Source organism: Rhinoderma darwinii, chromosome 3 (genome assembly GCF_050947455.1).
Source record: "Rhinoderma darwinii isolate aRhiDar2 chromosome 3, aRhiDar2.hap1, whole genome shotgun sequence".
Classification (NCBI taxonomy): domain Eukaryota; kingdom Metazoa; phylum Chordata; class Amphibia; order Anura; family Rhinodermatidae; genus Rhinoderma; species Rhinoderma darwinii.
In genome coordinates, this window is record NC_134689.1 from 112,507,085 (window position 1) to 112,614,088 (window position 107,004).

Below are 107,004 nucleotides of genomic sequence, written 5' to 3' on the forward strand. Positions count from 1 at the left end.
TATAGGACATGTCGTGAGTTTTACGCAGCAGACACACGCTGCATGAAAATCACAGAATGTCTCAACGGCCCCATTCACTAACATAGTTCCGTGCGACGTGCGTGATTTTCAAGCACCCATTGACTTCAATGGGTGCGTGATGCGCGAAAACCGCTCAAGTATAGGATCTGTCGTGAGTTTTACGCAGCGGACACACTGCGTGAAAAATCGCAGACTGTCTGAACGGCCCCATTAAGTTACATAAGTCCGTGCGACGTGCATGATTTGCATGCGCGTATCACGGATGTGAAATACGCTCATTTAAATAAGGCCTAAGAGGGGCCCCATGAACAGACTAGAGAACCAATGCTATTTTTACATACAGTGGTGCTCAGGTGAGTGGGCGGTAGAGGGAGTTACCATGATCCAGTGCTGCAGTTAAATGTAAAGATACATAAAGTTGAGTGCGTCATAATTATAACATGCTATTATTAAATGGTTTCCTCATTTCTGAATTGTTTCAGTTTGAGGTGTGATTTATAATAAAGGTGCATGCAATGTTTTCTGCATCAAGCAAGCACTTATTAACTAACTTAATATTTTAGAAGGACCTGAAATGTTGTGTTCATACAAGAAAGACTATCCACATCCACAAATGAAAGATCTTTTGTAATGGCCACAATTCCTTTAAGGGTATGTTCACACGTAATTTTTTCAGGCGTATTTCTGAGCGTAAACGACTTGAAACCGCTAGCAAAACGCCTATAAACCGATTCCCATTGAATTCAATGGGAAATACGCAGTGTTCTTCACAAGGTGTATTTTTACGCTGCTGAATTCAAAAAGAGTCTCGTAAAAAGAAGTAGCATGTCATTTCTTGAGGCGTTTTTGGAGCAGATTTTCCATTGACACGATGAAAAACACCCAAAAAAAAGCCTCAATAGAAGCTTCAAATGAAAAAAAGCTTCATTTTCAGCTTCAAAAAACATCTTGAAATCAGAGATTATTTTCCCTTTAAATTTTCAGCCACTTCTTTTTGTACGTGTGAACATACGAATATTTAAGACTGAACTCGCATTCTATGTCATTGCAACTGGGTCATACCAATTAAAGGCAATGTACAACTTTTGAAAGTGTTTGTTTTTTTAAATGTCTACCAGTGTGTTTTGTGCAACTTTCTAAATACTTTATATTAAAAATTATTTTTACTTTTTGAGATACAGCTGCTTTGTATCCTGTATACAGAGCAGCTGTATCTTGCGCTGAGACCTGAATTTATCAGTTTAAGTTTTGTGACTACTGTGTACAAAGGCTACAGTCCTCTATCTTTTCAATGTGATCACAACGATAAATGTTTTTAGTCAACAAACCAAAGTGAAGGGTACGCAAAATATTATTTCTGTGAATAACAGAAGTAAAGGAATCCGGAGAACACAATTCTTTTCAATCAATGTATTCTACAATCATCAAGCCGGCATTGTAGTCAAACCTAAATTTCATTCAAACTGGCCGCGGTTTACGTGTACCGAACAGGGGCTGGATCTTGTTCCCACATTACAGCCGTCTGAATAAGGCCTAATGTGGCGTTTTGACAACGTTGTTAAAATGCAGCGACAAAGTGGATCTAGAGTCCAACAGCGCCTTGAAAACTGTAATAATACAGTAATAACAGATTATTTTATGTTATTTTTTTTACTCTGTAGATGGAATTTTTGGTAGACTTGCAAATGAAATTTTATTTGAAAACAATTTAAATCTTTACTGTCTGGAGAAAATAAACCGTTCCGCTGTGAAGCAATCTGCTAAGAAACGGTACTGTCCAGTTGAATTTCTGTAGTCATCTTCTTTCCGTCTTGTTTAGCGTTTTTGTTGTAAGAAATCACCTGACCACTACAAGTTTTTATTAGGAAACGAATCTAAGAAACCCGTTTCATTGCGTCAAGCTGTTCGCTTTCCCATCTACAAGCTTTGAATTCAATGTCACATTGTCCTTTTGTTTATGTCACATCACGGTAACGTGCATAAGTCAGTCATTTGGCATACATGGAAGATAGTAACTTCTTCCGAAGAAGGCATGGAATTTTGATGTTGCAGTCACCAGACAGATGTCGACTCACCATATGATTTTAAGAGGAAAGACATAAACAACTAAATAGCTCAAAAACAGTCAGAGAATTGTAAAGGCCATGGACTCATTTCTCCTCTAGTGATGGCAGCAGGCATAAGAAGTCAAGTCTCTCCTAGAATTCAAGTCCACTCCCTTTGGCTCTGAAAATATCAAGAACACAAGTGTTATCCTTGTATACAAATTATCTAAAGATGCAGTCAATATGTGCAAGTAACACTTTGGTCATCTTTCTTGTTCCCAGCTGAAGAGTACATGCTGGGATGAAGTCACTTAACTCCTAAAGGACCAGCCTATGTTGGGGATTCTGGCCCAAGCACATTTTTTTATTTTATTTTTTTCATTGCCTTATTTCTTTTTTTTAAATCTTAAATTTTTATTGAAAGATTTTTATACATTACAACCAAACAAAAATACACAATTAACAGACACACAATACTGTTCGTATTAGAATGACACTCCATATAAGTAAAACACATCTCAAATTAGCCATTTAAGATCATAATTAAATATAGTATTTTGAATGAGTCCAAGAATTCCATCTCCTCATATTCCGACCATGAAGAACTAAATCAGAAACTAAATAAGTTTCATAATAACATTGGTTATTAACCCTTCTAATGACCTCCTGTACAGAGGGGGAAATCAGAGATTTCCAAGATTGTGCGATGGCCATTCTAGTGGCTATAAGAATATGGTGGATAAGTAATCTATCTAGCGGATCTATTTCCTCCAGATTAATATCCAAAATTGCTAAGGCAGGGGATAACGGCACAGGAACCTGTACGAATTCTGAAATAAGTGCAAATACCCGAACCCAAAGGCCAGACACTGATGGACACGACCACCACATAAAGGGGATCCTATTTGTCCACAACCTCTCCAACAAAGTTTAGAAGAACCCGAGATGATATGCGCTAGTCTAGAAGGTGTTAAATACCACCTCATGTGAATTTTCCGCATTAATTCAGTATGGTTTACACATTTAGAGAGTGTTTTGCGGCCCAATTTGAAGCTTTAATCCAGGTATCTTCAGGAAAAACTGAACCCAGTTCCCTCTCCCATTTTAACATGTAACTTGTTTTACCCTTATTATCCAAAGCAAGGATCAAATCATAAAATTGTGGTAAACAATTTGAGTATCCCTGCCCTTTATTTAAGAATTTGTGGAATGAAGTGAGATTAGTAGGTGATTGGGGAAGTTTCATGGACTGGATACAATGTCTGATTTGCGGATATTGGTAAAAAAGGTTATGGGAGAGTTGATAAACCTTCTGTAAGTCTTCAAACGTCTGAAAAGTGTCAGAGTTATAAAAATCAGAAATAACCTTCAAACCTGCGGCAGTCCCAGGAGACATGGAAACATGAGGAATAAAGAACTCAAGAACAGAAAGTGGAATACAATCTTTCGACACATGAACCCACTTATTTTTGCAAACATATCGTACCCACACCTGTAAAGAATCGGTCATAGAAGTCAAAGTAAATTTTGGTATCTTAGCTCCTAATAAAGTCGCTATAAGAGTAGATTTAAATGAAACGTTAGGGTGACTATTCTCTTCCAACACAGCCCACAGAAAGGGGGTCGTATCATTCCAAAAGGGATATAGTTGGTCTGCAATATCCGCTACGTTATAGGCTACAACATTTGGTACACCCATCCCTCCATTTTTTATTTTGCGATAAAGGAGATTCTTAGCTACTCTAGCTCTCTTCTTATTCCAAATAAAATTAAGAAATAAGGATTGGAGTGGTGCTGTAATAGAACCTGGAAGGATATATGGATAGTTCTGCATAGATATAAAAATTTGGGGAGCAAAAACATCTTAACTAATTGAATTCTGGCGAACCATGAAAGATGAAGATTTTCAAATTGTATACAATCCTGTTTAAGAGCCTCAATAAGAGAAGAAAAATTAGTAGGGATTACCTGAGAAGGGTTGGGAGTGAGCGTAATCCCCAGATATTTCAGACCCGATTCCGCCCAAGTAAATTTAGAGATAGACGCTCTCATTTGTGGGGAAATATGAATAGGCATCATGGAGGATTTAGCAACATTCAATTTATAAAAGGAGACTGCTGAATAAGATTCTATAACTTTAAGAATTGCGGGAATCGTTGTTAGAGGCGATTTACACAATAACAGGACGTCATCCGCATACAACCCGATTTTGTGCTCAATAGGGCCGACCTGAAGGCCCTGGATATCAGGGGAACTACGTATAAGTTCAGCAAATGGTTTCATGCATAGGGTAAAAATTAAGGGGGACAACGGACACCCTTGACGAGTGCCATTACTGATTTGAATATGTTTTGAAAAGAATTCATTGCCTTATTTCAAGAGTCATACATCTTTTCCCTTGACATTACACAAGCTATAGTTTTTATTTGCACCATTTTGGGCTATATAATATATTGATTAACTTGTCTTAACAGTTTCTTTCTTTTGGAGGGGAAGGGGAAACGGGAAAAAAGAAAATTCAGCATGGATTTTCTTTTTTACACCATGGGGTATAAGGCCTTATTCAGTCGGTAGAATTTAGGTCAGCGTTTTGCATCACTATTTGGAAGCCAAAACCAGGAGTGTTATCTTCTACACTGAGAAAACTTATAATGTAAAGATTTGAACCACTTCTGTAATTTGGACCCACTCCTGGTTTTGGCTTACAAATACTGATGCAAAATACTGATCTAAATGCTGCCATTTGAATAAGGGCTAAATAATGCTAAATATATTATTTGGGTTGCTAAGATTGTGGTAAAACCATATATAGTTAAATAAAAAAAAGTGTTTCCTGCTGGAAATAAACTGAAATTACCTGCATTGATTAGTAATAAAATGTGATCGGAGTGTTATCCAAGTCACAAATATAGACCAATACAATCTAAACTAAAAACACAAACACTTGTACAGTTATAGAGTAAACATCTACAGTGCAAGTGAACATCTGGGCTAATGACTTCTCCCGCTATTTGCCAATAAGTGTGTCAATTAAGCAGATGAGAAGTGAGATTGGAAGTGTGGCTTTCAGAGGGGCTTTTTCCCATTAAATAAAGGCGCACACAAAGCCTGGTTACTGACAAATCTGTTCTTCTCACAAAAAAATTGGTTAGCGCGATCCATGCCCCGAGACAAACAACTTTCAAAAGACATGTTATCGAGACACAAAGCTGGAAGAGGCTACAAAAGCATTGCTAAAGACCTGAGAGCACAAATTGCCAACAAATTATGTACAATCATGGATTGGAGAAACATCAGGACATTTGTCTTGGTCTCTCTCTCTCTCTCCTATTAAGATCGCTCCAAGAACACAACGGGCAATCCTGAAAGAGGTGAGAAAGATCTCAAGGGTAACAGCAAATGCCCTACTGTAGACTCTACAAACTGCAAAAACTATTGTTTATGTGTCCACTATTAGAAAAACACGGAATAAGAATGGTGTTCATGAAAGGACACCATGAGAGAAGCCGCTGCTGTCCAAAACCAAAAATTGCAGCCCATCTCAAGATTGCTTGAGACTACCTGGGCGTTCCACAATGCTTCTGGGAAACCATTTGGAGGAAAAGAGAACCCTGCATACCAATTCCTCATTCCAACTGTGAAGCATGATGGAAAGGGCAACTTGGTTTGTGGTTGCTTTGCTGCCTCAGGGCCTAGATGTCATTAAAATATTAAATTGAAGCGTCTGTCTATATTTTTCTGAGACTTAACCTTGGAAAGACGTTTTAAATATATATCTTTTCAATTCTATGTGATGGACAAATCGGTTTCCTGTCGCAAGCCAGCTGAGCCAAAGGTAAGTTGCGGGCACAGGATTCAAAATCACATGGACACTGGTGAGCTGGTTTTTCTACTTAGTCAAGTGGTTTACCCCTTTCCCAACAATTTTCACGCTTGACATACACAAACACAGCCTGAATTATAAAATGAATAACCATATTATACCCTAAACCCATTCTATTTTTTCATATGTCACACTTAAATATTTCCATTTAAACTTTTCAAAATTGAACAAAAATAACCCCGGTAAACACAAAATGCAGTTTTTAAATGATGAATTTATTTATTGGAGGAAAAATGCTGCTGTCCCCCTTAGCTACTAAATCAGTTAACCAAATTCAATTGATGATTGGGTGTAATTTCACTAGCCACACCCAGGCATTATTACTGCCAGACCTGTTTAATGTAAACATCTTTTAAATAGACCCCGTCTGGCAATGTAAAGCAGGCTAGAATGTGTCAAAAAGTAGAATATGTCATGTTGGTGTTCCCCTTAATACAACTTCCACCCTCCTTTTTGAGTAAATGGGGGGGGGAATGAACTTATCTTTCTCCGACTCTCAATTAATGAGAATATACAGTCTAACGCATCGATCGTCTATATCAAGTCGCATCCAAGAAGCGGGCTACAAAATCTTATCTAGATGGTACTATGTCCCATCCAAATTACACAACACGTTCCCCAACGTTTCTTCACAATGTTGGCGATGCCAGAATGCTGAGGGTACCGTCCTACATACCTTCTGGGACTGTCCAGTGTTGCTACCTTTTTGGCGAGAGGTTTGGAGAATAACCTCCTTCTTCTCTGACTACACCGTACCATTAACACCAGCTTTCTTCCTGCTTCACCTGAGCGACATTTCCATGAAATCCTACAGAAGGTCTATTCTTCGACACTTGGTTAAAAGTTCTTGTGCATTCATAACGGCCCTGTGGAGACGTCCGAAACCTCCCTCTCTCCGGCTCTGTTTCCTCAAATCGAGGAAATAAAACGCATGGAGGACCTAACCTCTCAGTTGAAGGATCGACATGACACGTTTTTCAATACCTACAGAATACAAGTCCATCATTGCCCCTTAATATGGAGCTGTGATACAGTTATACACCCATTCGTTGTGGTGTGGTTCCCCGTGCCCTCAGCAGTGGAGATCATCCCTCCCCCCTTTTTATATCTCCTTTTCTTTCCACCTAACTGATAAATTAATTGCATTTGTATGTTTATGATACGTGATGTTGGGGCCTGCACGCCCTTATTTTCCCCTATATTTTACATGTAGCAGTATAAATAGCAGTCCAACATCATTAACCTGATAAATCAATGTTTTTGGTAGAAGTGATATTTCTACATACCAAATAATTTACTTGTAAGTGTAGTAGAGTAGTAGAAAAAAAAAAACAGAGTCAAAAATTAGGACCTGCATGCCGCTCATTCTGAGGAATTGAATAATTCACTGAACGGGGCTTGTTCAAAATAATAGCAGTGAGTAGTTAAATAGGTGAAGTCATTAATTCTGTAGAATAACAGGTGTCAATTTTGGCCCTTATTGAAGGTAGGAGGGTGGCAAATGTTACACATGTTGGTTATAGTGCATTTCCTTATATTATAGGCTGCTCAGCTAAAATGATCTCAAATGCCTTGAAGTGGCAACCAAAACCTGACAGACGCGGAAGGAAGCCGGGAACAACTGTTCGAATGGATCGAAGAATAGCCAAAATGGCAAAGGCTCAGCCAATGGTCACCTCCAGAAAGGTCAAAGAAGATGTGAAGTTACCAGTGAGTACTGCTACAATCAGAAGACTAGTAAGTGAAGCCAAGCAAGTTACCAGCAAGAACTCCCCGCTAAGTCCTGTTGAAAAAAAGTCATGTCTTGAATGAGTTAAAATTTGCCAAGGAACACATTTACTGGCCCAAAGGAAATTGCAACATTTTGTGGACTGATTAGAAGCAAAATTGCTCTTTTTGGGTCTAGTGGCCGCAGACAGTATATGAGAGGACCTCTGAGCACTGAATTCAAGCCGCAGTACACTGTGACGTCAGTAAAGCACGGTGGTGCAAAAATCATAATATGGGGATGTTTCTCATACCATGGTATAGGGAAAATTTATCACATACAAGGGATCATGGATCAGTTTGAATATATCAAAATACTTGAGGAGATCATGTTGCCCTATGCCAAAAAGAAATGCCCTTGAAATGGGTGTTTCAACACGACAAAGACCCAAAACACACCAGTAAGCGAACAACATCTTGGTTACATACAAACAGGGTTGAGGTAATGGAGTGGCCAGCCCGATCCGCTGACCTCAATCCTATAGAGAACTTGTGGGGTAACATCAAAAATGTAGAAGAACTGTGGAATGTCGTCAAACGTTCCTGGACTGGAATACCTGTTCAGAGGTGCCAGAAATTGGTCGACTCCATGGAACACAGATGTCAAACAGTTCTCAGACACAATGGTTATGCCACTAAATATTAGTTCAGTAAAGTGAAATCTGAAACATTTTTTCCGTTTATACATGACATTTTTCAGTTTTTAAAGAAAAATGCTGGCACTTATATTTTTTTGAACAGCCTAATATTCAATTTCTTTACTTTCTGTAAAGGATTAACACAAACTGGATAAATGTTGTTATTGTTTTGAATTGAATGTGATATTTCCAGTGCATTTGCATTCAGGCATAAAGACATGGGTGATACAAGTTATAACATCTTTATCCTTAATACATAGAATGATCATTTAAAAGCTGCATTTCAAGTGTGCTTCTTCGCGTTTTGTTTTTTTTTTGCCTAAAAACGCTATCGCCAGATGTTAAAGTCTGTATGTAGGCTTTCTTATATTTTACTATAGATCATCTTGGTTTTTGGGGTCATTGGCATTTTTTATAAGAATGATGCGTGCACTAGGTATGGCTTTATTTCTGGCGTTTTTATCCGAAGGCTTCTCTATAGAACTTCAAAAACACAAGGAAGAATGCCTGTACAAAATTAGTTTAGTTTACATAAAAGAGTGTGTGAATGAGGCCTTAGGGTATGTGCACACACAAAATCAAAAACAGCGTTTTTTACGGCCGTTTTTGGAGCTGTTTTTCTATAGAGTCAATGAAAAACGGCTACAAAAACGTCTCAAGAACTGACATGCACTTCTTTTTCGCAGGTGTTTTTTTACGCGGCCTTTTTGAAAAACGGCCGCGTAAAAAAAAGGCCCGGTCGTAACAGAACGCCGTATTTCACATTGAAATCAATGGGCAGATGTTTGGAGGCGCTCTACTTCTGGTTTTTCAGCCGTTTGCCCATGTGAACATACCCTTACAGTGTCAGGCTTCTTTAGGCCAACTATGTGATAGAAAAAGCCTTGGAATAGGTTATTATACCTACCTGATTGAACTTGAAAATCACTGTAATTTACATAGTCTTCTGCAACCCTCAGAAATAGCTCATCTGGTTTGGAAAAAAATAATAATTAGACAACCATAATAGGGTGTACAACAAGAAGATTTATTATTTTCCTTTAATTTTTACTTATTTTCCGTCCGCAATATCGCCACGTGTGGGTTCAAAATATGGATACAAATTACTGACCAATCTTTTTTGACCGGTAGAAAGAATCTACCTCAAAATTCCTTTTTCCCTCACCTTTTTTGCCAGCGGCCGCTAAATCTAGTCAACAGCCGCAAAAAACACCCAAAATTAGCGCCAGTTTTTTCTGCCTCCCATTGATTTGAATGGGAGGTCTGAGACGGAAACCACTCGAAGATCAAACAATATCTGTTTTTCCCTTTATTGAAGAACACTTTTCACAAAACACATTCTACACAATTTTTTCCGAATTATTTTCTTTTTAGGTTACCTTTCTCGAATTAACATTTCCCATTTTCACAATTTTTTTTACAGTCCCTGTGGAAATAAACGTAGTTCATAGTAACCAAAACTGGTGCAAAGAAAAAGTGGAATCTGGTTACTGCTTTCCTGTTCACACAGAGTTTTTTTGCAGGCAGAAAAATCTGTCTTCGGGAATTTCGAGGCAGATTTTGACCTGCCTGCAAATTCTTGCCACAATTTTCACTGCGTTTTTTGGCCGCGGCCATTGAGTGCCGCAGGCAAAAAAAACGCTTGCTCTGCCTCCTATTGATTTCAATGGGAGGTCAGAGGTGGAACCGTAGCAAGAAAGAGCATGTAGCTTTTTTTTTTACCACAAGCGGCTAAAAACCGCCGTGGGAAAAAAAACGCCTCGGACGTTTCTTTGCCACGGATTCACACACTGTGTGAACTGGGCCTAAAAAGGTCCTCTGAAAAATGAGAGCTGGAAGCTGATTTGTTGCTATGGAAAACTGCTCTGCTTTTCCTTTGCACCAGTTTTGATAAATCTTCGTCATAAAATAAGCCTCCCCTTCCCCCATCCTAACCACAGTTGTACCAGAACTTACCTACACTTTGTCCAGTTTTACTCGATGTTTCACAGAGGTGACCTTTAATCTCTGCAGAAATTAGAAATACAGTTACACAATGACCACAATACAATATACGGCATTTGTTTTACTAAAATATTTTTCAATACTGTACTATATGAAGGTAAAATTGAAAGAAAATGGCAGCATAAGTGGCAATGCCCAATCTATTACCAACCCTGCATTTGCAGCCTACTACCTGCAGACTATGGGGTAATTTATTGAAACTGGCGTTCCATATGTTAGTAAACTTAAACACGCTGGAGTAAGATGCGCCTCTTAATAAATTAGGCGCATTTCTGGCCGCCCGTGCACCGGAAAGTAAAGTCTATGCCAGCTATGAGCTAGCGTAGATCTGTGCTATAAATTAATACGACAGTTTCTCACATAAAATATAATTTTTTTTTGGGCCCTTCCGCTAAACTACGTTCACTTTTTAGAAAAGTGGCATGAGCAAGGAAAAAGTCGCAATTAAAAGAAAAAAAAATGTAATTAGACTGGACAACTATGTAGATTTTATTCTAGTCGCATGCAGACCATTTTTTTTATATGAATTATATAATAGCCAAGCATGGTCACTATTTTGCTGTTCCTTAGAGGGCCTTATTCACATAGTGTTGTTTTGGATGCAGTTTTCTTTATTTCATCCTAAGGCTCTGTTCACATCTGCATTGCAATTTACGTTGTCCTGCTCCGTCATAGGAGCAGAAGAACGAAAATAATATCAGTGCTGGATACGTCGCATGACGGACATCAACGGCGCCCTGACGGAACCCATGGACTGTATGTACTGTGTTATGGTGTAAGTCGTTTAGCCAGAAAAAATAGAGGAGCATGCTGTACTATTTTTTCCAGCATTTTGGATCTGTAATGAAGCCACCAACGAAGATGCGAACATTGCCTTTGAGCTACAAACATCTACATTAAAACTGCAGTGTGTGAACAAGGCCTAAAGAAATTGTCAATAGAAGGGGGGAGGGTCATTAGTTCAGGATCCTTATCTGTTAGGCCTCATTCACACGGCAGGGTTTCCCGGCCGGGTGCCGGCCGTTCATAAATCGGCCGGCACCTGGCTGCATTAGGAATAATAGACCCCTAATGGGGCTATTCACACGACCGATTTTTTTGACGGCCGAGAAAACCGGCCGCCAAAAAATAGGACATGCTCTATCTTCGCCCGGGTACCTGGCCGCCCGGCTCCCATAGAAGTCTATGGGGCCGGGTATTACACGGCCATCACCGGGATGTGTCCCGAGTGATGGCCGGGTTTTCCGGCGCTTGCGCTCTATCTCCTCCTCCTCACAGCGCAGAGTGCATGTGAGGAGGAGGAGTTGATGCCATTCTGACGAATGGCATCGCTGTACACTGTGTGGCAGGGCCGGGGTGTACAGCAGGTGGAGGGAGCGCTGCGCTGGCTCCCTTCCCCTGCTTGAAAAGCACCCTGGCCCGGCAACAGCTTCCATGGCGCCGCTAGCAGCTGCTGCTGCTGCGGCTGCTACTACTGTAGCGACGCCACTATAGCAGAGCAGGGAGGTATCTCCCCGCTCTGCTATGTGCTAGCCACACTTTAGCTCCTTGAAGGAGCGGAATCCCCGTGTTTTCGGGGATTCCGCTCCTGGACAGAGCGGTTGATGTCTCTGTCCATATCTGGGCAGTGACATCAGGGGAAACTCCTGAAGCGAAATCCCCGAACACATGGGGATTCCCCTTCAGGAGTTGCCGCTGATGTCACTGTCCGGATCTGCCCGGCCCGGCACGGATGCAAAACTTAATGCAAACCGGCCGGGCAAAATGGCCGATTTTACCGGCCGACACTCGGGCTCGGGAACGACCCGGTCGTGTGAATCCCGCCTTAGCCAGTAGTCAGAGTGGGGAGCGACTACAAAAATCATAGCTCCCTTTGGAGGATTTGGCACATAAATGCATTGCATCTCAATGGCCAATTGTGTGATACAATACAGTATTTCTTTAGGGCTTTTCTCCACTAACAATCAAAGCACTGGGCTCCATTCCCCCTGGGGTGGTGATGCAGGGAAAAGAACACTTCTATATTTCGCTATTAATAAAGGATAACTAAACGTTCTACAAGCTTCTGACATGTCATAGTGACGTCAGTAGTTTTGGTCGGTGGGGGTCCGAGCACTGAGACCCCCACTAATCGTTAAAACGAAGCAGCAGAAGTGCTAGTGTGAGCGCTCAGTCGCTTATTTTGTAGCGGTGTACGGACTTAGTAGAAAGTCTATGAGCCCGTACTCCACTACATCAGCTTTCATTTACACAGCAGCATCACGTTCTTACTAGAACGATGTGTAGCCACATACACAAGTGTCCTTATAATGAATATACATGACCTCCAGCCTGGACGTCATGTGTATTCAGAATCCTGACACTTCTGAATCTTTTCTGTGAGATTTCCAGCAAGGGAAACAAAATCTTGTTTACCTCGTAATCTCGCGAGATGGCACAGAAAAGATTCAGAAGTGTCAGGATTCTGAATACACATGACGTCCAGGCTGGAGGTCATGTGTATTCATTATCAGGACACTTGTGTATGTGGCTGCACATCGTTCTAGTAAGAACACTGTGCTGTGTAAATGAATGGAGAGGAGTGCATGATGCTGATTGGTCACTGATTCGTCAGCGTCATACACTTCTATTCACAACGCCCAGTCAGTAAAACAAGTAAACACGCCCAGTTAAAAACACAATACACGCCCAGTTGGACATACGAAAAAAAACACGCCCAGTTGTCCATTTCAAAGCTCATTTGCATATATATAAAATAGCTCATAACTTGGCCAAAAATGAACATTTAAAAAAAAAAAACAACTGTTACTGTTATCTACATTGCAGCGCCGATCACATGTAATAGGAGATAGGGATTTGAGAATCTGGTGACAGAGCCTCTTTAAACTTTTCCTTGCTGGGACAATTTTCATGCTTTTGACATATACAAATAAAGCCTGAATTATAAAAAAAATAAAATCATATCATATCTCCACACCCACATATGGCATTATATGAGTAGACACCTTACACATGGTAAAAATGCCACCCATGACTCATGGCCGCCTTCATGCAATTTTGCATCAAAGTGTAACCTTGTGTATATATAAAAAATAAATTAAAAAAAAAAAAAGGCATAAAAGTTCAAGTTTGAGTTTAAGGGTATGTTCACACGAAGTGAATAAAAACGTCTGAAAATACGGAGCCGTTTTCAAGTGAAAACAGCTCCTGATTTTCAGAAGTTTTTGTAACAATTCACGTTTTACGCTGCGTATTTTACGGCCGATATTGGAGCTGTTTTTCAATGAAGTCAATGAAGCGCCTCCAAAAACGTCCCAAGAAGTGACATGCACTTCTTTTTCGCGGGCGTCTTTTTACGCACCGTATTTTGACAGTGATGCGTAAAATTAAGGCTCGTGGCAACAGAACACCGTTAATCCCATTGCAAGCAATGGGCAGATGTTTGAAGGCGTATTAGGGGAGTTTTTTCAGGCGTAATTCGAGGTGTAAAACGCCCGAATTACGCCTGAAAACACTGCGTGTGAACATACCCTAAGAGTCTGCCCTACCATGTGTGAATCCGGCCTAAAAATAGATCAAAAATTGCTGTGATCCAGATGCTGGTGAACATCCAAGTCACAGAGGCGATAAATGCTCTGATAAGGTGCAGGGGTGATTAGTTGTATGAACGCTCATCTTCTCACCCCTTTAGGCTACATTCAGACGAGCGTGTGCAGCCTCGGACGTGAAAAATGGACATCTTATCACGAATCCCTTTGCGTGAAAACGCAAGAAAATAGGACATGTCCTATTTTTCCGCAGACCCTTTACCCGCTCTGTTGAAACAATGTCCGTGTGAACGGCTCCATTGAAATACATGTGCCCATGTGACGGCTGTCGTTTTAACGGCATCACACTGATGAGTTACATGCTCGTCCGAATGAGCCCGAAGTAGAAAAAAAGACCCTCTAAATGAGACAATCAGAGCACATATTTTCTCTGATTCGTAAGAGGGGTGATAACATGAAGAAAAGTTTCTGCATCTGCCATCGTAGTTTTGACCTTACCATCTGCATAATCCTGCACATCATGAAAGTCAACTTGTCTCAAGCTCTTGTCATTTTCCACCAAGTCGCTCTTTGTGCCACAAATGTAAATCCGGCAATGCTGGGAATGGAAGGAAACATTATGAGGATCACAGGGGCAGGACAGACGATACTTCAGTGCTCAGCTATACCAACCTCTTCAAAGTTCTGCAGTTCATTCACCCAGAATTTGACCCTATCAAAGCTGCTGCGGTATGTGAGATCTGAGTGGAGAGGAAAAAAAAAAAAAATAGTATAAAACCTCCTGGTACTAGTCAAAAAAATATTAAAAACAGCGTAATAAAAATAACCTGACCCCATTCTTGCTTAGTATCATTACAAGAAAAGTAATGTGATGTAATGCGCATAATATATAGATATATACACATGGTAAAATTGTGTTCAGGGGATATAAATACTTGAGGGTAATTACACATAATATATAGCTACATTGTTATAGGCACTTATTAAAGCTGCTCGCATGCAGCCTACAAATACGTGCCAAAATGTGTGTTAGGGTATGTGCACACGAAGAGTCAAAAACGTCTCAAAATACGGAGCTGTTTTCAAGGGAAAACAGCCCCTGGTTTTCAGACGTTTTTTGAGCAACTCGCGTATTTCGCTGTGTTTTTAGCTGCGTTTTCTACGGCCGTTTTTGGAGCGGTTTTCATTGGAGTCTATGAGAAAACAGCTCCAAAAACGTCCAAAGAAGTGTCCTGCACTTCTTTTGACGAGCCGTCATATTACGCGCCGTATTTTGATAGCGACGCGTAAAATGACAGCTCGTCTGCACAGAACATCGTAAGACCCATTGAAAGCAATGGGCAGATGTTTGCCGACGTATGAAATGCCTCCATTACGTCTGAAAATAGGTTGTGTGCACATACCCTTACATGCTGATTTATTTGCAGATTTGATAAAGCCGCGTCTGCTGTGAATCTCCGCGGCGTTTCTGCAACAGATAAGGTGTGCTGAAAATCTGCTGCAGATATTTTACGCTGGAAATTAACTCCATTCACTGATATTGTACTATACTTTCTTGTGGCATTTTAGTTCGGATTCTGTAACAAATACGAATTGTGTGAATTCACCCTAATAAAGGCAGCTCTGCTGACAATCTAATGTGTACGTGCCCGCGCGACTGTCCTAGGACAAAACAAGAATCAGACATTTTGGATCTCAAAATACCCGATCCTCTAGTGTGCAGGTAGATAAACCCACTGCCAGATGTCACAAACATTCAAGTGACAGTTATCTCATACGTATGGCCATCTTAAAAGGGTTTGGGTATACACCTCTTAATCCAGACCCCTAGTGGCATGCAGTTTGGCTCATGGATTAAGGTTGTGTTTTTACAGGAAATGTTCTTTGGCTGCGCTCGACTGACTAAAAGTGGTTCCACAAGTAGCCACACTATTCTGAAGTGTTTGGAGCACACATGAATGCCCCTATAAGGCCTCCTACACACTTTTTTTTTCAACATTTGAAACCTCATGTAAAAAACGGCATGCATTTAAAGTGTTTTCAATAAAACGAATTTTTTGTGGGATTTTACACATACGTTGTTCCTGGCGATTTTGACGTTCTATAGAGACATATGGGGAAAAAACACCAGAAAAAATGCGATGCCGTGAGAATGCTTCATTTTGGAAGAAACGCCATTGACCCCTAAAACTGCTACAAAATGCCAAAACATTGTGTACGCAGGCTCTCATATTTCACTAGAACCTGAAACGTTAACATCGGTCATAGCGTTTTTTGTCTCAGTCAGGGTTCCGTTCTGACAGAAAGCTCAGACGGAACGCCTGAACGGAGCCCTTATGCAGATGTGAATGAAGCCTAACCCCTTGAGGACACAGACAATTTAAATTTTTTGTTTTTCCATTGTCGCATTTCAAGACTCAAAAATTATTTTATTTTTTCAGCCACATAGCCATTTGAGGGCTTGTTTCTTGCGGGATGAGTTGTATTTTTTAATGGTACCATATAATTTGCTGAGAAACTTTTACGAATTATTTTGTAGGGTGGAATTGAAAAGAAAAAACAGCAATTCTACCATACCTTTTGAGATTTCATTTTTACGGTGTTCACTATGCAGTAAAAATGACACGATAAAAATTATTATTATTTTTTTATCTCTTACTACTTTTATGGAATAAAAAATTCCATCGATGGAGCTGCGTGAGAACTTTTTTTGCGGGGCGAGCTGCAATTTTTAAAATTAACCATTTTTGGGTACGTACAACTGTTCAATTACTTTTTAGTCCCTTTTATTGGGGGGAGTGAGTGGAAAAAAAGACAGCGATTTTGGCATTGTGAATGGTTTTTTTTTCTACAGCGTTTACCCGGCAGGTTAAAAAACGTAATAATTTAATAGTTCAGACTTTTATAGATGTGGCGATACCAATTTTCATATTAAATTATTTTATGTTAAAAATGTTATTAAACATTTTTTAACTTATTTTTTTTTTAGTCCCCCTAAGGGACCTTACCATGCGTTTGATGGATCACTTATGCAATACTTTCACACATTCAGTTTTTGCAATACTTATGTATTGCAGCGGATTGTCTTTTTCTATGCTCTCTCCTATTAAGCCTGGTCTCTGGCAAGGCTTAATAGTGGAGTATAAAAGGCAGATGAGAAGGTGTTCACTAGGCCTCCAGCTGCTATGGCAATTATTTGGCAATCGCACGGGGAGGCAACTGGGTGACGGAGTGAGGCCGCTCCCTCTACCTAACCGGTCAGATGCCATGGTCGCTGTGGACAACAGCATCTGAAAAGTTAAACAGCCGTTAAAGGCGGGTGTTCGCTGCATAAAACAGCTGGCTCTTGAGCCCGCACCATATTGTCAGAGCGCATATCGACTGTAAATACATGGAGGACGTCGCTAAGGGGTTAAATTAGATTGTGAGCCTCAATGGAGACAGGGTCAATAGGGGAGATTTAACAAAACTAGTGCAAAAGGAAAGTGAAGTTGTTACCCATAGCTTGCTTCTTTCATTTTCAAAAGGACCTTTATAAAAAAAAAAAAACTTAGGGCTTGAACCTGATTGGTTGCTACGAGAAACTACTGCATTTTTCCTTTGTACCAAATTTCATAAATCCCCCACAATGAGTTAATGTGCGGAACATGTCAGTGATATATAAAGATATATAAAGAACAGGTAATAAACATTTTTTTTGTATTTTACCGTAACAGACGATGGCAGCTTTAGCTCCCCGATAATAAATGCGACTCATAGCTTCATATCGTTCTGAGCCGGCAGTATCCTGGAAAAAGAATTGAACTTCAACATAAGCTACATAAACAATTAACATACAAAATAAATAGCAGGACTTTACTAAATATATAACAAAAAAGCAGCAAACCACACAGTGGCCAACATTTTTTTTAAATGGCGTCATTTTAGCCAATGTCTGTCACAACATAAATATCACTGCCATTAGTTTTCACAATGGCTAAAATGACAGAACGATTTCTATGACAGGGTTTGTCTAGAATAGAGATGTGACTTTTTATTCTCATTTGCAGCTTTTTTTTAAAAATAAAGTCGCATTTCATAAACGGGTTTAAATCCTGGCCAAGCAGTAAACCACGCCCACTTTCCACGCCACTTTTAGAAACTGACGAGAATGGCGCAAATGCTTAATAAATATGTCACAAAGAAGATTAGACATGATTTTGAAGTAAAATATACCAAAAAAAGGCGCAAAAACATTGACAAATGTGGGCCTATATGTCGTCTTTCGATATTCTTGATGTAACTATAAATGATTAATTCCCCCTTGGAGCAAGGCCGGATTCACACATTCAGTTTTTGGTGAAGTTTTGAAGCCAAAGACAGAAGTGAATCGAAGAGAGCGGAGTCACATCAGGCTTTTCTTTTTTATCCTTTTGAATCCACTCCTGGCTCAAAAACAGCTTGAACCAGCCATATATTACCCAAATACTCCATTTGTGATTAACCCTTTCATGACCTGGGTGTTTTGGGACTTGATACTCAGAGCAAAATTTCACCTTTTAATGATATTCTCCCAGTACTTACCCAGATTCCCAGCGTCACATTGCGACCTCCAACATTTATAGCTTTGGCAACAAACGCAGCCCCAATAGTCTTTGAAAAAAGAAAATAAATTAGTATATGGTGTAATGACAACATTAATTTATGTGAAATCACTGTTCCCCTACAATGAAGCAAAGTCCTGCTTATGTTGTCAGCAGTGGATAGGTCAAACTCACTATTTACCAAGGTCAATGTAGGAACAGGTCGACCTTAAAGGACTTGTCCAGATTAGAAAACCAAGTCTCATGTACCCTACTAGAGTCAATAAGGAGTTCTATGTTTAGGATCCTCATCTGCGGTGAGCAGATACAAAGAGAGTCTCTTGCTCTAGAGGACCTGTCCTGCATTACATAGTCAACCCATTGATGTGACTTGGCACAGTGTAATGATTAAATTTAATTGGCGTGGCGCTGCAGGGAAAGAGAACACTTAGGGTGGGTTCACACGACCTATTTTCAGACGTATTGGAGGCATTTTACGCCTCAAAATACGTCTGAAAACAAGCCTCGAATACGTCGGCAAACATCTGCCCATTCATTTCAATGGGTTTGCCGATGTACTGTGCCGACGACCTGTAATTTTACGCGTTGCTGTCAAAAGACGGCGCGTAAAATAACAGCCTTGTCAAAGAAGTGCAGGACACTTCTTGGGACGTAATTGGAGCCGTTTTTCATTGAATCCAATGAAGAACAGCTCCAAATTACGTCCGTAATTGACGCCTCGCAAAACGCGAGTACGAGCAATTACGTCTGAAATGCAGGAGCGTTTTTTTCCTGAAAAGAGCTCCGTAATTGAAGTTATCGTGTGCACATACCCTTACTATTGTCCCACAGATTACAGCTGATCGCTAGGGGTCCCAGCAGGGAAACCTTTTGTGATCAGCTTATTGTCCAGGAATCCCCTCTAACAAGTAGTGATTGTCCGAAGTGGAGAACCCAGGGAATGTAATATATATATATATATATATATATGTTTTACACACATACATACATATATACATATATATTACACACATACATACATATATACACACACACTCTTTTTTTCTAATCTGTTGTTTTCTAATTGCATATTATTTATTCTTATATGGGAACAGCCATCTGACCTGTGCAGGTTCTATGAGCTGTTCAGAGGTTTGCTTTACAGTAGGCACCTGGACATCTAAAACTTAGTCAGAAAACTTTTAATTGATGGGAGAGTGTTGTGGGCATGCTCTGTGACATGTGCAGAGATCGCTGTGCTGGGAGGGGGGGGGTGAGCTATGTCGATGATGTGATCCTCTGTTATCTGCCTCCAGCTTTTATTGTAATCCTCTGTTATGATGATAATAATAACAATAATATGATGACTGCTGACCCTGCCCCAGCAGTGTAAAAAAACAGAAAGTGTAAGCCCTATTGTGAGGTTTCAGTAAGAAGTCTGCTTTATATATATATATATATATATATATATATATATGCGTACAGAAAACACACATACATACACATACACACACACACACTAGTCCTTCTCAATTAATTTGAATATCGTGAAAAAGTTAATTTATTTCAGTAATTCAATTCAAAAAGTGAAACTCACATTATATAGATTCATTAAACACTGTGATCTATTTCCAGCATTTTTTCTTTTAATGGTGATGATTATGTCTAACAGTTAATGAAAACCCACAATTTAGTGTCTCAGAAAATAAGATTATATAAGCCCAATTTCAGAAATTATTTTTAATACCGAAATGTTGGCCTACTGAAAAGTATGTCCAGTATATACACTCAATACTTGGTCAGGGCTCCTTTTGCATGAATTACTGCATCAATGCGGCGTGGCATGGGGGCGATCAGCCTGTGGCACTGCTGAGGTGTTATCAATGCGGCGTGGCATGGAAGCGATCAGCCTGGGGCACTGCTGAGGTGTTATGGAAGCCCAGGTTGCTTTGATAGCGGCCTTCAGCTTGTCTGCATTGTTGGGTCCGGTGTCTCTCATTTTCCTCTTGACAATACCTCATTGATTCTCTATGGGGTTTAGGTCAGGCGAGTTTGCTGGCCAATCAAGCACAGTGATACTGTGGTTATTAAACCAGGTATTGGTACTTTTGGCAGTGTGGGCAGGTGCCAAGTCCTGCTGGAAAATGAAATCAGCATCTCCATAAGGCTGGGTTCACACGACCTATTTTCAGATGTAAACGAGGCGTATTATGCCTCGTTTTACGTCTGAAAATAAGGCTACAATACGTCGGCAAACATTTGCCCATTCATTTGAATGGGTTTGCCGACGTACTGTGCAGACAACCTGTCATTTACGCGTCGTCGTTTGACAGTTGTCAAGCGACGACGCGTAAAAATACAGCCTCGTCAAAAGAAGTGCAGACGTAATTTGAGCCGTACTTCATTGAATTCAATAAAGCACAGCTCGAAATTTACGGCTGTCAGAGAAGCCTCGCATAATACGAGGAGGAGCTGCATTTACGTCTGAAACGAGGCAGCTGTTTTCTCCTGAAAACAGTCTGTCTTTTCAGACGTAAAAGCAAGCTAGCGTGTGCACATACCCTAAAGCTTGTGAGCAGAGGGAAGCATGAAGTGCGCGAAAATTTCCTGGTAGATGCTGCGCTGACTCTGGACTTGATATAACACAATGGACAAACACCAAAAGATGACATGGCTCCCCAAACCATCACTGACTATGGAAACTCCACACTGGACCACAAGCAACTTGGATTGATGCCTCTCCACTCTTCCTCCAGACTCTGGGACCTTTATTTCCCAATGAAATGCAGGTCTTGGCACCTGCCCACACTGCCATGTCCTGAATACGCTATTGCTTCCGGCAAAACTACGGGTCCAGTGCACAACAGAGACAAACGGAAACCATGGGCACCGGATCCGTCACCATTGAAATCAATGGTGATGGAAGCGGAAACCTCTGGTTTCCGTCTGTGTCAGTTTGTGTCTGTTCAGGGTCCCGTTCTGACAGAAAGCTGCGACGGAGCGTCAGAACGGGACCCCAAAGCAGATGTGAACGAGGCCTTAGTAAACTGTTCATAGATTAGCAGTGCTTTGACTTCAGTTAAAGAGGCTCTGTCACCAGATTTTGCAACCCCTATCTGCTATTGCAGCAGATCGGCGCTGTAATGTAGATTACAGTAACGTTTTTATTTTTAAAAAACGAGCATTTTTGGCCAAGTTATGACCATTTTTGTATTTATGCAAATGAGGCTTGCAAAAGTCCAAGTGGGCGTGTTTACAGTAAAAGTACAACTGGGCGTGTATTGTGTATGTACATCGGGGCGTTTTTACTTCTTTTACTAGCTGGGCGTTAGGAATGGGAGTGTATGATGCTGACGAATCAGCATCATCCACTTCTGTTCGTTAACACCCAGCTTCTGGCAGTGCAGACACACAGCGTGTTCTCGAGAGATCACGCTGTGACGTCACTCACTTCCTGCCCCAGGTCATGCATCGTGTCGGCCACATCGGCACCAGAGGCTACAGTTGATTCTGCAGCAGCATCAGCGTTTGCAGGTAAGTAGCTACATCGACTTACCTGCAAACGCCGATGCTGCTGCAGAATCAACTGTAGCCTCTGGTGCCGATGTGTCCTCGCTCGTCCGACACGATGCAGGACCTGTGAGTGACGACACAGCGTGATCTCTCGAGAACACGGCTGTGTCTGCACTGCCAGAAGCTGGGCGTTGTGAAGAGAAGTGGATGATACTTCTCGTCAGAACGCCCAGCTAGTAAAAAAAGTAAACACGCCCAGATGTAACACACATAATACACGCCCAGTTGGACTTTTACTTTAAACACGCCCAGTTGGACTTCAGCAAGCCTCATTTGCATAAATATAAAAATGGTCATAACTTGGCCAAAAATGCTCGTTTTTTAAAAATAAAAACGTTACTCTTATCTACATTGCAGCGCCGATCTGCTGCAATAGGAGATAGGGGTTGCAAAATCTGGTGACAGAGCCTCTTTAAGCTTTTTATAGACCTTTATTTTTTAAAGCATCACAAGCGGCTATCTTTGTATTTGACTATTAACCTCAAAGGGGAGTGCCCCCTCAAAAGACAAGGGGGCACTCCCTCCGTCTGGAGAAAAAAAGGTTAAATCTGCAGAGGTGACAAGCCTTCTTTACTGTGAGAACTGTGAATCTATGGAATAGTCTACCGCAGGAGCTGGCTTTAAAAAAGGCTTAGATAATTTCCTAGAGCGAAAAAATTATCAGCTCCTAAGTAGGGCTGGGCAATTATGACTTAAATCAAAATCACGATTAATTGAACATGTAACCTTGATTACGATTATTGAACGATTATTTAGGCCACATCCCTTTTTTGCATGCTATGCCAGTGAATTCATATTTATCCCGAACCTGCTGTATACTACTGTATATAATATACCCCGACACTGCCCCCACTGTATATTGCCCCCATAGTGCTCCCCACACAGTATAATGCCCTATAGCTGCCCCCACACATGATAATGCCCGTATATCTGCCCTGCAGAGTATAATGCCCCTTAGCTGCCCCCATAGGAGTATAATGACCATCATAGCTGCCACCACAGTATAATGCCCCCATAGCTGTCCTCTACACAGTATAATGCCCCCCATAACTGTAATCTACACAGTATAATGCCCCCCATAACTGCCCTGCACACAGTATAATGCCCCATAACTGCCCTCTACATAGTGTAATGCTCCAATAACAGACTTCCAAGCAGTATAATGCCCCTATAGCTGCCCTCACATGGTATAATGCCCCCATAAATGCACCGCACACAGTATAAACTCCGTTATAGCTGTCCCCAATAGTGCCTGATAAAAATAATATATACTGGCCTAACCCCGTTCCAATGACGAGTGGAGCAGATCCCTCTGCTCCTCTAGTCTGTGCAGCTCGGCACAGACAGGTGCGATGACGTCACTGCCTCACGTCCAGCGATACATAGTTAATGGTAGAGCAGGGACCATGCTGCACCCTGCTCTACTATTGGATTCAATTGTATCTGCGTCCTGATGATGCAGATACAGTTTAAAGCGGAAAAAATAATTGACAAAACAAAAATTAGCAAGATGACGTAGATTGCGCTGAATTTCGATTTAGATAATTTTTTTATTAATTGCCCAGCCCTACTCCTATGTCAATGTGTGGAATTTTTATTTCATCCCTTCCCTTTCTCCCATTCCTTGGTTGCACTTGATAGACATATGTATATTTTCAACCGCACTATGTAACTATGTAACCTTGGAGATCTAACCTTGCTGGAATGGAAAATAATAAAACAAAATTCCCATCAAAGACAATTATGGCATATCCACGGGCTATGCAAAACAGAAAGGCGTTCTGAAAGCTATCAAGTCTTCATTAGCCTTTAAACTACAGAAGGTAGTGACGGATCCTATGATTTATCATTCTAATATGTATGTTGAATAATGTCCTGTATACGTTAGTTAATGTTTATTTCCCAAACCGTAGACCAGGAAGATATTTCTCTAAACTGTCACAGAAAATTCTAAATATTAAAACAGGGACGTCTTCTTGTCGGAAGAGACATAAATGCTGTACTGGATAGGGATTTAGCTTCCACAAATATAGGCAGATATAATGACTCTCTTTCACAGAAAGTATTGGAAGAAGGTCGGTTTGATGTGTGGAGATGGCAACACGGCACAGAACGGGATTATACTTTTTTTTCTTCACCAAGACAGTCTTATTCTCGAATAGATTTCTTTCTGACAGATCGGAATGTACTCTCCCTCACTGCCTCTTCCACAATAGGGGTTATTGCATGGTCTGACCACGCTCCGGTATCCCCAACAGTCACAGATTGCTATAATGTTCCTCCCCCTTCCCAATGGCGCCTTAACGATTTTATCTTATCACACCCGAACTACCATGCGCGACTGAAGGACGCTCTTGTATCATACTTTGAACTTTACTCCCCCTCTGTATCTAACCGCTACTCCTTGTGGAATGCCCATAAGGCATTTATGAGGGGAATCCTCATACACGCGGGTGCCCAGGCAAAACGTGCTGGGGAGGAGATTTCTGATACTCTGGGTAAAATCACTCAACTCGAATCCTTAAATAAAGTGTCTCCCTCAACTGACCGCTCGTAAAACCTCTGACAGTTGCGTCTTCACCTCCAAACTCTACTAACTTCTAAGTTTGACCATGTCTTGAAAAGGTATCAATTGAACTCCTACGTTCACAATAATAAAGCAGGCTCCCTTATGGCTCGCAAGCTCAAGCATATTACGACCGCCCCTACGATAGCCTACCTAAAAGGAAATAAGGGGGAAATTTAATGGATCCACGACAGATAGCGGATAGTTTCCTCCTCTATTATGAATCCCTATTTAATTTAGCCTCTGATTCATCCACACACAAACCCTCCAAACAAGAGATAGACTCCTTCTTGGCCCTCGTTAATCTACCTAAATTATCCCTTAAACACTTTAAAGCCCCGGGCCCAGATGGGTTTACCAATAGCTACTACAAGAAGTATAGTGAGATACTCTCTCCCCAGCTCACAGCTGTTTTTAATAAAGCAGCATCTGATGGCTCCTTTCAGCAGAAATGCTTTCAGCAACAATTGTCACGCTCCCCAAAACTGGGAAACCTCCTGATACCCTGGCCAATTTCAGGCCTATCTCCCTTTTAAATTCAGATGTTAAGATTTATGCCAAAGTACTCTCCTTTAGATTACTTCACGTCCTTCCTAATATTATCTCTCCGGATCTGGTGGGGTTTGTCACTGGACGGCAGGCTCCAGATGGGACCCGGCAGTTTATAAACCTTATACACTGGGCAAAACATCATACCACACCTTCTGTGCTTCTGACTTTGGATGCGAAGAAGGCGTTTGATAGGATACACTGGGGATACCTTTCAGAAACCTTAGAGAAATTTGGCCTGGTTGGGTTTATTAAGTCTGCGATACTGGCCTTGTACTCCTCTCCTTCGGCTAGAGTATGGTCCTCAGAGTTTCTCTCGGACTCCTTCTTGATAAGTATTGGAACACGGCGGGGATGTCCTCTGTCTCCTATAATATTAGCTCTTATGATGGAGCCATAAGCAACTTGAATTAGAGATAATCCTAATGTTCATGGCATTACGGTAGGACGGACCCAGCACAAAATAGGGTTATATGAAAACGATGTACTGATTTCCCTTAGAGATCCATTGCGGTCTCTGGGAGAAGTTTGTGCGTTACTTGATAAATTTGCTGTGGTTTCATACTATAGAATTTGTCTAAATCTTAGGTACTTAATATGGGAATCGATCCTCATAATCGATCTTACAGTCCCGTTTTAAATATGTCTGGACTGAAAATTGCATTACATACTTGGGTATCAAATTATCCTCCCCCAGTGCTTTGCTAGTTAGTCATACTCTCCTTTTGTCCCGAGGGTCTCTCTTCCTCCCTAGTATCATGGGTGGGGAGAATGGCTATAATTAATATGTTTGTTTTACCAATAATTTTAAATAAAAGTTTCGAACCGTGGCTATTGCGCTACCCAATTCTTTCCTCCCCAAATTGCAGAGTAAGCTGATGTCTTTTATCTGTGGTGGGAAACATCCCAGGGTGCGTATTTCCACTAGGATTAGAGCATGGCAGATGGGTGGGATGGGGGTGCCCGACCTTCATAGATCCTATATGTCCTCTACTCTTGCACAACTTAAATCATGGTGGGTTTTAAAGTGCGATAGACCGTGGGTAGATATTGAATGTTGTGCGATGGGAGCTCCTCTTATTTCTGCATTATGTAGCCCATCATCTAATGTTCGCAAACCATCTGTACCTCTGTTAGGGATATCAATCTCCTTCTCTGAATGGAAATACTTTGTACGCCAATCTGCCTTTAATGGCGCCGCGTCTTTACGTGAACTCCCGCTTAGATTTCTATATACCTTCATTGATCATATTAATATAGACTCCTGGGAAGTGGCTGGGATCAAACAAATTGATTGTCTATTTCAGAACTCTGTTGTACGCTCCTTTACGGTCATGCCCATGGCCGTGGGTCGTCAGGTTCACTCACCTCCTGACGCCCGCAGCCATGGAACTGTGAGCGCTGGGCTCCATCGCCTCCTCAGAAGACGCCAGCGCTCACTTCCGCTTCTCCCGGCCGGGTCCCGAAGGGTGCGTACGCTCGTGCCCACACTTAAAGGGCCAACGCGCGCACCTGAAATTAGTACTAAATTAGCCCATGAGCACCCTTGACTTTAAGAAGGGCTCAGCCCCTTCCTGCAATGCCTGAGCATTGTTGTCGTACCCAAAGTTTGTCTAAGCAAATTGTCTCCTAGTGTTTCCCGTTCCTGTACCTGTATCCTGTGCTATCCTGGTTAAGTGCCGTGCTAAGCTGAAGTCATGCTAGTTCGTATAGTGTACCTGTGGCAGCTCGGACAGTAGCAACACTTTATCTCCAGGCAGCATGATGACTGGGTGCAGCTGCTTTCCTGAGCTGAGTTCTCTTACAATAACCGTACTAGTGAGTCCACCGCTAAGAGTCCATTCTTCATTGTCTATGGCCAACACCCTCGTATACCTCTTCCTGCTTCCACTATGTCCCAGGTGCCTGCAGCTGACTCTGCATTCAGGGACTTTCTACAGATCAGGCAGCAGAATCGATCTTCTATTCTGCTGGCGTTCGACCGCATGAAGAGAAAGGCATACACAAGAAAACGAGAGCCTCCCCAGTTCCTTCCAGGTACTAAGGTCTGGCTGTCCTCTAGGAATATCCGGCTGAGGGTGTCATCATACAAGTTTGCTCCCAGGTTCCTTGGATCCTTCGAGATTTTGCAACAAATCAGCCCTGTTTCCTACAAGCTTCGGCTGCCTCCTACCCTCAAGATCCCCAACTCCTTCCATGTCTCCCTGCTGAAGCCGGTGATCTTGAACCACTACTCCTGCAGTGGCTCCTAGCGGTTCATCAGAGACTTTTGAAGTAAAGGAGATACTGGACACCAAGAGAATGGGTGGAAGAACCTTTTATTTGGTGGATTGGAAGGGGTTTGGTCCTGAAGAGAGGTCCTGGGAGCCCAAAGAGAACCTCAATGCCCCTACCCTCCTGAAGAAGTTTCTCTCTCATTCTGGCCCCAAGAGAAGGGGGCGTAAGAGGGGGGATACTGTCATGCCCATGGCCGCGGGCCGTCAGGTTCACTCACCTCCTGACGCCCGCAGCCATGGAACTGTGAGCACTGGTCCCCATCTCCTCCTCAGGAGACGCCAGCGCTCACTTCCGCTTCTCCCGGCTGGGTCCCATAGGGTGCGTGCGCACGCTCGTGCCCGCTCTTAAAGGGCCAGCGCGCGCATCTGAAATTAGTAGTAAATTAGCCCATGAGCACCCTGGACTATAAGAAGGGCCCAGCCCCTTCCTGCAATGCCTGAGCGTTGTCATACCCGAAGTTTGTCTAAGCAAACGGTCTCCTAGTGTTTCACAGTTCCCAGTATTCCCCGTTCCTGTGCGATCCTGGTTAAGTGCCATGCTGAGCTGAAGTCATGCTGTGCTGTATACCACGCCTGTCCTGCTACACCACGCCTGATGTCCGCCTGCTGCCTAGTCCCAGCCGAGCCTGTCTCGCTACTGTCCAAGCTGCCACAGGTACACTATACGAAAAATAGACTGTGACCTGCATCCTGTTGGCCAGCTGCCATACCGTCAAAGCGGTACGGCCCAGTAGGTCCACGTACCCAACGTGACATTTACGGATTTGTCTTCTTCGTTTGATATCCCGCACATAGATTTCTATACATTTTTATGTATCAGACATGCATTGGAATCTGTTGATGTTTCCCACCCCTTCTTAGCCCGCCAAGGCCTATTATTTTTCTCTCACAAACTTCCTAGGGCAAAGGGAATTTCACTATTTTATAGTGTGTTTACTGCCTATATCCCGAATGTAAAACACTTTTATATAGTTAAATGGGAATAGGAATTGAACCTTGTTTCGCCATTGCAGCAATGGTTTAAAGCCATGGCAATTGTCAAAAAAGTGTCCCAACAGCTCAGTACACTAGGAGATGTTGCAGAAGATAATTTTGTGATGGTATCTTATCCCGGTTCACCTCTCGTAAATGTCTCCCTCTGTGTTGGAGGGGATGTGGAGAGAGGGGTACATAGTTACATACCTGGTGGGAGTGTAGTTTGGTTGCAATTTATGGAATATTCCCTCCCAACTGATATCCAAGGTTTCAGGTACACCAATTTCTTTAAACCCCGTTTTGGCATTATGTTTCATGAATATAGATTGTATTGTATTGTATTGGCAGAGTAGGTCTGTGGTGTGCCATATCCTCTTGGCTGCTAGACTAATGATCGCCCGCAAATGGAAATTCGCTGATGTGTTCACTGAAGCAGAAGTAATAAACCAGTTTACTTATTCGATCCAATTGGAAAAAGCTTGGGCCATTAGGACACATGGTTTTGAAAAGTTTGCCTTGCACTGGAGAGACTGGTCGGTATTCTTGGAGACTGTTCCTACTCCCTAATTTCTATCTTTCTGAATCATAATTCTACTTTCAAAAGTATGGTTTTCTTCTCACTGTAAAATTGTAGTGTTTTCATGATATCCTAATCGCTTATTGTCAACTGTTATGCAATGCAATTGAATATTGTTTCCTATTTATGCTACAGTATTGGATTTAGTGTATGATTTCTATTATCACCCTCATCTGCTTATCTTAATTTGTTATTCTTACCTATATATTGTGCAAACAATCTCTTCATGTGTAATTGCCTCATGTTAGAGGCTATTTGTTATGTTTTTCTACTACTTTCAAACTCAATAAAAACTTTATTGATAAACAAAAAGTGATCAAAAAGTTGCATCTACTCCAAAATGGTACCAATAAAAACTACAAGTCGTCCCGCAAAAAAAAAGCCCTCATACAACTGTATCGGTGGAAAAATAAAAAAAAGTTATGGCTCTTGAAATATGGAGACGCAAAAACAAATAATTTTGGAAAAAAAAGTTTTTACTGTGTAAAAGTAGTAAAACATACAAAAACGATATAAATTTGGTATCGTTGCAATCGTGACAATCCGCTGAATAAAGTTATTGTGTTATTTATACCACACGGTAAACTGCGTAAATTTGGGACGCAAAAAAGTGTGGCCCAATTGCTGGTTTTTTTTCTATTCCCCCCCCCAAAAAAAGTTAAAGTTAATCAATAAATTCTATGTACCCCAAAATGGTGCTATTAAAAAATACAACTTGTCTCGCAAAAAACAAGACCTTATACAGCAATGTCGACGCAACAATAAAAAGTTAGAGCTCTTTGAATGAGACGATGGAAAAACTTAAAAAATAGCTTGGTCATTAAGGCCTAAAAAAGGCTGGTCATTAAGGGGTTAATGCACTAATTCTATGCATAGTTGTTGCTAGTTAAATGTACGTCAGCCGTTAGGTGGCGTCAAGAAGAAACGTGTCTAACAGGCCTAGCAATTTGCACCACATCTGTATGTATGTATGTATGTATGTATGTATGTATATATATATACATACACACACACGCAAAACAAGTGCAGATAAACACAGCACTCCACGGATCCAGAAAATCAGGCCATGTGATGCATTGCAGCACTCATTCAAGTGTGTGAACGATGTTCAATTGCAGATACTATACATTTTTTCTATCTTTATATCTATCTCGTAGTTCTGTTGATGCTGGCGCTATAAATAGAACTGGTTCTGGTACAAGAGTTAGTATTACTATAAATAGAACTGGTTCTGGTATAGGAGTTAGTGTTACTATAAATAGAACTGGTTCTGGTATAGGAGAGAGTATTACTATAAATAGAACTGGTTCTGGTATAGGAGAGAGTATTACTATAAATAGAACTGGATTTGGTACAGAAGTTAGTATTACTATAAATAGAACTGGTTCTGGTATAGGAGTTATTATTACTATAAATAGAACTGGCTCAGGTACAGGAGTTAGTATTACTATAAATATAACTGGTTCTGGTATAGGAGAGAGTATTACTATAAATAGAACTGGTTCTGGTATAGGAGAGAGTATTACTATAAATAGAACTGGATTTGGTACAGAAGTTAGTATTACTATAAATAGAACTGGTTCTGGTATAGGAGTTATTATTACTATAAATAGAACTGGCTCAGGTACAGGAGTTAGTATTACTATAAATATAACTGGTTCTAGTACAGTAGAGAGTATTACTATACAGTGAAGGAAATAAGTATTTGATCCCTTGATGATTTTGTAAGTTTGCCCACTGTCAAAGTCATGAACAGTCTAGAATTTTTAGGCTAGGTTAATTTTACCAGTGAGAGATAGATTATATAAAGAAAAAAAAAAGAAAATCACATAGTCAAAATTATATATATTTATTTGCATTGTGCACAGAGAAATAAGTATTTCATCCCCTACCAACCATTAAGAGTTCAGCCTCCTACAGACCAGTTACACGCTCCAAATCAACTTGGTGCCTGCATTAAAGACAGCTGTCTTACATGGTCACCTGTATAAAAGACTCCTGTCCAACGACTCAATTAATCAGTCTGACTCTAACCTCTACAACATGGGCAAGACCAAAGAGCTTTCTAAGGATGCCAGGGACAAGATCATAGACCTGCACAAGGCTGGAATGGGCTACAAAACCATAAGTAAGACGCTGGGTGAGAAGGAAACAACTGTTGGTGCAATAGTATGAAAATGGAAGACATACAAAATGACTGTCAATCGACATCGATCTGGGGCTCCATGCAAAATCTCACCTCGTGGGGTATCCTTGATCCTGAGGAAGGTGAGAGCTCAGCAGAAAACTACATGGGGGGAACTTGTTAATGATCTCAAGGCAGCTGGGACCACAGTCACCAAGAAAACCATTGGTAACACATTACGCCTAAATGGATTAAAATCCTGCAGTGCCCGCAAGGTCCCCCTGCTCAAGAAGGCACATGTACAGGCCCGTCTGAAGTTTGCAAATGAACATCTGGATGATTCTGAGAGTGATTGGGAGAAGGTGCTGTGGTCAGATGAGACTAAAATTGAGCTCTTTGGCATTAACTCAACTCATCGTGTTTGGAGGAAGAGAAATGCTGCCTATGACCCAAAGAACACCGTCCCCACTGTCTAGCATGGAGGTTTAAACATTATGTTTCGTGGGTGTTTCTCTGCTATGGGCACAGGACTACTTCACCGCATCAATGGAAGAATGGATGGAGCCATGTACTGTCAAATCCTGGAGTGACAACCTCCTTCCCTCCACCAGGACATTAAAAATGGCTCGTGGCTGGGTCTTCCAGCACGACACTGACCCGAAAGATACAGCCAAGGCAACAAAGGAGTAGCTCAAAAAGAAGCACATTAAGGTCATGGAGTGGCCTAGCCAGTCTCCAGACCTTAATCCCATCGAAAACTTATGGAGGGAGCTGAAGATCCGAGTTGCCAAGCGACAGCCTCGAAATCTTAATGTTTTACAGATGATTTGCAAAGACGAGTGTGCCAAAATTCCATCTAACATGTGTGCAAACCTCATCATCAGCTACAAAAAATGTCTGACTGCTGTGCTTGCCAACAAGGGTTTTGCCACCAAGTATTAAGTCTTGTTTGCCAAAGGGATCAAATACTTATTTCTCTGTGCACAATGCAACTAAATATATATAATTTTGACAATGTGATTTTCAGTTTTTTTTTAATATAATCTATCTCTCACCGGTAAAATTAACCTAGCCTAAAAATTCTAGACTGTTCATGTCTCTGACAGTGGGCAAACTTACAAAATCAGCAAGGTATCAAATACTTATTTCCTTCACTGTATATATAACTGGTTCTGGTGCAGGAGTTAGTATTACTATAAATAGAACTGGTTCTGGTATAGGAGTTAGTATTACTATAAATAGAACTGGTTCTGGTATAGGAGTTAGTATTACTATAAATATAACTGGTTCTGGTATAAGAGTTAGTATTACTATAAATAGAACTGGTCCTGGTATAGGAGAGAGTATTACTATAAATAGAACTGGTTCTGGTATAGGAGATAGTATTACTATAAATATAACTGCCTCTGGTACAGGAGTTATTATTACTATAAATAGAACTGGTTCTGGTGCAGGAGTTAGTATTACTATAAATAGAACGGGTTCTGGTATAGGAGTTAGTATTACTATAAATAGAACTGGTTCTGCTACAAGAGTTAGTGTGACTATAAATATAACTGGTTCTGGTATAGGAGATAGTATTACTATAAATAGAATTGGTTCTGGTACAGGAGCTAGTATTACTATAAATAGAATTGGTTCTGGTACAGGAGCTAGTATTACTATAAATATAACTGGTTCTGGTATAGGAGTTAGTATTACTATAAATGCAACCGGCTCTGGTATAGGAGAGAGTATTACTATAAATAGAACGGGTTCTGGTACAGGAGAGAGTATTACTATAAATATAACTGGTTCTGGTATAGGAGATAGTATTACTATAAATAGAACTGGCTCTGGTACAGGAGTTAGTATTACTATAAATAGAAATGGTTCTGGTACAGGAGTTAGTATTACTATAAATAGAACTGGTTCTGGTATAGGAGTTAGTATTACTATATATATATATATAACTGCTCTTGTATAAGAGTTAGTATTACTATAAATATAACCGGCTCTGATACAGGAGTTAGTATTACTATAAATATAACTGGCTCTGGTACAGGAGATATTATTACTATAAATATAACTGGTTCTGGTATAGGAGATAGTATTACTATAAATATAACTCGTTCTGGTATAGGAGTTAGTATTATTATAAATAGAACTGGTTCTGGTACAGGAGAGAGTATTACTATAAATAGAACTGGTTCTGGTACAGGAGTTAGTATTACTATAAATAGAACTGGCTCTGGTACAGGAGTTAGTATTACTATAAATAGAACTGGTTCTGGTACAGGAGTTAGTATTACTATAAATAGAACTGGCTCTGGTATAGAAGATATTATTACTATAAATAGAACTGGTTCTGGTATAGGAGTTATTATTACTATAAATATAACTGGTTCTGGTATAGGAGTTAGTATTACTATAAATATAACTTGTTCTGGTATAGGAGTTATTATTACTATAAATATAACTGGTTCTGGTACAGGAGGGAGTATTACTATAAATATAACTGGCTCTGGTATAGGAGTTAGTATTACTATAAATAGAACTGGTTCTGGTATAGGAGTTAGTATTACTATAAATAGAACTGGTTCTGGTATAGGAGATATTATTACTATAAATATAACTGGTTCTGGTATAGGAGATATTATTACTATAAATAGAACTGGTTCTGGTATAGGAGTTAGTATTACTATAAATAGAACCGGCTCTGGTATAGGAGTTAGTATTACTATAAATAGAACTGGTTCTGGTTTGGGAGTTAGTATTACTATAAATAGAACTGGTTCTGGTATAGGAGTTAGTATTACTATAAATAGAACTGGCTCTGGTATAGGAGCTAGTATTACTAGAACTGGTACTGGTACAGGAGCTAGTATTACTATAAATAGAACGGATTCCGGTATAGGAGTTAGTATTACTATAAATAGAACCGGCTCTGGTATAGGAGAGAGTATTACTATAAATAGAACTGGTTCTGGTACAAGAGTTAGTATTACTGTAAAGGATCTGCCAGGCACAGCTTCGGGGTTAACGCCCATAGGTAATCAGTCTTCACCTGAGTCTATGTCTCTGAGACTGACTCCAGCTTCCACCACTCAGGCTGGCAGGCTTAGGAGTGGGAGAGCCTATCGCAGCCTGGCCAGACTCAGCTAGCTCCCGCCCTCTGTCTATTTATACCTGCCTTTCCTGTTCCTCCTTTGCTTGCGATTCTTCTCGTGTGGTTTCCTGGCCCAGCTACAGCTTCTGACTATTTGATCCTGCTCCATATTGACCCCGGCTTACTGACTACTCTCCTGCTCTGCGATTGGTACCTCGTACACTCCTGGTTTGACTCGGCTCGTTCACCTCTCTTGTTGCTCACGGTGTTGCCATGGGCAACTGCCCCATTTCCCTTAGCTTTGTGTACCCTTGTCTGTTTGTCTCGTGCACTTACTGAGCGTAGGGACCGCCGCCCAGTTGTACCCCGCCGCCTAGGGCGGGTCGTTGCAAGTAGGCAGGGACAGAGTGGCGGGTAGATTAGGGCTCACTTGTCCGTTTCCCTACCCCTATCATTACATAATCACAAGCCCATTAACTTGTCTACCCTGGTCCCTGTCTCTACTATGGACCCCCTTGAGACCCTGGCCCAGCAAATGCAGGGCCTCTCCCTACAGGTCCAGGCCCTGGCTCAGAGGGTCAACCAGCCTGACGCTACCATGGTAGTGCCCCTCAGCTCACCTCTTGAACCCCACCTCAAGTTGCCTGACCGGTTCTCAGGGGACCGGAGGACTTTTCTCTCCTTTCGGGAGAGTTGTAGGCTCTACTTTCGCTTAAAGCCTCACTCCTCAGGTTCTGAGAGCCAGCGGGTGGGTATAATTATGTCCCGGCTCCAGGAAGGGCCCCAAGAGTGGGCCTTCTCCTTGGCTCCTGACGTCCCTGAACTTTCCTCCGTTGATCGTTTCTTTTCTGCTCTCTGACTCATTTATGACGAGACTGACAGGACTGCCTTTGCCGAGAGTCAGCTGGTGACCTTACGTCAGGGTAAGAGACCTGTTGAGGAGTATTGTTCTGACTTTAGGAAGTGGTGCGTAGCTTCTCGGTGGAATGACCCTGCCTTAAGGTGCCAGTTTAGGTTGGGTCTGTCGAATGCCTTAAAAGACTTGCTAGTTAGCTATCCCTCTTCTGACTCCCTAGACCAGGTTATGGCTTTAGCAGTACGACTTGACCGACGTCTCAGGGAACGACAACTTGAACGTTTTTGTGTTTTCCCCTCTGACTCCCCCCATGATGCCTCCCGAGGTCCCGTTGCTTCGCTCTTCCACGGAAGACTCGGAGGTACCTATGCAACTCGGGGCCTCCGTGTCCCCCCGACAACGTAGAGAGTTCCGCAGGAAGAATGGTCTCTGCTTCTATTGTGGGGATGACAAGCATCAAGTGAACACCTGTCCTAGGCGTAAGAATAAGCAGCTGGAAAACTTCCGCGCCTAAGTGATCATCGGGGAGGTCACTTGGGCGCACAGGTATTTCCCGTAAATATGAAACGTAATAAAATCTTGCTTCCCTTTCAGGTCTCTTTTGGTGGTAGGTCTGCTACCGGCAGTGCCTTCGTGGATTCAGGGTCTTCTGCTAATATCATGTCTGTGGAATTTGCTATGTCTCTAGCTATGCCTTTGATTGATTTGCCTAAACCTGTCCCGGTAGTGGGTATCGACTCCACTCCTCTTGCTAAGGGTATGTTCACACGGCGGGGGTCCGTAACGGCTGAAATTACGGGGATGTTTCAGCCTGTAAACATCCCCGTAATTTCAGCCGTACCGGCATGTGCAGGCGCTTGAACGCCGCGTCAATTACGGCCGTAATTAGCGCTGCTATTCATTGGAGTCAATGAATAGCGGCTCCAATTACGGCCAAAGAAGTGACAGGTCACTTCTTTGACGCGGGCGTCTATTTACGCGCCGTCATTTGACAGCGGCGCGTAAATATACGCCTCGTGTGAACAGACAAACGTCTGCCCATTGCTTTCAATGGGCAGATGTTTGTCAGCGCTATTGAGGAGCTATTTTCAGACGTAATTCGGGGCAAAAACGCCCGAATTACGTCCGTAAATAGGCCGTGTGAACATACCCTAATGGTTATTTTACACAGCATACCCGTTTTTGAACTCCTTGTTGGCTCCATGCATTTGGAGCAGTGCTCTGTACTGTTGATGCAGGGATTATCGTCCGATTTGGTTTTAGGCCTTCCCTGGTTGCAGTTGCATAATCCCACGTTTGACTGGAATACTCGGGAGCTTACCAAATGGGGTAATGAATGCTTGACATCATGTTTTGCTGTTAATTCTATTTCTCCCCCTGAGGAGGTGAACACGCTACCTGAGTTTGTGCAGGACTTCGCTGATGTTTTCTCTAAGGAGGCCTCCGAAGTGTTACCTCCTCATAGAGAATATGATTGCGCTATCGAATTGGTACCAGGAGCTAAGCTCCCTAAGGGTAGGATATTTAATCTTTCTTGTCCCGAACGTGAAGCCATGAGAGAGTATATCCAGGAATGCCTGGCCAAGGGTTACATTCGCCCCACTACTTCTCCGGTAGGTGCTGGCTTCTTCTTCGTAGGGAAGAAGGATGGTGGTCTTAGGCCATGCATTGACTACCGTAACTTGAATAAGGTCACTGTAAGGAACCAGTATCCCCTTCCTTTGATTCCTGATCTCTTTAATCAGGTTCAGGGGGCCCAATGGTTCTCTAAGTTTGATCTACGGGGGGCGTATAACCTTATCCGCATCAAAGAGGGGGATGAGTGGAAGACTGCATTTAACACGCCCGAAGGTCATTTTGAATACCTCGTCATGCCCTTTGGGTTGTGTAATGCTCCTGCGGTCTTCCAGAATTTCATAAATGAGATTTTAAGGGATTACCTGGGGGTATTTCTTGTAGTGTACCTTGATGACATACTGGTGTTTTCCAAGGACTTGTCCTCCCACATTGAGCATGTCAGGAAGGTGCTCCAGGTCCTTCGGGAAAACAAACTGTTTGCGAAAACTGAAAAAGGTGTGTTTGGGGTACAGGAGATACCATTTTTGGGTCAAATCCTCACTCCTCATGAATTCCGCATGGACCCCGCCAAGGTCCAGGCTATGGCGGAATGGGTCCAACCTGCCTCCCTGAAGGCGTTACAGTGTTTCTTGGGGTTCGCTAATTATTACAGGAGATTTATTGCTAACTTCTCGGTCATCGTTAAGCCTCTTACGGACCTCACTCGCAAAGGTGCTGATCTTCTCCACTGGCCTCCTGAGGCTGTCCAGGCTTTTGAGGTCCTTAAGAAGTGCTTTATCTCGGCCCCGGTGCTGGTTCAGCCCAACCAAATGGAGCCATTTATCGTGGAAGTTGACGCATCCGAGGTGGGAGTGGGGGCTGTCTTGTCCCAGGGTACCAGGTCCCTCACCCATCTCCGTCCCTGTGCCTACTTCTCCAGGAAGTTTTCGCCCACTGAGAGTAACTATGATATTGGCAACCGCGAACTCTTAGCCATTAAATGGGCATTTGAAGAGTGGCGCCACTTCCTGGAGGGGGCTAGGCACCAGGTAATGGTCCTTACCGACCACAAGAATCTGGTTTTCCTAGAATCTGCCCGGAGGCTTAACCCGAGACAAGCTCGATGGGCACTATTTTTTACCAGATTCAACTTTTTGGTTACCTATAGGGCTGGGTCTAAAAATATTAAGGCCGATGCACTGTCGCGTAGCTTCATGGCCAGCCCCCCTTCGGAGGAAGATCCTGCTTGTATTCTGCCTCCTGGTATAATAATTTCTTCTATTGATTCTGATTTAGTCTCAGAAATTGCAGCTGATCAGGGTTCAGCTCCCGGGAACCTTCCTGAGGACAAGCGGTTTGTTCCCCTTCAATTCCGGCTAAGGGTACTTAGGGAAAATCATGACTCCGCACTATCTGGTCATCCAGGCGTCCTGGGTACCAAACACCTCATTGCTAGAAACTATTGGTGGCCTGGGTTGCCTAAAGACGTTAAGGCCTACGTCGCCGCTTGTGAGGTTTGTGCTAGGTCCAAGACTCCCAGGTCCCGACCAGCGGGCTTACTACATTCTTTGCCCATTCCCCAGAGACCTTGGACCCATATCTCTATGGATTTTATCACCGATTTGCCTCCATCTCAAGGCAAGTCGGTGGTGTGGGTTGTAGTAGACCGCTTCAGTAAGATGTGCCACTTTGTGCCCCTCAAGAAACTACCAAACGCCAAGACGTTAGCTACCTTGTTTGTCAAACACATCCTGCGTCTCCATGGGGTCCCTGTCAATATTGTTTCGGACAGAGGGGTACAATTTGTTTCATTGTTTTGGAGAGCCTTCTGTAAAAAGTTGGATATTGATCTGTCCTTCTCCTCTGCCTTCCATCCTGAAACTAATGGCCAAACCGAGAGGACTAATCAATCTCTAGAACAATATTTAAGGTGTTTTATCTCTGACTGTCAATATGATTGGGTCTCATTCATTCCCCTCGCCGAATTTTCCCTTAATAACCGGGTCAGTAACTAGTCCGGGGTCTCCCCCTTTTTCTGTAATTTTGGGTTTAATCCACGGTTCTCCTCCTTTTCACGTGGTAGTTCCAACAATCCCGAGGTAGAGGTCGTTCATCGGGAACTGTGAACAGTCTGGGCCCAGGTTCAGAAGAACCTAGAGGCGTCCCAGAGCGTACAAAAAACTCAGGCTGATAGAAGACGTTCTGCTAACCCCTTGTTTATGGTCGGGGATCTGGTGTGGTTATCGTCTAGGAACTTGCGCCTTAAGGTCCCGTCCAAGAAATTTGCTCCCCGGTTTATTGGGCCGTATAAGGTCATTGAAGTCCTCAATCCTGTCTCCTTCCGACTGGAGTTGCCCCCATCTTTTCGAATACACGACGTGTTTCATGCCTCCCTCCTTAAACGCTGCTCCCGGTCCTTGGCTCCCTCGAGGAAACCTCCTGTTCCCGTTCTCACCCCTGAGGGGGTGGAATTCGAGGTGGCCAAGATTGTGGACAGCAAGATGGTCCAAGGCTCCCTCCAGTACCTGGTCCATTGGAGAGGATACGGGCCTGAGGAGAGGACTTGGGTACCCGCCCGGGATGTTCACGCTGGGGTATTGGTCAGGAAGTTCCACCTTAGTTTCCCCAATAAACCAGGTCCACTTAGAAAGGGTCCGGTGGCCCCTCATAAAAGGGGGGGTACTGTAAAGGATCTGCCAGGCACAGCTTCGGGGTTAACGCCCATAGGTAATCAGTCTTCACCTGAGTCTATGTCTCTGAGACTGACTCCAGCTTCCACCACTCAGGCTGGCAGGCTTAGGAGTGGGAGAGCCTATCGCAGCGTGGCCAGACTCAGCTAGCTCCCGCCCTCTGTCTATTTATACCTGCCTTTCCTGTTCCTCCTTTGCTTGTGATTCTTCTCGTGTGGTTTCCTGGCCCAGCTACAGCTTCTGACTATTTGATCCTGCTCCATATTAACCCCGGCTTACTGACTACTCTCCTGCTCTGCGTTTGGTACCTCGTACACTCCTGGTTTGACTCGGCTCGTTCACCTCTCTTGTTGCTCACGGTGTTGCCGTGGGCAACTGCCCCATTTCCCTTAGCTTTGTGTACCCTTGTCTGTTTGTCTCGTGCACTTACTGAGCGTAGGGATCGCCGCCCAGTTGTACCCCGTCGCCTAGGGCGGGTCGTTGCAAGTAGGCAGGGACAGAGTGGCGGGTAGATTAGGGCTCACTTGTCCGTTTCCCTACCCCTATCATTACAATTACTATAAATAGAACTGGTTCTGGTATAGGAGTTAGTATTACTATAAATAGAACTGGTTCTGGTATAGGAGTTAGTATTACTATAAATAGAACTGGTTCTGGTATAGGAGATATTATTACTATAAATAGAACTGGTTCTGGTATAGGAGTTAGTATTACTATAAATAGAACTGGTTCTGGTATAGGAGTTAGTATTACTATAAATAGAACTGGTTCTGGTATAGTAGTATTACTATAAATAGAACTGGTTCTGGTATAGGAGATAGTATTACTATAAATAGAACTGGTTCTGGTATAGGAGATATTATTACTATAAATAGAACTGGTTCTGGTATAGGAGTTAGTATTACTATAAATAGAACTGGTTCTGGTATAGGAGTTAGTATTACTATAAATAGAACTGGTTCTGGTATAGTAGTATTACTATAAATAGGACTGGTTCTGGTATAGGAGATAGTATTACTATAAATAGAACTGGTTCTGGTATAGGAGATAGTATTACTATAAATAGAACTGGTTCTGGTATAGGAGATAGTATTACTATAAATAGAACTGGTTCTGGTATAGGAGATAATATTACTATAAATAGAACTGGTTCTGGTATAGGAGTTATTATTACTATAAATAGTACTGGTTTTCCTTGATCTTACAATGCATTGATCAGTGACTGTTTAAATACCATGGAAAGTATATACACAACAGATGTGTGGACGATGATGATGGTCTATGATCGATCATTTCATCCACTAACTTGAAGCACACATCCAAATAAACACATATTAGTTAGTACTTTTACTAAATATAGTCTCTGTAATTCACGAGACTACTGTCAGGTGAAGGCCGACAAATTTATTATAATTTACACCCAAAAAATTGGTGTAAATTATAGTTGAAATCTACGTCTACACTCGGCATCAGGACCTAGTATGAGCCTCGCTGAAATGCTGAGGGGACTTGGAAGGTAGAAGAGGAGCAGTGAGGTGGGTACGTGTTTTTATTTATAGCATATGAGGGGGGAATGGATGGCGCATAGCTGCGGTTTATGACCTGATGTAACACATTTGTATTTGCTTTCGCCTCTTAATAAATGTGTCGCATTTTACTCCAAAATTTCTTTCTACTGTATAAATACTGGTGTATGAAATGCCAGTCTAAATAAATTGCCTTCCTAGACTTTTTGTAGCGCTGATTGATTTTAACTATTGAGCTACAGCTGCCGTCCAAAGGAATTCATTGAGTTGCCTGCAATCTTGTGAACTGAGACTCAGTAGCACTACAAAAAGTCCAGGTGCAGCCCCAGCTTTGTGCATTCAATCACTTTTTAGATGGAATTAGGAGGCTAGTTGCCTGTATAGGAAATAGATTTAGTTTATTTCTTTTTTAAAACCTGCTTAACAACATCGGTGACATAACTATTTTTCCACTAATTCCTAAAGTGTCAGTGTCATTTCAGGGGACTTTTCAGAATAAGCCATCACGGCTGTGCATGAGGAATAACACTATTTATGATCATTATTTGACTTTCAGCAGTTTCAGAATGGCTGCTCTGATGACTCCCATACGCAGCACACACAGAGAAGGGGAGACCCTGCTCCTCTATCTCACACGCACAGAGAAGCAGCATGGAATACATTATACAGCAGTAATGTGAAGTATTAGGCCCAGTTCACACTGAGGTTTTTTTACGCTGATTTTGACGCAGAAGCCGCATCGGAATCAGCGGCAAAGAACGCCCGAAACCGTCTCCCATTGATTTCAATAGGAGGCGTTTTTTTCCGCTGAGGTTTTTAGCTGCTCGGAGAAAAAGGCCATGCTTTTTATTGCCGCGGTTCTGCCTCTGACCTTCCATTGAAATCAATGGGAGGCAGAGAAAGCGTTTTTTTCCAGCCGTTTTTGCCCGCGTCGCTTGGTGGCCGCGGGTGAAAAACATCACGAAAATCGTGGCAAGAATTTGCAGGCAAGTCAAAATCTGCCTCAAAATTCCTGAAGGAATATTGAGGCAGATTTTTCTGCCTGCAAGAAAACAGTGTGAACATGGCCTTATTGTGGATCCAGCACTTGGGCAATGTTCACACAGACTTAAGAAAAGTCACAGCAGAAATCCACAGCTCACACTGATTTCATCCGTGGACTGGCTATTGGGTCTCCACGTGGGTTTGCCCCATTGTTATTTAATGTAGCAAATTAACTCTCTGTGGCAATAATGCTAATTTTGTCAGGATTTAGGTGCAGAATCCATAGCTAAATACTGATAGAATCCTAAATATAAACTTGGCCTTACTAGAAACAGCAGCCTCTGTGTGTGCCTCTGTGCAGCAATTCCCCCCTCCCCTCTCCATAGATATCTATAAGCAGCAGCTGCAACCTGGACCCACAGTGAGGATGAAAATCTGTACACATCACTGCCTCGCTGAGAGTAAGGGTATGTTCACACTGCCTATTATCGGCCGTTTTTTGGCCCGTAAACGCCCGAAAAACCGCCAAAAAATTGGAAGCAGAACGCAATGGGAAAAACTGGATTCTGTTCCGATGGGACTTTTTTTATTCGGGCGCTTTGAAAAACGGCCGCATAAAAAAAACGGCCGCGAAAAAGAAGTGCAGGTCACTTCTTGGGACGTTTTTGGAGCCGTTTTTCATAGACTCTAAACAAAACAGCTCCAAAAATGGCCGTAAAAAACGCCGCGAAAAACGTAGAGAAAATCACGAGTAGCTTAAAAAACGTCTGAAAATCAGGAGCTGTTTTCCCTTGAAAACAGCTCCATATTGTCAGACGTTTTTGAGTTTGTGTGTGAACATACCCTGACTGATCATTGCCTGAGGCAGGGAAGGGGGGAGGAGAGGGGTCTGCTAAATGGGGGAAGAGGCCTTTTTCTGTAATAAGTTAGACATTTTTACAAAGTTCCTTATGCTTATAATAACCTTATCAAACAAAGAGGTTTTCCAAGATTAGAGAAAAGTGGTGTGATTTTTTTCCCCTAGAAACCGCACTACGCTTGTCCATGATATTGCAGCTCATCTCCATTCGGGTGAAAAAAGTAACTGTAGAAATGTCAAATTCTGAAAGAAGCGAACAGTATAAACAGCGCATGTTTTCATTTCTAAATCAGGGCCTTATTCAACTATAAACATGTACATCTTGGTTTCACTTATAAACCCTGATTTATAATGGGGTTTATCGCGGTTACGTAGATTTGAAGTGCTGCGCTATTCTTGCAGTCAAACGTGACAGAACTGCCTAAGTGTGAACATAGCCCAAGAGCTAAAAAAAATAAACTTGACAAACGTAGCATAGTACTGTATATCTAGTAGAAATCAGAGGATAAATGGTGCATAAATCTTTGTATTCACGTATCTAGACATAGCAAGAATCAAAACCTCCATTGTTTCCTTTGCTGGCTAAATTCAGAGAGCTTAAGGAAAAAAAAAAAAGAAGGTTATATTTCACAGTGACTTTTTTTCCATGACTAAAACAGCTTTACTTGTTAAAAAAAAATAAAGTCTATATTATCCGATACAGCAATCTGTATGCAAAAGCAACTATTTTATGATCAGTAAATCAATATATTGGTATCTTAATATAACTCCAAAAGGGGCTGTCCAGTCTGATCTGATCTAAAATGAAAAGTTTTGAGGCCTTTTAAAGAGACTTTTCTGTTTCAATTCTTTATCATTGTTAAGATCTCTGCTTACTTCCAATAGAAACACTCCTGTTTACATCCCGGGGTCTGAAAACCTGTACAGACCTAAGGCCCTGTTCACTCAGAGTTTTTTGCAGGCAGAAAAAATCTGTCTCAGAATTCCTTCAGGAGGCAGATTTTGAACTGCCTTCACATATTATTTCGCCCTTGACTATTGAAGCTAAAGTAAGGACTGCGGGCCAAAAATGCAGCGAAAAACGCCTCCCATTGATTCAATAGGAGGTCAGAGGCAGAAATCGCATCATGACGCTTTTTTTTTTTTTACCAGCGAGCGGCCAAAATCTCTCCGGGAATAGCAGGCCTTTGATTCCAATGGGTGGCGATTCCGGACGTTTTTTGGCACATATTCCGACGCAGTTTCCGTGTCAAAATCAGCGCCAAAAAAACTCTGTGTGGTGACCTTAATACTTTTCACTGCTACGTTTTCTACAATTGTAACCAGTCTACACACAACTCTATTAGATTAACCTCATGCACACGGCCACATTACGGCAACGTTTTATACGGTGCCATAATAGGGATCCCATTCTAGTGCACGCGACCTTTCTGTACCACCGTATGCCTCCAGGAGATGGTGATATTGGGATGAATATAGCAACAAGCTTATGCCAATTTTCTGGGGTAAAATAGCTACAGATTTTGGCGCATACCATAGTTGTATTAAATTTGCGACTTTTACTTTTCTCGCCACTTTTTAATTTGCTACACGGATTTGTCATAATTTACACCAGAAACTAGTGTAAGTTATGGCATAAATCTAATCCGCTCATAGAAGGCAAAAATTAGCATTTCTGTTGGATCGAAAGCTAAAGATGCGCCAAATATATAAAAGAGGTGTTTGTGAATTGAGACTTGAGTTCGACACGCCATTCTTAACATATTTACCACAACATGTGACAAGAGGTGAAGAAGCAGTGGAAAAGTGTCAGCACATTGATATAGTTTATATGAGGGGAGGGGAGTACAGATGGAAAGTGCTATGACATTAATACATCCTATATGAGGAGAGCGGTGCAGCAAGAGAGAGTCATGATAGAAGGACATCATCAAAGAAGAGAGAGAGGTGCAGCAAGAGAGAGTCATGATAGAAGGACATCATCAAAGAAGAGAGAGAGGTGCAGCAAGAGGGAGTCATGATAGAAGGACATCATCAAAGAAGAGAGAGAGGTGCAGCAAGAGAGAGTCATGATAGAAGGACATCATCAAAGAAGAGAGAGAGGTGCAGCAAGAGAGAGTCATGATAGAAGGACATCATCAAAGAAGAGAGAGAGAGGTGCAGCAAGAGAGAGTCATGATAGAAGGACATCATCAAAGAAGAGAGAGAGGTGCAGCAAGAGGGAGTCATGATAGAAGGACATCATCAAAGAAGAGAGAGAGGTGCAGCAAGAGGGAGTCATGATAGAAGGACATCATCAAAGAAGAGAGAGAGGTGCAGCAAGAGGGAGTCATGATAGAAGGACATCATCAAAGAAGAGAGAGAGGTGCAGCAAGAGGGAGTCATGATAGAAGGACATCATCAAAGAAGAGAGAGAGGTGCAGCAAGAGGGAGTCATGATAGAAGGACATCATCAAAGAAGAGAGAGAGGTGCAGCAAGAGGGAGTCATGATAGAAGGACATCATCAAAGAAGAGAGAGAGGTGCAGCAAGAGAGAGTCATGATAGAAGGACATCATCAAAGAAGAGAGAGAGGTGCAGCAAGAGAGAGTCATGATAGAAGGACATCATCAAAGAAGAGAGAGAGAGGTGCAGCAAGAGAGAGTCATGATAGAAGGACATCATCAAAGAAGAGAGAGAGGTGCAGCAAGAGGGAGTCATGATAGAAGGACATCATCAAAGAAGAGAGAGAGGTGCAGCAAGAGGGAGTCATGATAGAAGGACATCATCAAAGAAGAGAGAGAGGTGCAGCAAGAGGGAGTCATGATAGAAGGACATCATCAAAGAAGAGAGAGAGGTGCAGCAAGAGGGAGTCATGATAGAAGGACATCAAAGAAGAGAGAGGTGCAGCAAGAGGGAGTCATGATAGAAGGACATCATCAAAGAAGAGAGAGAGGTGCAGCAAGAGGGAGTCATGATAGAAGGACATCAAAGAAGAGAGAGGTGCAGCAAGAGGGAGTCATGATAGAAGGACATCATCAAAGAAGAGAGAGAGGTGCAGCAAGAGGGAGTCATGATAGAAGGACATCAAAGAAGAGAGAGAGGTGCAGCAAGAGAGAGTCATGATAGAAGGACATCATCAAAGAAGAGAGAGAGGTGCAGCAAGAGAGAGTCATGATAGAAGGACATCATCAAAGAAGAGGGAGAGGTGCAGCAAGAGAGTCATGATAGAAGGACATCATCAAAGAGAGAGGTGCAGCAAGAGAGTATCATGATAGAAGGACATCAAAGAAAAGAGAGAGGTGCAGCAAGAGAGTCATGATAGAAGGACCATCATCAAAGAAGAGAGAGAGGTTCAGCAAGAGAGGGTCATGATAGAAGGACATCATCAAAGAGAGAGAGGTGCAGCAAGAGAGAGTCATGATAGGACATTCTCAAAGAAGAGGGAGAGGTGCAGCAAGAGAGTCATGATAGGACATCATCAAAGAGAGAGAGGTGCAGCAAGAGAGTCATGATACAAGGACATCATCAAAGAAGAGGGAGAAGTGCAGCAAGAGAGTCATGATAGAAGGACATCATCAAAGAGAGAGAGGTGCAGCAAGAGAGTCATGATACAAGGACATCATCAAAGAAGAGAGAGAGGTGCAGCAAGTCATGATAGAAGGACATCAGAGAGAGAGAGGTGCAGCAAGAAAGTGTCATGATAGAAAGACATCCTGTATGAAAGGAGAGGGGTACAGCAAGAGAGTGTCAGGATATAAGGGGAGAGGGGTATAGGCACAGGACATTGGGATGTTGTATATGAGGTGGGAGTTGTGCAGTAGGAAGTGACAGTTCCTCTGTGAAGGAAGGAATGTGCTATGAGGAAGTGTCAGGAGCTGAGCACAGAACAGGGGGGACTGGGGGGGGGGGGGGGTTAATGACAGGTTCCTGCCTGGTAACTGGCAGAAGCAGAGTTGTTTTCCATAAAGTGATGGCGACACTGGCATCCCATGTGACTTACGTTCTGGTACGGTCCCTGCAAGAAGCGGTGATGGACATATCTCTCCACCAGGCTGGTCTTCCCCACTGACTCCTTCCCCAGCATCACCACCTTGGCATCAACCCGCTGCCCGCTCATGTTGTGTAAAGAAAGAGCAACCAAGCAGATGATGAGCCCGCGGCGGATGCGTCATCTGCCACACAAAACACAGTCACTTGTCAGGGCCGGGCATCCACTAATGCCGCCGCAATGGAGATGACAGGCAGAGATATAATGAGGAACGCCGTATGAGTGTAGTAAATCACCTATACTACACGCCGGCCTGCCGTCCACGTAGAGCGTCCTCCTGGGTGCACGCCGGACACAACACGCCTTCACCTCTCAGTGTCTACGGCACCTGCTACCATGACATGTTGTCTGTTGTTCTGTACGGGCCCCGGTCTGTCACTGATCCACGATAACCCCGCCCCCTTGCCTAAAGACACACCCACTGCCAAACTCTTGTCTTTACCCACCCGCGGCAGTCTGTACCACCCACTTCTCGTTAGGCTCCGCCCATTTAACATGTTTCCGGAGTTACTGTACGTGACGCCGGAATCAGCTGCTGCGCTTGGTCACGTGACGGAGGATCTTTCCTTCGGTGCCGGAAGTTCAGGGCGTCCTGCAGCACCCTCATGGCGGCCGATAGGAGCTGAGTCCTTGCATGGTGCGGGTAAGGAGAGAGCGCGGGAAGACCTGCTGTCAGTGTGTACGGCATTGTGATGAGGAGTAGAGATAGATACAGTCGTCAGACGCTATACTGTGGTGTCGCTAACGTGTGTTCATCCGTGACCTGCACTCCGTGTCCTCTACTCCATGACGTATTCTTTACCTGTACTCGCACCGCAGCACTATCCTTCATAGGACAACCAGCGTCTGATATACTGAACGAATGGTAATGTTTCTGGAGGTTGTCAGAGACCGTTATGCCACCTCATTGAACGGTTCACCAGCCTGTAATGGCTGATAACAGGGAACACTAGATTGCTTGTTACTTGTACATGGAGATATAGTGGTGGATTTCCACACAAAACATAAGATGTCCTTACTCGTTTGTTAGTAAATAAAACACAATAACCAGAGATATTGGCATTTCTCTGTTCAGTTTTGGTGGCCATATTGGTTGTCACCTTGGAATAATCTTAGGAACTTACAAGCGGTTGTCACTTTATTGATAGAACAGAATAAAGTATGGGAGCGCGGCCCGCAAAATGCAAAAGAACGGACATGTTCCATAATTTTAGGAACATTTCTACGGCACAGACACCCATCCGTAGCGCTACGGAAAGGTGTCCGTGTTCAATGAAAGTGAATGGGTCTGTTTTGCAGACCGCAATTGCGGTCCGCAAAAACTGCCATGCCTGTGATTACGGGCACGGCCGTGTGCATGAGGCATAATAGAGCTGTCCCAAGTCTGAGACCTCCCTATATGATGTCCTAAAAGGTCCTATGGAAAGGTGTTGTCTTTGTCATAACCCAGCTAAATACTGGCGCTGCGTATCTCCGGTGAATATCGGACGGTCAGGCTTTCCCTATGGACATGAGGTGTCTGTAGATCGGCTTTCGTATCCCTTCCCACGTGACTGCTGCTCAGTATGAAAGGGACTGTGATTCTATTCTGTCATTTTACCCATTATTACATGTATTGTCTATTTTGTGCCTAGGACTCGCATCAGCGTCACGCTGGATTCAGACGGTTTCTCTAGGTGACCTCGCCGCGTCGCTGCCCTCCTCTGATGGTTTCCTGAGCCTTCACGCAGTAATTCTTCTGGGAACAATGGTGAAGTATTTTCTAGGCTTGAATGAGCTGAAGAGCTCATGGGACCAAGTGTTCACTGCTTTTTGGCAGCGCTATCCAAACCCCTACAGGTAAGGCTGATGAATGGAGCTGTTTGTGTATCACCATCCGTAAAAGTAGTTGCCGCTTTTGACTAGTTGAAGCCGTGCACTCCCCTGTGTTTGTGTGGCTGGTGTAGCCTTGGAAAATGATAGCTCTAAACCAAGTTTGTCTTCTATAGTTCTATCAGTGGTCCACGTGTGCTATTGGTCATTTAGTATAGACGCCATATTTTATTTGTCCTACTGCTTTTACAGAACCAACGTGTTCTGCAGCGCTGTACACAGATACTCGCTTAGGCTGGGTTCACGCGACCTATTTTCAGGCGTAAACGAGGCGTATTATGCCTCGTTTTACGCCTGAAAATAGTGCTACAATACGTCGGCAAACATCTGCCCATTCATTTGAATGGGTTTGCCGACGTATTGTGCAGACGACCTGTAATTTACGCGTCGTCGTTTGACAGCTGTCAAACGACGACGCGTAAATTGACTGCCTCGGCAAAGAAGTGCAGGGCACTTCTTTGCCACATAATTTGAGCCGTTCTTCATTGAACTCAAATGCGAGGAGGAGCATTTACGTGTGAAACGAGGCAGCTGTTAACAGTCTGTCTTTTCACACGTAAATGCCTCTCAGCGTGTGAACATACCCTTACATCATCCCCCGTCACGATCTTTTCCCTAATCTCAAAAAACACCTACACGCTAGGGCCATTAACCTATTTGTGTGTTTTTGGAGAGTAAAGTAAGGCACCCGGAGGAAGGAAATCCACACAAACAGGGAGAACATAAAAGCTTCAGAGTAAGGCCATGTTCACACAACTCATTGTCAGGCGTATTTCGGAGCATAAATATCTTGTATTACACTCTGAAATATGACTGCAAATAGCTTTTGCTTTTTTGTTTTCTGTGGGAAATACTGTTTAGTTCATATGAGGCGTATTTTAACGTTGCAGAGTTATGAGAAAAAAAAAAGCCTGCCAAAAATATGGCCTAAGGCCCCTTTCACATCATGGTTGGCAGATCTGCTCTTCTACTTCCCTTTTCTATCAAAAGTGTTCTCAAATCTCAACACAGAGGAGAAACATTGCCTAACGTTTCCCCTTTCCCTTGCTTTTCTGGCTAGAAAGCACTGCTGTGTCAAATGCACTTTAAACTAGTACAGAAATACTGCAAAATTTCTTGAGTCCGGCATCATTGGGACCTAATGGGTACCAGATTATCAGATATTCTGGAGTATTGGACAGTCTTAAAAAGTATGTAAAATACACCTAATTGGCTTTTTCGGGTCCGTCTCCTGCTTTTGGTCTTGTAAAACTTCATGTTATGTTTCTGTTCAGTGCTGGAAACCAAAATCATCATGGTATCAAATCATCAGACTTTCTAGGTTAGGATGCCGGATTAAAGGATTTCTGTGTGTGCACTATGTACACTGTACTTTATTTTAAAGTGATAGGGACACAGTTTTGTTTGTAGTTTTCCATTACATTGAACACTTCTCCTGACTTGTCTGTTTTAGTGAATGTGTTACCCATCAAAAAATAAATCTGGAGCACCCTTTCTTACAATTCTACATTGTGCCGTTCCCCTGTTATTCCTGCTAGAAATGTATGAAAAAAATTTGACAACTGGGTGTTACCAGTTAGGGGTGTGCCCCAATACAGTCTGACTGTCCAATCAGTGCTGAAAGTGAGATTATGTAGGGACACGCCCCTTTGACAAGAGGAATGGTAACACCCTGTTGACTATTTATTCATACATTTCCAATTGGAATAACAGAGGAATGGAACAACACAGAGTTCTAAGAAAAGATTCTCCAGAACTATTTACTAATGTCAGGAGAGATGACATGCCTTCTTTAAATGCTTTGTGACTTTCTATACAATTCATTGAACTACACAAAATGTTTGGTTTTAATATATTAATTTCCTTCTGGGCATAAAGCAAACATGTCCTGACTGAAGACATTCTATACCGTGAGGTAACCAGTGACCACAAGCTGCTGACCAGGAGACTATTAACCAAGACCAACCGCCTGCCGCGATGGGCGGAGCGATTCCTACCAGCCAATGTGGCCCATGCTGTGTACGTTTTAGAAGACTCCATAATGGATCTCCCCAAGAAAACCTTGACCACCTACACCTGGAACGTAAACCACAGCTCTGTCATGGTAGGAGACCTGGTGTTAAAGACTAGTTTTAACCGCATATATTTACCACCCCTTGCAAAAATTATGGGATCACCACAATAAGTGCGTGTTCAACCAGGAAGTGCACAAATCAGATGTGACACAAAATAATGTTTGTTTAGTAGCTGAACATTATGGCTTTGTGAAACGTACCTCAAACGTATGAAATGAAAGGCTATGTAAACCTTTGAGGGGCATTTTTTTTTTTTAATAAAAAAGTCGGCCAGCGTGTTTGTACCCTTTTTTTTTTTTTTTTTTTTTTTTTTTTTTTATAATTAGTTTTTATTAAAAATAATTTTGACTTTTCTTAGATACAGCTGCTCTCTATTCTCAACACAGAGCAGCTGTATAGTTCGCTATTACCTAAATCGTCAGTCCTGCGGACATGACGTGTTCAGTATCCACCTGTAATCTATGACTTCTAAGTTCGTAATTTAAGCAGGGTCCACCTGTAATCGATCACATCGGTCAGAGACACGCAGGACCCGCTGACACTGGACTGACGGATTCAGTGAATTGCGCTAGATCACATCTGTTCTGTATAGAGAATACAGAGCAGCTGTATCTCAAAAAGTAAAAATGTATTTTTAATAAAGCCTAAATACAAAGTTACCCCAAACGCACTGACTGACCTGTTTATTTAAAAAAATATATATAATTATATATATATATATATCTCCTTTTAAAGGCTATGTACGCTCTACTAAGTTACTACTTCAGCAATTTCTACATTCTGATTTATTGTATGAGACATTGGAGGCAAATACATTTAATATACATACTAAAAAATTCCCGTTCCTATATCTGATGCACAAGTTATGGTGTTGTATCGCATCACATTAAGGGCTCTTCCACACGCTGTGGAATTGCCGCGTCTTTTCCGTCCAGAATTTCAGACGGAAAAAACGCAGCAGAAAACCGTAGCCGCATAGTGGATGGGATTTAACAAATCTCATCCACACGCTGTGTAAAAAATCTCAACCAGAAATTGACGTGCGGTGCGTGTTTTTCGGACTGCAGCATGTCCATTCCTGCTGCGGAAAGTGGCCAGAATTGCTGCGTTCATAGATTTCTCCATCTCCCAACATTGAGAAAAACGCAGCAAAATACGCACCATTTTCTGACGTAAAAACCGCAGGAAATGGTGCGTTTTTGCCGCAGCGGAATGTCTGCGTTTTTCAACGGAATTGCTGCAGAGATTTTCTGCAGCAATTCCATTGTGTGTGGACAAGCCCTTAGGGGTCTTCCCAATACACATCTATATGGGACATGCCATGGTTGACTCCATTACAGGATATTTTAGATCTGAGTATGGAAAAGAGCAGGTGTGTGAAGATAAATTCAGTTGCTAGATGATTGAGATCTCAAACAATTTGCTCAAATACAGACTGAATTTTTGTCTTCCTCATACCCAAGTACCTTCAGCTCCGACATGCTTATGAAGTTGAGCGTAGAAACCAAGATTTCTCGATGGGTAATGTTTTGATTGGAGTAATTAGCAAAGTAGATCACACTTCCGGTAGATCTTTTATATGTCTATTGGCAAGATTCCTAGAAAAATTCCCATCTGTGCTGAGAAACAAATGGGAAAGAGATATTGGACCCATCGAGAAAAATCATTGGAACGACGTCCTATTGAGGACTCCTCTGTTATTTATGAACGAGGCACATCACATTTATCACTTGTACCTGTTTCATAGGGTCTATAGGACCCTGGTTTTTCTATATGACCTAGGGCTTAGAGACTCACCCATGTGCCCTAGATACAGGGTAGACCCGGGCACTCTGATACATATGATGTGGCAATGTCCGAGGTTACAGAAGTATTGGACAGAAGTGGTAGATATATCTTCTGTATATCAGGTCTCCATAGACTTTACTCCATATGTAAGTATTCTGGGCTATGTGGCAGATATATCTATTTCTGAACATTTAAACTTGGCCATTGCTCGTTTGCTGTATGTAGCTAGGAAACGTATTGCACAACACTGGATTGATTAACCATTCCCCCCCCACACACACATTTTAAGAATTTAAAACTAAAGTTAACTCGTATGGAAAAATATATTTATATTTCCAGGAATGCCAGACACATGACAAAATATGGGTCCCTTGGGTGGAGGGAGCGGGTTTGACTCTTCACTGGATGCTGCGGCTGTGTTAGGATGGTTGACCGATAGGTCTATGTTTTTTTTAGACGATACTGGCAGCTGTTCTGACATCATATGAAGAACTTCCATAATACTGCTAAATGTATGATCTGAAAGGATTACAAAATGCAGGAAAACTGCACTGTGGGAACCCAGGCTTAGGCTTGTACTGGTACCTGTATTAGAAATACAAATGATATGGTGATTCCATAATTTCCTCGTCATTGAGTGATTCCACTTTTATTTCCTCTACTTGACCTGAAAATAATATGCCAGGTCTGTTTCAGGAAGATAGAATGTTCAGCTATGTAAAATAGTTTTGTGTTTATATTTTTGTATTTGCTACAAAGGCCCCATACACACGACCGTAAAAATGATCCGTAATTGCGGACCGCAGTTACGGACCCATTCACTTCTGTTTTCCACGGACACCTTCCTGTTTATTTACGGGAAGATGTCCGTGCTGTAGATGTGTACCGCATAAGATCGGACATGTCCTATCTTTTGCGTTTTATGGGCCGTGCTCTCACACTTTGTTTGGGAGCACGGGCCGAGAATGTGGGCGGCTGGCCGTGCCCGCAATTGTGGTCTGTGATTGCAGGCACGGCTATGTTCATGGGGGCTTAAGGAGCTGAGAGAACATCCTCAATTGTGGTGATATCATTTTTGACCGGTAGTTTATCCATTTAGTTTTTTCATCAAATGTTTTGTTTCCACCTTGCAGTCTGTGGAGGAACGCTGTGTATACTGTGAAAATCCAGAGAATAAAAGTTGGACGGAGGTTAAAAGAGAGGCTTGGGTGTCCTCGAGAGTGTTTGGTTTTAGCAGACCAATACAGGTGAGATCAGTATGAGTAAGCCTGTGATGTGATGAGTGTAGAATGTGGACCGCTCTGGTCATGCAGAAATCATTCAGACCCAGCCCTTCGCTGGAACTTGTCTTCGTCTTGTGCTTACACTAGATGTTTAACTGATTGGTCTGGTGCTGTAGGAATTGACTACGTCTCTGCCCTTCCTCCTCTATCTAACTCTATAGCTATATGAAATAAAGTATTACCAGCCCCTTTACACTGAGGACCCCGTTTGGTTCTTGGAGCTTTAGTTGGGGGAAGGGGGGAGTTGCTATCTCACGGAACAAGTATAATAGAAGCATCTCTGTAAACTATTCACCCGTGTCCGACAATGAAGGTTTGTGTGCAGTGGATCTGACTGTATGTTAAATGGCGCTCTTCTTAAGCGTGTTGTCTCTTCCAGGAGTTTGGTCTGGCTAGGTTCAAAAGTAACGTGACCAAGGCAACGAAAGGATATGAATATAGCCTGGCAAAAATGCAAGGTGAGTGGCCCAGACACGTTCAGCTCTCGTAGCATCTGCTCTTTAACACTGACCAGAGCCGTTGGCAATGTGCGAGTCATGAGACGGGAAGCGTGACTAGGAGCTCACGTGGCAGATAATGGTAGTGAGCCATAGGATCTATGCTAATAACATGTCGGCATTCCAGGAGTAGTGAGGATATTGTTCTTACAGTCCAGTTGGTATTTAGAATGTTTACATTACATAAAGGTTATAGTATTATAAGGATACACGTATGTTTCAGGTACTCGTCAGGTATGACCACTAGAGTACAGAAGAAAGAGGTGACACCATGTTGGCCAGTAAGGTGCTCATTTCATTTGCTAATCCTTTAGCTCCAAAACGAGAGCTGACCACTTTGTTGTATGCACCCTGCAGGCAGTTCTTGATCTTAGGCCCTGTTCACACAGTTTTTTTTTTTGCAGGCGTAAAAATCTGCCTTAAAATTTTGAAGTCTATTTTGACCTGCCTGCACTTTTTTGCTGTGTTTTTTTTGCTGCACCCATTGAGTGCTACGGGGAAAAAACAGCGGAAAATGCTTTCTCTGCCTCTCATTGATATCAATGGGAGGTCAGAGGTGGAACCGCGACAAGTAAGAGCATGCTGCTTTTTTCTTCTTTTAAACTCCTCTGCCTCCCATTGAAATCAATGGGAGATAGTTTCCGAGTAAAAAAACTCGGTGAACTGGGCCTTAGTAGTACCAGTGGGTGATGTCCCTGTCCCCCCTTGATTCTAGGTGAAGCTGAACCCCTGTAAAGTCTAATGATAAGCTGATGATCATTCTGCTTTTCCAGGCGATACACGTGCCAGGACACTAGTGGAATCAGCAAAGGAGGCAACGGAAAAAGCAAAAGAGACAGCCCTTGCAGCAAAGGAGAAAGCTAAAGACTTGGCCAATAAGGCAGCTACGAGTAAGAAGCAGCAGTATGTGTGAAGATCGCTGCATTGCAGGCATTGCTGGGTTCATAGGTCATCTGAACCAAATGTAACTTTCTATATTTCAATGAACTCTATCACAATGAAAGTGAAGAAGAAAACTTGAATGTTAACATGAACAAAAACGTCAGTCAATTACTATTTTCTAAGCTTTAATTTATGATTAAACCATGTTCTTAATAAGCCAACACGTCTTTCTGCTTGCCTGAGCTAGAACAAGCGCTTGTGCGTAATGACTATTTGCAGCAGCGGAACAATCTCTTCTTACAGTAGAGCTTCATTACTATGGCAGTAGATGATCTACCATCTCATGGAGATGTGAAGAGTGGAGTAGTTGCCCATAGCAACCAATCAGATTGAATCTTTCATTTTCAAAAGGGCTTATGTAAAATGAGCTTGAACCTGATTGGTTGCTATGGGCAACTACTCCACTTTTCCTGTGCACTAGTTTTAATAAATCTCTCCCACAATGTTAAATTTAATTTATAATTCACAGAAAATCCAGAATTTAGAGGCAGCACCGATATCCCTGAGCGTAATAAGGGGGAGACCTAGTGAAGAAAACTCCTAGTTTCAATACTTTAGGAAATTCTGGTATTTGAATGGGATCATTTACAAGCCCCTTATCTGTTTGTCGGTGACGTGTGCTTTAAATCTCCACACACTTGTGAAGACCGCAATAAATACTGATACCATATATCGCAACCCCTCCTCTTCTTCTTGCAGAATATGGGCACTAGTCCTGAGTTCTGTAGTGTGCAGTACTAGGTCATTGCACCTTTAAGAAGTATTGTTCATTTTAGGTGTAAATTCAATTTGTCAGCACAAGTAGAAGCCCGATCCATGGAGATCAATAGGAAATGTTCCTCCCCATCAACACTGGACAAAGGTTTCTCTTTGAGATTTTTAGCCTGTTGCCAACCACCTGCTGTAAATGTATGGCATGGGAAACGTCTCCAAAGAGGGCTTCTATGGATGCAAAAGTAAATAGTATAAAATAACGTTAGAATGTCCATCAAGGTCTTTTAGAACCAATGGGGTAAACAATGTTAATTGTTTTTTTGGGGTGACTGAAATTACACAAATATCAATTTTTAACTTGTGGCTTTTCCATACCATATGTTTTTTTTTATAGAAGAAAAAAATCTGTCGCATAAACAAATAAGATGCAAAAATTATTGGGGTAGCTGAACAAATAAAATAGAATAGGGTCTGGTCATTTAGGAATGAAGACATTGCTCATTAAATGGCTTTTCTGTAATGAATATCTTTACAACTTTTTTCAATTACCATTTTCAATACATCTAATACAAAATGTTTACTGGAGCTATGTGCTGAGATTTGTCCAGGAGTAAGGCCTTATTCACACAACCGTATTTTGTCTGTGTGCTGCCAGTTTAAATAACTGACCGATGCAATTCAATGGGGCTATTCACACATCCGCGTCTTATTTCACGGAGCCTGTGTCCATTGCGTGAAACGCAACGCATGTCCTATTCTGGGATCACACTTGCCCATTGAAGTCTGAGTGCATGGAAAACACAGACCGCACACTGACGACATCCGTGTACTGTCCATTTTTCACGATCAGATCACACTAAAGAAATGCAGAGAAAAGGGAAACCAGGAGGTGCTCGCAGAGGAGAAAACCAGATTGTAGACAGACACCACACAAGACGGACAGTCATATGCATGAAAAACCGCCTGTTTTTAGCAAAAGCAAATTGGACATGTGTCAAAAAGGCCTAAGAGGTGAGCAAATCAATTACCCTGTTTTACCAATTTGCTTGTTTATAGAATACAATGGGAGCGCGGGAGTTTTGATCAGAAGTTTGGGGCGCTGTTCATATAAGCACAATACCATGCCGTCTTATTGATACTTTTTAATATCCAGGACTGATTCCCTTTGGGGGCATTTTAACATGTGGCATTTTTTTTTTTATTAATGTGAATAAGACAGGAATTTTGTTTTTGTCATTCTTTTTAACAAATATGCAGACAAAAACACCACGTGTGAACGTATGTCATGGAGACTTAGAACATACAATTGGTGGGGGCACTTTTGTACATGGTGATTTGATAGACACTCAAATAGTTGGATCAACCACCTTTGCAGGGATTTATTTTTTTTTAAAATAAACCGGTCAGTCATTGGGTTTTATTATAACTTTATAATTAGCTGTATAGTTTGCTAATACCTAAATCTGTCGGTCCCGCAGGCCTGACGGGTTCAGTGTCAGTGGGTCCTGCTTGTCTCTGATACACCGGATCCATCTGTAATCTATCACATCTGGATTGTAGACCTAGATGTAATGGATAAGTCTCTGAACCAGTCAGTCCTGCGGACCTGACAGGAACACTATTTAGCGCTACATACAGCTGCTCTGTATAGATAATACAGAGCAGCTGTATCTCAAAGTAAAACGAATTTTAATAAAAACTAGTTAAACCAAACACATTGACTGACCAATTTATTCAAAAAAAAAAAAGCTGCCCTGCAAATGTTTACATAGCCTTTAACCCCTTAATGGCCAGCATGTTTTAAACCTTAATGACCAAACTATTTTCTGCATTTTTCCATCGTCGCATTCCAAGAGCTATAACTTTTTTTTTTTTGCGTCGACATAGCTGTATAAGGTCTCTTTTTTTTGCGGGACAAGCTGTATTTTTTAATACCACCATTTTAGGGTACATATAATATAATGATTAGCTTTTATGAACTTTTTTTGGGGGTAATGAAAAAAATAAAACTTGCGCCACTTTTTTTCATCATAGATTTACGCCGTTTACTGTGTGGTATAAATAACATAACTTTATTCAGTGGGTCATTCCAATTGTGGCGATACCAAATTTATATAGCTTTTGTATGTTTTACTACTTTTACACAGTAAACACTTTTTTCATAATTTGCTTTTGAGTCGCCATGCTTTAAGAGCCATAATCGTTTCATTTTTACGCCGATGCAGCTGTACAAGGGCTTGTTTTTTGCGGGCCGACTATTTCTTATTGGTACCATTTTGGAGTACATGCGACTTTTTGATCACTTATCACATTTTTTTTTTTAAGGCAGCATGAACAGAAAACAGCAATTCTGGCATTGTTTGTTTTATTTTATTTTTTACGGCGTTTATCGTGTGGGTTAAATAACGTTATGCTTTATAGGTGGGGTCGTTATGGACACGGCGATCCCAAATATGTATAATGTTAATTATTTTTATTTATTTTTTTCATATTGAAGTATTTTAGAAGAGGAAAAAGTGGGTTTTTTATTTATTTGGGATTTGTATATTTTTATTAAAGTTATCAAAAAGTATTTTTAGTCCCACTATGGGACTTCACTATGTGATCTTCTGATCGCGTTTATAATACACTGCAATACTTCTGTATTGCAGCGTATTATTGCCTGTCCGTATAAAACGGACAGACACCTGCTAGGTCATGCCTCAGGCATGGCCTAGCAGGCATTCACTACAGGCAGACGTGGGGACCTTTATTAGGCCCCCGGCTGCCATAGAAGCCATTGGCACCCTGCGATTGCAATCACAGGGTGCCTATGGGGTGAGAGAGGGAGCACCCTCCCTCCAAAACCACTTGGATGCGGCGCTCGCTCTTGAGCACTGTCTAAGGTGTTAAACAGATGAGATTAATGTTTAAGTCGATCCCACCCGTTAGTAGGCTACAGCTTTAGCTCTATATATAGAATAGTTAGTTAGTAAAAGCCAACATTTTTTAGACTGCTGCATATTGTAGATCTTATACATGTCATTTTGCCTATAGATGTCAATGAAGCCTGAACAATATATGCTTTACTGTGGTACATGTGGCTAAAACAAGCCATGTTCTGTGCTTGTATTTAAGCCATATTTCGGTGTGAAAAATCCACGTTTGCACGGTAGTACTACTGTTGCTGCCTCTGACACTATGAATTAAAATAGGGGGGAAAAAAAATACAAACATTTCTACAGAACAAAAAACACATTTACTAAAATAGAAGTTACAATATAAAAAAATGCTTATTCTGAGGGGTTTCCCCTCTTTGCCCAAGTCAAACACTCACATTACAAATAGTGGTGGGGCTTAGGAATGTAAGTAAGCTGCTCATCTTAAAGCGGGCAGGGGGTGTAACGTCCAATCCCTACAGCTGTCAGGAATAGAGTTCTTCCAGCTGAATGCTTGTGCTAAGAAAAGATCAGCTAAGGCAGCTCCATCAAGATGCTTCTCTTCTTCAGCAAGTGCATGTAAGAGTTTGGACTTTTACAATGTAATATCAGTCCTGTAAACATTAAACCTCCCAGAGATATATTTTTCACATAAAGCATCCATTTTTGTTAATTTACTGAAAATAAAATGCGAGACTGATGACCGTGAAGAATCCACAGATTGAAATCTCCCAATATGCTTTCTTCATGTAAGCCCTGCAGCCTAGTTCTTAGACCTTTATGAAGAATAAAAAATATATTTGACATGTTCTATGTTTACATGATGTTCCTTTAAGTGCACGCATAACAAAGTGCTTCTCATGTCCAGGAGCGCCATACAACCAGTGCACAGCAACATGGTGAGAGGAGCTCCCGCATTCATGTACGTACAATAAATTATGTGATCATGATGGCACTGAACATGCGATGGCCGAAGTCCACATCCAGATGTCCCAATAGTCATGTCCGGTATTAAAATACATCTCTCTACAAAAGCATTGTATCTTACATATAGTCCACAGCGTAGCACTTAGCTGTGTGGATGAACTGCAGCTATGCTTATGAAGGATGTAAAGTTCATGATATAGGTCACCACCATGACCGCTTCGGAAAAAAAAAAAGTATGCAAAAATTGGGTACATCTTGTGACACAAATAATCATTTAACTCAACCTTCAATGGAGGTTTAGGAGTTGAATATATGCTAGTTAAGAATCTTCATAAAGCTGCATTATTGCTGTTCAAGTCTTCGTCACTGTTGTCATAACCAGGCATGAGCTGGAGTGGAGTAACTGTGCTCCATGCCGGAACTGAATGAAACAAATAGGTCCCCCTCGTTGGCTCCCAAGATAACTCCTTCCACGTCTACTTCCAAATCCTCTGCAATACATATAAAATATAGAATTACATTCAGGATACTGGATGTTTAGCACAATCCAACTTCATTCGTCTTGCAGGGTCCCACCTTGGTCAGAGTCCGAGCGCTCAGATGATAGAGTAGAGGAGTCCAGACTGTCTGCTCTTATGCGCTCAGTGCTACTAGAGGGGAGAAGCTGTTTTAGTCTGTGTCGTAGCCTCTGTTGCTCGGTCTTTAGTTTTACTTTTAGATTCTTTGCTCTTAGTTCCTGATCCTCCAGTTTCTGCAATAGATTATAAATGGTTTAAAAAAAAAAAAAAGGTACCCATACAAATTAGATATGTTGACCAAATCCACAGATTTTGGCGGCACCAGATAGCTGATGCGTAGTTGGGAGGGGAGGGGGTTGTCTCCCAACTCTCCCTGACAGATGTCGATGAAAATAAGGATTATACAAGTTGAGTTTCAACATGCCAAATCCTAATTTTACAAGAGATAAGTCGCTACCAGAAGTATATGGCACCACCTTATTTCCCTCTCCACCATTAACCTGTTTATTTTAATGGGGTGTTGGGAGGGGTAAACGCTCTAAAAAACTGATGAGAATACGGGGGCTGAACGGGGTGTTTTTTTACGCGGCAGTTTGTAAAAAAGTCACGTAAAAAAAACGCCCCGTAAAAAAGTGCATGCCACTTCTTGAGCCATTTTTCATTGTCTCAATAGAAAAACCGCTTGATGCATAAAAACAGCTGAAAATCTGGGGCTGTTTTCCCTTGAAAATAGCTCCATTTTTTTATGTCCGTTTGCCGTGTGAACATACCCTAACTGTTCAACCGACTGCCATCTGAAGGGTATAGGCATCTTTATTTCATATATAGAATAACAGAATTCCATTTATTTTCTCTGCTTGGATAAAAATCAATGTTACACTTGTGCATGAGGTTTTAAAGGAGAAACCCATTCACACTGCAGTGAGGCCCCGTTCACACGACCGTTTTTTTTTATATGTGTGTGCTATGTGTTGTTCGATGAAACACATGGACCTATGCATTTCTAATGGCCCCATGCACAACTGTGGTTTCCACTGATCTGTGTGCGGGCTGTGGGACAGAGCTGCAAAAGTCAGCAGGTCCTATTCCTGTCCCGCTCATTAAAGTCAAACATATGGAACATACAAAATGGATGCGGAGGACAACGCACGGACCTAAGAAAAAAAAATGAAAAACTCATGTGCATGTAGCCTTATGCAGTTAAAACGAATAATAATTTTGCATGGGAAAACTACTGCAAGTGTGGAATGGGCTGGTGAAGACCCAAGTATTCAATCAAAAGGAGTTATGCGATGATTTATTTTTAGATTTCTTGTTGTTAGGCATATCTGGCATGTAACAGGATTTAGATGGTGCTTACACTGAAAATCTTTGGCTTATAGACAGATATTTTCCCTCACAGCTTTATTGAAGCCATCCGGTTCATTTTCCATGTGCATTGACTTACTTTGATGTGCTGTCTGGCTCGGTGAAGGAGGCTGAGAGTTGTGTGACGGGACGTATCCACACTTAGAGGAACTTGCTGTTTCAGTTGTTCTAGACACCTCCGCAGCTGAGCTCTCCTACAATTAGAATTGCTGTATGAATGGTTTGTACCTCAGACATCATAGAAATAGCAACATACTTCAAAGGGATTCTAAAGATTGTGCCATTTGATAAATTTTAGATTATTTCTATTTAACTCCTTAAGGACCGCCCAGTTTTGATGGCAGGCGCTTAGTCTACAGCGACGTCTTTTGGTGTTGCTGTAGAAGAAGCTGATGAGCACTTATCCTCTAAGCAGGATCTGTAACTTACAGCTCCTGAACTTATAGCAGCCTGATGAACACAGCTGGGATCGGAAAAACATTCCGACCAGCTGTTTACCCCTTTGATCACCGTGGTCTGTGACTTGATCAAAGAGAACTCCCCTTTTTGATTGTGTCACTGGAAACCGGAGCAGACAGAGGAGGGAGGGGGGGTAACGATGTGCAATAATTTACGCAGTGGAAAAAAATGCACCAGAGTGTGGCGCTGGATTGCGGACGGCATTTCCTGCAGTGTTTAGGGTGGATAAGCTGCGCAGCGTATCTGCCCTGAATACGCGGTGTGCGTTCGTACCCTGAGTGTGCCCGGAAGCACATTCCTGGGAGCAGTGGGGATCCCAGTGGTTAGATCTCTACCAATCACACTTTAATATCATATCTACTTGATATACCATAAAAGTGTTCTGAAAAATGCCTTTTAGGGGATAAATCACAATGTAAAAAAGTCTTATGTTCCTCTGTGATAGGCAATACAAAAAAATAAAAAATGTATTAGGAAAGTACATTGTCCCACAATTTAGTTCAAAAGGAGAGAATGTTATGTTCAGTACAAAAACACTTCTCATACGCTATGAAAATCCTCTCTAAGGCCTTATTTACACGAACACTGCGCATCTCGGACGTGAAAAACTGCAGTTTTTCACGTCCGAGGGGCATCCGTGCTCAGCGCTGCAGGACGTGATGTCACACATCCCCCATAGTTGTCTATGGAGGGATGCGTGATGCGCGAAAAGAACGGACATCTCCTATTTTCGCACGGACCACATTGAATTACATAGGTCCGTGTGACGGCCGCTGTTTCAACGGCCGTCCCACGGACGTTTAACACGTTTGTGTAAATAAGGCCTAAGGCTGTATGCCACAATACTTTTCAGCAGAATTTTGGGTCCAGTAGATTACAGGATTTGCTGAAATTTTAAAGGAGTAGAATATAATATACGATGATCAAGTCACTCACCGGTGTTTCTCGAGCTCATTGTGGACAGACCTAAAAGTACATGAGAGGGGTGAAAACAAACAGTTAATTATACCCAAGTTTATCTTAGAGAAAAATGTATTACTGGGTAATAAAAAAAAAGTTGTTGCCAATGACTGAATGGTAAATTCAGCTTTTACCCGATGAGAAAATCCTGTGCTGCTTACTAAAAATGACAAACGGAGGTAATCTCAATGCCTATAAGAAGCGTCACACAGGCACTTAGCATGTACCCAACTGTACTACACGTGGCACACTAATTCTGTGGCCAAGTCAACACAGGGACCTTATTTTGGATTTTCTGCATGGCCATCCTGAAGACAACTTGTTTAATAGTAATAAAATAAAAAATCATATGGACAAGTACACTCGAAGAAAGTGTTTTACAAGCATTTGGCTTTTTCCTGACCTCCTCACTTAATGGAAAGGACGCTACCACGACAGGCTGCCTCTAGTGTGCACGTCATGTATGTGCCAGACTACACCTTCCCTAGTGATGAGAAAGAAAAACCCAAAACTCCCTCAAATGTCAACTGACCCCAGAGGAATTTTGAGACATCCATACTGAAGTCCTAATATGAAGTGCTTCAGATCTGCTCCTTTTGAAGGAAGCTGGGAGGTAAACTACAATGATGGATTTATTAATCCTTGTGTTCAGAACAATGTCATTTTGTTTCCATAAGGAGAAATAGTTTAGACACAGTTCACACTTGTGTGTATCAGATTATCCTCCAAATAACGAGCAGCCCTGAATGGGCTCTGCGGGCTGCTACTATTGTGATGGTAGTTGATGTTGAACGCCCGCCCTGGCATCCGAACCTCACCTAACACTGTCCGGGTTGCTGGTGGTCCTCTGTCGTTTTCTCCTGCCAGGAGTAGCCGTATCACAGGGTAGTATGGAAGCGTATCCGTGTTCTGCTTCTGTAATGAAAGGAACGCATCATGTTCTCAATAGCGGAATAGATTTATTTATCCAGCATATTATGTCGTTTTCATGCAAAAAGAGGTTTTTGATTATAAATATAATGGGGGAGATTTACTTTGCAAAATGCGGCAGAATTCTGGTGAAAACTGCACCATAAAACTGATGTACATTTAGTGCGCCAAATTTATTATACATTTTAGGCACTTTTTGAACCTAATTGTACAGTTTATAAAATTATCTAGAAAAAGGCCAAGAAGAGTAGTGGAAGAATTGGTCTACTTCACAGTAAATTGTACCAACTGTGAGGTGGCGTAATGAAGTGAAAAATCTAGCAAGTTGTGCCATTTTTTCACAGGCTCATAATCGGCCGGACAAGCGCTCATAAAAACCGGATTCCTGATTATCACCCCGTGTAAACAGGGCAGCGACCAGCAAACGCTCGCTTGTCAGCCTGTAATAATCGTTGTCAGCTGCACATCTCCCGTGTAAACAAGGGATACGCTACCCACAATATGCCAACTTTAAACAATCGCCGATCAGTAAGAGCAAAAATCTGCACGTGTCAAGGGACCATCATGGAATTATAAATCTCCCCCATTGTATCTATCTTGTACGGATAGTCCGGAACTACATATACAATTGTTGTTTTTTTCCCTGTAAATTTAGGGCCCCGGTACATGCGCACAGCGTTTTTTTTTTTAACTATTTGCTCATTGCTGCTCATAACAACCTGTTTAATTCAAGCTTTCATTTTTGTGACCTGACAGGTTGCTATGGGCAACAGTGGCTCATTGTTAAAGTGGTTTTTCAATATTATATTTTTTAAACTGACTATGGCCGCCTTCCTTGACCCCTCCAAACAGTTGTGATGACGCGCCGTACATTCAGGAGGCAGGAACAAGCCTTCGGCGGTGAACGGTCGAAACGTCATTGGAAATTCGGATTTTGGAGGGGGATTGGCATCACGTGACAAACGCCAAACAAGATAATACAACATATTCTTAAATGTGAGTAAATGGCAAAGTGGTTTCAATTGGCTATTGTGTTTCGATATACAGTCGTTTTTCAGTACCGGAAAACCCCTTTAAAGCCGGTATGTGGCAAGAGTAGATCTTGGAGACTGCAGCTACACGGAACGCACGGTTTACAGCCAGCCCATGAATAAAAACAGAACAATGAGTTCTGCAATAGCAAACGATCTGAAAGATCACAAAAGCAAATGACAGATGAACATTGCCAAGTCCTCCCCTCTCTGTGGCACATCCAGGATGTAAACAGATGTGGCAACTGCTAAGCAATCACTTTGACCCATTTAAACCTGGTCACGGGGCACACATGGCAATTCTGTGCTGGAATATTTCACCAAGGGTGTTGTAGATACATTTTGGGTAATAAAACCTCCAGGAAGCGTCTTCTCCAGCAATACAAAACTGTAACCGATGTAAACTGGGTACTGGAAATCACAACGGCGCAGCCTTTATGTATCATGTGACCGTGGGTAAGGTAAGTAAACGCACCCAATCTCACCACGGTCCTTGAATAAAGTGGTCAGGGGTTCATTTTAACAGGTTATATAAGACGTTTACAGCATTTCACCTCGCCAGACAGGTCTGTTTTAGGAAGTAGTTGTATTCCTCACGAAATAACAATTCTGGAACATCTTTCCTTAGAACTCTGCATCGTGCCGTTCCCTTATTATTGCTCCTAAAAAAATGTATGAATAAATTGACAACTGGGTGTTACAATTCCCTTTGTTAAAGGGGCGTGTCCCTACATAATCTCACGGTCAGCACTGATTGGACAGTGTCAGTCTGTGTAGGGACACACCCAGTTGTCAAATTACTCACATTTCTAGGAGGAATAACAAGAACAGCAGAACGCAGAGTTCTAAGAAAAGATGTCCCAGAATTGTTATTTCATGGGGCATACAAGTTACTAAAGATGACATGTCAGGAGAGGCGACTGGTCCTCTTTAATGTACCCCGAGAGAACCACTCTTGGGGTATGTTCAGACAAAGTTTTTTTGCAGGCAGATAAATCTGTCTGAAAATTCCTTCAGATTTTGACGTGCCTGCACTTACTATGCAGAGTTTTTCAGCTGCGGCTATATTCACCTCCGCTTCCCATTTAAATCAATGGGAGGCGATTTTAGACGGTTTTTGTTTCGGTTTCCGCATCAAAAACAGCGCCAAATAACTCTGTGTGAACTAGCCCTAAGAGAGAATACAGGGATGTGTGACAGCATTGTTACATATATTGCATACTTTTTGTGTAACCCTAGCCTAAACAAATACATGATATAAATGTAGAAAGAAGAACGTCACTTAGGGCTAGACAATTGGGAGCGATAAAATGGCAACTTATATGGCAGCTGGGATAAGACAAGGGAATGATTCTAGAGCAATATTAGGGTCATCTTTGGGGGACATGTCCTGGTAATGGCAAAGGCCTCAAGAGCAAGAACTTGACTAGGACAACAGGTGTGCAGGTAGTAATTATGGGTCACACACAGAGATCGGCCATAGCAGGGTGTGCTCCCTACCAGGCAGAGGGTTACGCGGGTCACCTATCACTCCTACAGTCAGGGGCATCAGGTGTAATGTCCCCTCCCCCAGTACACTGGGTGACGCTGCAGTGGCATGAAGCCTTCTATAGTGAAGTAAATACAGGAGGGGGAGGGGGTAATATGTGAAACAGATTTGGCCCCTGGTACAATCGACTCGTCCTTACCTCTCTCCCTCCTCTCCACATACTCGGCTGCCTGTAGCAGGACCTGCAGGTTGGTGGGCAGCAGTTCCATAGCTGGGGTGACCGGATACCTGGCACCAAAGACTCTCGCTGTCACCTCTCCGTGTCACTTAAGGACCCTGGCCTACCCAGCTTTCTACGGCTCTGTGGACGGGTCCTGCGAACGGGTATACTCGAAGCTTCGACCCCACTAGGCCCAGGCAGGGACACTTTCTGACCTGTAGAAGCTGGGCCCGTTCGGTTTCAGCCAGAGGTCTAGACACTATTTTCCTACACAATGTAACTAAGACTAAGCAGTCAGCTAGCCCCGCCCCGGACACGCCCACAGATCACACACCCACTCAAGCTGTGCCCGCTGCTCACGACAAGCACTTGTGCCCGCGGTGCCCGGACCAGGTATTCAAGAGAGCCGAGATATTCCCGAGTGCTTTCCCGACTCAGTTCGTTGTTTAAGACTGTAGAACTGCGTTAACATGGAGCTTCCTGAAACGGGCGGAGAATCTACTATAGTGACGACCATTGGCTAAGGGCGCAGTGGGTGCGGCCTCACACGTGACGTCACCTAGGATGGCAACAGAATCGGGCGGGAACGAAGAAATCTTTCAAATTTCAAAATCCTCCATTTCAGAGACAATGGTGACAAAGTCAGCAGCGCTATCGGCCCTAAATACTATATATTTCCGTCAGATAGACGTGACCACAATTGGTGTGTCTTATACCCACACGGTTTACCTCATTTGCTACATTTCATCACTATAAAATGTCTCTACTTTGGAGTTCTTTGACTAGGAATGATGTAAAAAACCATTACCAGGGCCAGGCTCCCCCCACCCCTACAACCTTCCCTATCCATTTAGGGTATGTTCACACAAAGCGGAAAAACACTTCAGCAAATGTGCAGAAATTCATCAGCATAATACAGTAGCAGCCAAGCAGATGAATTCAACAAATCTCAGCCAAACGCTGCCTAAAAATCATGCACAAAAGACATGCGGAATTGACTTGCGGTTTGGATTTTCAATTCGCAGCATGGCAATTTATGTTGTGAAAAATGCTGTAGAATTCCTGCACAGATAATTCCGAATAAAAATTCCAGCATTTGTGCTACGTGTGAACACACCCTTGTGGTACTACTGTGACGCCAGGGTAACTGCAGTGCCCGTTTACCAACCTAAAACTTGTGTACATGGAGTCTGCTGCCAGCATGTATTTAATACTGTATACCCGTATCAACTAGTCAGACCAAAGGTCATAACAAAAACTTGCTTTTATTGTTAGGGTATGTTCACACGGCTTATTTACGGACGTAATTCGGGCGTTTTACGCCTCGAATTACGTCCGAAAATGCGCCTCGATAGCGTTGGCAAACATCTACCCATTGAAAGCAATGGGCTGACGTTTGTCTGTTCACACGAGGCGTATATTTACGCGTCGCTGTCAAAAGACGGCGCGTAAATAGATTACGCGCCAAAGAAGTGTCGTGTCACTTCTTCAGACGTAAATTGAGCCGTTTTCCATGGACTCCATGGAAAACCAGCTCCAGTTACGTCCGTAAGGGATGCAGCGTTCAAGCGCCTGCACATGCCATTACGGCTGAAATGACGGGGCTGTTTTCTCCTGGAAACAGACCCGTAATTTCGGCCGTTATGGACGCTGCCGTGTGAACATACCCTTACGGACTTTTTTGGGTTCCTTGCTTTTGCAACACATCTCAACATACCCTAACAACCTTGCTGCCCGCAGTAGGTTGCCATGGTGCTACTGCTCCAGGTACCCACTATACAATAGCAGTCTGTTTATATAGGACGGCCCTATTTTCCTCAAAAATAATTGCGCCACCCAGATGACGTTCCCAAAAATGACAGGGCCTCTCACATGTGTTCCTCAAAATATAGCTCTATGCATAATGCCCCCATTAATAGTGGCACAGCTTGTGGATGAGGTCCCCAAGGGAATGAAGGCCCCAGTACTTGTACGCTCCCTATAATCCTGCCCTGGATACCAAACCATGTGTGAAACAATTAGTATGGTTATTTTTGAGGTGTAACCAAATAAAATGAATAGTGTCTACAATTTCATTATGGGACACCCGGTTATAGGAAATCACTCTTAGAACGGACAGTACAGGGTAGAGAGATCTCAGAGTTCACCAGTGATCATGACACCAAGTGGGCACTACAGTGCGGTCAACAGACACAAATAAAACCGCAGAAAAATTCTGCATCTAACCCCTTAATTACCATAGCAACTAACAAGAGTCCAGTCCTAATCCAGTACTAATTTATAGTCTGTTGCCCAATGTATGCCTAATCTGCAGTGCCAGCCTTGTTGACACACAGGTGATTATTCAGGTTGGATTTTGTTTAGCTGAAATCAAGGTTGACCCTAAAGAACGAGAAAGGTAATTTCGTCTCTCTCTGCCTATTTCTATAGTACTGCTGGGCAGAGATTCGACCCCCAGCTGTCTGTTTCCTCGCTGTATGGAGAAGGCTTGTCTAATATGATCAGCTCGGTCAGCTGAACTTCAAGAACCATCCACATGATACTCTCCAACATAGCACACCTCTTGTCAAAACAGGCTATGCTGACATGGATCCTCTGTGTCGGTATCATGAGAGTACGGTGGTGTCATCCAGATCAAGGTTCACTCGTAGGGTATGTGCACACACACTAATTACGTCCGTAATTGACGGACGTATTTCGGCCGCAAGTCCCGGACCGAACACACTGCAGGGAGCCGGGCTCCTAGCATCATACTTATGTACGACGCTAGGAGTCCCTGCCTCGCTGCAGGACAACTGTCCCGTACTGTAATAATGTTTTCAGTATGGGACAGTTGTCCTGCAGTGAGGCAGGGACTTCTAGCATCGTACATAAGTATGATGCTAGGAGCCCGGCTCCCTGCACTGTGTTCGGTCCGGGACTTGCGGCCGAAATACGTCCGTCACTTACGGACGTAATTAGTGTGTGTGCACATACCCTTAGACGACCACACGCGCCATTAGAGATGAACAAAATATAATGTGCCACAGCACTAAATTAAAGTTTTGGGTTTCTTTGTGTGGGCATTTCAGTCTTAAGGGTAGTAAAAGTCAAAATCTATACAAGGTCTCGGTCTTGATAGTTATTTTTAGTGTCAGTGCTGAGCGTATGATAGATGATTTCGAAGTTTTGCGTGTTTTTTTTTTTTTGTATTAAGACAAAACTAGGCGTGAACCCTAAGGTCAGGTTCCCATGGGTCGGATACGCTGCATAAAATCTGTGCAGTATATCCGACTGCAACCCGCTGCACCTTCCATCCGAAAACCCGCATCACATTGTAGTGCGTTTTTTTCCAACTAAATAACCGCTGCTGAATGCAGCGCTGGGGTAAAAAAAAACAAAAAACAACATCCATGCTTACCCCCTCCCTCTTTTTGGCACATAGTCCAGGCTTCCAAGATGACATTGCAGGCCATGTGACGCTGCAGCGGTCACATGGGCTGAAACATCATCCCAGGAGGCCAGACTGCAGTAAGAAGGAGAGAGTTCTGGCTAAGTAGGATTTATTTATTTTTTCCTGAGTTGCAATTTTTGCGGCAGAATTTCTGCAATTCCACTGCAAAAGTCGTAACACTTGGCTTTCTGTTTAACGTTTTGTATCCACATTGAATTCAATGGGGAAAACCCGCAACAGAAAAGCAACGAAAACGCAGCATCAATTGACCTGCACCGCAGGTCGATTTATTAACGTTTACGCTGCATTTTTTTTCCGCAGCGTGGGTATGAGATTTTTGAAATCTCATTCACTTTGCTGCTACTGTAAATGCTGCGGAATTTCCACACAGGTTTACGCTACGTGGGGACCCGCCCTAAGGCAATGTTCACACTGCTTATTTTCAGGCATATTTCAGAGCATAATACACAATATTATTCTCCGAAATACGCCTGCAATTTCAATGGAAAATACGATGTGTAGTTCATATGAGGCATATTTTTATGCTGCTAAATTAAAAAGCGCTTTGTAAAAAATGGTGCCGTTTCACTTATCGAAGCGTTTTACAAGATGATTTTTCCCATTCACCTACAAAATAATAAAAAAACGCTTTGAAAATTCTCTTTAAAATATGCTTTAAAAGCTCTTACAAAAAAAAAAAAACGTTTTGAAAATAGCTCAAAAAATGCTTGGATTCAGGCTGTTTTCTCTTGAAATCAGTCTCAAACCTATGCCGTGTGAGCCTACCCTTAAGCTCTGTTCACACAAAGTTTTTTTGCAGGCGGAAAAAAAAAAACTGCCTCAAAATTCCTTCAGGAATTTTGAGGCAGATTTTGACCTGCCTGCACTCTGCCCCGTTTTTCGAGCGCAGCGGGCAAAAGACGCCGCAAAAAAACGCTTTCTCTGCCTCCCATTGAGGTCAATGGGAGGTCAGAGGTAGAAAGGGCAGGAGACTTTTCACGCAAAAAAATGTTCTGCTCACGGGAAAAAAAACGCCTCCGCCTTCCATTGAAACCAATGGGAGGCTTTTCAGACGCAGTTTCCACATAAAAAAAATGCGTCAAAAGACTGTGTGAATAGGGCATTAGGCTGGATTCACATGTGGCATATTTTTCCTTTACATGCAAATTTTGATGCAGACTTGCTGCAGATCTGACATGCAGATTTTGCGGCGGACTCGCTGCAGACAAATCCGCACTGGAAAAATGCAACACGTCAATCTAAAAAAAGAAGACAAGTATGAAGGCAAATTGTATACTTTTTTTGGGGGGGTATTTACAGAGTTTTCCAGGATAGTAGTGCATTAATGGCCAATAGGATAGGCAATCAATGTATGATAAGTGAAGGTCCTGCCCCCAGAACTGCCACATTTTAGCAGAGCAAAGGGCAGCTGCCACTTTCTGCAATACTTGGCCCAGTGACAGCTATATAAATGTGGCTGTACCAAGTACTGCAGCACCGCCCATTTAAGTTGGTGAGCGTGGTTAAGCTGCGGTACCAGGCACAGCCAAATTCAATTAGATGTTGCTGTGCCACCACCACCACCACTTTGTTCTGAGGCTCATCAATGTAATATCCCTGAGTTTAGAGGAGGACTGTGGCCACTTTCAGCTCAGGAGCACATAGGCCGAATGTACTCTGTATAAGGCCTCGTTTACACGAGCGTGATATACGTGCGTGCGACGCGCATGTTTTTCATGCTTGTCGTACACACCTATATTAGTATGTATAAAAGATGGCTGGGCCATTGTACTTGGCATTTTGTGTCTCCCTTATTTGCCTCATAGATTGTAAGCTCTTGTGATCAGATTCCTCACTCCCCTTGTTTTTTTTTTTGTTTTTTTTAAAAGGCTTTATTTTCAAATTTTGTTGTACAAAACACGTACAATATACAGTACATACCAATCAAGACATTCAGAAAGGCATTAGTACAGTGAATAAGAAGCAATCCAAAGCAGATAAATTGCATATACAGGACATAGAAGAACACCAATCAGTTAATGCCTAAGGGTATGTGCACACGACCTCTTTTCCGACGTAATGGAGGCGTTTTACGCCTCAAATTACGCCTGAAAAGACGGCTCCAATACGTCGGCAAACATCTGCCCATTTCTTGCAATGGGTCTTACGATGTTCTGTGCAGACGAGCTGTCATTTTACGCGTCTCTGTCAAAAGACTGCGCGTAAAATTACGGCCGCTTCACAGAAGTGCAGGACACTTCTTAGAACGTAATTGGAGCCGTTTTTCATTGACTCCAATGAAAACCAGCTCCAATTCCGTCCGTAAAAGACGCCGCAAAAAACGCAGGCACATGTAAAAACATCTGAAATTCTGGAAATTCTACTGAAAACAGCTCCGTAATTTCGGATGTATTTGGCGTTGTCGTGTGCTCATACCCTAACTGAGACACCTCACAGTCACTCACAATCATCCTAGTGCTCTGACCTTCCCACCCCCCAACTACTGTTATTCAATAAGTAACAATTAGACCGCAGTTTCCAGAGTCTCCAACCACCTTGACCAAATTTGACCAAATTTATCAGGGCATCCTCTGCTGAAATATAGTTTTTGATACATGGGTATATATTTGTTCACCAGTTGCTTCCAATGTGCCAAGCTCGGATCCTCCATATCCTTCCAGGCCATAATCACAATTTTCCTGGCACGGAAAATAACAAAATGAAAAGGTGTCTTATCATAATGGCTCTGTATAACTTCGTTCAGAATGCCCAATAGGCACAACTGAGGGGTAACCAGTCGTGGAAATTCAAATTGTGTGCATAGAAACTCCACTACCTCTCACCAAAAGGGGGCAACTCTTACACAATGTAAATAAGTACCAACATCCGACTGGCAGTGAAAACCGCTATCTGAAGTTAATGCTCCCATCCACTTTAGTCTGACTGGTGTGTAATAGATCCTATGTAAAAACCGAGACTGTATCAAAAAATCCCTAGCACTGACCACTGAATCAAAAAAAGAAAGTTCCACCTCCTTCCAGTCCTCCTCTGCCAAGTCAGGGACATCCCCTCTCCATCGCATAAATGCCCTATCAAACGGTCTATGGCCAAGGGATGTTAGTAAAGTCTATACCTGGATGAGGACCTTTGAAATATCTGGAGCACAAAGAAGGACCTCCAACCTAGAGAAACCCACCTGAGGTGACATAGATCCAAATTGAGCACACCAAGCATGTCGCAGCTAGAGATAATGAAAAAAACAACAAAAAACTGTCCTTGAAATATTAAACGTCTCCTGAAGATCTGCAAAGGATACAAAGCCAGAATCAACAGTAAACACCTGACCCATGAATTTGACCCCCACCCCCGACCACATCACCACTCTCGGTAGTGACTCAAGATGGGACAACCAAGGATTATTCCATAGTGGAGTTCTAGGTGAGTATACAGGGACCATAGGAACCCCCAACAAAGTGTGAGCCGCCCTCTAAGCCATAGCCACCGTCCAAAGAGGCAGTGGAATGCAACTTGGAGATTTAAATATATATAACAAATTTGTAAGACTTTCGTAAGACGTCATAAGTGCACCCGCCAGTGCAGTGGCTGCATTGAAGTCACCCACACACAAAACCGGGCACACCGGAAATTCCGATAATTTACTAGCCACCAAATCCAGCAGTGCAGGATCCAGAGGTGGAGGAAAATATAAGTTTATAATGTTGAAAACTGACCCATGTATTAAGCAGTGGATAATAATATAACGACCAAAATGATAACCGGCTACTCGCAGCACCTCCAGATGCAGATTCTTGGCTATGAGAAGTGATACCCCCTCGCTATCCAAGCACGTTTAAGAGCCAGGACCTTCTGGTCAGTCAGATGAGTCTCCTGTAAACATATGATGTGTGGAGAGTGTTTCTTCACAAAGTTAAAAACAAGAACTCTTAAATTTGGAATTAAGCCCACGCACATTCCAACTTAAAACTTAATTGAATCCATAATGCATCTGGACGTGATATAGCAGCGGTCACATAACCTAGGTCGAAAGAAAAATCAGAGCACCACATTCACACTGTCAGATATCAGCAATAATATGAAAAACATTACCATACAATCAATACTAGTCCCTAACTAACCCCTGTCAGACACTAAACTAGCCAAGTGCAGACCTGTACCCTGTAACTGATAAACTAATAGAGAACAATGGTCTCCGACTAACCCAACACCTGCTACAGTAATAGCATCCCGAGACCCAACTCCTTTTAACGAGATAACCGTAAATAAAACATCACTTAGCAGACTTAAGCAATTACACCCCCCAAGATATGTGTAGACTCAAGTGTATACACCCTAAGTGGTGTACAGTAAGTATAACCAAGCATTAAAGCATGTAACATTCAATACAAAATCATGTCCAGTAGAAGTTGCTCAGTCAGGTGGGGCGCCTCCTCCCGGAGCACCTGGCGCAGTCTCCGCCCATGCCAAGGCCTCAGTAGGAGACACAAAAAATGTCGATATGGGAGCAATCGAACACTCATTTTGGCAGGATACAGCATGGCATATTTATAGCCCTTCTCCCGAAGTCTTACGGGTCTCCGTAAATTGGACGCGTTGTCTCCTTATGTGAACAGAAAAATCCGGGTAGATAGAAATGCGTTGAGAATTATAGAGGATAGTTCCTTTATTCCTTTCCGCCTATAAGATAGCATCCCGGTCCTTGAAATGTAACATACGGGCAAGCAATGCTCGTGGAGGTCCACCCGGAGGGCCCATGTGAGCCGGGACCCTATGTGCCCGTTCAATGGTAAAGAAGGGAGAAAAATTTGTAACATCCAGGGTGTCTTTCAGCCATTGTTCCGAAGTACAGTAAAAAATTGTGTAGTACCGTGTTAGCCAGAGACAATATGAAATGTTAAATACTTTTGTGTCAAAAAAGACAAAAGTATAATAGGTATGATACCTTTATTGGCTAACCATAAAAGTTCTATATGCAAGCTTTCAGAGCACACAGGCCCCTTCTTCAGGCAGTTTACAAATGAATGACTTAGAAAAAAGCACAACATTTAGATGTTACACAAAGACAATTAGTACATGAGGTGATACATCATTAAGATAAGCCGGGGCAATAAAACTGAGGTTATAGGGGTGATGACTTAGGAGTTAAGGCATCTGGAGTCAGTCTGATGGGGGACGTGACGTGTGTCCATGTAGTGGCTCATAAATCCTGGTGTTAGATTGAGGCCTTGTGTCAATGACTGGAATTTTATCATCATCTTGAATTCCCAAATTTTTCTTTCTCTGTTGTTTTTAAAATGACCCTTCAGAATGAGTACCTTTAAATCTGCCAAACTGTGGTCTGGTCCAGAGAAGTGTTTTCCCACGGGTGTATCCACCTCCTGTTTTATTGTATGTCTGTGAAGATTCATCCTGGTTTGTAGTTTTTGTATTGTTTCTCCAATGTAGATTCCTTTATTGATGCACCTTGTACACAGGATCATGTACACTACATTGTAGGATGTACAGGAGAACGTGCCAGTGATTTTATAGTCCTGCTGCGTGTTTGGTATCTGGATGGTGTTTGATGACCAGATGTTGGTACAGGTCTTGCATTTTCTACTGTTGCAAGGAAAAGTGCCAGTCTCTGATGGTGGTGAGAGGGCACTTCTGACCAGGAGATTCCTTAGGTCTGGTGGCTGTTTGTATGCAAGGAGTGGTAAATCTGGGAATATTTCCTTCAGTTTATTGTCTTTGTTAAATATAGGTTGGAGATCAGCAGCAATTTTCCTCAAGATGTTCATTTGGGGGTTGTATATGACCACTAGGGGAACCCTGCTGTTGTCTTCCTTCTTTTTGTACTCCAGAAGATTGCTCCTTGGAATTCTTGTTGCTCTGTAGATCTGATCATCTATAATCCTTGGATGGTATCCCTGTTGTAAGAATGTATTCCTCAGTGATAGCAGGTGTTGTTTTGTGTCTTCACAGTCTGAACAGATCCGTATGTATCGCAGAGCCTGGCTGTAGATGATGGATTTCTTTATGTGTCTCGGATGGAAGCTGTTCCATCTCAGATATGCTGGACGGCCTGTAGGTTTATGGTAGATTGTTGTTTGTATGGTATTGTCTCTCAACTACTCTACATCTCAAATACATTTCCTGGACATGACCATATACATGAGAGACAATACCATACAAACAACAATCTACCATAAACCTACAGGCCGTCCAGCATATCTGAGATGGAACAGCTTCCATCCGAGACACATAAAGAAATCCATCATCTACAGCCAGGCTCTGCGATACATACGGATCTGTTCAGACTGTGAAGACACAAAACAACACCTGCTATCACTGAGGAATACATTCTTACAACAGGGATACCATCCAAGGATTATAGATTATCAGATCTACAGAGCAACAAGAATTCCAAGGAGCAATCTTCTGGAGTACAAAAAGAAGGAAGACAACAGCAGGGTTCCCCTAGTGGTCATATACAACCCCCAAATGAACATCTTGAGGAAAATTGCTGCTGATCTCCAACCTATATTTAACAAAGACAATAAACTGAAGGAAATATTCCCAGATTTACCACTCCTTGCATACAAACAGCCACCAAACCTAAGGAATCTCCTGGTCAGAAGTGCCCTCTCACCACCATCAGAGACTGGCACTTTTCCTTGCAACAGTAGAAAATGCAAGACCTGTACCAACATCTGGTCATCAAACACCATCCAGATACCAAACACGCAGCAGGACTATAAAATCACTGGCACGTTCTCCTGTACATCCTCCAATGTAGTGTACATGATCCTGTGTACAAGGTGCATCAATAAAGGAATCTACATTGGGGAAACCATGCAAAAACTACAAACCAGGATGAATCTTCACAGACATACAATAAAACAGGAGGTGGATACACCCGTGGGAAAACACTTCTCTGGACCAGACCACAGTTTGGCAGATTTAAAGGTACTCATTCTGAAGGGTCATTTTAAAAACAACAGAGAAAGAAAAATTTGGGAATTCAAGATGATGATAAAATTCCAGTCATTGACACAAGGCCTCAATCTAACACCAGGATTTATGAGCCACTACATGGACACACGTCACGTCCCCCATCAGACTGACTCCAGATGCCTTAACTCCTAAGTCATCACCCCTATAACCTCAGTTTTATTGCCCCGGCTTATCTTAATGATGTATCACCTCATGTACTAATTGTCTTTGTGTAACATCTAAATGTTGTGCTTTTTTCTAAGTCATTCATTTGTAAACTGCCTGAAGAAGGAGCCTGTGTGCTCTGAAAGCTTGCATATAGAACTTTTATGGTTAGCCAATAAAGGTATCATACCTATTATACTTTAGCCATTGTTCCAGAAATTTAACTGGGTCTGCTCACAGGAAGGGGGAAGTCCAATGAGGGCTTTTTTTGGAATCAGTCTCTCCCGACCAAGATTTTAGCCAAATTCAGCATTGGATAGATCAGAATTAACCGACACCCTGGCAGCAAAACAGGTAAACTCAAGGGAAGCTTCAAATAAAAACTTGGAAGCATGGATAAGTTGAGAAGAGAGATCTGTAGAACGTTCTGCTGTGCTCTTTCTGAGATACCATGATGTGGTTGTTTAGCCCATACGGAGCATCAGACAGTGGGATTGCAGTGCTTTTAGGACTCATGCACACGACCGTGTTTTTGCGGCCGCAATTCCCCCGAAAATCCACGCGAGAATTGCGGCCCCATTCTTTTCTATGGGGCCATGCACACGACCGTAGTTTTTGCGGTCCGTGCACGGCCCGGGAGCCCGGACCGCAGAAAGAACGGGCATGTCTTATTACAGCCCGGTTCTGCGGTCCGGGCTCATTGAAAACAATGGCCGCGGCCATGTGCATGTCCCGCGATTTGCGGGCGGCCTGTGGCTGACAGTCCGCTGACAGTCCGCAGCCGGCCGACCCGAAAATCACGGCCGTGCACACGGCTACGGTCGTGTGCATGAGGCCTTAGAAAGACGCAATACAGGAAAATTCACTGAAGAACGGATCATTTTGAGATTAAATCCTTTTGGAAAAGGGAATAGCCTATTTTGAGAAGGTCGAGCGCCTGTCAGGTTGCTTCCATTCCTTAGACAGGATTTCCTCTCACCTTGCTGTTATTTGAGAACAATAGGCGCTGACATAGTTGATGGCATAAAGGCACTGGTAGAGACATCCTTAACATGACAGCACGTATGCTCAGAGTCAGGGGATCCCCCACTGGAGACAGACTGATCCTAGCGGGAAGTAGCTAGAGAGAAATGCCCATTGAGAAGCCTTCGCTAAAGTTTTGCCTCCCCAAAAACATGTGCTGAGAATATCCAAAGAGGCATCCCATAGAAGCCAGCATCACCATGTGCAGATTATCCTCATGTGACTGCTGGTGAGTGTGGAGACTGCCGAATCATAAAAAGAGGCTGCAGGATTAGGCACATCTCTTCCTAAGATATTGGGGGTGGGGGAAGAGTCTAGTATACTCGCCCTCCGACTTCTTCAGGTAGATACAGGGTCAACTCTTCAGTAACCTTTCACATATAGTTGGCGTATCGGCACACCACCTGCGGAAGCAGAAATAGGTATTAGGTGACTGGCAGTGAGGCAAGCTCAGTGTTGGGAACTGCCTGGTTTACCGGCACCTACAGGGGTTAACCAGTTTGGCAGTCTAAGCTGACAACACTCTGCAGCTATGGAAAAAAAAGGGCCTCCTACAGACAGACTCAAACAGATTAAAGGCTATGGGCACCTTTGAGGGCATTTTTTTTTTAATAAATAGATTAGTCAATGTGTTTAGTGTAACTTTGTAATTAGTCTTTATTAAAAAAAATCATTTTACTTTTGGAGATACAGCTGTTCTGTATTCTCTATACAGAACAGCTGTATCTTTAGTTTTACACGGATTGAGTCAGTCCTGCTCTGACACGCAGGATCCCCCTGTAATCAATCACATCTAAGATAGTAAAACATTTAGAAAAAATAAATATAAATGTGGTATGCCATAATCTTATTGACCAGCAGAATAACGATAAGTTGTTGTTTTTACCACACGGTAAAAGACGAAACCCCCAACAAAAATGTTTACAATTGCACCCCAGAGAGATTTGTTTTTTTCGGTTTTCCAGTACATTATAAGGTACTTTAAATAGTGCCAAGAGAAACTACAACTCCTCCTGCAAAAAAAAAAAGAAAAAGCCTTCACACCATTTCATTGATGGAAAATAAAAGAAAATTTATCTCTTGGACCCCCCGGGGTAGGACTAAAAAACATGAAAAAAGTCTGAAGGCAAGAGGTTAAAAACCGATTGGGAGAAGGGGTTATAAAATCTAAATTTTAGACCTTCTCGGATAATACCTAGCAACTACTGTTTGTAATGCGGGACCAAGCGGGTAGAAAATCTTCTAAACACCCTATCTGGTCTCTGACGCCACTGGGGAGGGGAATTTATTGCTGCTTCTGGATTCGGAGGATTAAACAGCCCCCCGACTTCTTGTGGGAGAATTCAATTTTTTTTCCTATTTTCCTTTTTTGCGGACATCTGTCCTCTCTAGGTGTACAGGGGTTTCTAAAAGGTCTGTGACACCCTCCTAGAGGAAAAGGACTGGGGAAAACCTTTTTTCTATCAGAGACCTTCTCTAAATAAATCATCCAGGTACCAAAGAGAAACTTTATCTCACACAGAATTGCGCATTACATATTCTTGGAGCTAATGTCTCTCACCTAGGACTTGAACCAAAGGGCCCTACGAGCAGAATGTGAGAGGGCAGATGAGCAGGCTGAGAGTCTGACTGCATCTACAGTGGATTCAGCTATAAAGTCTCTTTCCGAAGAGTGGGCAAGGATTCTAGGAGTTGTTCTCCTGGAGATTTATACTTTATAGTTTCTTCAATATGATCTAGCCAGATAAGTAATGACCTTTCTATTTTCTATTAATTTGCTTTCTCTCGCTGAGGAGGTGAATACTCTACCTGAGTTTATTCAGGATTTCGCTGATGTTTTTTCTAAAAAAGCTTCAGAACAGTTACCTCCTCATAGAGTACGATTGCGCAATCGATTTGGTACCAGGAGCTAAGCTCCCTAAAGGTAGGATATTTAATCTCTCTTGTCCCGAACGTGAAGCCATAAGAGAATATATCCAGGAAAGCCTGGCCAAGGGTTACATTCGCCCCTCTACTTTTCTGGTAGGCGCTGGCTTCTTCTTCGTAGGGAAGAAGGGTGGTGGTCTTAGGCCGTGCATCGATTACCGAAACTTGATTAAGGTCACTGTAAGCGACCAATATCCCCTTCCTCTGATTCCTGATCTCTTCAATCAGGTTCAGGGGGCCCAATGGTTCTCTAAGTTTGATCTTCGGGGGGCTTACAACCTTATCCGAATCGGAGAAGGGGATGAGTGGAAGACTGCGTTTAACACGCCCGAAGGTCATTTAGAATACCTCGTCATGCCCTTTGGGTTGTGTATTGCTCCCACGGTCTTCCAGAACTTCATAAATGAGATTTTAAGAGACTACCTGGGGGTATTTCTTGTAGTGTACCTTGATGATATACTTGTATTTTCCATGGACTGGTCCTCCCACATTGAGCATGTCAGGAAGGGTCCAGTGGCCCCTCATAAAAGGGGGGGGGTACTGTGAAGGATTTGCCTGACAGCTTCTGTGTCGACGCCCGTGGTTAATCAGCCTGCATCTGTTCCTAGGTCTGCTAGAGTGACTCGATCTGCTACCACTCAGGCTGGTAGGCTGAGTGGGAGAGCCTATCGCAGCCTGGCCAGACGGTTCTAGCTCCCGCCCTTGGTCTACTTATACCTTCATTTGCTGCTTGTCCTTTGCCTGTTATTCTCTTGTTTCCTGGCTCTGCTGTTCCTGCTGTTACCATTGACCTCTGCTTCATATTAACCCTGGCTTGACTGACTATTCTCCTGCTCTGCATTTGTTACCACGTACACTCCTGGTTTGTCTCGGCTCGTCCACTACTCTGTTGCTCACGGTGTCGCCGTGGGCAACTGCCCCACATCCCTTTGCTTTTGTGTACCCTTGTCTTGTTTGTCTGTCGTGCACATATTGAGCATAGGGACCGTCGCCCATTTGTACGCCGTCGCCTAGGACGGGCTGTGCAAGTAGGCAGCGACTGAGTGGCAGGTAGATTAGGGATCACCTGTCTGTCTCCCTATCCTGACATTACATCAGGTTAGGAATCTCTCTCTCCCTAGAGACCTTTCTACATTTTTATTAGATGAGGAGTTCGATCTCCAAGGAAAAGAGATACTAGGTTTGTTGCTTTTTTTGGAAGGGTCTTAATCAAGTTGCGGACTCCTGAGTTTATGAAAGTCTTCATGCCTTTAACCAGGGGGGGGATTCTTCCTCCATTGCTTTATTTATACAATCAGGGCAAAGTAGCTTAGAACAAGCGGCTGATAGCTTCTTTTTGAAAATGCTGCATTCTTTGTTATTAACTTTCCTAAGGGCCTTCCTATGTACAGTGTCCCCAAAACAACCATATCAAAAAGTACAGTGAGCATACATAATGTAGGTACAGACTTACATAATGCAACCATCAGCATGAAAACCTGTAGACTAACTGTCCAGGAAGTTGCTGGTGAGTCATTTCTGGCTCCACATCTATCATAGCACTGGGTCTTGAGGAGAGCAGATTGGTAAGGCCTCACGCACACAACCGTTGCCGTAATCACAGTCCGTGATTACGGGCCCGGCAGGCCGCTGACAGCTACCCGCATTTGCGGGCCATGCTCCCATATAAAGTATGGGAGAACGGTCCGTAAAAAGCAAAAAATAGGACATGTCCTAAATTTTGCGGAGCATTTCTACGGCACGGACACCTTCCCATAAATATACGGGAAGGTGTCAGTCGGCCATAGAAATAAATGGGTCCGTATTTACAGACTAAATCTACGGTCGTGTGCATGGGGCCTAACGCTGAGAAACCTCACGGTTGTTCCCTGGGTCTAACTGGCTCCTCATGATAACATGCTCATGCTAGTAACAGAAGCCAGGGAAACGGTTACATGCCAACCCCCAATGCTACAGTGCGGGGCGCTCACTAAAAAGGAGGAGAGGCCCTTAGATTCAGGGCCTGATGGATGTTTCTGCCGGAACGAGAAGAAAAAAAAAAAAAAAAAAGGAGGGAGGGAGAAAAAAAATATATATGACCCCCTATGATGGCACCACAGGAGGATAGGGCTCCAGTTCTAATAGGGACAGGAAACACTAGAGGTTAAGTAGCCCCTCCCCGCCTCCCTCCTCGGTGTATTTCAAATTGCCATATGGCATAGTGATTCAAAATATTTATTCCTTAATAAAATAATGATTAAATATATATATATATTATATATATTATAAATATATATATATTATATATAATAATAATAATACGGGGGGGGGGGACTCAGTTTCTTAGAATTAGACTTACTGGTAATTTGGTTTCTCTTTTCTCACTTACCCTCCATGACCGCACCACAGGAGAGTTAACAAATAAAACAAATGAAAACTTTTAGGGGGGGGGGGGGTTATGGCATGAAGAACTTTCCTGCCAAAGGAAAGATCCCCAACAGAAACCAGATTAAGTATGTAATGGTTAATGAATGTATGGACGGAAGACAAAGTATCTGCTTTGCAGATCTGATCTAAGGTAGAATCTCCTCTTTCAGCCCAAGCTACAGACATTGCTCTGTTGGAGTGAGGTTTTAGATTTTCTGAGGGATTAAGGCGTTGGATTTGGTAAATTTTGATTTTAGGATGGAGGCTTCAGAAGCCAGGCTACTAGTTGGAGCCTTTTAGGGTCTGTATATAGGATTGGTCCTTGATATAGGAGATCCTGACTTATTGGCAGTATCCATGGTTCTGTTAGTTTTAGACTGTTTAAGAGTCGGAACCTCTTTGGCCAAAGGGGGCAATTCAAATCACCTTTGTTTTTCCTAATCTGATTTTTTTGTAAGGTATTTATCGGTGGAATTCGAGAGTTGGAAGTTCCAATTGTGAGCCAGTGCATCCACTCAGACTATTTTCTCTTGGGTTTAGAGAAAAGAATAGAAGTAGTCTGAGTTTTTCTGGCTCGCAAATAAGTACACTTCCGGTAGTCCCCACCTTTGTATTATCTGAAGATAAACCTCCTGTTTTAGGCACCATTCGGTTGGATCTGAATACTTCAGACTTAAGAAATCTGACTGGATGTTGGAAGAACTCTTGAGATGGAGGGCTGAGAGGGATAATGATCAAAGCTCTGCCCAAGTAAATATCTGGCCCACTAGGATCTGTAGTTTTTTTTTGTCTAGTACCTCCCTGATGTTTCAGGTATGCAATTGTAGTCATATTATCTGAATAAATTCTCTCATGAGTTTAGGATAAGATGTTCTGTTACTTTTAGGGACCCTAGGACTGCTCTTAACTCTCTCAAATTTGAAGAATGATGACTTATCTGCATTGGCCATATCCCCTGAAAGGATCCTTGATCCAATGTTGCTCCCCAACCTCTTTTACTTGGATCCGTAGTTATGGATTTTACTGGATACGGTTGCCAATGGATTCACTTTTTTAGATTGTTTGTTTGCAGCAACCACCGGATAGTCCTGTGGGAGAAAGGACATTTGCTTGTGGGAATCCAGGAGAATCCCCAAGGTCGTCTTGCGTCTTGAAGGAGACAGATCTGATTTTTTTTTTATTCACAACCCAAACTAGATTTTGTAGGGTATGTGGTGTCTGAATAATCAGATGCTTCCTGTCTGAAAAAATAGGAGCTACTAAGAGAAGGTCATCTAAATAAGGAACGATGTGTATACCTTGAAGTCTGAGGAAAGCCACTATGCTGGGCAAAATAGTTTTTGGGGAAATTCCCATTCATCTTCAATGAGACCCTGAAGATTTTCATGGATAGGGAAGCATAGCTTCTTTTTTGCCCGCAATCCAGCAGATATCTCATCCTGGATCGTATCGGTTTCTTGTATTTCTTCTACCACCATAGTGGTTCTTACTGCACTAAGTAGTTCCTGCATATTTTCACTTTAAAAATAATATTTATTTCTTTTGGGGAGCAGGTGGTCCTGGTAGTTCCCCTTCCTCAAGGGGATCCCCTGATATGGAGGGAAGGCAGATACCCCCTTGAGACCCTGAATCCTCTTCTACCACAATTTTCCTTTTCTCGGGTCTGGGAGGGGGTTGAGAGGACAAATATGCCTGAGAGAAAGTGGCCAGAAAATATTGAATCTCCTGCTTAAAGAGGCTCTGTCACCAGATTATCAAATTCCTATCTCCTATTGCATGTGATCGGCGCTGCAATGTAGATAACAGTAAAGTTTTTTGTTTTTTTTTAAAAATGATCATTTTTGGCTAAGTTATGAGCAATTTTATGTTTATGCAAATGAGCCTTTCTAATAGACAACTGGGCGTGTTTTCTCTTATTTCCAACTTGGCGTGTATTGTGTTTTTACCAACTGGGCGTGTTTACTTCATTCACTGCACAATCACACTGTGCTGTGGATCATGCTGGGCTGGAACAATGAGAAGTGTAGGACACTGATTAGTCACTGATTGGTCAGCCTCACACTCCTCTGTACAACACCCAGTTGGTAAAAAGTAAGAACACGCCCAGTTGCCCATTGAGAAACTCATTAGCATAAATCTAAACTAGCTCATAAATTGCTCAAAAATGATCGTTTTTCAAAATAAAAACCACTGCTGTTATCTACATTACAGCGCCAACCAGATTATGTAGGAGATAGGGCACTTATAATCTGGTGACAGAGCCTCTTTAACCATCCCCTTAATCTCTTCCATAAATGACAGTTGGTCATCCCTGATCTTTTCTGTGCATGAATAAAATAAGTTGTTTTTTTTTGTTAATAGAAGATATATTATTGTGACATATAGCACATTTACAAGATGGGGGTTCTCTCTTAGGCTTCCTAGAGGTCTCACACTGAAACAACAATGAGGGGAAGGATTGAGTAACTAATCCACATATAACAATTCCCATAACCAAAACTACTTACTGGGTTAGGAAACACGCTAAGCTTCACCACGCTGGGTTTGGATGCAGACTTCTCAGACATTATATAGTCGAGAGGAGTGGTACAAACAGTCGTACCCGAGGCATCATGTCCAGCTGACCTTTAACCCTGATCACTTGGACCTGTGTGATATCTACCAATAGGTAGCACACTCCTCCTCTGCTTGCCTCCTGGAAGATCTGCATTGCAGCCCATTCCACGTGGACACCAGTAACAGGGTGCCGCCACGACACATCCGGCAGCCGCAATTGGCAGTATGACACCAGTTCTGCCGGAAGTGGCATAAGCATGCGTTCCATGCCAGAATGCACCCTACATTTGAACAGCAGTAGAATTCTCAGTTGCGTAGAAGCACACGGCAGGGGAGCTCATGGAGAACTGGAGCCGGCAATTCACACCTCAGCTTGAACCGGGAGGCGCAGGAGCGGTGAACTGGGTCCCAAACTCAGGAAAGATGGGAGTAGGGCTTAAGTGAAGGTAGGCATGACCACTCACTGCCTGGTGATTTATCTTTATAGCAAGCTAACCGACTGACACCAGCCCAGCCGGCAGCAACCTCTTGCATGCCCAATAGGGACAGGAAAAACACTGGAGGCGGGGGCTACTTAAACTCATGTGTTTCCTGTCCCTATTAGAGGCAGAGCCCTATCCTCCTGTGGTGCTGTCATGGAGAGTAAGGCCTCATGCACACTTCCGTCGGCCGTTATGGACAGTCCCGTCACACACGGGCTGCACACGGATGGCTTCCGTGTGCAGCCCGTTGTTTCATGGATCAAATTCAATGAGACGGCCGAGACTGTTCCGTCAAAAATAGGCAGGAGTAGGACCTGCCCTACTTTTGACGGAATGGCTATACGGTTCCGTTAAAACATTGAAATGAATAGGTTCAGGGTGCTATGCGTGACAACAAGGGATAGCACCCTGAAGAGAAAAACTGAAGGCATGGGGCCTAAAGGGGGGTTTTACACTGAGCAATTATCGGGCTGAGAAGTGTTTAAAGAACACTCATTGCTGATAATTGCCCTGTGTAAACAGGGTAGAGATCAGCAGATGAACGAGCAAACGAGCTAGTTTGTCTGCTTATATTTTTTAAAAAAAGTAAAATATTAGCGCTGGCGGCAGCACATCTACCTGAGGAAGCCACGTTGTGGCGATACGCGTGGGGCGCTTTATACCTCCATAACCCCTCTGTTTGGACACTTCACTACGGCTTCAGGACTCATTTCTTCACATGGTCTGATGTAATATTCTTTTTATCTGTGTCCTTATCTTTGTCATCATTACATGAGGGTTATATGAGGTAGGTTCTTTTCTGGGGGAGTTAGTATTGGGCTACTTAGGGCAGTATCTCCCAGTTGAACTAGTTATAGCAGCCATCTGCTTTTTAAAATGTTTTTATCATGTTTGTGGAGTATTTTTTTTAATAAATTTATATGCTTTATTATATATTCTTTGTGTCTATAGACTTTTTGCCATATACATACCCATGCGTGTTCTTTGTCTTTATACATCTACCTGTGTAAACCGGGAGATGCGCTGCCGACATGATAATGTATGGGGACAAGCGATCGGAGTAACGACCGCTCATCTCCATTCATAGCTCCATGTGACAGGAGGAAACAAGCGTTGACCTGGGAAGCTGCCGACAAACAGAAAGTAGTCTAGATACAGGATGAAAAGGATATTACCCTCCATGTGACTGAAATATCAAATGGGAGGGCACAGAATTGTAGACGTGGCAGAATCATCAACCGAAGTAAAAAAGGTGATTTTAATAGCATTTGAATATAAAATGGCCAACCATTCCACGTGTATTGGGGAATCCCCCTTCATCAGGAATCATTAGCGGTCATATGCTAAAATGTTTAAATACCCACTTTCCCCTTATTCCCACCTCCCCTACCCAGAAGTGATGTAAATCTGTAACCCATGCTGCGATTCAGTCTCTGACATAGCTCCTCCCACAGGAAGTGACAAAACCTGAATCCGCTCTATACTCCCATGTCTCCTCACACCGGAAGGGACTCATAATTTGAATCCCATCCATAGCCACACCTCCTACAGGAAGCGACACATGACAGCAAACACCACTATCTCCACTTCTACATCTCCCTTCTCACACCGGAAGTGCTACCTAATCTAAAAAAGCCCTCTCCACAACCACACCTCCTGCAGGAAGTGATGCGTAACTTGAAACAGCTCTATCCTTACTGCAATAGTACTGTGGCGTAGGGATGCGCAAAAGGAAAAGATATCCAAAGAGTTTAAAAAGGTTATGTGCCGGGACAATAGAAGAAAAAAAATCTCCGGTTTTCGGAATGAGAAAGTATAACAATTGATTTGAATAGATATTCGAAACATATGATGAGGATGTTGGTTTTTTAAAAGAAAAAAGATAGGCAATATAGGATTAGCAAATATTATTCAAAATATGTCTACAGGGTGGGGGGGGGGATATATAGGTTATTGGTTATTTAAGGCAGAAAAGGAATATGTAAATGAGAAACTAAAATAATGTGGGTGTGATGTTATGGCTTATAAAAACATTTTTAATTGGGATCGTAGGGACTCTGAGAAAAATCAAGGGGGGGTATTTAATCAAAGTAAGACCATATATAATGAGCTTAAACAGAAAAATGCATCCTAAAAAGAAAACCTTATGAGTGGGGAATGTCAGGAAGTGATAGATGTGGATGAATCTGTGAATAAACTGTAGTGTGATGACTGAAGGTGGGCATCAGAGATCTAATGGAACCTCAACCAATTATTCAGAGGAGTAAATATTGGGAGAAGAATAAAAAGAAAAAAAATAGTTAAAAATACAAAGTATCCCTAAAAAATACTTTACACGTACCTTTTATTTTAAGGAATTTTTAGGATATGGATGGGGGAATCCCTTTAAAACGAGTTACAATTAAAAGAAAATTTAAAATATAGCTTGGATTATGGGGGAAGCTAAATACAAATTCTGCCTGTTTTATAGATAATATAATCAGTGTTGATGCCGTTAAATAGTTCCAAGACCAACGTAATTAGTAGTCCAATAGAGGAAGCAGTAGAATTATCTTATATTACCACCCACGAGACCTCTTTTTTTAGGTCTACCCTCAAGCCTGTCAGAGCCGAGGAGAAGAACTCTTGCCATATCCCCAGGAGAATTAGGGCCATTAAAGAACTTGGGGAGAACATTGGAGAAAAATAGTGCAACTTTGCTAGTATTAAAGAAAGTGGAAATAATTCAGCCCATGCTAAAAAGCCAGATAAAGTTAAAACCATTATTACACCCCATCGGTAAAAATGACCACCAGGAAAAGATTAAACCTAGACAAAAAGGTAGAAGGGGAAGGGAAGCACGTGCAAAAAAGTAAGGGGAGAGTACGAGTAAAAGAGTGGGGCTCTTAGTCAGGAGATCCTGAGACGGTGGTATTTTTAATTTATCTAACCATAAACTAGAATGGGAAGAGTTCAAAGTATTAGAGAAAGGATTATCCTTTCGCCCGACAACACACATGAATATGTTTTTTTTTTCTTTATCTAGATTTTTATTTTGCAAAAAAAAAAGATTACAGCATATAAAACATTGTACAATATTGGCAAGAAAAATGTGCACGCAATATAAAATACATATTTTTACAGTATACGAACAGTATATAAAATGCATGAACATCAATGCGAGGTAACCTCCCAGCCATCAAAAGTGCGTATGAATCAAAATACAGTGGTACTAACTGTACCATGTTCACATCAAGATAGTGCAATAAACATGGGGACCAGGCCCCAGTGAAATTAGAGTTGGTACGTATAAGAGCCACAAAGATATTATAACACCAACACAAGACACCAGACAACAAAGGGAAACACAAACAGACATAGCGCATGGAGTGAGATCACAGAAGTTGCTCAGAACCTTCCATCCAGCCAGAGAGGTAGATCAGTACCACCCCGGAATCCAGACCACACTGCCCAAGTTTGGACGAAGAGCACAGACTTGCCCCTGTCAGCGGACAGCAATTCCTCCATCCTCATAATCCCGTTCACCTCTGTTACCCATTCCGTCAAAGAAGGAACAGTATGAGACTTCCAGTGACTAGGTATCACCGTTCTCGCCGCAGTCAGGAAATGCCTAAAGAGACCCCTTTTGAGGTGTGGGAGTGATCCAGGAACCATGGAGAGTAATCCTATAGAAGCCGAGGTCGGGACCTCAGTGTGAAAGAGCTTGTTGCCCAAGTCAAAAATCTTTCCCCAGAAGGGACGTATCCTGGGACAGTCCCACCAAATATGCAACATGGTTCCAGGAGCCTCCCCACACCTCCAACAATCAGCAGACACATCAGGAAATATCCTATGCAACAAAGCAGGACAACGATACCACCGGGTGAGTATTTTGTAGTTTTTTTCTTGAGCAAAGCAAGACGTTGGTAGTTTGTGAGCTAAAAAGAAAGAAGTGCCCCATTCCTCTTCAGAATGTTGAACCCCCATTTCCTCGTCCCATGCAGTAGTGAAGGACAGTTGAGAGAAAGAAAATTTGGGCAAGAGAATCCCATGTAGATAGGACAAGACATGGGAAGGGGCAGTTGATAAAGACAAATAATGTTCCAAAGGAGTCCTATCCTGTAACAACACCAGACAGTCTTCCATGGAAGAGAGATAGGAACGCAACTGTAAGTATGACCACCAGGTTGATCGTCTCCCCGGACAGGCCTCAGAGACAACATTCATTGATAAGATGGCCCCATCAGGAGTAAGGGTCTCAGCCAAATATCCACCCTCTCCTCTCTCCCAACAGAGGAATGTATCAACACCCACCGCCGGAGGGAAGGAGGGGTTGTCAAAGAGAGGAGTCAGAGGACCCGGGCGATGAACAAGGCCCACAGCACCAAAGATTCGCTCCCAGACTACAAGAAACTGACGTGTGAGGAAAGGCAAAGATAGCATATGGCGCTGTAGGACTGTCAACCACGGCAGCGAGGACAATGCAAGAGGAGACATGTCTTTCGATGCACACCCATTGCTTACCTGTTTCCGAGCAGAACCAATCCACTACCCTCAATCAATGCAGCTTGATGGTATCGTTTAAAGTCTGGAAGACCCGCGCCCCCATCTACTTTTGGACGACGAAGGACAGCAAACCGGATGCGAGGCTTAGAGGAGCCCCACACAAATTTAGTTATGGCCCTGTGTAAGGTCTTGAAAAAGCCCGATGGTATTACAATAGGGACGGTCTGGAAAAGGTATAAAAATTTGGGCAGAATATCCATTTTGACCGCGTTGATACGCCCAAACCATGACATACGGTTCCCACCATACTCTGCCAATTCCTTCAAAGTACGCTGCAGAATAGGCGTATAATTCAAGGCGAACAGGTCTGCCTGTTGTGTGGGAACATGCACCCCCAGGTATTTTAAGGACGTAGTTTGCCATTTGAATGGGAAAACCCGAGCGAGATGGGTAGCCAGAGGAGCATCAAGGGATATATTCAAAGCCTCAGATTTAGAGTAATTAACTTTAAAATTGCTTAGATGACCAAAATGCTCAAATTCCTCAGTCAAAGATGGCAAAGAAATCATGGGAGTTGTAATGTATACAAGGAGGTCGTCTGCATAAAGCGCCAGTTTATGATGCTGTGATCCAACACGTACACCATTAACATTAGGGTTGCTCCGCAGTGCCACGGCCAGGTGTTCCATGACCAGAACATATAATAGAGGCGAGAGTGGGCACCCCTGTCTCGTGCCATTAGCAATAGACAAGGAATCAGATAGAAGTCCATTAACACGAACCGGAGCCGTAGGTCTATGGTATAATGCCATTATCCTATCCACCATAGTAGTGCCAAGGCCAACCTGCGCCAGGACACTGCGGAGGAACACCCAGTGTACTCTGTCAAAGGCTTTTTCGGCATCTACCGAAAGTAAGCACATCGGTATCTTACGGGATTGGCAGTATGATGTTAAAAGGAGAGTTTTGTTAGTGTTATCCCGCGCTTCCCGACCACATACGAACCCCACCTGATCATCCAGTATCAGGCCAGGCAACAACGGTGACAAACGAGAGGCAAGCAACTTCGCGAAAAGTTTTACATCTACATTAATTAGTGAAATGGGTCTGAAGTTAGCGCAAGATGTTGGATCCTTGCCTGGCTTTGGTAAAAGGGTGATGTGAGCCTCGAGGGACTGGGGCGCAAAGGGACACAAGGAAGACACAGAATTAAAGACTTTCGTCAAAAAGGGAGCCAGTTGAGCCTTAAATGTCTTATAGAATTTGTTGTTAAACCCATCGGGCCCTGGACTCTTGCCCAAGGGTGATTCTCCAATAGCACGCTCCACTTCTGATTCCACAAAATCTTCCTCGAGCCCCGAAGCCTCCCCATCCTCCAAAGACGGCAACGCAGTATTGTGCACATAATGATCGATTTTATCCCGCAACGCCTCAGCCTGCATATCGTGAAATTGACCTTTAATATTATATAAGGCCGAGTAATAATGTCTAAAGCAATCAGTAATACCCGCCGGGTCATGAACCTCGTTGCCCGAGTGAGATAGAATTTTAGGGATGTAGGACGCTTGTGTACGGGGATGCAATATCCGCGCCAAAGACCTACCACACTTGTCTGCAAATTCGTAGGAGTGCTTCCTCATCCGATCCCTAAACCGGGCGTGGGACTGATCTATAAGGGAGCGTAAGGTTTCTCTCGCTGTAGCAAGATCCGCAAAAACCTGTGAAGATGGAATTCGTTTATGACATGATTCCAAATCACGAATCTGAGTCAGGAGACGCGCAATAGTTACGCCTTTCTCTCGCTTCAAACGTGCCCCGTGTTGTATTAGGACTCCTCTAATGACACATTTCAGTGCCTCCCACTGGAGTGGCAAGGGGGTAGGGTCATGTTCATGGACCTCGAGAAACCCGGAAAGAGAGTCCTTAAGAGCCGACACACACACTGTATCACGTAATAGATTGTCATTAAGTTTCCAAGACTGAAAATTCGGGACCGAGTCAGGAAACGTAAGAGTCAGAAACACCGGGGCATGATCTGACCAGATCATGGGACCCACATTAGTAGTAGGATGCCAGGTAAGCAAATGGTGACTAATCAAAAAAGCGTCTATCCGACTGTACATATTATGCAATGGGGAGAAGTAAGTATACTCTCTTACCTGAGGGTGCAGAATCCTCCACACGTCAATCAATTGCATGGAATGCATCATAGTCTTTAGTGCCCCCAAGTGTGATTTAGGAACAGTAGACCTGCCCGAGGAGGTATCAAGCCTGGAATCAAAAGTCAGATTAAGATCTCCTCCCACAATTAAAACGCCCTCGGTAAACTCTTCCAATTTCTTCAAAAACAAGCGACCCACTCTAGCCTGGTCTTGATTGGGGAGGTACAAGTTAGCCAGAGTAAAAATCTTATTACGTATTAGTATGGACAATTTGAGAAAAACATACCGACCTCCTGGGTCAACCAAAACATCAATGAGTTTATGAGAGAGTGACTTGTGGAGACATATACTAGCCCCTTTGGACTTGGATTCCGGGTTGGCACTGTGAAACCAAGTCGGGAAATATCGATTTGTAAATTGTGGCGTATGGTCCACCTGGAAGTGAGTCTCCTGTAGGAACAAGATATGTACTCGCTCTTTGTGCATGTTATATAAAATTTGCGAGCGGTTTTCTGGGACATTAAGCCCCCTAGCATTAAAGGTACAGACTTTCAATTGTGCCATCACTTCCTCCAGCCAGATGGGCACACAAATAGAATGCGCTAAAGCAGTGGTGAATAGAACAAGACAGACAAGGAGGGGAGACACGACAACAAAGACAGACGAACGGGCGAAATAATCACCCACTCCTTGAGCTACTCAAGGAGAAACAATCTAATAGACACCGGAGTCAACCAGTGAGTCCCTAAGAGGAGAAGTGTCAGGACAAGGACTAGCCAGTGCCCCGCACCCCCCAACCCGGCAAATTACAATAAAGCAAGTAACGATAGAACATAAGAGAAAGGAAAACCAAGGCACTTAGCATGATACCCAATAGTAGTGAGACAAAAGGTATGCAGCATTAGTATAGACCTAAAGATACCTCAGTGGAGAACACTCTTGGATACATTCAATGTCATCATAAGTACACATACAGGTTAGCAATACATGGAATTTATAGAAATATTAAGCATTCACTTTTGTAGCGCATTAACAGCAATCAACCTACACCAATTAGCGATCAGATCTCCAGCAGCAATCATTTATAACGAGAGGTAAACCCAGACAGCAATGGCTATAAGTAACACAGAATGCAATTGCTTCAGATGAGGAACACAATAGCTGTTGCATTGAACTCTGACAACAGACCGCAAGGAGACATAAGAGGATATCAGATCGGCTCAGCGGGGCGACCCTCATGACGCCACATAGGAGAAGCAGGAGAACGACCTCGCCTGCGCGACCGTGGACGCGGCGGCGGAGCGGGAACATAAGGCCAATCAGGTATGGAGACTCGAGGTAAACGGAGAGCAGCGCAGAAGTCCGGAACATCCCCTGGGTCCCGGACACTCAGCAATGTCCCATCCCTGCGAACCTGCAGCTGGAAGGGGTGACCCCAAGAATAAGAGATCTCATGCTCCCTCAACACATCCAGCAAAGGACGTAGCACTCTGCGCTTATCCAGAGTCATCCTGGACAAATCAGATAGCAGCTGAATCTTGACCCCCTGTAATAAAACCTCGCCTTTATCTCGGGCCTTCCTCATTATCTGCTCCTTGAGAGAAAAGAAATGGACACGGCATAGCACATCTCTAGGCCTATCAGGATCCAGGTTCCGAGGGCCCAGGGTCCTGTGGGCTCTATCCAGCTCTAGAGGGTCATCAGCAGGGCGTCCCAGTAAGGTGTTAAATAGAGACTGTAAAGCAGGGATGAGTTGACCCGGAGAGATATCCTCAGGAATACCCCGAAGCCGAATATTATTGCGGCGGTTCCGATTCTCATGATCCTCAGCAAGGTTAAATAACGCATGAATCTGATGAGTGTTGATCCAATCGGGCGTCATGAGAAACTTGCTGTTGTGAAATAACTGAAACATCGCTTTCCATACGCTGCACTTGATCGGACAATTGGGATAGATTGGTGGTAAGAGATTGTATCTCTGACTTGTATGTCGTCTCAAGACGGTTAACATAACGCTCCATGTCCTGCTTAGTGGGTAATGCTGATAACTGTCGTCTCAAGCCCTGTAAATCATCCCCTAGGACAGTAGAAACTCCCAGTGGAGATGAGGGATGAATAGCCATATCTGTAGGAGAGGTAGAAGGCAGCAATGCAGGCCCCAGCACATGAGGGAAGGATGATGGAGAGACCCGGCCGCCATGACAGGCACCACGTGGCGAGCAGTCCCGCGCAGGTAGCGCCATCACAGCCCCAGAAGAGCTCGGTGTTACCCCATCCAGCCGAGAGGGAATCCGCCCAGACGAACCGGATAGTGGGGAGAAGGTACTAACGGTACCTGATGCAGCAGCGCCAGCCGCAGATGATATCCCCTCAGGAAGCAAGGTCCCGGTGCCATCTCGCCTCTCCTCCATCGGCGCCATCTTAGAAGATGTTCCAGCAGCAACGTCAGTCAGAAATCGCTGGATGGAGCCGGCTGCAGACATCTGCCGAGTGCAATACGGAGTCCCCGTGGAGGCCTTGGATTTCCTGACCATTAGGCAAGTAAAAGGATGCTTTTTAATGAGCTTATGATCGGGTTAAAGGAGTGCAGGAGCGGAGCTCTCAAGCAGCACGTCTGGTCAGCGCCATGTCCAAGCCACGCCCCCACATGAATATGTTTTCGCTTTTTTTGGATTTAAACAAATTTGGCAGTAAGCAAACACTGAAACGACATTTTTCAATTAAAAGAATAAAAAGTAAAGATGAAGCAGTTGAAAATAATGCCAGGAAAATATGGATGGAGAAAGAGAATCTAGCAGAGGAAATATTTCCGTATAAACAAATTTTAAGGGAAGTAAAAAAATAAATAAATAATTGTCTAAGGGTCAATTTATTAATACATAATATGAAATGGTCCTAGAGGATTTTAAAGAAATGGACAAAAAAAAATTAAATAGAATGGGACATGGGTATGGATCAAATATTAGTTATAACGAAAAAAAGGGCATTAGAAGCATGAAGTAACCAGGAAATTATTATTAAAAAAAAAAAAGCAGACAAAAGGGGACGGACGGACGGTGATTATGAGTAAAACATTATATAGAGGAAGCCAATGATATATTAGGAAATTAAGAATACTATAGAGTATTAGATAAAGACCCGTTACCTATTTTTAAGAGAAAATTAAATTTATTAAGGAAGTTTGAGAAAGAAATACTGTCTAAAGAAGAAAGATCACATCATAGTTGAAAATCCGTCAACACCATATTTTTATTATCTACCTAAAACTACAAGAAGGACCCTGGGAGGCCATCTGGAAGACCCATAATAGCGGGCATGGATTCTCTTACGTGCCGTTTATCGGAATACATAGATACAGTTACAAAGGTTAGCGTTGGAGTTACAAGCTTATTTGAGGGATTCTGGTGACGACCTGAATTTATTAAGGGACGTTACATGGCAAGATGACACGTTGTGGGTGACAGAGGTCACTGCACTATATACAAACCACATGAGAGCGGATTGGTGGTGGTTATGGCGATTTTGAAAATGGATCCTCTAATGCCTGCAAAACAACAACAGTTCATTATTGATGGCTTACAATTTATCCTTGGCCATAATTATTTTGCTTTTAAATGAGAATTATTTTTTTTACAACATAAAGTAAAGCTATGGGCGCAAAATGTGTGCCAGTGCAAATTTATGGGGGCATTTGAAAGGGAAATGATAAATGAAAAAACTGAGTTTCAACCATTTACCGTATTTTTTGGACTACAAGACGCACCCAGGTTTTAGACAAATAGAAAAAAAAATATTTGTTAAAAAAAATAAAAAATATTCGGTTTCACTTTTTTTTTATTTTTATTTTTTACACATTTTATTAGTTCACCTAGGGGACTTGAACCAGTGGCCACTTGATTACATGTGGAGTTAATGAAACAGCGTAACTCGCATAGTAGTGAATGGCAGTTACGGAAGCAGCGTAGCATGCGAGCTACGCTGTTCCCGTAACTACTACGGGAGAGTACAGAAAGCTAGAATGGGGTTTAGGGGCCTCGTTCTAGAGATAGGTGCGGGTCCCAGAGGTGGGTTCCGCATATACTTGACATTTATAACATCCTGTGGATAGGTCATAAATGTCCTTCATAGAAAACCCCCTGTAATTGCCGCGGTCGCTATTGACGGTGGCATTTAAACTAGTTAAAAAGGTTTGCCATAAAAAACATGTATCCCCTATCCACAGGATAGAGGCTACATGTGGGATCGCTGGGGGTCCGACCACTGGGACCCCCAGTGATAAGGAGAACAGGGGACTGAAAGTCACCCAGAGCGCTACATGAGAAGCCTGAACTTCCGGGTTCTGCGATGCCGGGTCCCTTGACTGCGGACTATAAGACACAGGAACTTTATAGCAAGATTTATTTGTCTTATGGTCCGAAAAATACAGTATTCGTTTTTACAAAAGACTTACAGATGATGATTTTTATTTGGCAAGGGCCACGAGATGTATTGAAAATATTTTTAGATTTATTGAATAATAGTGGATGGGGACTTACGTTTACGGAGCATGTGGATAAAAGATGTCTTTTTGGATTTACAGATTTATATTGTAGCTAAAATTGAAACAAAAACCTCTCAAAAAGGTATTGATGCAATTAGTTATCTAAATTTTGAGAGTATCATTATAAACAATGGAAGGTAAAAATGCAGTTCGGACAGATGATTAGGGTGAGAAGGAGCTGTTCGAGGGATAGTGATCGTTTGGAACAAATGAAGATGATCCCAAAAAGATTAAAGGATTAAAAATAAAAAAATACCCTAGTTCAATTATAGAAGGGGACAAAAAAGATTGATTACTTACCAGTAATCGGTTTTTCAAGAACCTATGACCGCACCCCTGGAGAGACGTCCCATCCGCTGGACAGGAAACCTGAGGATATAAAAATGGACACCTCTCGACACACCCAGTCTTTAGGAAGAACTCAGGATGAGAAGTAGTTTAGATGTTGTTTTTCTTTGTGAAATTCCCTCACACCATATATATATATATATATATATATATATATATATATATACACATATACACACACACAATATTTACAGAAATGCTTAAATTTAAGGTTAGCGATGCAGCTTATGAGGATAATTTGCTAGAACCATGGGAGGGTAACAGCGGGGTGCGGTCATAGGTTCTTGAAAAACCGATTACAGGTAAGTAATCAATCTTTTACCCTTTCACCTATGACAGCACCCCTGGAGATGTAAAATAGAAACCAATATTTTTAGGGTGGGACCACAGCTTGTAGCACCTTTCTACCAAAGGCCAAGTCAGAGGTTGTATGCAGTTGTAATCGGTAGTGTTTAAAGAAGGTGTGAGGAGAACTCCATGTGGCAGCCTAACATATTTGGTCTAGGGATGCGTCCGCTCTCTCTGCCCATGAAGTGGATACGGCCCTGGTGGAGTGAGCTCCGAAAAACTCTGGGGGATTGAGCTTCTGATTTATGTAGGGCAATTCTATGGCCTGCTTGATCCACCTTGCTATGGTGGCTTTACTGGCTGCCGAACCTTTGTTGTGACCCTGAAACTGGACAAACAAGTTTTCTGAGGATCTCAGATCCTGGGTAGTCTTTAGGTACTGGACTAGGCATCTTCTTACATCTAGGCAGTTAAACTGTTGTTCCCTCTGATTTTTTGGGGAATCACAAAAAGAGGGAAGGACAATATCTTGGTCTAAGTGAAAAGGAGAGCCCACTTTAGGAAGGAATTCTGGTAAGGTTTTTAGGACGACTATCATCTAGCAGTAGGGTATGTGGAGGAAAGGCAGAGAGGGCCTGAATATCACTCACTCTACGGGCTGATGTAATGGCTAACAAAAATGTCATTTTGAATGTCAGCATTTTCAAGGAGATAAAGTCTATTGGTTCAAAAGGTGGTTTTATCATAGCCTGGAGAACAAGGTTTAAGTCCCAGGGAGGAACTCGGGATCTTATCTGGGGTTTAAGTCTGCAGGCGGCAGTTAGGAATCTCTTGATCCAGGGGTGTTCTGCTAATTTGAAATTAAAGAAGGAACTTAAAGCACAAATCTGAACCTTTAACGTAGTAGGCCTAAGGTTTTTATTTAATCCTGCCTGGAGGAAATCCAATATTAAGGAAATATCTATTTTGGTTAAAGGATTAATATCCCTGCCTGCAAAATTCAAGAATGCCTTCCATGACCTCAGATATATTTTTGAGGTTATCGGTTTTCTACTGGCTAGTAGGGTGGAGATGACCGATTCTGAGAATCCTCTTTGCCTAAGGATTTCAGTTTCCAGGCTGTCAGATGGAGTTTCTGAATGTCAGGGTGTATTACTGGGCCCTGATATAGAAGGTCTGGCATGTTTGAGGGAACCCATGGTTGGTGTGAAGACATTTTTCTTAACCACGTGAACCATGGTCTCTTTGGCCAGAAGGAGGCTATTAGTATCACACTGCCCTGTCTTCTCTGACCTTTTTTATTACTCTTGGAGGAGGAGGTTCAGGGGGGGGGGGGCGTATCCTCTCTCTTGACTCTAACACTGGGAGAATGCGTCTATTGCTGTTGGGTGGTCTGAAGGGTTTAGGGGGAAGAATCTCTGGGTTTTTCTGTTTTCCTTGGACACAAATAGGTCTATTGATGGGATTCCCCATTTGAGGATGATTTCCTGAAATACTGTTGTATTCAGGCACCACTCTGATTGGTGAAGCCTTTCTCGGCTTAGGAAGTCTGCCACCTGGTTATCCTTTCCCTTCAGATGAACAGCTGATAGTCAATAGGAGTTGTTCTGCCAGAGAAAATATCTGTGAGGATAAGTCCATCAGCGAGGCAGATATCGTACCCCCCTCCCGATTTATATAAGATACTGTGGCCGTGTTGTCTGAATATATTTTAAAGTGCTGACCTGAGATTGCATGTATGGATCTCTTTAACCCCTTAAGGACGCAGCCTAGTTTGGGCCTTAAGGCTCAGAGCCCATTTTTCAAATCTGACATATTTCACTTTATGTGGTAATAACGTCGGAATGCTTAAACCTATCCAAGCGATTCTGAGACTGTTTTCTCGTGACACTTTGGGCTTCATGTTCGTGGTAAAATTTGGTCGATATATTCAGTCTTTATTTGTGAAAAATTGCAAAATTTTGAGAAAATTTAAAAAAAATAGCATTTTTCAGAATTTAAATGCATCTGCTTGAAAAACAGACAGTTATGCCACCCAAAATAGTTACTAGTTCACATTTCCCATATGTATACTTAAGATTGGCATCGTTTTTTGAACATTATTTTATTTTTCTTGGACGTTGCAAGGCTTAGAACATAAACAGCAATTTCTCATATTCTTAAAGGGAATGTGTTGCCAGAAAAACATGTTTTTTTTTTAAAAATTAAACATTTAGTGTGTGGGTGATTAAACATTGTTCAAATTTTTTTTATTTTTTTCGCGAGTCAGGAAATATTATAAATTTTTTCTAATTTATAATACTACCCATTTTTGGTCACTAGATGGAGCTAGTTCCCAAAATTGCAGCATTGCAACATTGGGTTAAAAGCCCTCGCTCTAGTGAGCTCTCAGCATCCCCCCCTCCTTTATCCTGGCTAGTGCCGGGATAAACGAGGGGTTTGAAAGGTTTAACCTCCTACACTGTGTGTCGCCATTTTTTGAGGTAACCCACAGTGTAGTAGGTTTACATACAGTAGTAAACACACACAAACATACATTGAAATCTCTTACCTGCTCCTGCCGCCGCGGCTCCCTCCGGCCCGTCCGCTCCCTTTGCTGCCGCTGTTCCATGTGCACAAGTCCGGAAGCCGCGACCGGAAGTAGTAATATTACTGTCCGGCCGCGACTTCCGGTCCACAGGAAAATGGCGCCGGACGGCGCCAATTTAGAATAGGACTGTGTGGGAGCGGCGCATGCGCAGTTCCCACACAGACGCCGTACACGGCAGTCAATGGGACGGGAGCCGTTCGCAGTCCCTATGGGACTGTGGCTGCCGTATTCCATGTCTGTGTGTGTCGTTAATCGACACACACAGAAATGGAACAAAAAATGGCAGCCCCCATAGGGAAGAAAAAGTGTAAAAATAAGAAACAGTAAAACACAAACACACAAATGAAAATAAACGTTTTTATTAAAGCACTAACATCTTTAACATATAAAAAAATTATTTGTGATGACACTGTTCCTTTAAGAAAATTTCAAAAGCCTTTTTTTGAAGGAACCAGTTCAGTTCTGAAGTAGATTTGAGGGGCCTATGTATTAGAAACCCCCATAAAACACCCCATTTTAAAAACTAGACCCCTCAAAGTATTCAAAACAGCATATAGAAAGTTTTTTAACCCTTCAGGCATTTCACAGGAATTAAAGCAAAGTGGAAATGAAATTTGCAAATTTCATTTTTTCTGCTGAATTTCAAATTTATTCAATTTTTTTCTGTAACAGAGAAGGTTTTACCAGAGAAATACTACTAAATATGTATTGTCCAGATTCTGCAGTTTTTAGAAATGTCCCACATGTGGCTCTAGTGCGCTCGTGGACTAAAACACAAGCCCTAGAAGCAAAGAAGCACCTAGTGCATTTTAAGGCCTCTTTTTTATTAGAATATATTTTAGGCAGCATGCCAGGTTTGAAGAGGTGTTGAGGTATCAAAACAATGGAAACCCACCAGAAGTGACCCCATTTTGGAAATTACACCCCTCAAGGAATTCATTTATGGTTTTTGTTATCATTTTGACCACACAGTTTTTTCACAGCACCTATTTGAATTGGGCTGTGAAATGAAAAAAATGATATTTTTTCCAATAAGATGTCATTTTTGATCAAAATTTCTTATTTTCACAGGGAACAACATACCCCATTTTGTTGCCCAATTTGTCCTTAGTGCGGCAATACCCCATTTGTGGTGATAAACTGCCGTTTGGGCCCATGGGAGGGCTCAGAAGGAAAGGAGCGCTATGTGTTTGTTGGAGTCCAGATTTTGCTGGATTGGTTTTCGGGTGCCATGTCGCATTTGCAGAGCCCCAGAGGTATCAAAGCAATGGAAACCCACCAGAAGTCTCGGGGGGTGTATGCTTGGGAAAACCGGGCACTGAAACAGTCTAATAGGGGTCTCCATTTATACAAACGGTCAAAACTGGGGTCATCTCGGGGTGGGCACGGCTCATTATCAGTATAATGTAAGAAGCGAAGTATTGCCTCATTTATTTATTTATTTAGGTTCCAGTTCAGTTCTGAAGTTGCTTTGAGGGGCCCATATATTAGAAACCCCTATCAAACACCCCATTTGAGAAACTAGACCCTTCAAAGTATTCACAACAGCATTTAGAAAGTTTATGAACCCTTTAGGCGTTTCACAGAAATTTAGAGCAAAGTAGAGGTGAAATTTACTTTTCTTTTTTTGTCAGAAAATCCTCTTTATACCATTTTTTTTATAACACAAAAGGATTTATCAGAGAAACGCAACTTAATACGTATTGCCCAGATTCTGCAGTTTAGAGAAATATCCCACATGTGGCGCTAGTACGGTAATGGACTGAAGCACCGGCCTCCGAAGCAAAGGAGCACCTAGTGGATTTTGAGCCCTCTTTTTTATTAGGCACCATGTCCGGTTTGAAGAGGTCTTGTGGTGCCAAAACAGTAGAAAACCCCCAAAAGTGACCCCAATTTGGAAACTAGACCCCTTGAGGAATCCATTGCAGTTTTCATGTCATGCATGCGACTTTTTGATCAGTTTTTATTCTATTTTTATGTGGCGCGGTGACTAAAAAACCGCAATTCTACTATTGTTTTTTTGTTCTATTTTTTTCACAGCGTTCACCGTGCGCTATAAATGACACATTCACTTCATTCTGCGGGGCGATACGATTACGGCGGTACCAGATGTTTATAGTTTTTTTATGTCTTATGGCGTTTGCACAATAAAATACTTGTAATAAATCATTTACTTTTTGTGTTGCCTTATTCTAAGAGCCATAACGTTTTTATTTTTCCTTCAAAAAAGCCGTGCGAGGACTTATTTTTTGCGTAACGAACTGTAGTTTTGATCAGTTTTAGGTACATGCGACTTTTTGATCTCTTTTTATTCCATTTTTTAGGCCGGTCAAGTGACCAAACAATTGTGATTGTGGTGCGGTTTATTATTTATTTTTTTTACGGCGTTCACCGCGTGGGATAAATAACGAAATAATTTTGTAGTTCAGGCCGTTACGGACGCGGCGATACCAATTATGTATAGTTTATTTGTTTATTTTAATAATAAAGACTGACAAGGGAAAAAGGGGGATTTTTACTTTTATTACTTTTAAAACTTTTATTTTCTTATTTTTACACAACTTTTTTTTACTTTTTTTTAACTTTTTTACTTTGTCCCATTAGGGGATTTGAGGGCAGGAGGCCCTGATCGCTATTCTAATACACTGCACTACATGCGTAGTGCAGTGTATTAGAACTGTCAGCTACTCACTGACAGCAAGCATAGTGGGTCCTGACTCTGTCAGGACCCACTAGGCTTCCGTCTATGGCATAGCCGGACGACATTTTTTGGTGTCCGGTTGCCATAGTCACCATCGCCGGCCGCTATCGTGTAGCAGGCCGGCGATGGCGGATTAACCCCTAAGAAGCCGCGATCGCTATTGAACGCGGCTTCTGAGGGGTTAAATCTGCGGGGACCACCGCGATCGGTCCCGGCACATTGAGCAGTGATAGTCTGCTGTCGGAAACAGCAGCTATCACAGCTCATGCATGCGCCCCGCGCGAACGGCGCCGTGTTTACTCCATGACATACTATTATGTCATGGAGCGCGAACGATGCACTTACTATTATGTCATGGTATGTCCTGGAGCGTTAAGGGGTTAAGGCCTGAAGAACTGCTGCCAGTTCCCTGAAGTTGGAGGATCTTTGAGCGGTCTGCTGATCCCACGGACCCTGAAGAAGAGGAGTCGTAATGGGCTCCCCACCCCCAAGGACTCACATCTGTGGTCATGTTGAGAGTAGGGGTTTACGTCCATGGAATACCCCTCATGAGGTTCTCCCTGTTCAACCACCATCTGAGGGACATCCTTTCTGCGGAAGAGATGTGTAAAGGCTGGTCCAAGGAGAGACTGCTCCTGTCCCATTGATTTAAAATGTCCCACTGTAGTGGCCTGGATCTGAAGTGAGCCCATAGTACGGCTGGGATGAATGAGGTCATGAGGCCCAGGACTGACATAGCTTCCCTGAAAGATGTCGTATGGCTCAGGTAGATCTCTGATATCTTGCTTATCAGGGGACCGATTTTTTCTTCTGGAAGGAAGGACATCTGCTTGGAGGAGTCCAGCAGGGTTCCTAAGAATACCCATGTTTTCGATGGGTTCAAATTTGATTTTTTAAAATTTATTTTCCATCCTAATTTTGTTAATATATCTCGGACTATTTGTATCTGTAGGGTCAAGGTTTGAGAGGTTTCTGCAACTAACAGGATATCGTCCAGATATGGTATCAGGAGAATGTTGTTCATCCTGATGTAAGAGGTCATTTCCGCTATCAGTTTTGAAAACACCCTTTGGGCTTGTGAGATGCCAAAGGGGAGGGCTCTGTATTGTAGCTGAAATACAGACCCGTTGAGTGTCACTGCTACCCTTAGGTATCTTTGATGATGACATATGGGTATGTGATAGTAAGCATCCTCTAGGTCTATTGAGGCCATCACACAATCCCTGGAGAGGAGATTTATAGTTGATGCAATGCTCTCCATGCGGAATTTTTTGTAGGTCAGATAAAATGTTTAATTTTTTTAGATTTATAATGACCCTGTGTTTGCCTCCTGGTTTGTTCACAAGGAAGAGAGGGGAATAAAAGCCCTGACCTGTCTCTATGCTTGGAACTTGGATTAGGACTCTTTTTTTATGAGTGACAGAACTTCTATTTCTAGGATCTTTTGTTGGTCCGGGCTCCTTAGATCTGAACTCTAGTAGGTACCCGGTTTTTATAATTCCTAGAATCCAAGTATTTGCTGATATCTTTTGCCAATCCTTGAAAAATAGGGAAAGACGACCCCTCCCCCCCACCACTGTAGGTCCTGTGGTGTCATTGTTGGTCCCTATTTTTAGGGTCCTTCTGGGGCCTGAAGAGAAAGGACTTATTCTTCCTAGTAAATCTTGAAGGTCTAAAGTCCTGTCCCCTAGGGTTGTCTTTTGTTATTAGGCCCTTTGGGACGAAAATTAATCTCTTGTTGGCCTTGTTTGTGCAGGGAACCCTTTCTTACTATCTGATGCTTTTTCCAGCAGGTCATCTAGTGGGGCCCCAAAAAGGTAATCTCCTGAGCAGGGAATAGCACACAGCTTCCCTTTGGATCCGGTGTCCCCTTTCCAGGTTTTTAGCCAGATAGCTCGTCTAGCAGAATTTGACAGGGCCGCTGATCTGGCAGAAAGGCGTACAGCATCTACTGAGGAGTCTGCCAAGAAATCTGCGGCTTTGGAAAGTGTTGGAAGGGAGGCTAGGATCTGATCCCGAGGGGTCTGGTCTTTTAAATGTAAATCCAAATTGTGCAAGCCAGATTTTCAGGGATCTAGCCACACAGTGCCTGGTTTAAAAGCCCCCGTAGAGGCTTCCCAGGTCTTTTTAAGGTAGAAGTCGGCCTTCCTATCCATAGGGTCAGACAAGGAGCCTAGATCTTCAAAGGGAAGGGAGTGTTTCCTTGATATCTTGGCTACTGGAGCGTCAAGTCTAGGGATGTTGTTCCAGTCCTTGCATGCCTCGTCCTCAAAAGGATACTTCCTTTTGAGAAATTTGGGAATACTTTTTTTCCTATCAGGATTTTTCCATTCTTTTTTAATGAGGTTAGATATGTTTCTAGGGATAGGAAAGGTTCTATTCTTCTTAGGTCCTAGGCCTTGAAACATGTCCTGGACGGACCGAGGTTCTTTAGGATCATCTATATTCATAGTCGCCCTAACCGTCTTTAGGAGTAGGTCTATGTCCTCCGTTGGGAACAGATTCCTTTCTCCCTCTTCCTCACCTGAGGAATCAAAGGAGCTGTACTCCCCTTCACCTAGTTGAGGATCCTCTTCAGCTGAGGAATCAGAATCCATCCGGCTAGAAGAGGCAAACAGAGGATCGGTTTTCCTCTTAACGGACTTTAGTGAGTTCCTAACTTCAGCCCTTACAATATCCTTGATACTTGTGGCTACGTTTGTAGACTCTGAGATGTTGTCTCAACATTTCTGACAGAGCCTTTTGTTATAGGATGATGCGAGTTTCTTTTTACATAGCGCACATTCCTTGTTATGAGCCTTATCCTGTTTTTTCCTAGGACAATCCCTGGCCTAAACATATGTACAAGAGAAAGCGAACAGTATTAGGCAAGGAAGAGGGTTTTTTATCTTACCCCATATTCCTGGCGTCCTCAAGTACCGGACTGGAGGACTTGGCATCCGAGCGGTCAGTGCGTCCTGGCGCTTCTCCTGGCATTTCCATAATGGAGGAAGAAAACTGGAGACCGAAGCTCCTTCTGTTTCTGGCCTAAATAGGCCATGGATTGGCTGGGAGGCCCTCGGCTCCGGACGCTGGAGCCCCTCCTCCCCACGTGGGTCACCAGAACACCGCCCCCTAGAGTGTTGGACGCATCACCGCCCGGAAGTGACGCGTCGCGGCCACCGGAAGTGCCAGTGAGAGCGCCGGAAAGCCGCCAACGCTGGGCATGGTCCGGCAGAGCCGAACGGGACCCCGGGAATCCGCTCCCCGCCAGAGGAAGGCCCACAGTGTGGGCCTTAAACCACCTCCTTTTGCTGCAGCAGGAAGGAAGGCAATGGACCAGCAGAGGAGGGAGTACCTGTACCAGACTCAAGGTTGCTCCCTCCAAAGGAGACTTATACCTTCCAGAGCACCCCTAGTGGAATAAGGTGAGACCTTGCTAGGGGGGTCTGCAACCCCGCGAGAAGTGCTTTTCCTCAGGACAATCCTTCCATCCGGAGGACAGGAAAGCTGACTGTGTGTGGAGAGGTGTGTCCATTTTTATATCCTCAGATTTCCTGTCCAGCAGATGGGACGTCTCTTTTTTTCACGAGTCAGGAAATATTATAAATTAGATTCTAATTTGTAATATTTCCCAGTGCTGGTCACTAGATGGAGCTATTCCCAAAATTGCAGCATTGCATGTGGTAAAGCAACCACATTGCTTTTTGCTGCAAAATTGGGAAAAAAGCACTCGCTCTAGTGAGCTCTGAGAATCCCCCCCTCCTTTATCCTGGCTAGTGCCGGGATAAACGAGGGGATTGAATGGTCTAACCTCCTACACTGTGTGTCGCCATTTTTTGAGCGAACACACAGTGTAGTAGGTTTACATACAGTAGTAAACACACACAAACACGAACATACATAGAAATCTCTTACCTGCTCCTGCCGCCGCGGCTCCCTCCGGCCCGTCCGCTGCCGCTGGTCCAAGTGCACAAGTCCGGAAGCCGCGACCGGAAGTAGTAATCTTACTGTCCGGCCGCGACTTCCGGTCCACAGGAAAATGGCGCCGGACGGCGCGCATTTCAAATTGGACTGTGTGGGAGCGGCGCATGCGCCGTTCCCACACAGACGGCGTACACAGAAGTGGATGGGACGGGCCCCGTTCGCAGTCCCTATGGGACTGTGGCTGCCGTATTCCATGTCTGTACGTGTCGTTAATCGACACATACAGAAATGGAAAAAAAAATGGCAGCCCC

General features: G+C 42.8%; 3 protein-coding genes across 6 annotated transcripts; 1 reads left to right on the top strand and 2 right to left on the bottom strand.

Annotated features, from left to right (window-relative positions):
- Window positions 1-1,688: 1,688 nt before the first annotated feature.
- On the bottom strand, window positions 1,689-47,140 carry RAB24 (RAB24, member RAS oncogene family). 2 transcript variants are annotated; one of them, XM_075856570.1, is made up of 9 exons: window positions 46,935-47,140; window positions 46,651-46,822; window positions 18,470-18,538; window positions 17,615-17,693; window positions 14,579-14,646; window positions 14,405-14,504; window positions 10,311-10,361; window positions 9,262-9,324; window positions 1,689-2,247 (listed from the first exon to the last, which is right to left on the bottom strand). In XM_075856570.1, exons 2-9 carry the CDS (start codon window positions 46,765-46,767, stop codon window positions 2,183-2,185), a joined length of 612 nt encoding a protein of 203 aa, XP_075712685.1. In that variant the 5' UTR covers window positions 46,768-46,822; window positions 46,935-47,140; the 3' UTR covers window positions 1,689-2,182. The 2 variants fall into 2 exon arrangements, with proteins under 2 accessions (XP_075712685.1, XP_075712684.1); XM_075856569.1 differs by having other exon boundaries at window positions 46,651-47,140.
- Window positions 47,141-47,217: 77 nt separating this feature from the next.
- On the top strand, window positions 47,218-55,833 carry PRELID1 (PRELI domain containing 1). 3 transcript variants are annotated; one of them, XM_075856566.1, is made up of 6 exons: window positions 47,218-47,341; window positions 48,333-48,537; window positions 50,449-50,674; window positions 53,567-53,680; window positions 54,096-54,174; window positions 54,987-55,833. In XM_075856566.1, exons 2-6 carry the CDS (start codon window positions 48,446-48,448, stop codon window positions 55,124-55,126), a joined length of 651 nt encoding a protein of 216 aa, XP_075712681.1. In that variant the 5' UTR covers window positions 47,218-47,341; window positions 48,333-48,445; the 3' UTR covers window positions 55,127-55,833. The 3 variants fall into 3 exon arrangements, with proteins under 3 accessions (XP_075712681.1, XP_075712682.1, XP_075712683.1); XM_075856567.1 differs by having other exon boundaries at window positions 47,218-47,335; XM_075856568.1 differs by lacking the exon at window positions 47,218-47,341 and adding an exon at window positions 47,397-47,563.
- A 3,251-nt stretch (window positions 55,834-59,084) lies between these two features.
- Window positions 59,085-67,167, bottom strand: MXD3 (MAX dimerization protein 3). Its single transcript, XM_075856572.1, has 6 exons — window positions 66,669-67,167; window positions 63,838-63,934; window positions 62,996-63,025; window positions 61,680-61,794; window positions 60,291-60,465; window positions 59,085-60,205 (listed from the first exon to the last, which is right to left on the bottom strand). Exons 1-6 carry the CDS (start codon window positions 66,736-66,738, stop codon window positions 60,087-60,089), a joined length of 606 nt encoding a protein of 201 aa, XP_075712687.1. The 5' UTR covers window positions 66,739-67,167; the 3' UTR covers window positions 59,085-60,086.
- Window positions 67,168-107,004: the final 39,837 nt, after the last annotated feature.

What these genes read in the sequence shown, in the direction of transcription:
- MXD3 (XM_075856572.1), bottom strand. Translation starts at nt 66,738, where the DNA reads ATGGAACTGCTGCCCACCAACCTGCAGGTCCTGCTACAGGCAGCCGAG. An exon ending in AGCAACCCGGACAGTGTTAG is followed by an intron (nt 63,026 to 63,837) that starts GTGAGGTTCGGA and finishes ATGTACTTTTAG; the next exon opens with GTCTGTCCACAATGAGCTCG. An exon ending in GAGCCAGACAGCACATCAAA is followed by an intron (nt 60,466 to 61,679) that starts GTAAGTCAATGC and finishes AATCTATTGCAG; the next exon opens with AAACTGGAGGATCAGGAACT.
- PRELID1 (XM_075856566.1), top strand. Translation starts at nt 48,446, where the DNA reads ATGGTGAAGTATTTTCTAGGCTTGAATGAGCTGAAGAGCTCATGGGAC. An exon ending in CGCTATCCAAACCCCTACAG is followed by an intron (nt 48,538 to 50,448) that starts GTAAGGCTGATG and finishes CTGGGCATAAAG; the next exon opens with CAAACATGTCCTGACTGAAG. An exon ending in TAGCCTGGCAAAAATGCAAG is followed by an intron (nt 54,175 to 54,986) that starts GTGAGTGGCCCA and finishes CTGCTTTTCCAG; the next exon opens with GCGATACACGTGCCAGGACA.
- RAB24 (XM_075856570.1), bottom strand. Translation starts at nt 46,767, where the DNA reads ATGAGCGGGCAGCGGGTTGATGCCAAGGTGGTGATGCTGGGGAAGGAG. An exon ending in AGCTGCCATCGTCTGTTACG is followed by an intron (nt 14,647 to 17,614) that starts GTAAAATACAAA and finishes CTCTCCACTCAG; the next exon opens with ATCTCACATACCGCAGCAGC. An exon ending in TAAAACTGGACAAAGTGTAG is followed by an intron (nt 9,325 to 10,310) that starts GTAAGTTCTGGT and finishes TTTCCAAACCAG; the next exon opens with ATGAGCTATTTCTGAGGGTT.